Source organism: Leucopleurus acutus (genome assembly GCF_964270905.1).
Source record: "Leucopleurus acutus genome assembly, chromosome: X".
Lineage (NCBI taxonomy): Eukaryota > Metazoa > Chordata > Mammalia > Artiodactyla > Delphinidae > Leucopleurus > Leucopleurus acutus.
In genome coordinates this window covers 29,298,982-29,443,160 of record NC_139148.1, presented here as the reverse complement: position 1 = coordinate 29,443,160, position 144,179 = coordinate 29,298,982, and positions in this window count along the sequence as shown.

Below are 144,179 nucleotides of genomic sequence, written 5' to 3'. Positions count from 1 at the left end.
GAAAAAGATGAAAAACTACAGGAGATTATATAAAAGAGAAAGGAACAGTATTCAGAGATGACTGAGAAAGTAAAGAATAAAAGAAGAAGTTTAATGTGTGACGTTAGCATAATAATTTTCATAGGAGCCTGGCATTGAGATACTATAGGGGAAATTTATAAATATCTTTTAAAATACAACTCCAAAAGAAACGATCTACAACACTGATTATCAAACCTGGTACAATTCAATCAGCAGAGGGAGGCTGTAAAAAGCCTGAAGCCCAGATTGCACGCCAGACCAAAAGAATCAGTATTTCTGGAGTTGGTATCAATTCTTTTTGTTTTGGGGGTATTAGTACTTTTCAAGCTCTACAAGTGATTCCTTTGTGCAGTACTGAATGTTTCTCAGACCTGAAAATTCATATGACTGGGGGAATCCTGTTAAGGTTAAGATTCTGATTCTGCAGCTGTGAGGCTAGACTCCAAATTCTGCATTTTTGGTATTTTTCCACCTGCTGCTGTTGCTGCTATTGCTTGAAGGAACACATTTCAAATAGTAAGGATCAGAACACTGGCTTTCAAACTTGGCTGCATATTGGAATCACCTGGGAAACTTTAAAAATGGCTGATGCTTTGATCCCAACCCCAGATAATCTGGTAGATTAGGTATGAGTATAAATATGGTATAAGCCCCTCATCAATAGGCCCTTGATTGCCTTTTTCCCTTCCCCACCTACCCTTTCCTACTTGTGTTTCCTTTGATGATCTTCCAAATCAATTACCTGCACCCATGTCCTAGTGTCAAAGTTAAATTTGAGGGGATCCCTTTGCCAAGACCCTATCTTCAGTCTTGTAACACAACTCATTCTGGGTAAAGTATTCTCTTCCTCTTTCCTCTTTTTTCAAGGTTCAGTTTTTTTCATGACAATATTTGTTCTTTCCCCTCCAGTCTAATGCTCTTTCACTCTAACAGAAAAAATATTGAAACAAAATAGAAGCTGAGACTTTTTATTTTTCTGTCACCTCATAACATTGCCCAATAAACTAAACTATGAACTCCCAATAAATTAAACTGTGATTTTTATTGTTGTGAGTCTGCTCTGAAAATGATTCTGAAACCCTGTATGTTATTCTTAATTTTTTGCAAGCTTCAGCTCATTCTTAGTTTATCTTTTATGAAATTACTCCTAGAGTCCAGGTCCTCTAGTTTGTATTCATTGTTGGTCATTTTTTTAGAGTTCACTAACTGGCATTCTCCACTTTCTGCAATGTGAGAGAACAGATAAATAAGGAGGGAAAGTCTGTGAGTAAAGGTTATACAATAGAGACTCATCCATCCATCCATCCATGCATCCATCCATCCATTCATTCAGTCATTCAGTTGATATGTACTGAATATCTATTATGGAGCAGCTAGTTATCTAAATACAAGTACTGGGAAACAGAGCAAAGAAGAGGAGAGACAAGCATTTTGACTAATATTTAGTGACAATAAAGAATCAAAAATATGATAATTTAATATTGTGCCAATTACCGTAAAGGAAATGCAGAGTGTGTAAGACTGCTAAAGAATTAATAAATCTCTATGTAACAATGCAGGAAAATGCCCAATAGGATTTAATATGTTATTTTTAATGCAGAATTATATGAATTATAGATTTAATTTGTATTTAAAGCACACATACACAGATACAAGTGGTGTGTGTATATATATATCATGATTTTTTTGCTTTAATTTATATGTATTTAAATATTCCTGGATATATTTGGAAGGTTGCACAGCAAAGCATTAGAAGTCATTACCTTCAAAGTGTGATTGGGGAGAAGAGGTAAGAGGATTTTGCTCAATAATAACTTATATCCTCCAAGTTTGTTAGTATATTCACTTGTCGTAATGTGTATAATAATTACCAAAACAGAGGGACATAGAAAAATAAGGAACAGGTGATGGTAGATAGATAGTAAGGCAGAAATACAAATTACAAAAAATAATATAAAATTTTTAAAAATAAAAAAAAAATTTCAATTAAAATATTTTTAAAACTTCTAAAGTTTTAAAAAATTTTAAAAATGAAACCCAGCTATAGAAATTCCTGAACCATGGATCAATCTTTCTTTCTTTCTTTTCTCTTTTTCTTTATTTTGCCATTTTAACCTATAAATAAATAGTCCATATCCCTAGAGGGTTTTATTGTTATAGGGCATTATTGGAATTTAATCAATAGTTTTGATTTTTTTCCTTAAGGAATAAATCCTTTTAGGAAGCTGATGTCACCATTTAGGAAGCTTTCTATAAGAAGTATTTATCAATAAAATAAGTACAAAAAGTTTGCTGTCCATGGGGGTAAGCTTTACTTATTTTTTATTTATTTATTTTTATTTATTTTTATTTTTTTTACATCTTTATTGGAGTATAATTGCTTTACAATGGTGTGTTAGTTTCTGCTTTATAACAAAGTGAATCAGTTGTACATATACATATGTTCCCATATCTCTTCCCTCTTGCGTCTCCCTCCCTTCCACCCTCCCTATCCCACCCCGCCAGGCGGTCTCAAAGCACTGAGCTGATCTCCCTGTGCTATGCGGCTGCTTCCCACTAGCTATCTACCTTACGTTTGGTTGTGTATATATGTCCATGCCACTCTCTCGCTTTGTCACAGCTTACCCTTCCCCCTCCCCATATCCTCAAGTCCATTCTCTAGTAGGTCTGTGTCTTTATTCCTGTCTTACCCCTAGGTTCTTCATGACATTTTTTTTCTTAAATTCCATATATATGTGTTAGCATACCGTATTTGTCTTTCTCTTTCTGACTTACTTCACTCTGTATGACAGACTCTAGGTCTATCCACCTCATTACAAATAGCTCAATTTCGTTTCTTTTTATGGCTGAGTAATATTCCATTGTATATATGTGCCACATCTTCTTTACCCATTCATCCAATGATGGACACTTAGGTTGTTTCCATCTCCGGGCTATTGTAAATAGAGCTGCAATGAACATTTTGGTACATGACTCTTTTTGAATTATGGTTTTCTCAGGGTATATGCCCAGTGGTGGGATTGCTGGATCATATGGTAGTTCTATTTGTAGTTTTTTAAGGAACATCCATACTGTTCTCCACAGTGGCTGTATCAATTTACATTCCCACCAACAGTGCAAGAGGGTACCCTTTTCTCCACACCCTCTCCAGCATTTATTGTTTCTAGATTTTTTGATGATGGCCATTCTGACCGGTGTGAGATGATATCTCATTGTAGTTTTGATTTGCATTTCTCTAATGATTAATGATGTTGAGCATTCTATCATGTGTTTGTTGGCAGTCTGTATATCTTCTTTGGAGAAATGTCTATTTAGGTCGTCTGCCCATTTTTGGATTGGGTTGTTTGTTTTTTTGTTATTGAGCTGCATGAGCTGCTTATAAATTTTGGAGATTAATCCTTTGTCAGTTGCTTCATTTGCAAATATTTTCTCCCATTCTGAGGGTTGTCTTTTGGTTTTGTTTATGGTTTCCTTTGCTGTGCAAAAGCTTTGAAGTTTCATTAGGTCCCATTTGTTTATTTTTGTTTTTATTTCCATTTCTCTAGGAGGTGGGTCAAAAAGGATCTTGCTGTGATTTATGTCATAGAGTGTTCTGCCTATGTTTTCCTCTAAGAGTTTGATAGTTTCTGGCCTTACATTTAGGTCTTTAATCCATTTTGAGCTTATTTTTGTGTATGGTGTTAGAGAGTGGTCTAATCTCATACTTTTACATCTACCTGTCCAGTTTTCCCAGCACCATTTATTGAAGAGGCTGTCCTTTCTCCACTGTACATTCCGGCCTCCTTTATCAAAGATAAGGTGACCATATGTGCGTAGGTTTATCTTTGGGCTTTCTATGCTGTTCCATTGATCTATATTTCTGTTTTTGTGCCAGTACCATACTGTCTTGATTACTGTAGCTTTGTAGTATAGTCTGAAGTCAGGGAGCCTGATTCCTCCAGCTCCGTTTTTCGTTCTCAAGATTGCTTTGGCTGTTCGGGGTCTTTTGTGTTTCCATACAAATTGTGAAAGTTTTTGTTCTAGTTCTGTGAAAAATGCCAGTGGTAGTTTGATAGGGATTGCATTGAATCTGTAGATTACTTTGGGTCGTAGAGTCATTTTCACAATGTTGATTCTTCCAATCCAAGAACATGGTATATCTCTCCATCTATTTGTATCATCTTTAATTTCTTTCATCAGTGTCTTATAATTTTCTGAATACAGGTCTTGTGTCCCCTTAGGTAGGTTTATTCCTAGATATTTTAGTCTTTTTGTTGCAATGATAAATGGGAGTGTTTTCTTGATTTCACTTTCAGATTTTTCATCATTAGTGTATAGGAATGCCAGAGATTTCTGTGCATTAATTTTGTATCCTGCTACTTTACCAAATTCATTACTTAGCTCTAGTTGTTTTCTGGTAGCATCTTTAGGATTCTCTATGTATAGTATCATGTCATCTGCAAACAGTGACAGCTTTACTTCTTCTTTTCTGGTTTGGATTCCTTTTATTTCCTTTTCTTCTCTGATTGCTGTGGCTAAAACTTCCAAAACTCTGTTGAATAAGAGTGGTGAGAGTGGGCAACCTTGTCTTGTTCCTGACCTTAGTGGAAATGCTTTCAGTTTTTCACCATTGAGGATGATGTTGGCTGTGTGTTTGTCATATATGGCCTTTATTATGTTGAGGAAAGGTCCCTCTATGCCTACGTTCTGCAGGGTTTTTACCATAAATGGGTGTTGAATTTTGTCGAAAGCTTTCTCTGCATCTATTGAGATGATCATATGGTTTTTCTCCTTCAATTTGTTAATATGGTGTGTCATGTTGATTGATTTGCATATATTGAAGAATCCTTGCATTCCTGGAATAAACCCCACTTGATCATGGTGTGTGATCTATTTAATGTGCTGTTGGATTCTGTTTGCTAGTATTTTGTTGAGGATTTTTGCATCTATGTTCATCAGTGATATTGGCCTGAAGTTTTCTTTCTTTGTGACATCCTTGTCTGGTTTTGGTATCAGGGTGATGGTGGCCTCGTAGAATGAGTTTGGGAGCATTACTTCCTCTGCTGTATTTTGGAAGAGTTTGAGAAGTACAGGTGTTAGCTCTTCTCTAAATGTTTGATAGAATTTGCCAGTAAAGCCATCAGGTCCTGGGCTTTTGTTTGTTGGAAGATTTTTAATCACAGTTTCAATTTCAGTGCTTGTGATTGGTCTGTTCATATTTTTTATTTCTTCCTGATTCAGTCTTGGCATGTTGTGCATTTCTAAGAATTTGTCCATTTTTCCAGGTTGTCCATTTTATTGGCATAGAGTTGCTTGTAGTAATTTCTCATGATCCTTTGTATTTCTGCAGTGTCAGTTGTTACTTCTCCTTTTTCATTTCTAATTCTATTGATTTGAGTCTTCTCCCTTTTTTTCTTGATGAGTCTGGCTAATGGTTGATCAATTTTGTTTATCTTCTCAAAGAACCAGCTTTTAGTTTTATTGATCTTTGCTATCGTTTCCTTCATCTCTTTTTCATTTATTTCTGATCTGATTTTTATGATTTCTTTCCTTCTGCTAACTTTGTGGTTTTTTTGTTCTTCTTTCTCTGATTGCTTTAGGTGCAAGGTTAGGTTGTTTATTTGAGATGTTTCCTGTTTCTTAAGGTAGGATTGTATTGCTATAAACTTCCCTCTTAGAACTGCTTTTGCTGCATCCCATAGATTTTGGGTCGTCATGTCTCCATTGTCATTTGTTTCTAAGTATTTTTTTGATTTCCTCTTTGCTTTCTTCAGTGATCACTTCGTTATTAAGTAGTGTATTGTTTAGCCTCCACGTGTTTGTATTTTTTACAGATCTTTTCCTGTAATTGATATCTAGTCTCATAGTGTTGTGGTCGGAAAAGATGCTTGATACAATTTCAATTTTCTTAAATTTACCAAGGCTTGATTTGTGACCCAAGACATGATCTATCCTGGGGGTAAGCTTTAAATACATAGAAAATGAACTCAGAAGGAGCGTCTCATTAGTACTTGACAGGTAGAATGTAGGTAAAAGACCATAAAGGACTGAATAATTTCCAGTGTGAATCTATGTGTTCTAGCCCCTATTTCTCCCCACCATTCTTGATAAAACACAAATTGCCCAGCCTTCAGCTGCCCCTTCACAAGATCAATTCTTCCCTCTTTTTTTTTGCGGTACGCTGGCCTCTCACTGTTGTTGCCCTACCCGTTGCGGAGCACAGGCTCCGGATGTGCAGGCTCAGCGGCCATGGCTCACGGGCCCAGCCACTCAGAGGCATGCGGGATCCTCCCAGACCGGGGCACGAACCCGCATCCCCTGCATCGGTAGGCGGACTCCCAACCACTGTGCTACCAGGAAACGCCAATTCTTTCCTCTTTTGAGAACAGTTGTGAAGTAATTATTCCCAAACCACCTGATCTCTGACTGACCCTATTGCTGAAGCTAAATCTGTCCTTCTTCCTCTAAGCCAAAACAGTCCCTCATAATCCACATATTGAAATAAAGGCTTAAGTTTAATAGCATTTCTGCTGGTTTTTTTCACAGATATATGTTTTACATAAAATTATTTAAATATAAGGGTAAAAATATAGAGTTGGTATAATTTAGCAATATAATATAGATATATGAATAGAATGATATAATAGTTTTAAAATAGTATGAATAACATTGTGAAAACACAAATTTATTATCTTACAAGTCTGTGGGTCAGACATCTAGATTGGCTCAGCTAGTTTCTTAGCTCCAGGTTTCATAAGGCTAAAATCAAGGTGTTGACTGATTGGGTTCCCATGAAAGCCAGCAAGACACGTCCATTCCTTCTCATGCTTGGATCTCTCTGACTTTCCTGTCATCCTCATCTCTCTTCTACCTCAGCCAGAGGATGTTCTCTGGTTTTAAGGCCTCATGTGATTATATTAGGCCCAAGTGAACTATCTAAGGTAGTCTCCCTACCTTAAAGTCCATAATGTTAATGATGTGTAAAGTCCCTTTTGCCATTTAAGATTACATAGTCACAAATTCCAGGGATAAAAGGATGGATTATATGAGTTTACAAATAATATAAATTTTAATAGTCTCCTGGTAAAACTGTATGCATATGCGTGTATATATGTACGACATGCATAGAAAAAGTATAAAGTTTATACCTTATGTATGTCTCTATTATCTTAATTTATCAAAATAAACACATTTCATTGGCAACTTTAAAAGGAATTATTATTTTTAAAGAAGAAATCACAGAAAGAGGAAAAGAACTTTATTTTGAATTTCCAGTTGATTGAATTTTTTAATCCCATATTTGGAATAATATTTGCTACCCTATTTCCTTTTTGTGACAATCAAATTAGAAACAGAGAGGCTGGCTATTCAACATGTGTGATTATAATACCCAATGCAATACACTCTTTATAACTTCTTGTTGCTAAAGAGTGAGGATTAGAAAGTATTACAAGATATGTACTGTCTTATAAAGTATAAAAAAGTATATTATACTGTCATTAACATGTAATACACTGTGATCTCCTTGTAAAGTAAATCCCTACTAATTCTTCGTAGATACTAAGAGAATCTCTCACGTTTCATAACAAGGAAACATAGAGTGACAATAAAACTAGAGGCTCTTATTCTACTTAGTAATTTTCTTACTATTATCAACTATATAACCTTTTCCTCATAAACGTAAGAATATTTATGTGCTTGGGGGACACTGTGTTTTCAGATTTTACTAGTAGAAGTACTGGAAATAGTTAAAAATCATGTAGGAAAATTATCTAAAATATCTATCAATATTGAGAAAAAAAGCACTTAAAAATACCTATCAATTTACATTTTAAGGGAAATCTTTAGGTAACAGTCAGATGTTCAATCATAATTGCCTTGGTAGATATAAATTTAATCTTTCGTATAGAAAAAATGTTATTTTTAATTAATTCTAAAACAACAAAAGCAGGGTTAATTTGAAAAATGGTAATTTTCAAGGTAGATTTTACATGTTTTGTGCAAAGGCCTTTCCAATATTTGCAGAGTAATGTTTCAGAGTTAAGTACAGAAACTGAGTTTTTGACCCTGAAAATACTTAGTACTCTTTAAAAAGAATCATCAAACCAACATATTGCCATGAAGATGTAACTAAAATAAATAGTGTCTAAAATAAATAATGTTGTGATTTTGTAACCAGACATATTCTAACAGGAAAAAATGTGTATGTCTGTAGTAACTAGATTGTTCAGATTAAACTTAAAGTAGGTAAAATTATCTTTGTGAAATTTGTGAAATAAATTGAGAAAAAAAGATTTAGATAGTGAGGAAAATCATACTTTAGATTCTACAAATATAAATTTCCTAGGCCAATGAGTAGCAAACTCTAATCGTGGCAGTGCCTGTGGTCTAGAATAGAGTGGTAGATTTCTAATCAGTGGTGAAGAACAGACTCTCCTCTAAATCAGTAAGTGATTGCTAGTGCAATTAGCTGTCCATTTAAAAAATACAATTAATTCAGACCTATTTTACATCATACATAGAAATAAATTCTAGATGGACTAAAGAGCTACACAGTAAAATATAATAGTAGTCGAAAAAATTAAATCTCAGTGTAGAAATGGCCTTCCTATATACTACAGAAGGAGCCATAAATGAAAATATTAAAATATTTTAATATAGATCATAATGTCAAATGAAAAGGTACAATGTAGGAAAAAATTTGTAAGTCATTTTATAAACAAAGATTAACATCCAGAAAACACGAGTTTCTACATATTCCATAAAAAATGACACAACCCAACAAAAAATTGGCAAAAGAAAACTCAGAACAGGCAAGTCAGAAAATACAAATTGCCAATAAACATAAGAGAATATGCACAAGATTATTAAAAATTATCAGAGCAATAGAACATTGCAAAGTATAATTATTTCCTAACATTAAAAGAAGATAAAAATATTAGATGTCAATGGGAATGTAGGAAAATGGGCATATGAATACACTCCTATTAGAATACATTTGTTAACCATTTTTGGAAGGCAGTTGATTAGTATCTACCAAAATTTGAATGCCAATACATTTTTTTTTCCAATTCCACTTCTGAGAATTTAGTTTCTGGAAACCCTACACAAGTGTCGAGTAATCAGTGTTCAAGACGTTCATTGAAGCATTGATCATTTAACCTAAATAAATAAATAAACTGAATAAATTCAAAATAGCCATCATAGGACAGTGGTTAGATAAATTGTGTTACACGTTCTTTGTATAATATTTTGTAGTTATTTAAAAGAATGAAGTATATATTGTTAAGAGAATAAAAATTTTATACATCCTTAAATATAAGGAACAAAATATATATGGGTGTCTGTGCATTCATATGTAAGTAAATGGATGGAAATTTAAATGAGCATTTGCTCACCAACCTCTGGACAAAGGTGATTCTCTAAGTGGTAGAATACAAGAAGGAGGACAAAGAAAGGCATTTATATTTCACTCTTTACACTTCTTTATCATTTGGATCTTTTACATGTGTATATTCCTATATTACCTGTGGAAGGAAGGAAGGAAGGGAAGGAAAGGAGAAGGGGAAGAATGGCGTACTCCTGTAGTACTTGTATAATTAAAAGAGAGAGGCAGAAAGAAGGGACGAAAAGGAGGGAATGAAAAAGGGAAGAAGAAAAGATGACTGGTTTGTCTTAAGGCCAGGGATTTTGAATTTTTGTCCTGGTGTATTGGTACATTATAAGCCCTCAAAAACTTGTTGAAAAAATAATGAGATGGAAAGAGAAAGGAGGGAGGGAAGAATTGATGACTACAAATTCTTCTCAGTACCTGGAAAATATATGAGTAATGGTGTTATAATATGTCTTGTGATCACTTGTCTTTATCCTAAACTACATGGTAGAATCTGTTTTTAATATACACTCCTGAGCATCAAATATCTTAGAACAAAGGCATATAAGTAGTAAAAGCATTAGAATCTTAGAAGTCAGACATGGAAGCAATATGTCAATTCACCTAGATCAGTATTTTAATTTTCAGTGGTAACACTGTACTTCCTCTAAGGAAATTATTTGAAAAGCAATACACTTTTTGTCCAAATATTTATTTTCTGCCAACAGTGTGCTAATAGTGTAATATATATTTCCTTAGTCATAATTTTTTATCAAACTTACTTACAACTTAAAATATACATAAAATAGAGTCAAAATTTATGAATTAGGAAGTGTTAGGTGATAAAACTAGGAAAACATAGTATTTGATTAATACAATTTTTATCTGTCATACATTCCACATTTCTTCTTCCATTTCGTATTTTTATTTCTTGGATTTATAACAAAAATTCTAATAAAAACAAATATTATACTATCACATTTTAAATGAATCATCATTATTAAATGTCATTTCCTTTTAATTCTCACATATTTTGCTCCTTATTCCTGATATTTGCATTGGATCTCTAGAAAACTGATGGTAAAATTTAGTTGTCATTGTGAAGATAAAAGTGCACATTTTATTTTTATGTGCACTTTTATCTTCACAATGACAACTAAATTTTACCATCAGTTTTCTAGATATCCAATGCATCTCCATCTGCTTATTAATGTTCTCTTTTCTTTTCCTATGTTTTTCTAATTATCATACATTCTTTCTATGTGAAATTCTATGATTCTACTCATATAATTATGATATCTAATTTTATGTATTAATTAATTAATCTAACAAATATTTAGTCTTTTATAAGTACCCATTACTGTTTTAGGCACTAGGGATTCAGTAGAAAAAAAAATCACTGTCCGTCATGGAACTTCTATTCTAGTAGGAGAGGACAGACCACAAACATAATAAATTAACATGTGCTACATCAGGTTGTAATAATTCTTATAAAAATAATGACAGGATGAAGGGAACAGGGAGTGCTGTGAAGAGCAAGCTGAAACTTCTCAAAGTGATAGGAAGTGAGAGAACCAAGTAGATAGCTAGGAGAAAAGATTTCTAGGCAGAGGGAACAGGTGCAAATAAATGACACAGAAACATGTGGTGAGATTCCTGGAAGAGTAAGGAGGCCAGTGCAATGGAATGGAGTGGGACAGGTGTAGAGAGCTGAAGATAAGGTCACAGGAGGCAGGATGAGGCAGGTCATGTAAGACTTTGTAAGCATTTTCACTTTTACTCTGAGTGAGATGGGAAACCATTGTAGGCTATGAACAGAGAAATGACATCATCTGTCATGCATTTATAAATATCTCTCTGGCTCCTGTTGGAGAATAGACTTTAATGGGGCAACGGCAGAAACAGGGCAACAAGGAGGCTATGTTGTAATTCAGAGATGATGGTTCTTTGATCAGTGGTCATTTGGATGCTGTGAGACCATTTCCAATTCTATAAATATTTTGAAGGATATAAACTAGATGTAGGGTAAAAGGGAGAAGAATTAATGATGACTGTGATGCAAACAGCAGGAATTCACTTAGTTTAGCTCAGCAAAAAGAATTATTGTGGGGATGCCCATGAACTAAAACTAGAACGAGGTTGGTGTAATCAGGAAACATGGCAGCAGTTGGCTTTCTTTCTCCCTCTTGGCATCTATGCTTCACTTTGAGTGTTTTTCCGCTTTTTTGTAACCAAGTGGCTTTTCTGCTTCCTTTTAAATTTTGCTCTCCTGTTATTTCAAATAGCACATAACCTATCAAAGTTGTTCCTGTCTTTTACTCTATATCATATACCTCTTAATCTTCACATTCTATTAAATTGCACAGTTTAAAATGCTAACAGAGGGAAATATTTCTTACCAGGCATTACTTAACCTTTATGGTATAGCTGCCTTTGGATGTGAGAGGGGTATGCAATAAGAAGTATAAATAGCAGGACCTAATATCTCTGCTTTGACCAGTTTCTCTTAAACCGAGAAAGAATGAATAGCATTCTGAAGTGAGGCCTGCCCAGTCCAGGAGTTACTTGATGAGGTGTTTTTTGCTTTTTTGTTTTTCTTATTTGACTTCATCTTCAATTAGTTGCCTGAAATAAAGTGGACTTCAATATCAAGCTAGAAATAATATCTGAAAATAAAGGAGAGTGATCTTGAGAACAAAGAAAGAAGGAATGAGAGAATCTTTAAAATAGTGATCAACAATTAGAAAATAGAGGCAAAGAGCAGAAAACACAGTGAGAGAAAACAAAATAACGTGCTGGAATACTTTTAAAACACCACTGTTATATAACATAGCACTTTCATGTTTAAATGCTTTCTACTCAGTAGCAAGTATTATTTTCACCAAAAGGAAATATTTTTTAAAATTTTAAAAGGAGGTTAAATGGACTATATATATTCATGGTCTTAAATGTCAGGTCATCCAACAATGTTCTTTTTCCTGAAAAGGAGTTTTTTTACCTGATGACAGAGCCAGATATGACTTCTTTTTAAATTATACCACATTGCCAAGCTCAACTGATGATCTTCAGAATCATTTAAGCCAATATCATCTTCCCCTATTGACTATTTGCATTTTAGTCAGTTAACATTAATAAAATGATTATGCTTTAATCCTGAAACAGAGACTATCCGTAGGAGGGCCAAGGTAAGTATTATTATGATAGTTACTTTACCAGATACAACTTAAATATTTGGAAACTTTGAGGTCACACAGGTCAGTGAATTTCAAATATGTGTAAAAATTGATGTCACAGTGAGTATCTGGCATTTGTAATGATGCTATTAATGTTCTCCTAAGGCATTTGGGACACATTTGCTTTTCTCTTCACCCAAAGTGTACTACTGTTGTTGGTAAAGTCATTTCTATATTTGATTGCTGATATACTCATTGAAGGAAATCTAAATTCTGCTGTGAAATTGTGAGTTTTATTCTTTATAACATAGCCTCTCTATTTGTACCCACTAGTGAGTGTTCACTGTCATTGTAAAAATTATAATCTCTGAAGTAATAGATTTATAAGCATATCTAAATTCAGTGTAAGAATATACAGATTCTGGTCTAATACATAATACTAGCATTCACTGTATTGTTCTTTGTAAAAGTCTCTACATTGAAATAAGTTATTTTTATATTCAAAGACAGAATTACTATGTAAAACACTAAGAGTTTAAGACATAGTGAGAAACAGTAAAAATTCATTGGACATAAAGGTGATGAAAAGTACTGCCTTAGAAAAATGTATGCTGCTGGTAATATTTTCATGGTAATTTTAATTCTGTGATACCTTTCAAGAGTTTTAAAGTCATGAATGCCAAGTTGATGTTTAGTAAACATCTCTGGAAGGGAGATCTAATTTCATGGGATTTTTGGATACTTTTTTGACCTCTTTGACTTTGGAACAATATAAAACAACATGAAAAATAGTTTGCTATGTTAAAAAGGGGAGCTGGGATAATATGGAGAGCAGGATTAGAATTACATTTGATGGATCTAGCTTTATATCATATTACCCAGACAAGGAGCTAATATCATATATATCCAGTTAATATTACCTATAACTTTTCTGAAGAGGATTTCAGGAACATGGAACCATCCATGCCTAGAATTGTGGGTATTACCTTGTAATATGTACTCTATTTATTGAATTAATTAAATTATGAAATTAATGAATATAAATATTATGAAAAGTATACTTAGAATATCAAAAATGCAGGTAAACTCATTATCCCTGGAAATCTTTTTACTTTCAAATTCTATAGGTACCATTAATCTTGGGAAAATCCTGTGACTCTCCACTTTCATGGATGAAAAGAATCAAAATAATGCTGGAAACTATAATTTATTAGTAAAATTACTGAAAAGGAAAGCTAGATTAAAGTAAATTTTAGTCTCACAAGTTGTGATGTCATATGGTTTGATTGTAAGTAACATCTAAATTAGGGAAAAGTAAGACAAAAACAAAATCATTAACTTTTCTTTGGAATCCATAATCAAAATGTGTGCATGCAGCTCCCCTTGAGGCCTGTTCTGGTGCTCTTTCCCCGAGGGGGCAGGGTCTGGGCTGCTTTGGGGAACAGTGATGGATTGGGATCTGGGTCCCTCCTACAGGTCCAGAGTGTGGGAGAGCCAAGCAGCAGGGCACCATGTCTGCTGGTCTGCCCCTGCCCAGCCTCCCAGGACTCTGGTTTATTCAACCTGCTTCTCTGCGACAGGCTCCACACCTGGTGGTGGGGACAACAGCCTCCAGACCGACACTCCAACAGGGTCCCTGCACCACGGTGCTTAGCAAGAAGCAGAATAGTTAAGGTTCAGAACTTGATTCCGCTTCTTAGCTTCTCTGTGACTCAGTTACCTCATCTGTGCAATGGGATGACAATATTGCCACTTCATACACCCTTCTAGGGATTAAATAAAATGGTGTCATTATGGGGGAAAAAATTGTGCATGCAAGAGAAATATAGAGCTCAGACAAACTCTAGGAATGTTAATTTTGTACAGCAATATGACCAAAATTAGTTTCTTATACACAGCATGAAATTATTAAAAACCCAAATTCTGTTCAATGCTTATTGTACTTGAATAATTCCTTTTTCCTGATTTCCACTGATAGAAGTGTTTGATAGTTGCCTTTTGCAGTGCAATAGGAAAACAGGATTTGGGGAGGAGGGTATTTGCTTTCAAGTACTCTAAATTCAAAATAAATGGAGTGTTATTTAGTGTTACTGAACACCAATTTCTCCAATCCCCCACCTCCCTTTAATTCCCAGCATTCTGGTGCCAATCTAACTCCCCAAGCTAATTCCCAGCATTCTGATGCTGGGGCCACCTCTCCTTCTTCAATAAAGTCTGAGAAAAGTATCTAAAATGAATTCACACTGGGGTGTTGATAACTGTATCAGTATGGTTCCTTCACATGCATCTCCTCTTTTTCGCTGTGAATTACTTAAAGGCAGGAATCATGTTTTATTCATGATTATTTTTAGGACCTCTCGTGGAGCTAAGGCTAGGGTGCAGTCACTACCTCAACAATTCAACAAAAAGAATTTCTTATTGTAATGCTGAACAACTCACCCCTATCTTGTTGTGAACCCTCTAGCTATTTTCTAAGTTGTGCTCTGGGGTCTGAAGAAATAGAAGAGGGAAGAGTAAAACGGAGAAATTTGAGTGATGATGGGGAAAGGGGAGTGGGTGATGGAATAAACATGGTGCAAGGAGAAAGCATGCAAGGGATGTTTCAGCCAGTTTGTCACCCTTTAGTAACAGGAGAATGAGTATTTGAAAAACAAGGAGGAAGGGACATGTATTGAGGATCCCATGCACATGTTCCTCCAGCTAGGAATCCTCACTGCATTACATGTTTGGTATTGTTAACCCTATTTCACATATGAGAAAACTGAGGTTCAGAGAAGCAGCTAAGGTCATGTAACCAGCAAGAGGCAGAATCAGGAAGGCAATTTGTCTTTCTAAAATTTGTCAAAGGGAAAACAAAGATCACTACAATATGAATAAGTGAATTCTGAGATTGTTATATTTTTAGATTAATAGAATTTTAGTTTTTTTTACAGCAGTTCACAAAAAAGTTGAGCGGTTAGTACAATTTTTAAAAATCCTCCCCCCGTTTTCTATTATTATTAACATCCTGAATTAGTGTGGTGCATTTGTTAAAACTGATAAACCAATATGGATACATTATTATTAAATAAAAAACATAGTTTACATGAGGGTTCACTCCTTGTATTGTACAATTCTATGGGTTTCAACAAATGCATAATATCATTCAACCACCATTACAGTTTCATACACAATAGTTGAATCACAGAATAGTTTCATTCCTATAAAGATCCCCTGTGCTTGACCTCTTCATCCCTTCCCCATTGTAATCTTTTTGCAAGAGTAACATCAAAGATCACTGATCACAAATCACCATGGCAAATAATAATGAAAAAAATTGAAATATTGTGAGAACTGCCAAAATGTGACACAGAGCCATGAAGTGAGCAAATGCTAATAGACTTGCTCAACTCAGGGTTGCCACAGGCCTTCAATTTTTAAAAAATGCAATATTGCAAAGCATAGTAAATATAAGCACAATAAAATGAGGTATGCCTGTATGTAGCCTTTTCAGACTGACATCTTTCACTTAGCAATAACCTTTAAGCTTCCTGCATGTTTTTTTATGGCTTGATAGCTCATTTCTTTTTAGTGCTGAATAATATTCCACTGTATGGGTATACTACAGTTTTATTTGTTCACTTATTGAGGGACATCTTTGTTGCTTCCTGTTATTGTTAATTATGAATAAAGCTACTGTAAACATTAATGTAAAAGTTTTTATGTGAACATAAGTTTTGAACTCATTTTTATAAATACCCAGCAGTGTGATTATTGGATTGTTTGATAAGACTGTGTTTAGCTTTGTAACTGCCTGTCTTCCAGACTGCCTAACTATCTTCCAAAGTGGCTGTACCATTTTGCATTTCTACCAGCCAATGAATGAGAGTTACTGTTGCTCTACATCCTCACCAGCATTTGGTATTATCAGATTTGGGTTTTTTTTAATTTTTATTTTAACCATTCTAATAGGCATGTAGTATTATCTCATTTTTTAATTTGCAATTCCCTAATAACATATGACGTTGAGTATATTCTCATTTGCATATTTACTCTTCGTTTAACTTACATGGTGAAGTGTCTATTCAGATCTTTTGACATTTTTAATTGGGTTATTTGTTGGCTTATATCTGAGTTTTAAGAGTTCATTGTATGTTTTGGATACAAATCCTTTATCAGATATATGTTTTGCAAAGATTTTCTCTAAGTCAGTAGCTTGTCTTAACAGTGTCTTTCACAGAGCAGAACATTTTAATTTCAATGAAGTCCAACTTGTCCATTTTTTCTCTTCTGTGAACCACGCTTTCGGTGTTGTATTTAAAAATTTATCACCAAACCCAAGGTCACCTAGATTTTCTGCTGTGCTGTATTCTAAAAGTTCTATACTTTTGCATTTTACATTGAGGTCTATGATCCACTTTGAGTTAATTCTTCTAAATGTGTAAGGTGTATGTATAGATTTAATTTTTGCATGAGGATGTCTTGTTCTTTCAGTATCATTTGTTGAAAAGACTGTTCTTTCTCCATAGGATTGCTCTTTCTCTTTTGTCAAAGATCAGTTGACTATATTTTGGGGTGTATTTTGGAGATATCTATTCTGCTCCATTGATATATTTGTTTGCTCTTTCACCAATACCATAGTATCTTGATTACTGTAGGTTTCGTTGGTCTTAAAATTGGGCAGTGTCAGTCTTCCAACATTGTTCTTCTTCAGTATTGTGTTGACTATTGTGGGTTGCTTGTTTTTAACTTACCAGTTAAGAACACATAGAGGAAAGAAATTCATTGAGTGGTTCTCCAAGAAAAAAAATATTCTCTTCCTCTTATGGTTTTATTAATCAAGAAGTGTAAGTTTAGGGCTTCCCTGCTGGCACAGTGGTTGAGAGTCCGCTTGCCAATGCAAGGGACACGGGTTTGTGCCCCGGTCCAGGAAGATCCCACATGCCGCGGAGCGGCTGGGCCCGTGAGCCATGGCCGCTGAGCCTGCGCGTCCGGAGCCTGTGCTCCGCAACGGGAGAGGCCACAACAGTGAGAGGCCCGCGTACTGCAAAAAAAAAAAAAAAAAAAAGTATAAGTTTACACTCTAGATAATACAGAATGAATCCATTAGTCTGTAATTGATTGATTAAAGTAGATTGTAGTGTTGATTTTCTAGAAAGAGTTCTACTCAAATTTCCCTTCAAAAGAGAACTTGAAATGAGAAGAGGAATTAGCTGAAAACCTCCCACTGACACACCCTTTGGATCTACCTCTGCATTCTTGCGAAGGCTATACTCTCCTCAGGCCAGTGCCAGCCAGTGGCTGAACACAATGACTATACAAGAGCCAAAACATCCCTGCACAACATGGAACTCCTCTAATGGGCATCCGTGTTCTTGAACTCCCCATCCATCTGGCCAAGACTCTCAAATCAGCACTGCAGCCCAAAGGCTCTTTCTACCAAATCCTCCTTCTGTTTTTTTCTCCTTTCACAGGGGTCAGTCCTACACTGTAATCTGAAGTCTCTCCCAGTCTGGCCGTGTGCCCATTCTCCTTTATCCTTCAGAAGTATTTCTCTTAATAAATCTCTTGTGTGTCCAATACCATCTTATGGTCTGCTTCTCAGAGGACCCAAACTGATACAGTCTTCAGTTAGATCCGGTGGGGTTGAATTAGCTAGGGTTGCTCAAAATTCATGGATTCAAGGCACATGGAACTGACCTTCACAACTAAGCTTCTTGGCTCCCAAGCTAAAGTAGAGTGGACCATCCAACCTACAGATACATAAAGGAATCCAATTGCAGGGCCACCCCTCTGGGTCTAACCTAAACCAGATAACCCCCAGAGAATTCTAATAGTAAATGATTATTTTAAGCCATTAACTTTGAGTTGGTTATTCATGTAGCACAACTATCCGATTCAGTGTTTCTCATTAATCTATTATCATCAGTCAAAAATTAATAGAATAAAGCAGTTATAATGCAGATAGTATGATTTTATAAATAGAAAAATATAAATCTAGCTTCACAGTATTTTCTCCAAGTTACCAAAATCAAGAGAAGCTTTAGCACAGAAAAATAGTCTAGTGGAGGAAAGCTAAATGAGGATCCAACTACAACACAAAGGTGTAAGCAAAAATACAAGAGCAAAACAGCAGAGCAGATTTAGAGCATTAGAGGAAGATTTCAAAGAAGCCAGAATTCAATAGTAATGTGTTTAGAAATACAACCTATTCCATGCTCAGCACCTGACAAGATAAGATATATTAGGTTGCTAATACAGGAAGTAAATAGAGTTGCTCTTTAATAGGAATTCTAAAAAGGCCTGATAGGCAAAGCCCAGCATTAGAAAAACAGAGGGAGTAAATATATTGTACACACAATTCCAACCATCAGCAGGTGGCTAATGGGGGGGAAAAGTACTAAATTTTTCTTTTCCTTTTCATTAAAGGAAACTTTCGTTAAAGTCCCTCCCTCTCTCTCTTTCTCCCTCTCTCTCTCTCCCTCTCTCTCTCTCTCTCAATATTAGGAGAAAGTTGCCTTATGCAAAGGAAATAAAGAGAAAGACTGACTTAATTTGATATATTCACTATGACCTTACTCATTGTAAATTCTGAGCACTCTGATATCAGTATATTAGGCTGTGCCTATGTGGAAAAATATACATGAACTCTTAAAAGTATTATTCTGGTTATTGTGAATTTGGAAGAAAAATATCATATAAGTGAACGGTCAGAGCTTGAAATTCAGATGCAGAGATATCTATAGCATAGGCCCTATTGAAGCAAACTAATATGTAGGCATAAGTAATCAAAATAAAATGAGAAGAGTGAAATTACAGAGGCGTGCAAAGAATGCAACACAGAGAAAATAAAAGGACACTGGCCCTTAGAAAAGAGTAAGAAGGGTGAGTAGAGATGGTGAACTAGAAGAGAGGCATTACCATTGCTTTTGCTAGTGTTTAAATTATGAGACAAAAGTATTGAGAGGGAAATCTGGAAAGATAGGCAGAGAGACCAGGCCTTAGAAGTCAATGCATGCCATGCTAAGGAGAATAAACATTTTACTATACTTTATGTTACTAGGGACCACTGCAGGACAAAACTGCTTGTGTTTGGGGAGGTGGTTCTTGAGAAGGCAGGAGAATTAGATATTTGAAAACTTTTAATTTGATATATATTACCTAGTGTAATATGGAGAGCAGATAAATAAGACTTAACAGTATTTCCTGTTTAAAAAAGCTTAGCGCTGCAAAATCAACTTAATTAGTGTTTTGAGGAAATTTCATAGCACAAGACTAATGTGCTGGAAAAAATTGTATGTGGAGCAAAGTTGTGCTTAAAACTTGTGTTTGAAGAGGCATATGAACATTCTGGAAATTTTCACTCTGGAGACTAATTAAAAAGATAGCCGAAGATAAGTTGCCAGTGAACATACTGTTCTCTAACTGACAAGTCTTACCACAGCGACAATTTAGAGAAACAGAGGGAAATTAAAGGTAGATTCTGTACCATATAAAATAAGTTTTTCTAATGATGAAGAATTTCATTTAATAATTATTCATCGTTTAAATGAATTTTTTCAAGGTAATCATTCAGCAAAATGGAGGGTTAAGTTTCTAAACCGAGATAAAGCATTTTGGAAACCTTAATCAATGTAGACTATAAATTTAAATTTTTATAGAAATTTCCTTTTTCCTTATTTTTGTTTTTTAAATTGTTTAATCATATTTACAAATTTTACTATTATGAATTTTGTTTATTAAGATTGAGTCTACATATAAATTATCTAATTTTGAGTTATTTTTAAGAACATAAGCAGACCTAGGAAATTTCAAAATTTAACTGCTTAAGGTGATGGTCAGCTTTATAGATAGTATCCTGTTCAGTGTACAAGCTTTGGACTTTTGATTCAACCACTTTTTTTTTTCTTTTGGATAGCTAGCAGTATTATGGACATCAATCTAATGCCTTAGCCCATAAATATATTTTTCCACCTAATTACTCTATTCCTTTCTTGTATATTTACCTTAGGAAAAAATGACTTGTATTGAAAATGAAAAAGTTAAAAATGGAAATTTAAGCTCTGAACGAGTTGCAAATGCCACTCTCTTTAAAACCTTTGAAACTTTAATTTTTAGTTTATTTGAAAATCTGTAAAAGCCTACTGATCAGTAGGTGCAAAAGGGAAACGTTTGTAGCCCAGTACTAAAAACTGTACGTGCATCTAAGCATGCATATCCTTTAATAAATTTGGCTTGGGGAGATTATTAAATGGCATGCATTAATTTCTTTTTGGAATTTTGTACTATTTTTATGCTAGAATATTATTCTAAACAAATGACTCTCACAGTAATTGAATCTTTTTAAATCAGCATATGCTGCAATAAACATATGATATTCCTTTCTGAACAATGCTGTTTGTAGTTAATGTTTCTTGGTGCCCACATATGAGAACTAAAATCATTGACAATAGAAAGACTCATTTTGTATATTTATAAATTTTCTCCTCTTTGTGCTGAGGAAGATGGGGGAAAAGTAGATAATGCTATGAAGTGCTAAATAGTGTCTGGCGTATGGCAAGTGGTCAAAAACATCAGTCATTGCTATTGCTTAGATATTTGAATTGATTTATATTCCTGTCTTTTTTCATATATCTATTAAATGTTTATGACTTAAATTTTGTGGCAGACTCAGAGATACACCACTCAGATCACTCTTCAAGAAAGAGCTTGCTGCCCAACTCCAAGGATTGTGATTAGTTGACAACCCCCAGCTGTTAGCTTCATCAGGGTCCATGTTTACTTGTGAGCCAAGGTTATGATCTTTTAGTGCAGTTGAGCAATGATGGAGCAAGTTTATAGTCCAAGGGCCTAGCCAGCCTCCTAGTGTGGATCTCCTTAATGAGCAATCTTTACTCTGGAGCTCCCAGTTGAACTATTTGAAATTTTGTCAGGTTTGAATCATGTTCTGACAGCTCCTTCTGTCTAATCCTACTTCCTCCCTTTTCTTTCCCCATCTGTTACTCTACAATAAACATTTTGACTCTTAACTCCATCTCAACTTCTACTTCCCAGAGAGCTCAACCTGCAACTAACATCAAATTTTATTTTGCATGTATTTGATGGAAATGAGCAACATAAGATTTGAAATAGTCTGTCAAAGCATAATTTTTAAAAGAGAGGATAAAGAAAGAACACTTGAAATATTTATTTGTGGGACCACTAAAACTACCAAAGTATAATTTGAAAAAAGTTAAAAACATGTTAAAAATATTCTTATATGTGATGGGATGAATTATATCCTGCCAAAATTCATGTCTTGAAGCCCTAACCCCTCAAAATGTGACTGTCTTTGGACCAAGGGCCTTTGAAGAGGTGATTAAGGTAAACTGAGGCCATTAGGGTGGCTCCAATCCAATCTGACTGGTGTATTTATGAGAAGAAGAAATTTGGACACACAGAGCTACACCAGAGATGCACACACACAGAGGAAGGGCCAAGTGAGGACCAAGCAAGAAGATAGCTATCTACAATCCAAAGAGAGGGGCTTCAAAAGAAACCAAACTTGCCAACACCTTGATCTTGTACTTCTAGCCTCCATAACTGTGAGAAAATCATTCTCTGTTATTTAAGCTACCTAGTCTCTGGTATTGTATTTTGTTACGGCAGCCCAGGAAAACTAATGCATCAAACAAATGTAAATAAACACGTTAAAAATTTATTAGGGGTCTTCCCTGGTGGCTCAGTGGTTAAGAATCTGCCTGCCAATGCACAGGACAGGGGTTCGAGCCCTGGTCCGGGAAGATCCCACATGCCACGGAGCAACTAAGCCCATGCACCACAACTACAGATCCTGCACCCTAGAGCCCATGAGCCACAACTACTGAAGCCCGTGTGCCTGGAGCCCGTGCTCCACAACAAGAGAAGCCACCGCAATGAGAAAAGCCCACGCAGCGCAACGAAGAGTAGGCCCCTCTCTCCGCAACTAGAGAAAGCCCGCGCACAGCAACGAAGACCCAACGCAGCCAAAAATAAATAAATAAATTGTTAAAAATGTATTAAACTCATTAAAGAGTCAATCAGCAGAACGATAAAGCTGGTTCAAAGAACATTTGAGGAACAGTATTTGTTGACACTGAAGAAAGACTTTTAGAATAAGATTGCTATATTAGATACAAAATTAGTTTTGTCCTACAGGACAATACAATCACTGGTTTGTTTCTACCAGAAGGAAGTCATTTGCATCTCTATCAGATAAAGCTCTACAAATTAGCATTTAACTTCACAGAGGCTATCCACAACTTCACAGAGTCTATCCACAAACAACAGTAATTAGTGTGTCGATAAAAATACATTTACCCAGAGAATTAAATGATATCTGGGGTGTCCTGTTAGACAGTACTCTAGTATGTTACTGAAAGGACACATACTCATATTTTTGTGCTATTTTCAAGTTTTTTATCATCTTTATTAATGAATCAATGTAATTTACTACATCCTCTGTCATTTATTTGTCTTTTGATTTTAGACAAAATTTAATTCAACTGTATTATTTTTGTATTGTGTTAACTCCCACTTTAGTCAACCCACTCTAGTGTGACTTATAATACTACCTTCCTACTGAAGCTGCTCTGTACAAAGTTGCCAGTGTTCTCTTTGTTTCCAAAATTTAATATTCTTCTCTGTTCTTGTGTTACTCCACTTCTTAGCTAACACTGCCACAATTCACCTTCTCCTTTTTTATAAATATCCTCTTCTGTTAGCATTTTTGCTACCACATTTACTTATATATCACTAGCCATGCTTTATTCTATATCATTTGTGCCTCTTGTATTCAAACTTTAAATATTGAAATAATTCCTCAGGGTGTTCTCTCCTTTCTATTCTCTATCTCCAATCTCAATCTACATGAGCTCATCCAGTACCAATGTTTTAAATATCATCTACATTCTTAGGACTCCATATTTTTTTATCTCTTACAAACCACTCTCCTGAGTTCCAGACTTGTATGTCAAATGGCCTGCTAGATGTGTCAACTCAGATGCTTACTCTGCCTCTCAAGAGCTTTTGATACCCACTGCCCTGGCCCCAAATATTTCTCTTTGATTTTCCACAATAATATTAAACTGCACCAAAATTTCACTCAGCACAAGAGACAAGAACAAAACAAAACAAAAACAAACAAATAAAAATGCTGGGTACTATCCTTCATTGGTCCTCATTCCTTACTCCTTGCATCCTGCATTCAATTTATCAGCAAGCTCCATGACTTTTATCTCTAAAACATATTTCAAATCCATCCACGTCTCTTTATCTCCACTGAAAACTCACTTATTCTGGATGCCATTATCTACCACTCAGACTACTGAAATAACACTCCTGTGCCTACACTTGCTCAAATTCCATTCAATCTCCATACAGCAAATGCAGTAATGTCTTGAAATAAATATCTGATATGACATTCCCTTAATTAAATATTGAGTGGCTTCTTATTTAACTCAGAATGAAGTACAAAGTATTTTGCCGTTTCCCTGGTTCTAGTATATGTCCTCCAACACATTTCACACCATTCTCCTCTCAGTGTACTTCAATCACATTACTCACATGTATTCTTTGAACATGGCAAATGCTTTTCCATGTCAGTATTTTTGTACTTATTATTCCCTCTGTTTGAAATACGCTGCTTGCCCAGCACTGTGCAGGGGTTAGTCATTCTAATTCAAATATCAGATCATAAGGACCTCTTCAAATAAGCCTTTTCTGACCACCTTATCTAAGTTTTCCTGCACGTGCAGGCAATATCTATAAAAACATAAGGTGTCCTTCCTTCTTTTCACTTACTACAATGTGTAATTTCTTGCTGACTTGTGTGCTTCAGTGGATATTACAAATTTTTTGTCAAACATAACTTCTACCTTGCCAACCTTCTGTATGATATGAGCCTAATCTGCCAGCCTGGTGTTAGGATATAAAAGGAACTCAAAATGAAAGGAAACACAACCAGCCAGTATTCTTAACCCTTTTTAGAATCCTTGAAGCAAAGGCTGCATAAAGGCCTTTGAGAGTTTTAGTAGACATTATGTTACTGCCTGAATTTATCCTATATATTGATGAGGTCTTTGAGGATGAGGGGGTGCTTTTTACCACAAGGATTCATGGGGAAAAGACGATTACTCAATTTTCCATAGAGAGTATATATGAAAGAGGGATGTTGTCGTTTATTTGCAAACTAAAGTTTACATGCTAAAGTGGAATACTACTGATTAGTTCAGAGGATATTTTCAAGGTGAGCCCTTTCAAGTTTAAACTGTTAATACAGTGTATTCAGTGCTATGCAGTGTTGCCATGACTCAGCATCTACCTTACCTGGGGGAAAAGTAGAAGAGAACTCAATAAGCAAACCCACAGTAGTCAGAAGAAGTCAGAAGAGAGTAAAGTTCCTCTCAGTAGGGATGCTCAGGAATTCTGTCAATGTCAAGGTAACTGTTTAAAGTACACTAGACATGAGTACGAATGAAGTGAGTGCTACACCAGCTACTACTGTACTCACTGAAAGGACCAGGCAAACAATTATGGTGGTGGTGATAGTGATGGTGTTGTTTTTGTTTTACTTCAAATGTCTACTTCATGCTTCTGAGGACTGTGCATAACTGGATTTCCAGGATTAGATTAAACACTAGATTGATGTGGTCCAAGAAAATGTTGAATGTATTTTCTGAGTTCAAGGGAAAAATCTTGAGTTATTCTTTTTACTCCCAAATCTAATTCCAGATAGAAGGCTTCCAGTAGGTCTTTATTGAATATGTCGGTCAGTATATACAGACAAAAAGACGTAATGGGACCAGTATGAGGCATTTCTAGCTCATGCATACAGTGCAACAGAAAAAGGCATTAGTAGTTTCTCATACTTGTATGTTGGTGTTTGGCAGAGCCTGAGACTTCCAGTGAGCCTCTGATGACAAGTAAATAATAGAGTAGAAATGTCAACAATCTCACCCAATCAGAGGTAACCTTGTCAGTTCAGAGGACAGTGGTCTAACAACACTACTACATGAAGAGGTGGCATCCCTCCACACTCAACCTTTAGTTCTGAAGCAGCATCATTTGAGCCATTAAACAGGTTCAGGAAGCCTCATTGGCAGATAATGGAGCTACAAAAGAAGAGGAAATTATTTCAGCAGTATGGGAAGGCCCTATATAATTAAAAAAGAAATTCTTATAATATTTTGTGTGAAATAATATGAGTTGAATGAAGCTGGAAGAACACTAGCTACATGCTGCCTAACATGCGGAAGGCCACTAGAGAGTGGGGAGCTGGATCTGTTAGACAACAGAGCCAGTGTTTCCAAACACCATGTCCTATGCTGTTTTGTTTTGACTTTTCAGAACTGAGTTAAAGACCAACTACTTAATTCAGTCCCAAATGTACACGTCTACGCTGACAAGCCTTATGACTGTCATATGAGTAGGATTACATAATTTCAAAAGCTGAACTTCAGAACTTACAATACAAGTGTTATAGGAGAAAATAATATGTCTGACAACTATCCTTTTCTTTGTAACACTTTGTTTTTATTGTCACATTTCTCTGAATATAAAACATGTTTGCTACTTTAATGAGCCTTAAATGACAAAACTAAAAAAAAACAATTAACTGTAGAACTCTGTTATTTCCTTAGTGAATGTAACAGAGACTGTGTTAAACAATACCTGGTTCTCCTGGTTTTCCTGGGCTTAAAGATAGACTGTAAGTCCCAGCCTCTTGCAACTGGTAGGGCCGTGTGTTTAGTTCTCACCAAAAAATGAAAGCAGAAATGTCATGTGTCACTTGCAGACTAAGATAGTAAAGAGAATCCATCTCTATTCCCCCAAATGCACTTTGAGTCCTGGATCCCTGAGTCACCTGACCACAGTCACACTTGTTGGACTGTCGTTTCAATGAACAATAAACTGCCATTTTGCTAATTTACCGACTTTTCCCTTTTTTTTTTTTTTTAACAACTGTTAGGCTACCCTGAAAAACCAGTGGAGATGTAATGTTTGTTCTGTTTTATTTGCTCAAGAAAAGGCTGGTTGAAGGTAAGAAGTAAATACTACACGCTCGATGGGGAGCAGCATATACCACCCCTAAATGTGCCACTTTGACATGTGGATTGTTTTGAGCTGAAGATAATTAAGACCCAGGAGACTCAGGAAAAGGTTTTGCCTCTCCCTCAACTGCCTAAAATAATTTAGGTAGGGAGCTTGGTCCAGGAAAAGAGCTATTTTCAGAGAGAACGTTTTTATCTGAAGGACTTACCTGCATGGCAGGGCAAACATCTGATTACCAAACATCTGCTCTTCTTATCTTCCTGTGAATTGCCCTCCTCCCCTTTGAAGCCCCAGGTCCCTATCCCACTTATTGGCTCAAGATAGCATATAAGCCTCAGTTGTTCGCCTGTCTTTGAGTCTCATGTCTTTGGGATTCCTGTACATACAAATTTTTTTCTTCTCCTGCTAATCCGTCTTATGTCAATTTGATTATTCTAATAAACCAAAGAACCTGGCTGGGAAGAAGGAAAAAGTTTTCTGCTCCTACATTCTAATTAAAAAGAAAGTATTATGTCTTGAAAAATTTTAGATAGGAGTTATTATATTAAGATTCTATATTATTCTCTATATATGTTGATCTTAGTGCCTGATATCAAGATGTAGAAAAGGTTTTGGTTGTGTGATTTTGTGTGTGTGTGTGTGTGTGTGTGTTTGCGTGAGCATTGGTTCATGCATCTACCTCATTGACTCATTTTCACTTTGTCCCACTCAATATTTTCAGTTTAAAATATATGGAAAATTGTAATCATCTGGGTTCTGATTCACTGCCACTACCAAGCAATTAACATTAATTTCTAAAACCCTTATTACTACTTACTAAACATAATGACTCATTCAAAGTTACCTTTCTTATCTGCAGCATTATTTGGGAAGGGGATTTTCTGGGACACTATTCCAAAGTCTCTTTCTGAGGATTTGTTAAGCCAGTCACACATTCACATTCTAAGGTCTCATTTTCAGTAGTCAATTGCCAGTATAAAAAAATACTATATAACAGTACAATATAAAGTTTAAATAAATATCTTAAAATGAGCTTATTCATGTGCCATATTTTCATCAGGTCTTTTTCTCCATTCAATAAATTATTTCCCTCTCAAGCCTTCAGTGTCAGGTGTGGGGCAAGACCATTTCACAGCCCACACCCCCTAAATATCACTGGAAGAAAAGTGAGAAGGGGGAGAAACATTCAACTTGGCATTTATGAATATTAATATTAATACCACTAATCCTCCCCATTCATCTTGGGTCTGAAGTGGAAGAAACTGTTTCCATAGAAACAAAGCTTTTGGACAGTCACTTTGTTACTTCTCCCCTGCTAAGTGAGTCAAGTCAAAATGGCATGAGAGGTCACGCCCCTTCATAAAAATTAACATCGGAAACGTGGGATGCAAGAATAAAATGAATTATGTTAAAACATTAGTTTATACATTTTGAATTCTTATTAACCAATAGTATATTGAGTTTCTAAAGTGTTAAACTGTTACTTTAAAATATTTAAATATCTGATTCAAATAATTTAGTTGATTATTACTGAAGACTGAAGATGGAAATTTGTCACAGTATTTCCTTTTAACAATAAGTACTATATCAATCAGCACCCTGAAAATTGAGGTAAAAATATTTTTTAAATATATATAGTGGAGTGTCACTTAAATACTGATGTCAGTGTGTGCCTGACAATTGGGAGAAAACAGAAAGTAGAGAGGAGAGAGGGCAGTGATTTATGGTGTTGGAAAGGTAGATTTTATATATATAGGATTTACTGTTCTTTGTATCTTCAGGTGTGAGGATGAAAACTTTTTGTGTCAAAAAAGTAAGGCACCTAGAGGCTACAGCCTTACTTGTAGGCATCTGTTTTTCCTGAAAGCCATAAGTGTCCTTGAAATCCTTATAATTTTATCTTGTCATCTGTTTGAGTAATTATCATGACATTAGAGTTCTTTTTTTTCCCCTCAGTCCCAAATCTACTATTAACTGACTCTGCACCAGCAACTCATACATTCTGGGGAAGGTTTCCTGACTTTTCAGGGTTTGGCCTTGCCCTGGATTCTTTTAAAATTTTATTCCAGATCTAACATTTTAGGACGCCATGATGAGCTCCAGTGATCTCACCTTGGTAGACTATAGAATACAGAGGAGGGAGGGAGAAAAGAGGTGGTTTCCATTGATTGACCCAGGCAATGTTTTGCCTGGTCCTTTAATTTAACTGTTTGCACCCACAGATAATGAGCACCCTAATGTAAATTTCTAAGAAGGCTTTTACTGATAAATGAGATCACTAATGATAATAAAAAAAAGAATAGCAACAGCAGAAGATCACATTTATTTCTTTAGCCCTTAATCTCTCAGGCACCATGTTAAGGGCTTTACATGCATTTAAGCCCTTAATACTCATGAAATTCCTCTGTGGCAAATACTGTGGTTATCCCCAGTTTACAGAAGAGGAAATTTAGGCTTATTCCTGAAAAGTAGCAAAGATTATAATCCAATGCTTGGAGAGGTTCAAGGTTTCCAAAAATATGAATTTAGGGGACTCTCAAAGGTATTACATTAAATATATTGTCATAATAAAAATCTTTCTAAATAAAATTTCTTTAAGGCTTCAGCTTCACAAATAATTCTGTTTCACTGGCCCCAATCCACCCCCCACCTTTTATTCCCTGATATACTCTGTGTGCTCAGGAAACCCTGTGACTTTGTCCTATTGTGCTGAATCAAGTTCTTTTTAGAGATATTTCTATGCAAACTACATTTCTTGTTAAAGTTTCTAAGCAGCTTTTTTTTTTTTTTTTTGCTTCAATCTTATTGTATGTTATACTTTCAATCTTCCTGGTTTTATTTTTGAAAGTCTCAGCAAAATACTTATGTAACCCCTGCTCCAGGCCTTTTCACAAATTGTCAGGCTGCTAAAGGGCCCATTTTTCAAGTTTCCCTCTTGCTATCTCAGTAAAATTGCTTCAGTTTCCACTCAATACTTTGTGTAAGCCATAGACTTTCCTGAAGATTTCTGGAATTCCAAAGAAGCTTCTATTTTCATGGTAACCTCTGGTTTCTAACTTTAGCTTCTCAGTTTCTGGTTTGTCTTACTGTTACCAAACTCAGGTTTGGCTCTTTGCCACTCAAAAAGTCAATACTCGGGCATCCCTGGTGGCGCAGTGGTTGAGAGTCCGCCTGCCGATGCAGGGGACACAGGTTCGTGCCCCGGTCCGGGAAGATCCCACATGCCGCAGAGCGGCTAGGCCCGTGAGCCATGGCCGCTGAGCCTGCGCGTCCGGAGCCTGCGCTCCACAACGGGAGAGGCCACAACAGTGAGAGGCCCGCATATCGCAAAAAAAAAAAAAAAGTCAATACTCGAGAGACAAGTGTTGGTTGGAAAAGGAAACCTTGCTTTAATCAGGGAGCCAGCTACCTGGGGAGAAGGTGGACTTGTGTCCCAAAACCAACTCCAAAGATTCTGCTCGGCCAGGAAATTTTTTGAAGGGAAAAGGGGAAATAATCTCAGTTAATTATTAAGGTGGGAGATCAGATTCTTTGTCATTTTTCCATTGCACACAAACCTGCTGACTTCTTCTGATCTTCCTTTGGTTACTATCTTGCCCGCATGGTCTGCCTGCAAATTTGCTAAGGGGGAAGCTGGCAGTAGAGAGTCAGTCATTCTTTAACTACTTACTTCTTCATTCTTACTCCTTCTAATCCAGGAAAGGAATCAACAGGTTAGGCAAGGCATTGCATGCATTCAGTAGAGCAGAAGTCAGGAGTTAGGTTAAATGTTACCTAGTGATCTAATTTTTATAATTTAGGTCTGAGGAAAACAGACATGAACAAACAGAAAAGGAGGAAAAATTGCTACTTACATTACCACCCCTCCATGCTTGGCCACTCAGATTTTGTGAAGATGGGAGGATGATTATGAGGAGAGTGGTTGGATGGGGACTGACGCCATTGAACTTCAAAATAACTGAATATTGCAGATCTGTTTTATTAACTGTAATGTTGCTATACCACGTCTGGGGAAATATCACTGGCTATCTATGCTCCTTAGCCTTACAGTAGGTTCCCAGGTTTTCAGGTTGCTACCCAACACTGGTGCCTTTTAAAGTAACTAACTTCTAATGGCATCTGGAAATCTTCAGCTTCATTGTGGAGAGTGTATTTATCAAGTTACATCTTCAGGAATGACTAAGGGAAAAAAAGGACTTGCACTTCAAACAATACTGGAAACCCCATGGGGGATTCTTAAATATATCAAGGAAGTTGAAAAGAGAGTAGAAGAGAGGAGGAAACAGGAATCCTCTCTAATCTGAGATTGCAGGGCTCCAATGTTATACTTGTAATGATGGGGGAGGTGGTTATTCACACACTAACTTTAAACTTGGCACATAAAGAATAACAAGTACAAATAAAATGACATACATTTTGACAAAACACAACAAAGTGAATACTTAAAATTGGCGAAATTTGTTGTATGTAAATTACACATCAATGAAAATAACTTTTTAAATGACATGCAAATAAAAACTTATATTACCTCAAAACCAGATGTATTTGTCAGGTTCCTCCAGAGAAACAGAAGCAGTAAGATATAAGAAATTGGCTCCTGTGATAATAGAGGCTGTATGCAATCATGCTATATGCAAGCTAGAGACCCAGGAAGGCTGATGCTACAGTTCAGCCTAGTGTGAAGACCTGATAAACAGGAGTAAATCCCAGTCCAAAGTTTTGGAGAAATGAGATGAGATGTCCCAGCACAGTGAGACAGGAAAAAAGTGTGCAATTACTCTTTCCCCAGCCTTTTCTTCTATTCAGTCCCTCAAGAGATTGGATGCTGCTCAATCACATTGGAGAAGGCAATTTAATTTACTGAGCCCACTAATTCATATGCTAATCTAATTTTGAAACACCCTCATAGATACACCCAGAAATAAAGTTTAATCTGAGCACTATGTGGCCAGTCAAGTTGACACATAAAACTAACCATCACAAATTCACCCCTTGTCAATTAAGCACCTATATGCATCTCCTTAAACCCTACTTTATCTCCAAATAAAGACAAACCAAGGTCATAATTCAGCCTAGCCTGATACAACTATCCTGCTTACAACTGAAAATTTACTCTTCCCCAGGAGAGGAGGTTGTCTTGAGTGATGTTTATTCTCCTTGGTATCCCATAATTTTATAGCTATTAATGTAAAATTAGCAATACTTAAATACTATGATATAAAATCAATGTATCTGTGTTACATGATAAGGGAGAAAAAGAGTAAAGGAAAAAGCAGAAAGAAACCAAACACACACGCAAACATATTCATAGCAAAATAAGTAGGAAATGCTCATGACGATTACAGTCCTGCCTGTAACTGGTCACGTGGCCATAGCTGGTATTGTGACTAAATTTTTCGACTACTCATTCTGTATTCCCTTACCCCATGGCCAGTCAAGTTGACACATAAAATTAACCATCATACTAAGGTTGGAAAGGAATGAGTCCAAACCCAACTTGAATTATTCCATTGATTGAAAATAATGAATGGCAATTTCAAAGTTCTAAGAGAAATCATAGGGGTTCTATGTGGGAAAAAAGAAGTGAATCAATAAATTCTTGTTTAATTGACAGTAAGCTTTTTGCGTTGCTGAATGTAATGTCTGTTCATGGTAGAAAGCACTAAAAATTATAAATAAAATTTAAAAATCACTCATAAGCCATCATTTCTGAGTTAAGTCACATTCATATTTAATATTTAAAAAACTTCTAGTCATTTTTCTTATGAATTGTCTTAACTATGTTATGTATTTTCTCTAGTATTATATTATAGTCATCTTAAGGAATATAAATATTTTTAAATGCAATTTTTATGTCTGTATAACATAATATCCATTCTGTGGATAAAATATTTTTGCCATTCCTTTATTTTCATCACTGTGCCTTCATTAAAAAAAAATATTATAAGATATGCTACAATCAATACCATAATATATAAATTTTTCCTGTATATCTGCTCATTTCTCTTTTTTCTTTTTTTCTTTTTCAGCGGCACCCTGTGCGGCTTGTGGGACCTTAGTTCCCCAACCAGGGATGGAACCCAGGACCCTGGCAGTGAGAGTACCAAGTCCTAACCACTGGAATCCGGGGAATTCCCAGTTCATTTCTTCAGGTCTAGACTTTGAGTTCATGCATCAATAGCTATGAATTTTTCTTAAAGTACAGACTGTAGATTTCCAGAAAATGTTCCATTTTAAACTCTCTGATGCACTGTATACAACTGTCTAAACTATCACAGTTTCAGCTGTAATGACTATTAGGCATTTTGTCTTTATGTTGGTACTCTGATAGCTTAGAACGATCAGAATTGTTGTTGTTGTTTTCATTTTCAGTTGTTTAACTAGTTAAGAGTTTAAAACATGTTCGTGTGTAATGATGAATATATCAGAATCTTAGAGCCTTAGTGGTCATTTTGTCCAACCTCCCATATAAGCATAGGCAGTCATCCCTTCATATTTGCAGGGAATTTGTTCCAGAACCACCACGGATACCAAAATCCGTGGATGCTCAAGTCCCTTATACAAAATGGTGTAGTCCTCTCCTTCAACTAACACACCATTGTAAAGCAATTATACTCCAATAAAGATGTTAAAAAAATGGTGTAGTCCTCCATATTCATGGTTGGTTCAATCCATGGACTTGGAACTCCCAGATATGGAGGGCCGACTGTATACAATTCAAATTTAGAAAACTCCTGGTGATATGGAGCTCATTACTTCCTATCATATAATAATTAAATCTTATAATTAGATCTGGAGCTATGTTCAATTAGGAAAACGCCACCATTAAAAAAAATTACTTAGAAATGGTGGCATCTTCCAAAATTGAATGAAGATCAGTATCAATGATGCAGGCTCTCTTGATGCAATACCTGTCATTCCATGTGCAGATTCAGTGTGTGATAAAAATATTCAAAATGATTAGAATCAGCACATATAAAAATGGCATCAAGTTGAAAATAAAAAAAAAATGTTACTTGAGTTTAAAAGAGACTGTTAAAAAGGAATTAAGAATTTCAGTGTTGAGTAAGTTCATATGGAGAACAATTTCAACCATCTTTCATGCTATTCTACAAAGTCATAGCTCACTTGAGAATAAGTGTTGAGGGAGGGTCCATTCTCCCACTATTGTAGAAAAAGTGTGAACACATTGGAACCAGGTATCCTAGGTTTAAATCCTGCTATTTACTGCTCATGTGACCTCAATTTCTATAAATCTTGGTTTGTTTTTCAATTAAATGAAGAAAATATTATTTTTTGGACTGCTATTAAAATTTAAAGGGATAACATACATAAATATCACAGTGCCTGGCTTATAGTAACTGCTGAAAAAATGTTAGATCTCTTTTCTACCGCCCTTCCCCGTTCAGAAACACCAATTTTGTTTTACAGATATCTTGTGAACAATTTAGTATTCTAGGATTGTCTATCTTGTAGCTCCCTTTGCTCCCTGGATGTATAAAATTGCATTCTCTGACAGTCCTCAACAAAGGACTGGGTTGGTTGTCTTCTGGATCTCCCTCCATAGCCTCTTACCTTTTTTTTTTTTCTTATTTCTGCTGCTTAGAGTGATGTCCTGTCACTCCAGATTTCTCAAGAAGCCCTCTGTAATCACCTGTACCCTGGATTAATTGTATCTGTATTTTAAGTTTGTTCAACATCTCTCTCTATGGGTTTTATCACCATGAAACGCTGTCTTTTAATCCAAGGTCTTCTTTCCTTGGATTGTAACTGTTTGAAGGGCAAGAATTCAAGTTAACAAGCATTTCTAATGAGGACATTTTATTTGTCATTCAGTAAGCTCAGTGCTTTAGGAGACAGGCAAATTAATTCAAGTACTGACAAAATTAGGAAGACAGATAGCCAAAAGTTTATGATTTAAAAAATTAATACAAATGACATGTGAATTAAAAAGTAATATGCAAATTCAAAAAAAGGAAAAGTATAGTCATATTCACTGTTTCACTTGACATAAGCCAAGACTGTAAAAGGCCCATTCCCAGTTGGAATATGTTCTCAATCAAAGACAGAACATAAAATAGCTAACTGAAATACTTTTACTCCTTTTTTCTCAACTTTGACTGCTTTTTAGATTTATTTTTCCAAAAAGAAAGTGATTGTTTAAACTGACTCAAAATCATACTGCTTTGTACCCTGAGTCATTGTTGCAGAAATAGACAAGGAGATGGTAAGTTGTGGTTTTTTTAAGGGGAAAAAGCAGATCCTTCTTTTGATGATGAATGAATATTATAGTTAGTTTATGATGCTCAAAGTCTTGTGAGAACAAAGTGTGAGCACTGGAAATTTCAGAACCACTTGATAATCAATGTTGCATACGTCCTGTTTCTTATGAAAAAGCAACTGCCATTACCACTGTAATTTGGTGAAAATTGTGAAGGGAAAGTCTGAGTATAAAAATAAATCTGAAGGATTACTGTTTGATCTTGGACATAGAGCATCTAGTTAAAAGTGGCACAGAAACAAGAGCAGTTCATTTTGTACACTTTCTGAAATTACAGGTTAGCCCAGTAAATAAGGTTGAGACATGGAACCATGCTTCAAATCTAGGATGACTTAAATTAAAGATAAGATAAAATAAATTTCATTTGTTTAAACAAGAAAGAAATCAAATCATTTTCTAAAGAGACATATACCAGAATGTTCTAAAATCATAGAACTTATTGAAGAATCTTTAATAGAAACTCACAGGTCCTTTCTTGTTTTAAAATAAATTCACTCCAATGGAAGTCATTTGCAGAAATTATTTGTAGGGAGGGTGTATTACTTTTCTACTGCTGCTACAAACTTAGAAACTTAAAACAACATAATTTATTAACTTATACTTCTGTAGCTTGGAAGTTTGATAGAGGTCTCATCAAGCTGAAATCTATGTCTCAACAGGACTGCATTCTTTCCTAGTGGCTCTAAGGGAGAATCAATTTCCTTGTTCATTCAAGTTTTGGCAGAATTCAATTCCATGTGATTGTAGGACCTCCTTTCCTTGTTGGTTGTCAGATGAAGGTTATTCCCAGCTTCTAGAGGCTGCCATATTCCTGGGCTCATGGTCCCCTTCCTTCATCTCAGGATGGTAACAGCAGGTTGAGTCTCTCACATTTTGAATCCCTCCTGCCCTTGCTGCCATTGTCCCATCTCTCTGACCCATTATTCTAACTTCTTGTTCCACTTTTAAGGACTCGTGATTACATTGGGACCACTTGAATAATGCAAAATTATGCCCTATCTCAAGGTGCTTAAAGTCCTTAAAATCCCTTTTGACAATTAAGGTAACATATTTACAGGTTCTGGGGATTAGGAAGTGAACTTTTTTTTTTTTTTTTTTTTTTTTAGGCGAGAGCGTTATTCAGCCTGCCTACCACAGAGAAATAAAAAGATACCTGAGGTTCTCCCTTCATGTTTTCCTAAATTGGTAAGTGGACATTTCAGAAGCTTTATTGGTCACAGAATTTGAGGAGATAAATTAATGCTTGCAAATGATCTACTTGTGTACAGGTTCAGGATGGTTGATATGCCTTTGAGTTTTCATATGAAATCAGTTTCTCTGTTGTTTATTCTTAAAGCCATAGTTGGATTAATGTGGAGGGGGTGTGGCAGGGGGGAAGAGAGAGGTGGATGACATGGCTTTTCCTAAAGCTCCCAATTCAGGATTTTACTTTTCTTTCTGAAAACTTCTCCATAGCTACAACAAACTGGGAAAAAAATGCTTCAGATACGAATGACTTGTCTCTGAGTATGTTTGTTTATGGAGGCTAACAGAATTTGACAACTTTAGGTTCAGATATTATTTGGTCAGAGAAACTAGTTTTGTTTTAAAAAGTTAAAAATAACTCCATTTCTGAACATGTGACACTAGTTGAGAAGCAAATTACATGTTTGACTATATTTGTCTCCAAGATTCAGCTTGACTTACAGTGTGGATTGAATGACACTCTATCTACATTTGAATTAGGAATGAGTAGTTATATTGATCCATAACAAAACAAGGGCTTGTTTGTTTTCCTAATTTGTCTACTGGAATTAGGTACTAAATAGTCATACATTATCAGTTATTGAATCTGTCAAGGAAAATAGTTTTTATAGGTGTGTATTAATAGGCACTCACTGGAGAAATATTATGTTTCCTCTGTAACAAACTTAATTTTATTTATATAATGCTTATTAAGGGGTAAAAATTATTATTGGGTTGTGCCTAGTCATGTCAAGAAGACCTGTAGTTGAAAAGTAGTTATAGTAAGGAATTACACTAGTTTTAGAAAAAAATCAATATTTAAACTTAAACATGGATTTTGCAAACTGGTATCTGAAATGAATCTTATTTCAACATATAGTAGTTTCAGCAAAATTAAATGTTACTCTTCATGTACTAGTGAGTAATAGAAGGCTGTAATTATACTATGCACCTATGTCCTCCAAAATCTAAATTTCATAGGTGCTTTCTATGAATCATCTAACCAAAAAGAAAAGAAGAAAAAGAAGAAAAGTCACGAGACCTCCAAATACATTTTTCTTGAATCTCAGCAGTATATCAACTAGGTTTCTAGAACCATTATGCTAACACTAGTTAGTTAAATGGCTCATTTTGCGTTGTTCTCTTAGTGACAGAAAAATTAATCTCATTAAATAATTAAACTTCAAAGACAGTTGATCCTTGCAATGATAGCCTAACTTTAGCATCTCTTGTAGTGATCAAAAGGAGAACAGAGAATCTAAAAAAATATGGATTATTTACTTTCTCCTTGTCCAAGAAAGGAATAGGGAAGCAAAGAGAATATATCTAATCTGCAATGCATATTAGAAATTACAGTATGAAAAATTTGTTCAGAATAATTCCCTTCCATAGATTGTCAGAAATAGTACATTTGAATGGATTCTCTGAAAATCAAGTTCAAGAAGTTTCTTGTAATTGCAATAATAGTAGAAAAGCCATTGCTAGCTGATGCTTAGAGACATATTATCTGGAGAAGCATTCTGTACTTCTCAGCTGAGTCTGCACCACTGGTTTGAGATATTTGACTTTTTCTGCTTTTTAAAATAACTGAACTCAAAGGACATTTAAACTTAGTACAAACCACAGAATACACAATGAAATATTAGGTTAATATACTTATAGTAGTACCCAGAACCCCTATAGTCTAGTTTTAGTTTGGCTTGACAAAACGTAGATGAGTTTGACAACTTTTTTTTCATTCAGATAAAAATATTTAGTTTACTTTACCATTGTTATTTACTGTTGATAACTGTTGAGGCCACTATAATTGGAGGTTGTTGATATCTAAATGGACATTACTCGTTAATGTAATGTACAGTGTTGTTATTGTTAAGGGAAAAGCATACTTAAAATTAGTCTAAGTACCTTTCTTTTTTTTTAATTTTTAAAATTCTTTTTATTTTTTGCTGTGTGAATATACTAATGACTTAAATAGAAAATCCTTCATGTTTGGTAGTAACTTGTATATAAGTACGTTTACATTGTGAAAGGTTAATAACATATTGTGATGAGGAAAAAACTTCCACCGCTCCTGTCCTTTTCTCATTACTCTCTACAAAGCTAAACGTTATAAAGATTTTGGAGTCCAGTTTTTAATGTACATCTATATATTTCTATATCTATTGTTTTTGTTTTAAACAAATAGGATTACCTAGTACCTTTCTTAAATAAGTGTTTTATACTTAAACATCCCCCCACCTCAGTGTAGGTTATAACCAAAGGAGTTGCACGAATATCAACACCAACTCAAGCATACACTCTACACTATCATAATGTTTTAACCATAAAGGCTTATGCTTTTGTCTAGCTTTTAGACTTACATAAAAACAAAGAGAGGGTTTCCTGTTCCACATGTAAGGAGCTTAGAAGTCACCACTCCATCCTAACAAGTAAAAGCTGAACAGACTGAAAAATCAGCAACTCTTCTTGAATTTATGAGTGGGAGGACTCAGGGCAAACTGCTGCCCCAAGATTGGAGGGAGAAAGAGAGTAGTAGAGGGAGTCACAGCTGACTAAAACAGAGAGTCTGGAGCAGAAAACTGCCCTGGGAACCAGTGCTCAAGTAGGAAAAACTGAACTGTAATTGACAAATTGCTGGAGGCTCAGTGTGGACAATTCTAAGAGTTTAAAAACTCCAGGGGGACCTAGTCGTAAAGGGGCCCCACAATATTACGAGATTTATATCCAGGAGTTTGGTCAGGTTCCCACAATAAAATATCACAGATATACCCTCCTGCTTGTGGTAGGAGGAGGGGTAAAGGAGCCATTTTGAAATATGCCAGAGTACTCTGTTATTCTTAACAAGGCCTGTCCTCAGTAGAAAGAAACTAGTTAACCAGAGCCTAACTTGCTGGCATAATATCAGAGCCTAATTGACCTGGGGAAAGGGGAACAGCCAATTCCAGTTCACTCTAGCTACCCTGTTCTACCTAAGGGAGGAGAAAAAAAGGGAGAAACTTTTGTAAGTTCACAGTCCAGAGGCACAGCTTCATTAAAGACTGAAACCTGATCGTAGGTGTCCCCCGACACCTCACCACCACATTATTAAAGGCCAATTATACCAGTTCTTTTACTCAGTATATCATGTTTGGCTACCAAAAAAAAATTGCAAAGCATACTAAACGGAAAGAAGTACAATTTGAAGAGACAGCAAACGTTAGAATCAGGCATGGCAGAGATACTGGAATATCAGACAAGGAATTTAAAACCATTATGATTAATATGCTAACTACTCTAATGGATAAAGTAGACAAGATGCAAGAACAGATGGGCAACAAAAGTAGAGAGATGGAAGTCCTAAGAAAGAACCAAAAATAAATGCTGAAGGACCAAAACAAAACAAAAAAAACTGTAACAGAAATGAAGAATGCCTTTGATAAGTTTATTTATTTATTTATTTGTAAACATTTTTATTGGAGTATAATTGCTTTACAATGGTGTGTTAGTTTCTGCTTTATAACAAAGTGAATCAGTTATATACATACATATGTTCCCATATCTCTTCCCTCTTGCGTCTCCCTCCCTCCCACCCTCCATATCCCACCCCTCTAGGTGGTCACAAAGCACCAAGCTGATCTACCTGTGCTATGCGGCTGGTTCCCACTAGCTATCTATTTTACGTTTGGTAGTGTATATATGTCCATGCCACTCTCTCACTTGGTCACAGCTTACCCTTCCCCCTCCCCATGTCCTCAAGTCCATTCTCTAGTAGGTCTGTGTCTTTACTCCCGTCTTGCCCCTAGGTTCTTCATGACCATTTTTTTTTTTTTTTAGATTCCATATATATGTGTTAGCACATGGTATTTGTTTTTCTCTTTCTGACTTCACTCTGTATGACACACTCTAGGTCCATCCACCTCACTACAAATAACTCAACTTCGTTTCTTTTTATGGCTGAGTAATATTCCATTGTATATATGTGCCACATCTTCTTTATCCATTCATCTGTTGATGGACACTTAGGTTGCTTCCATGTCCTGGCTATTGTAAATAGAGCTGCAATGAACATTTTGGTACATGACTCTTTCTGAATTATGGTATTATCAGGGTATATGGCAAGTAGTGGGATTGCAGGGTCATATGGTTGTTCTATTTTTAGTTCTTTAAGGAACCTCCATACTGTTCTCCATAGTGGCTGTATCAGTTTACATCCCCACCAACAGTTCAAGAGGGTTCCCTTTTCTCCACACCCTCTCCAGCATTTAATGTTTGTAGATTTTTTGATGATGGCCATTCTGACTAGTGTGAGATGATATCTCATTGTAGTTTTGATTTGCATTTCCCTAATGATTAATGATGTTGAGCAATCTTTTATGTGTTTGTTGGCAATCTATATATCTTCTTTGGAGAAATGTCTATTTAGGTCTTCTGCCCATTTTTGGATTGGGTTGCTTGTTTTTTTGATATTGAGCTGCATGAACTGCTTGTAAATTTTGGAGGTTAATCCTTTGTCAGTTGCTTCATTTGCAAATATTTTCTCACATTCTGATGGTTGTCTTTTCATCTTGCTTATGGTTTCCTTTGCTGTGCGAAAGCTTTTAAGTTTCATTAGGTCCCATTTGTTCATTTTTGTTTTTATTTCCATTTCTCTAGGAGGTGGGTCAAAAAGGATCTTGCTGTGATTTATGTCATAGAGTGCTCTGCCTATGTTTTCCTCTAAGAGTTTGATAGCGTCTGGCCTTACATTTAGGTCTTTAATCCATTTTGAATTTATTTTTGTGTATGGTGTTAGGGAGTTTTCTAATTTCATTCTTTTACAGGTAGCTTTCCAGTTTTCCCAGCACCACTCATTGAAGACGCTGTCTTTTCTCCACTGTATATTCTTGCCTCCTTTATCAAAGATAAGGTGACCATATGTGCATGGGTTTTTCTCTGGGCTTTCTATCCTGTTCCATTGATCTATATTTCTATTTTTGTGCCAGTACCATACTGTCTTCTTTACTGAAGCTTTGTAGTATAGTCTGAAGTCAGGGAGCCTGATTCCTCCTGCTCCGTTTTTCATTCTCAAGATTGCTTTGGCTATTCAGGGTCTTTTGTGTTTCCATACAAATTGTGAATTTTTTTCTTCTAGTTCTGTGGAAAATGCTATTGGTAGTTTGATACAGATTGCATTGAATCTGCAGATTGCTTTGGGTAGTAGAGTCATTTTCACAATGTTGATTCTTCTAATCCAAGAACATGGTCTATCTCTCAATCCATTTGTAACATCTTTAATTTCTTTCATCAGTGTCTTATACTTTTTTGCCTACAGGTCTTTTGTCTCCTTAGGTAGGTTTATTCCTAGATATTTTATTCTTTTTTTTTTTTTGCAGTGGTAAATGGGAGTGTTTTCTTAAATTCACTTTGAGATTTTTCATCATTACTGTATAGGAATGCAAGAGATTTCTGTGCATTAATTTCGTATCCTGCTACTTTACCAAATTCATTGATTAGCTCTAGTAGTTTTCTGGTAGCATCCTTAGGATTCTCTATATATATTATCGTGTCATCTGCAAACAGTGAGAGCTTTACTTCTTTTCCGATTTGGATTCCTTTTACTTCTTTTTCTTCTCTGATTGCTGTGGCTAAAACTTCCAAACCAATGTTGAATAATAGTGGTGAGAGTGTCTTGTTTCCAATCTTAGTGGAAATGGTTTCAGTTTTTCACTATTGAAGATGATGTTTGCTGTGGGTTTGTCATATATGGCCTTTATTATGTTGAGGAAAGTTCCCTCTATGCCTATTTTCTGGAGGGTATTATCATAAATCAGTTTGAATTTTGTTGAAAGCTTTCTCTGCATCTATTCAGATGATCATCTGGATTTTCTCCTTCAATTTGTTAATATGATGTATCACATTGATTGATTTGCATATATTGAAGAATCCTTGCATTCCTGGGATAAACCCCACTTGATCATGGTATATGATCCTTTTAATGTGCTGTTGAATTCTGTTGGCTAGCATTTTGTTGAGGGTTTTTGCATCCATATTCATGAGTGGTATTGGCCTGTAGTTTCTTTCTTTGTGACCTCTTTGTCTGGTTTTGGTATCAGGGTGATGGTGGCCTCGTAGAATGAGTTTGGGAGCATTACTTCCTCTGCTATATTTTGGAAGAGTTTGAGAATGATAGGTGCTAGCTCTTCTCTAAATGTTTGATAGAATTCGCCTGTGAAGCCATCTGGTCTTGGGCTTTTGTTTCTTGGAAGATTTTTAACCACAGTTTCAATTTCAGTGCTTGTGATTGGTCTGTTCATATTTTCTGTTTCTTCCTGGTTCAGTCTCGGAAGGTTGTGCATTTCTAAGAATTTGTCCATTTCTTCCAGGTTGTCCATTTCTTTGGCATATAGTTGCTTGTAGTAATCTCTCATGATCCTTTGTATTTCTGCAGTGTCAGTTGCTTCTCCTTTTTCATTGCTAACTCTATTGATTTGAGTCTTCTCCCTTTTTTTCTTGATGAGTTTGGCTAATGGTTTATCAATTTTGTTTATCTTCTCAAATAACTAGCTTTTAGTTTTATTGATCTTTGCTATCGTTTCCTTCATTTCTTTTTCATTTATTTCTGATCTGATCTTTATAATTTCTTTCCTTCTGCTAACTTTGGGGTTTTTTGTTCTTCTTTTCTAATTGGTTTAGGTGTAAGTTTAGGTTGCTTATTTGAGATATTTCTTGTTTCTTGAGGTAGGATTGTATTGCTATAAACTTCCCTCTTAGAACTGCTTTTGCTGCATCCCATAGGTTTTGGGTCGTCGTGTTTCCTTTGTCATTTGTTTCTAGGTATTTTTTGATTTGCTCTTTGATTTCTTCAGTTATCTCTTGGTTATTAAATAGTGTATTGTTTAGCCTCCATGTTTTTGTATTTTTTACAGATTTTTTCCTGTAATTGATATCTAGTCTCATAGCATTGTGGTTGGAAATGATACTTGATATGATTTCAATTTTCTTAAATTTACCAAGACTTGATTTGTGACCCAAGATATGATCTATCCTGGAGAATGTTCCATGAGCACTTGAGAAGAAAGTGTATTCTGTTGTTTTGGAATGGAATGTCCTATAAATATCAATTAAGTCCATCTTGTTTAATTTATCATTTAAAGCCTGTGTTTCCTTATTTGTTTTCAGTTTGGATGATGTGTCCATTGGTGAAAGTGGGGTGTCAAACTCCCCTACTATGATTGTGTTACTGTCGATTTCCCCTTTTATGGCTGTTAGTATTTGGCTTATGTATTGAGGTGCTCCTATGTTGGGTGCATAAATATTTACAATCATTATATCTTCTTCTTGGATCGATCCCTTGATCATTATGTACTGTCCTTCTTTGTCTCTTGTGATAGTCTTTGTTTTAAAGTCTATTTGGTCTGATATGAGAATTGCTACTCCAGGTTTCTTTTGTTTTCCATTTGCATGGAATATCTTTTTCCATCCCCTCACTTTCAGTCTGTATGTGTCCCTAGGTCTGAAGTGGGTCTTTTGTAGACAGTATATATACGGGTCTTATTTTTGAACCCATTCAGCCAGTCTGTGTCTTTTGGTGGGAGCATTTAATCCATTTACATTTAAGGTAATTATCGATATGTATTTTCCTATTACCATTTTCTTAATTGCTTTGGGTTTGTTATTGTAAGTCTTTGCCTTCTCTTGTGTTTCCTGCCTAAAGAAGTTCCTTTAGCATTTGTTGCAAAGCTGTTTGGTGGTGCTATATTCTCTTAGCTTTTGCTTGTCTGGAAAGTTTTTAATTTCTCCATCAAATCTGAATGAGATCCTTGCTGGGTACAGTAATCTTGGTTGTAGTTTTTCCTCCTTTATCACTTTATATATGTCCTGCCACTCCCTTCTGGATCACAGAGTTTCTGCTGAAAGTTCAGCTGTTAACCTTATGGGGATTCCCTTGTGTGTTATTTGTTGTTTTTCCCTTGCTGCTTTTAATATGTTTTCTTTGTATTTAATTTTTGATAGTTTGATTAATATGTGTCTTGGCGTGTTTCTCCTTGTATTTATCCTGTATGGGACTCTCTGTGCTTCCTGGACTTTCCCATATTAGGGAAGTTTTTCAACTATAATCTCTTCAAATATTTTCTCACTCCCTTTCTTTTTCTCTTCTTCTTCTGGAACCCCTATAATTCGAATGTTGGTGCATTTAATGTTGTCCCAGAGGTCTCTGAGACTGTCCTCAATTTTTTTCATTCTTTTTATTCTTCTCTGCAGTAGTTGTTTCCACTATTTTATCTTCCAGGTCACTTATCCGTTCTCCTGCCTCAGTTATACTGCTATTGATCCCTTCCAGAGAAGTTTTAATTTCATTTATTGTGTTGTTCATCACTGTTTTTTTGCTCTTTAGTTTTTCTAGGTCCTTGTTTAACGTTTCTTATATTTTCTCTCTTCTATTTCCAAGATTTTGGATCATCTGTATTATCATTATTCTGAATTCTTTTTCAGGTAGACTGCCTATTTCCTCTGCATTTGTTAGATCTGGTGGGTTTTTGCCTTGCTCCTTCATCTGCTGTGTGTTTGTCTGTCTTCTCACTTTGCTTAACTTACTGTGTTTGGGGTCTGCTTTTCGCAGGCTGCAGGTTCATAGTTCCTGTTGTTTTTGGTGTCTGTCCCAAGTTGCTAAGTTTGGTTCAGTGGTTTCTGTAGGCTTCCTGGTGGAGGGGACTAGTCCCCGTGTTCTGGTGGATGAGGCTGGTTCTTGTCTTTCTGGTGGGCAGGTCCACGTCTGGTGGTATGTTTTGGGGTGTCTGTGGCCTTATTATGATTTTAGGCAGCCTCTCTGCTAATGGGTGGGGTTGTGTTCGTGTCTTGCTAGTTGTTTGGCATAGGGTGTCCAGCACTGTAGCTTGTTGGTTAGTGAGTGAAGCTGGATCTTGGCGTTTAGATGGAGACCTCTGGGAGATTTTCACCATTTGATATTACGTGGAGCTGGGAGGTGTCTTGTAGACCAATGTCCTGAACTTGGCTCTCCCACCTCAGAGGCACAGCCCTGACGCCTGGCTGGAGCACCAAGAGCCTGTCATCCACATGGCTCAGAGTAAAAGGGAGAAAAAAAAGAAAGAAAGAAAGTAGAAGATAAAATAAAGTTATTAAATATAAAAAATAATTATTAAAAATATTTTTAAGTAATAAAAAAAAGAACGAAAGAGGAAAGCAACCAAACAAAAAAACAAATCCACCTATGATAACAAGTGCTAAAACCTATGCTAAAAGAAAAAAAGAAAGAAACGGACAGATAGAACCCTAGGACATATGGTAAAAGCAAAGCTATACAGACAGAATCACACACAGAAGCATACACATACACACTCAGAAAAAGAGAAAATGGGAAAAAAATATATATATATATGATTGCTCCCAAGGTCCACCTCTTCTAATTTGGGATGATTCCTTGTCTATTAAGGTATTCCACAGATGCAGGTTACATCAAGTTGATTGCGGAGATTTAATCCGCTGCTCCTGACGCTGCTGGGAGAGATTTCCCTTTCTCCTCTTTGTTCGCACAGCTCCCAGGGTTCAGCTTTGGATTTGGACTTGCCTCTGCCTGTAGGTCACCTGAGGGTGTCTGTTCTTCGCTCAGACAGGAAGGGGTTAAAGGAGCAGCTGATTCGGGGGCTCTGGCTCACTCAGGCCGGGGGAAGGGAGGAGTACGGAATGCGGGGTGAGCCTGTGGCAGCAGAGGCCAGTGTGATGTTTCACCAGCCTGAGGCACTCCCTGTGTTCTCCCGGGGAAGTTGTCCCTGGATCACAGGACCCTGGCAGTGGCGGGCTGCACAGGCTCCCGGGAGGGGAGGTGTGGAGAGTGACCTGTGCTCGCACACAGGCTTCTTGGTGGCGGCAGCAGCAGCCTTAGCGTCTCATGCCCGTCTCTCGGGTCCACGCTGTTAGTCGCGGCTCACGCCTGTCTCTGGAGCTCCTTTAAGCGGTGCTCTTAATCCCCTCTCCTCGCGCACCAGGAAACAAAGAGGGAAGATAAAGTCTCTTGCCTCTTCGGCAGGTCCAGACTTTTCCCCGGACTCCCTCCCGGCTAGCCGTGGTGCACTAACCCCCTGCAGGCTGTGTTCACGCAGCCAACCCCAGTCTTCTCCCTGCACTCTGACCGAAGCCCAAGCCTCAGCTCCCAGCCCCCGCCCACCCCGGTGGGTGAGCAGACAAGCCTCTCAGGCTGGTGAGTGCTGGTCAGCACCGATCCTCTGTGCGGGAACCTCTCCGCTTTGCCCTCCGCACCCCTGTTGCTGGGCTCTCCTCCGTGGCTCTGAAGCTTTCCCTCTCTGCCACCCGCAGTCTCCGCCCACGAATGGGCTTCTAGTGTGTGGAAACCTTTTCTCCTTTACAGCTCCCTCCCACTGGTTCAGGTCTCGTCCCTATTCTTTTGTCTGTGTTTTTTCTTTTTTCTTTAGCCCTACCCAGGTACGTGGGGAGTTTCTTGCCTTTTGGGACGTCTGAGGTCTTCTGCCAGCGTTCAGTAGGTGTTCTGTAGTTGTTCCACATGTAGATGTATTTCTGATGTACATGTGGGGAGGAAGGTGATCTCCATGTCTTACTCTTCTGTCATCTTGAAGCTCCTCCTGATAATTTTATTGATAGACTGGAAAAAACCGGCTAAAGAATGTCTAAGATTGAGGATATAGCTAGAGAAACTAAAAACTGAAAAGCAAAGAGAACAAAGGTTAAAAAAAAAAGAACAGACTATTCAAGGGCTCTAAGACAACTAACATACACAAATGTGAATACCATAAGGAGAAGAAATTGAGCAAGGAGCAGAGGAAATATCTGAAACAATAATGACTGAGAGATTCTTCAAATTAATGTCAGACATAATATCACAGATCCAGGGAGCTCCAAGAGAACACCAAGCAGATTAAATGCTCCCAAAGGCAAATCATTATCAAACTACAAAAAATAAAGAAAAAAATATGAAAGAAGCCAGAGGGGGAAAAGCACCTTACCTACAGAGGAACATAGATAAGAATTACATTAGACTTCTCCTTAGAAACCATACAAGGAAAAAGAGAGTGGAGTGTAATATTTAAAGTGTTGATTGAAAATAAACACCAACCTATAATTCAGTATCCTGCAAAATGATCCTTCAAGAGTAAAGGAGAAATAAACTTTCTCAGGCAAACAAAACTTGGTGGAATTTGTTGCCAGTAGACCTGCCTTGCAAGAAATGTTAAAAGAAGTTGTTTAGAGAGAAAAATATATATATATAGTTAGAAACTTGGGTGTACATAAAATGAAGCTTCAGAGAAGGAATAAGTGAAGGTGAAATAACTTTTATTTTTCTTATTCTTAACTGATTTAACAGACAACAGTTTGTTCAAAATAACAACACCAACAATGTATTCAATTGTGTATGCTTAGGAATATATCTTATCATATATATATATATATATATATATATATATATATATATATATATATAATAACTTAGAAGCTTTTGCACAACAAAGGAAACTATAAACAAAATGAAAAGACAGCCTACGGACTGGGAGAAAATATTTACAAATGATTCAGCTGACAAAGGATTAATTTTAAAAATATACAAACAGCTCATGCAGCTTAATATCAAAAAATAAAGGTAATATATTTTTAAAACACACTGGACATAATACATGTTCAATAAATATTTAAAATTTACTTATCATTTTATATGCTCGAGAACTGAGGCTTTGATTGATGTAAATTGCAAAGGCTAAGATATAGTATACCCTCACCAGATGTTACCAATTATATTGTTACCTATCAATTCTGTAAAAATTGTTACCTATCAGTTCTGTAAAATGAAGATATTACATAGTTAAGTGATTTATTCCCACTTGCACACCTAATAAGACTGGACTACAGAATGAAACCCAAGTCTTGTAACTTAAAATCAATGGTCCTTATATTACACTCAAGCAGCCCAGTCCTTTCAGCCTTTCTGTTTTCTTTTAAATAGACTTGGGTTTCAGTTAAGCTAGCTGGAGTCCAGGCTAATTTTCCTATCATATGCTATTTAAACTATCAATCTTTACAACTAGAAACAATCCTTAAAAGAACTGGGAAAAAAAAAAAAAAAACAAAACTGGGAAACCAATGACTTTATATTTAATTCTCTCAGAAGTGTATTTTTATTTTAAGACTTTATTCTAAGTGTGAATGAATTTGTAAATGAAAATTTGTTATCTGTTGATATGTTGATAAGTTGATGGATGAGCAAGTGGATAACATGTAAATTGTTAGGAAGTAGCTTTGATAAATGTATGTTCCATGTGTGTGTTGAGGAGTTTCTTACCTCTAAAATCACATGACACAGATGACCATCTATTTACTGTTATAGAAGAGCTTACTTACCTAGGAACTTCCTGAGCCACAAAGTCAAAAATAAGTGTGTCATAGAGAAAACTAATCTTGCCCTCTTTCTTCAGCCTGTTGCTTGTGTACCCAAAGAGTTAAAGAATTTATTGCAGTCAAATGTTCACAAACAGAGTAAACTGAATACCTCAGTAAATTTTACAAATTAGTGATTCTCAAAATGTAATCTCCAGCTTCATCATCACACGTGAACTTGTTAGAAATACAAATTCCTGGGCCTAATCCCAGTTCTCAAGAATTACAAACTCTGGAGAGGGTCCCAGCAATTTGTGTTGTAACAACCCTCCAGTTGATTCTAATGCATGCTAACATTTGAGAGCCTTTTCTCTAAATCTGCACTGTCCAGTACAGTAGACACTAGCCACACATGACTATTGAATACTTGAAATGGGGCTTGTCCTTTGGGGTGTGCTGTAAGTGTGATGCACGTACTAAATTTCAAAGACTTAGTATGAAAAGGATAATGGAAAATATTTCATTAATAAATGTGAACATGATTAAATGTTATATTTTGGACATATTTCAGTTTGGTTCTTTTTTATATTTTGTTTCTGTTTGTTGAACTTCTCATTTTGTTCTTTTATTGTTTTCCTTATATTATAAAATTGTTTATCTGTGTGCTCTTATAGTTTTCTGAGCATCTTTAGGACAATTATTTTGAATACTTTGTTGAGCAGTTCCTGAATCTCCATTTCTTTGGGACCAGATACTGGAGGTTTACGGTATTCCTTTGGTGGAGTCATATTTTCTTGATTCTTTGTAATCCCTGTGGCCTTGCATAGGTGTCTGCACATTTTAAGAAGCAGTCACCTCTTCCAGGTTTAGAGACTGATATTAGTAAGGGAAGACTTTAACCTGAGGGTGGGGTCACACTGGAGTATGCTGTGACCCTTGGTCTAGTGAAGCAGGGTGCCAAATTTGGGGCTACATGGTGGCACCTGGTCTGTGTGGGGGTGGGGTGATGTCTCCAGCTCAGGCTGCTAGGCTCCACCGCATTGACAACTTTTTGGTCCTTAGTGAGTGCCATGAGTCCACGTCCACAGTAGCTACAAGGGCTGTTAGGACCCACAGTGGTCCTAACAGGTCCTACAGCTATGGACTAGGACAGGCAGCTTTAGTGGCTGGAGCTGGTGTTATACACACGGGGCCAGCTGCAGGTGCCTAAGTAGTGGCACGGTCCAGTTGCAGTCATATGCGTAGTAGTGGGGGCCAGGGCAGGCAGCATAGCCTGTTGCCAACTATGGGCTCACTGGCAGCTCTGGGGGCTCTGGCTGTTGGCCTGCTCTCCCTTGGCTGCTTACTCTCCCTCCAGTTGTGCACGCTGCAGTGGGGGCTGATGATGGGCATCAGGCTGGTGACATTCAGTTGCACAGCTGGTATAGCTATCCCTGAGCGTGTACACAGTGATGAGAGTCAGATGGGGGATTCTAGTCCAGTGTTTTTTACTCATGAAGCCACAGAAGCCTAAGCTGGCTGCTGGTGCATTTCCTGGCCTGTGGCAGGGACTTGGGGGAGGGAGAGGGCTAGGCAGGGTTCAGGTGGCTCGTGTTTTGCACTCACTTGCAGAGACCTGACCTTGCTTCTGGTGTGGTTCACAAGCTCCTGGGCTCTGGCTGGGTGGGAAGGGGAGGGAGCAGGGTGCAACCAAACACATGGCACCCAGGAGTGCAACTACCTGTGGGACAAAAGCCTGTAAAATTTGCAGGGATCCATGGTGGTCGTGCTGGTTGTTGGTTTCATCATTGGTAGAATCTGCTGAGTTTGTCTGCGGAGCTGGTCTCTGTGAACCACAATCTTTCCTTGTGGCTGCTATTAAAAGGCTTTGCTTTTCTTCTTTGTTCCTAGCTATCTCTATATATCTCAGCTTTCCTGTCTGGGTGGGGTAAAACCAAAGCAGGACATTTGTGTGGTGCTCCAAAAGGCCAGAGAAGCTGGTTGCTTACCACTCTCTTCTTTTTCTAGTAAGGAGAACTCCTCCTAGTTGGGAACTTCCCTTTTGGTGCTGAACCATGTCAGCTTGAGGAATGGGATGATGCAGGCAAAATGAATCTGTCTTCTTTCTCTTTTTGTGTGATTATTCTCAGGTTTTTTTGTTCTACTGTGTTGCTAAAATTTCTTAATGGGATGCCAGAGTTCTCCCAGAGCTGTTTTTGTTTGTGAATAGCTGTCTAGTGGTTGAGTTTTGTGGGGAGATGGATAGGCAGGGGTCTCCTGCCTTGCCATTTTGGTCTGCTGTAATAGCATTTTTAAAAGGGTATTTATAAGATGTTTCTAGTTTTCCAAGATTTGTCAAATGCCCACAATCATGCTTTTATTATTGCTGCAATTGATTTTCAAAACTTTTGTCCTGAAATATGTACAACAGAACTCATTATAAGGATTAAACTTAAAATCTTGAAAAGTAAGAATCTGTTATCATTTACTTTTTACATGGAAGAATTCAGATCGTTGAGATAACAGAATATCTTCAGTTATAGTTACGGAACATTCTCTTGCTCTAAATCATTATGTCACTTAGGGTCCAAAAAATAATCTTCGTTTTTCTTGTGATAGACTATAGGTATATATCATAAGAACTACAGAAGAAATGGTGAAGGATTTAAGACGGGAAAGATACCAAGGCATGAGCTGGATTTTTGTTAAAGATTCACAAATGAATCAGTTTTTTTGTAACTCAGTCTGCATTCTTCCTCAGAAAACAAGACAATACAATGGGATTTATTTTTAAGGCAATCCTCACAATGCTATTTCACAGACTATAAAAATTAAATTTCCATTAAAGTACTACCTGAATAATAAGAAGATCTCAGAATTTCAAATCAGGGTGTCCCAAACCTCAAATTTCATTGTAGAACACCTCACTGGCCAGACTCTCCGGCTTTGCTCCACTCTGCTAAGTTGCAGGAAGTCAGTGAGGGTTGAGCACATATAGTGGAAAAGATCAATTTAATAATTAAAAGGCTGCATTTTCACACCAGTGCCTGCTCACATCTTTTTGCCATTCTAGTCTAGTCTATCCTATTCTATTCTATGTATGTATATATATATGTGTGTACACCCAATACTGCTATCACCTACTTCAGTTTTTATTATTTCTACCTGTGGTTACCGATCAAGTGTTCTCTTTCATCTGGACAGTAGGCCACAGTGAAGTCTCATAGGTATTTCCTGCACACGTGCGCACACATGCACACACACATACACACATGCAACCATCCCACATTCTTACACATTTACTATTCTCCTTTTTATGCACCACTGGCACAGTTTTTTTGAGATATTCTGGTGATACTTATTCCCAGGGACAAAAAAAATAGAGAAACAGATGTTAAAAAAAAATAACAAAAAGATAAATAATAATTGTCAGCCCTGAAATGTCTAAAATTAATGTTCCCCTGATGCCATGATAATATAAACTAAAATCTCCCAAATTCTCTCTCTAGCATATCATTTTTCCTCTATTCCTCTTAGCCTCATTATTATTTTCCTGAGTTTGCCCCTCTTTTAATCCTGGGGTTAAGTTCCTTAGTCCCTCTATCTTCAATAAGTATATTGATATTACAGAGAGAATCTGTTATGCCTAATAGTGAAGTTCTTACATATCTGGGCCTGATGGGCCATTAATGAAGCAGAAGAATGGTAGTCAGTAAATATGCATAACATTATGATAACCCTGTTTCTAGTTCTGTCTTTTGCTAGTTATATATCCTTGGGCAAATTATTTAACTCTCTTAGTTCCAGTTTCCTCATCTGTAGAATGGAGAAAAATAATAATACCTTCTAAGTAGAATTACTGTGAGAATTAAATAAATTAATGCATGTAAATCACTTCGCTCAATGCCTGACGCACACTTGATAAATCTAAACTTATTTTGTTATTATTACTTGTTTAATTAGATGTAATATATATTCTACAATTGGAATGATACAGTAAACAGTTAGCATAGCCCATGTGAAAAGATGACATGTAAATTTGTGAAAGCTTTCATATTTTAAATGAAATTAATTGAACAAAAGCTCAAAGACGAGATGCTAAATCTTGAGAGTAAAATAAAATATGGAGACTGGAGGGCCAATGAGACAAATTGAAAACCAAAATAACATGACTACAAATTTAATAAATAAATGAGAAAAACTGGAGACAGTAAACCTGGATAAAAGTCATTTCCATCAATAGGAAAAGCCTTTTTATATCCTCAGGGAATGGAGAGAGAGACAGAGATAGAGACAGGCAGACAGAGATAGAATAGTTAAACTAATCAGAGAGAATATTTGGACACCAATCAAAAATGAACCAGTATTATGGATAATTGGCATCCCTAAAGAAAAGATATCTATAAATAAAACATAAAAGGCACACAGAGGTATAATACTGGGAAATTTAACTGAAATGAAGGGAGAATTGAATCTACAGATTAAAAGAGCAGATTGTTTATCAGTGAAACTCATTCAAAACGATTGACATCAAGGCACACCCTGTTAAGTTATTGAATTTTAAGGCTAAAGAAAGCATTCTACTGCAATCTGGGTATAAAAAGCAAAGCCACTGAGGGAATAATAAAGTGGACCATAGAAATCTCCATAGTTACACTGAAACTAGAATAGAAATGTACAAATATCCTCAATGTTCTGAAAGAAATAAAATATGTTCTAAAATAATTTATTCACCCAAATTGCCATTCAAAAATAAAGGCAAAAAGCAACATTTGGGTCTAATTATAATGAAACCTAGTTGATCTAGAAATGATTAAAAAATGGGAAATTTGGGATAAAATGCTTGGTGGTGTAAATTGATTCCATTTTAAGTTAGAACTCAAGAAACTAAAATTGCAGTTAGAAATGTAAATTTATCTTAAATACAAAGTAAAAATGAAATACAAGTACTGTCATTATTAAACATCTATAGGTTAAAAACCTACATCTTTAAAAGCCAGAGTTAATCCTACTGATAACCATTTTTCTTAACCTTAGTTGAAGAAATATCCCAAACTGTAATGAAGTGTTTATCTGAAGTTGATTAATTTTTTCAGGTTTATGTTCATGTCATTTCCTTTCTTCTATTAAATTCAAGGAAGGCTCATGTTATTTTTATATAATACATAGGGTACATCTTTCTTGCAAAATTATCTATTTTTCTACTTAGAAATGTGTCTGTGTCTCAGTTCTTCTGTGTGTATATAAGAATAAATAAATGTTTGAAAGATCACCAGCTATTACCCAACACCTTTGGAAAGACTTAGAATTATCTATTTCTTCCTTGTATTTTATAATTTTAAAACTATTATTTGAATTTTTTACAATATGCCTCCCACTTTTCCATAAAATAAAGTTATTGTTTTGTTTTAGCATTGCCATTTTTACTGTTGCTATAATTTGTGATAATACAGGATACAGAGAATAAAGTAGCAGTATTTATGAGGGCCTATGAGATTTTAGGGTATAAGCCTCATTTCTTTGGTACCCATATTATAACATGTGATACAAGTTGGGAGGGAAGTGAATTTCTTCCTAATTATGCGTGGAACAATGCTTCTGTGATAATTCAATGTTCCTACTGTAAGATGCATCTAGAGATGTAGTCCTTAGCATAGATATCAGAATTGTGAATGACAGCATTTTCAGCAGAGATGTCAGAAAATCAAATTCGTGTGGTTTCCCATGTAATGGGAATTGTTAATATAGCTGGAGTGATCAAGTGATTTCCATAGCTAGCATTTTCATAAGCACATGTATAAGACCTTTGTTGTAGTATCCTTGTCTGGCTTTGGTATCTGAGTAATTCTGGACTCATAAAATGAGTTTGGACTTGTTGCCTGCTCTTCAGTTTTTGAAGATTTTCAGAAGGATTGGCATTAATTATTCTTTAAATGTTTGGTGGAATCCACCAGTCAAACCATCTGGTCCTGGGCTTTTCTTAGTTGGAGGTTTTCGGTTACTGCTTCCATCTCCTTACTCATTATTAGTCTGTTCAGGTTTTCTATTTCTTCATGATTCAGTCTTGATAGGTTTTATGTTTCTAGGAATTTGTCCATTTTTCTAGGTTATCCAATTTGTTAGCATATAATTTGCACAGTAGTCTCTTATCCTTTGTGCTGTGTTGGCCAAAAGGTTCGTTTGGGTTTTTCCACAAGATGCTTTTCCACAGGATGTTACAGAATGTTTTTCTAATCTCTATTTCATATATTTCAAAAATAGACAAGTAGGGTGACATCAAACTAAAGGGAAATATCAGAGTTAAAAGGCAAACTATGAAATGGGAGAACATATTTGAAAACCATATGTCTGACAAGGGATTAATTTCCAAAATATGCAAGGAATTCCTACAATGCAATAGCAAAAAAAAAAAGACAAAGGACTTGTATAGACATTTCCCCAAAGAAGACTTACAAATGGCCAACGGGTATATGGAAAGGTATTCAAATTCACAGCATCACTAATTATCACAGAAATGCACATAAAAACCTCAAGAGATATCACCTCACACCTGCTACAGATGGCTGTTAGCAAAACAAACACAAAAAATCCCCAAAAGATAGTACGTGTTAGCAAGGATATGAAGAGATTGGAGCCCTGTATTCTGTTGGTAGGAATATAAAATGGTTCAGCCACTATCAAAAGCAGTGTAGGGCTTCCCTGGTGGCGCAGTGGTTGAGAGTCCGCCTGCCGATGCAGGGAACACGGGTTCGTGCCCCGGTCCGGGAGGATCCCACATGCCGCGGAGCAGCTGGGCCCGTGAGCCGCCGCTGAGCCTGTGCGTCTGGAGCCTGTGCTCCGCAACGGGAGAGGCCACAGCAGTGAGAGGCCCGCGTAACGCAAAACAAACAAACAAACAAAAAAAAACAACAACAGTGTAAAGTTTTCTTGATAAATTAAAAACAGGACTACCATATGATCATTAATACCACTCCTGGGTATCTATCTAGACGAGTTGAAATCAGGATCTTGAAGAGATATCTGCACTTCAGTGTTCATTGCAGCATTATTCACAATAGCCAAAACATGCAAGAAACCCAGATGTCCATCAACAAATGAACAGATAAAGAAAATGTGGTATATATACAATGGAATATTATTTTGCCTTAAAAAAAAAGGAAATCCTACCATTTGCAGCAAATTGAATGGACTTGGAAGACATGGTGCTGAGTGAAATAAGTCAGTCATACAAGGATAAATACTGCTTGATCCTACTTATATGAGGTATCTAAAATAGTCAAACTCATAGAAGTACAGAATAGAATGGTAGTTGCCAGAGGATGGGGAAGGGAGAAATGGAGAGTTATTGTTCAATAGGTATAAAGTTACAGTTATGTTAGATGAGTACGTTTTAGAGATCTGCTGTAAAATATAGTGCCTATAGTTGACGATACGGCATTGTGCACTATAATCTTGTTAAGAGGAAAGATCTCATGTTAAGTGCCCTTGCTGCAAAGGAAAAAACAGCAAGGGGACACAAGAAATCTTTTGGAGGTGCTGGAAATATTTATTACCTTGACTGTGGTGATGGTATCAGACATATATTCATAGATCCAAACACAAAAAATGTGTACATTAAACATGTGCATTTTTTGTATATTAAGTATGCCTCAATAAAGCTGAAAAAACTCTATTGCCTATTGCTTTTAAAAGGTGGGAAGTCAGTTAATCTATAGGGGTTATGTAAAAGCTCTGTACGTGTACCATGCAAAGCTGTTTATGTTTTTTTTTTTTAAACTTTCAGTAAATTTTCCTAATGTTTTTCTACTTTGTCAGATTCTGAGTCTTGAGCATTCAGGGAGTTGTAGTGACAAGAAAACATGGGAACAGAAAAGAGATGCACCAGGTAACGCCTCTTGAGTATTTGGTGTATTGTTCATTTATCTGGTTAAGCAAGAACATTGTCTCTCTTCACTCTCTCTCAGTACTAATGATTGCCATTTTATATAAATTTGTAAATAGTCTAGTAAGATGCTTACTTGTGTCTCAGAGGCAGACTGCATGACTGCCCAAACCTCAGCCTTTACAACTACTTACGTCCTTTAACTCTGAACAGCTGGATGAGAACACAGAAACTGGCAAGCAGCCACTGATTCCCCTTGAAGCCCCAATGAAAACAATACCACAGCACTAAGGGGAAAGCAGCAACTGCAGATTTGTTCTACAGCAGACAGTTGCTATTGAAAATCTTCCAAAAATTCTCTGTTGTTTCCTATCTCTCCAAATTATTAAACTTACCTATAAATTATTGTCATTTTGGAACTGTATTTTTAATCTGTACCTTAATTCATCCCACCAGGACACTTATTCTTTGAAAACGGTAGGATGTTTCTTGCCCTAAAATCGATATAAAATTTTTCCTGTTACCACAGCTAGGAAAGTGAGAAATATGTACCCCAAAACTACACTTGCTTTCTTTAGTTATTATCTTTTTGGCATTACATATGTAAATATGATCAGTTTTTACTTTTGTGTATCTTTCCTCTTTACCCACTGAAATTCCGAATCAATCCTTTAACATAACTAAATATCTTAATACTTGATTCTTTGTCAAGTATATGCTATCTGTAAAACCTGTGAATAAATTGACTAAAAAAGATAATTCTTTCAGTTAACTTGAAAAAAGTAATTTCAGAGTTACAGAAATGGTACAAGAATAGTACAAAGAATTCTTGTATGTTCTTCACCTAGATTCCTCAAATGTTAATATACTGCCACATCCTCTCCTGCTCATGTTGCAGACATGATGCCTATGTATTTCTAAATATTTCGCAATTTCCTTTAAAAAAAGACATTTTCTTATACAATCATAGTACATTATTTAAATCAAAAAATTAACATTGATACACTACTATTATCTAATTTACGGACCTTTTCAAATTTCATCAGTTGACCTCATATTCATTATAGCAAAACAGTTTAAAAAATTATTTTTTTCCTGGTTCAGGATCCAAATAACATGCATTTAGGTGTTATGTCTCTTAAGTCTCCTTTATTTGGGAAGAGTTCCTATCTTTCTCTTTCATGACCTTCATATTTTTTGAAATGGGCAGGTCAATAATTTTGTAGAATGTTCCTCATGTCTTTCTTTTATTCCAGTTCTCTAGAGCAGACCATTATAAAATAACCAGGTGTATAAAATCTTATTCAGACTAATACTAGCAATTGTATTACTTTAGTGTCTGTGAACTTTCCTTTAAGGCTTGGTTTATATAGGCAGCTTACTCAATTATGCAGCAAAATTTTATAGTGTGCCTGCCTATAGTGTGACACATATTCTGTTGTAGATATCAAGTGTAATAATATCAATAAAGGATGGAACTGCCCTTTAGCAGCACATGGCTCTTTACACTTGTATATTTCTAACTGTGGTACATAATATCTCTCTTCCCCTCCCACATTTCTGAGAAAGAGATTTGCAATTCTTTTTTTTGTTTTTTTGTTTAAATTTTGTTTGCACAGGGTTTTTTTGTTGTTGTTGGGTAATTTGTTTTTTACCTTAACCTAATATCAATCTTTCGAGTGTAAAAACAGAAGAAATTCGGGGCTTCCCTGGTGGCGCAGTGGTTAAGAATCCACCTGCCAATGCAGGGGACATGGGTTCGAGCCCTGGTCCGGGACGATCCTACATGCCTTGGAGCAACTAAGCCCACACGCCACAACTACTGAAGCCCATGCTCTAGAGCCTGCGCACCTAGAGCCTGTGCTCCACAAGAGAAGCCACGGCAGTGAGAAGCCCGCACACTGCAATGGAGACCCAAAACAGCCAAAAATATATAAGTAAAATAAATTCATTAAAAAATAAAATAGAAGAAATTGTCATAGTAAATAAATTGTCTGGATGTTCTGATATAGAGGAAAAAGAGTAAAACAATTTAATCCCTATCCATATTTCTTCAACAGATCTTGTCAGCCTTTAAGCTTTCTAGACGTAGGAGGTGTTTTATTTTGTGTACTTGGCTTAGACATTGATGCATATCTTTTCCTCTTAACTCCATTTTAAGTGGTCAAATATATGGTGAAGGGGAGCAATATCTTACAAAGAAGATATAATTTTAGGTAAAGAAAACTCATGTTAGCTACACTTGAAAGCTGAATTACATAAATTCCAAAAGACATAATTCTGTGTAAAACAAGTATGTATAGTTGATTTAAACAACAAATATGTATATGTTTATTTAAAATAATATTTATAAATAGATCATCCTATTGAATTCTGCTTGGATATTCCATTAAGTTGGCTCTAAAATCTCAAGAATTTTGAAATTCAATGTCAATATCAATTGTTTAAAACCTTAAGTCATTTAAAATATATGAAATAATTATGTAAAATAGTAACTATGGAGATGGTTTTATATACTCAAATATACAGATATATATGTATCTTTATATGTATTCAAAGATAATAGGTAGATAGATGTTCCATAAAATATAAATGCGGAGCATTTATTTTACCATGTGGAAGAATGTATTTTACAGCAAGGAGTAAAACAGTATCAGAGTATTGATGGGAACGTTATCCTCATTTTTCTATTTACTTACGAGGTTTTTCTCCCATCAATAACTCATACAATTTAATATAACTGAGCAGCAAGACTCTAAGAATTCAGAATATATTTAGACATTGCTCCTCATTCATTAAAACAAATTATTGCTGATCTTTTGCAGCAGTGATCTCCAAATCTATGACAAAAGTTCCCAAATAGTAAATCATCCTTTGATTGCTACGTAATTTTTTTTTTTTTTTTTTTTTTTGCGGTATGCGAGCCTCTCACTGTTGTGGCCTCTCCCGTTGCGGAGTACAGGCTCCGGACGCACAGGTTCAGTGGCCACGGCTCATGGGCCCAGCCGCTCCGCGGCATGTGGGATCCTCCCGGACCAGGGCAGGAACCCGTGTCCCCTGCATCGGCAGGCGGACTCTCAACCACTGCGCCGCCAGGGAAGCCCTGATTGCTACGTAATTTTAATGTAATAATTCAAAAGAAATCAAATGTGATTATTGTGTTTAAACATTATTTTCTACTCTCAAAGAAAAAGAAAAAAGTAAGAGTACCAGCAACAGCTATCATCTGTATGGAAAGCCCAGTTTCTTTGTTGGGCGTTGTTGAAGTATGGATACATTTGTTGAGAATTTTAAGGGAATTCTGTAGAGGAATTTGAGAATCTCTACCCACTGTTTAGCTCTAGGAATTTCTCCTTATCTTTGATCTGAATTTAAACTACAGGTTTCTAGGTGAATTTCATTTTTTCATTTGTCCTGCTTTACATAGTATGAGTTCTTTCAGTATCAAGGTCCAAGTACACTTTCAATTCTGGGACATTTTCATTCATGATTTCTTCAAATATTTTTAACCCAACATTGTCCCACCCTCTCATTCAGAAATCAACAGAGAAATGTTGGGACTTCTGACTCTATGTATGTCTCCAACATTTTCTTTCACAATTTTCCTTTTCTTATATATGTTTTTAAATCTGTTTTAGATAATTGCTACACCTGACCTTTTAGCCTACTCATCTGTTCTTCAGTTGTGGTCATCCTTCATCTTGTGTTCATTTAGCTAAAAGCCTATGCTAAGATTTTTACTTTATTTCAACATTATTTCTTTTAAAAATGACAATTTGGTTTTTCTTCTATTTATTATTTCATGGCTCTTTTTTTTTTATAATTTCTAACTAACATAATGGACATGATGACTTTTTTTTTTTGAGAGTATTAAAGGCATTTATTTTTAGGCCTGTACAGATTACTCTAATGTTCCTAGTGCTACAGTATAAGTGTCATCTTCTGATAGGGGGTTTCTCCCCATGGCATTGGCCTTATTTAGATAATTGGTGTTTCAGACTTAGGCCCTCACTTTCCAGTGAGAATTTTTTCTTGGGCCTCCTCGTGTGCATCCTGGATTGTGATTACCTCCAAGCCATGTTATTAGCCTGAGCTCCAGCATTATGGTACTCACGTTGGCCCTTTTTCTCAGGGGGACATCAATCACTGCTTATATAACTGCTTTGGTTTCTTTGTTGCTTTTGTTGTTTTATTGTGTTTATAGAATTGCCTTTCTATTTCTATTTCTTGTTTTGAGTATAACTATATGTGTAAGAGAGTGCAAAATATACATTTTATTGTATACATGATGGTAATGCAAGCAGGGATAATTCAGTGTCTACAAGTTTGAAATATGAACCATGTTATCTTTGATATAACGATGTTGTTTTAATCTCAGATTTTAGTCTAGAATAGTCATGACAGCATGTTCCAAGGCTTGTGTAATTTCTATGTTTATTATTCATAACAGCACTCGTGTCATTTTTTCTTCTAAGTTTCCTTGTGACTGCTTCTCTCTAAAAATGGAAAGCCTTCTTGAATCCTCTAATTTGTATTAATTTTTTCTTAGTATAGTTTATTCTGAGAAACAAGAGACCTGGATTCTAGTCATGGTTTTGACACCATGAAATTGTGGTACATTAAGTGATTATTAATTTCCCCACCCTTAAAACAGGGAAAGTATTAACTCTCTCAACAATTTCTGAAGTGAGATAATTTTGATTTCTAATGCCAGGTTGCTGTAAGTTAGTTCAGATCCTAGAAAAAATACATTTAGACGCCACAGAGTTGGATAGGCTAAAAATCATTAGTATTTTTAAGGGCCCTTTTAACAACAGCTGGGGCCTAGTAATTTTACTGACTTCTTTGCTTTTTAAGTTGTGTTCTGAAGTTGCCAATCAAATAATCAATGAGTCTAAAGATAATGACCTATATTGAAAATAGCAATGAAAAGAATGAGAGCTTGTAGCATCTAAACATAAGTAAACATGAGTTTTAATTATAAATCTACCCCTAACTCCGTGGTACTTTGGGTGATTAATTAATAGCTCCATGCCTTACTACCTCTTCAACTTTCAGTGAGATTAGATTGTACTACAGATTTTAAATCCATAAGGAATTTGATGAATTTCAAATTTCCCTGCACCACCAGAGAAGCCCGATTCATTGCAATCTATTCACTGCTCCACATGCACTAACAATTTGAGAAGTTCTTCCCATAACTTGTAAATATGTTGTGATAACAAATAATGTGTTGGGTAATATTTCCAGAGACCACCTTGCCCAGAAGTGCCTAGGAAATAATGCCTCTCACCATTCTCCATTCACAGCCAGCCAGGGCAGCTCTTAACAAATGACTAACTAGTATGGAGGTGTTAATATCACAGCTCCAGCATCCTATAGTTGGAATAATGTGAGGCATATATTTTCTAATGTTTTCAAGGGTTTTCCTGCAGTAATAATCTCTAGCTGTCCATTGTGGTAGCTGGCATAAGAACACACCATTAGCTGATTTTCCCTTCCCTGTGTTACATCAGTACACTCCTAATGGTATTCCCTGTCCCTCCAGATAAACTATTTGTACTTAAATCTTTGACTTTGTAGAAACTGAAACTAAGATGATATTCCCTGTCCCTCCAAATAAACTATTTGTACTTAAATATTTGGCTTTGTGGAAACTGAAACTAAGCAATCACCATGCATCAAATAGCCTTGTGTTATAAAATGTGTCCAATTAGCCTCCATATAAATATTATTTGATTAAAGTAGTAAACCAGATATGCACATATGAAGTAATCATGCATTTTTCCTTATGTATCATGGTCAGTTAAATCTGAACGTAAAAATAAAACATATTACAAGAAACTTTGTTATATGGCATACAATAGAATACTCAAAGTGTGTTTTACAGCATAATCTAGTAAAATGTTTAGGCAATAAAGGATTCTGTGATCATATTATTTTGAGAAATACTACAAAGTAAAGAGAAATTCTGCAGTAAAAATAAAATAAAACAAAATCTGCTAGTCTTCATTACAAGGGAAACTCTTTATAGCATAATTCCTATTGATATCCAGTTAAATCAGTGTTTTGTTGAACATAATCCTCACCAATAGCAATAAGAAAATATGGTATGTTTATCTGTGGGAAGCTAACTAACCTATACAATTATGAAAGCTGTAATCTTAATTTAATTAGACCCATAATCTTACCAATCACACAAAACTGCTGACACATTAGTAATTAATTATTAAATCTGTTGGCTGTGTTTGAAGGTGGCATTGCTTAAAATAATCCTTTTTCAATTTGATTTTTTACTCAGCTAAAATCCTAGACTCCCAAAATGTGTAATCTCTTAATATTTTGCTCTAGTTCCTTATATATTATCACATTGGTAATATAATGTTGAGGTGACAAAATTAATGCCTATGAAGATGCCATCAAAGCCCATAAATAATTTTATTGTTAGTTCAACAGAGAGCCCCCCTTAGATTAGTTTAGTAAATCACTTTGTTAGATGACTATAGCTGTTTATTTTTCTTCAAAGATTGAAAAATAGTCTTTACAAACTTATTAATTAATTGATACAATGTAATTCTCAAATAATAGCATTCTTGAAATTTTTATGTGTGTGAAAGTAATAGACTTTTAATTATCTTTTTGTTTGTTTGTACTGAGTATATAGATATCATTGCATTCACTGTACCTTTGAGTCCGGGTGTATAGTTGGTCTGTAGTTTTATAGACTAGCTTAAATTGCAGGGATTTAGAGAGTTATTAAAATATGTAATTCTCAATTAAAGTGTCAATTGTCGTTCAAGATGCGCATAACACCTAGGTTTGTTTTTCTTGATGAGAATGATTTATACTCTCCAGTCATTTCTTCATACTTCTGTCAGAGCTGTCTTCAAAGTGCAGTCCTAATTATGTTACCTCCTCACTAAAAAATCTGTTATTTTGATGTCATTAAGCTATTCTCCAAATATGTCTGCAAATTCCCACGCATTTTCAAGAAGACCCAGTTCAAATGTGTCTTCATTAATGAGGCAGGTCTTGAAACCCACCCACTTGTATTAACCTCGCCTTTCTCTGAGACCTTATACAAATCAGCTTCTGTGGGCATATGGCTTCACCTCCCTGTTTTTTAATATATTGAAATAATAACAACATCACTGTGTTGTTATCTGCAGTAAATAAGTTGAGGTGTTTAAAGTACCAAGCATAGGATTTGGCAGATAGTAAAGCTCAATAAATTGTAGCTATTAATATGTCTTATTATTATAGCACACAATCTGCTTTTTGTTGCAGTTATTTGGGAACAAACATGTCTCTTTCTATCAGCATATAAACATTTTGATGGCAGATTTTATGCCTAAATTGATCTTAATATCCCCCAAGGTGTTGAGCACTTGTCTGGTATACATCAGCTATTTGTTTTACTTTTAATCCATAGTAATTTAATGCAAAAATAAACATACGAAATGATCTAACCTTACACCTAAAGGAACTAGAAAAAGAAGAACAAACAAAACCCAGAGTTAGTAGAAGAGAAATCATAAGGATCAGAGCAGAAATAAATGAAATAGAGACTAAGAAAACAATAGAAAAGGTCAATGAAACGAAGAGCTTGTTCTTTAAAAAGATAAACAAAACTGATAAACCTTTAGCCTGACATATCAAGAAAAAAATAAAGAGAGGGCCCAAGTCAATAAAATCAGAAATGAAAAAGGAGAAATTACAAACTACATACAAAGGATCATAAGAGATTATTATGAATAATTATATGCCAACAAAATGACAACCTAGAAGAAATGTACCAATTCCTAGAAATGTACAATCTCCCAATATTGAACAAGGAAGAAATACAGATTATAAACAGACCAATTACAAATAATCAAATTGAATGAGTTAAAAAGAAAAAAAAAAACTCCCAACAAACAAAAGTCCAGGACCAGATGGCTTCACAGGTGAATTCTACCAAACATTTACAGTAGCATTAACACCAATGCTTCTCAAATTATTCCAAGAAATTATAGAGGGAGGGACACTTCTGAACTCATTCTACAGGGTCAGCATCACCCTGATACCAAAACAAGGCAAAGATATGACAAAAAAGAAAATTATAGGCCAGCATCACTGACGAACATAGATGCAAAAATCCTCAACAAAATATTAGCAAACTGAATTAAACAATACATTAAAAGGATCATACACCATGATCAAGTGAGATTTATCCCAGGGATACAAGGATAGTTCAATATTCACAAATCAAGCAATGTGATACACCACATTAACAAATTGAAGAATGAACACCATATGATCGTTTCAGTAGGGGCACAGCAATCTTTTGACAGAACTCAGCATCCATTTATGATAAACTGTTCAGAAAGTGGGCATAGAGGGAACATACCTCAACATAATAAAGATCATATGTGACAAGTCCGTAGATAGCATCATATTCAGTGGTGAAAAGCTGAAAGCATTTCCTCTAAGATCAGGAACAAAACAAGGATGCCCACTCTCACCACTTTTATTCAAAATACTATTGCAAGTCCTAGCCACAGAAATTAGACAAGAAAAAGAAATAAAAGGAATCCAAATTGTAAATGAAGGATAAAACTGTCACTGTTTGCAAATGACATGATACTCTACATAGAAAATCCTAAAGACACCACCAAAAAACTACTAGAGCTCATCAATGAATTTGGTAAAGTTGCAGGACACAAAATTAATATACAGAAATATGTCGCATTTCTATACACTAACAATGAACTATCAGAAAGAGAAATTAAGAAAACAATCCCATTTACAACTGCATCAAAAAGAATAGAAAACTAGGAATAAACCTACCTAAGGTGGTAAAAGAGCTAGAGCTGTACTTGGAAAACTAGAAGACACTGGTCAAAGAAGTTGAAGAGGACACCAACAGATGGAAAGATAAACTGTGTTCATGGATTGGAAAAATTAATATTGTTAAAATGGCCATATGACCCAAAGCAATCTACTGATTCAATGCAATCTCTATCAAAGCACCAAGGGTATTTTTCATAGAACTAGAACAAAAGATTGGGATTGACATAAAGACAGTAATATATATAAAATAGATAAGTAATAAGAACCTACTTATAAGTAGGGAACTCTACTCAATACTCTGCAATGACCTATATGGGAAAAGAATCTTAAAAAGAGTGGATATATGTATATGTATAACTGATCCATTTTGCTGTACAGCAGACACTAACACAACACTGTAAATCAACTATACACCAATAAAAACTAATTTAAAAACTAAATAAACTCTATGTAGTAGACAAGGCAACTCAGAATAAATAAAAAAGTTTGGAATGTTGTATGAAAAAAAATAAACTTAGGTCAAAAAAAATTTCTGTGGAAACACAAAAGACCCCAAATAGCCAAAGCAATCTTGAGAAAGAAGAATGGAGCTGGAGGAATCTGCCTCCCTGACTTCAGACGATACTACAAAGCTACAATGATCAAAACAGTATGGTATTGGCACAAAAACAGACACATAGATCAATGGAACAGAATACAGCCAAGAAATAAACATTTCCCCAAAGAAGACATAGAGGTGGCCAACAGACACATGAAAAGATGCTCAACACCATTAATCAGAAAAATGCAAATTAAAACCACAATGAGTTGTCATCTTACACCTGTCAGAATGGGTATCATCAAAAAGAACACAATAACAAATGTTGGCAAAGATGTGGAGAAAAGTCATACACTGTTGGTGGAAATGTAAAGTGGTACAGCCCCTGTGGAAAACAATATGGAGGTTTCTCAAAAATCTAAAAATAGAACTACCATATGACCCAGCAATTCCAATCCTGGCTATATATCTGAAAAAAAAAAAAGAATGAAAACACTAATTTGAGATGATATATGAACCCCCAACATTCATAGCAGCATTATTTACAATTGCCAAGATATGGAAGCAACCTAAGTGTCCATCAACAGAAGAATGGATAAAGAAGACGTGGCACACACACACACAATGGAATACTACTCAGCCATCAAAAAGAATGAAATTTTGCCATTTGCAACAACATGGATGGACTTGGAGGGTATTGTGCTAAATGAAATGTCAGACAGAGACAAATAGTGTATGTATCACTTATATGTGGAGTCTGAAAAATACAGCAAACTAGTGAATGAAGCAAAAAAGAAGCAGACTCACAGATATAGGCAACATACTAGTGGTTACCACTGGGGAGAGGGAAGGGGGCAGGGCAAGATACAAGTAGGGGATTAAGAGGCAAAAAGCTATGTATAAAATAAATAAGCTACAGAGATATATTGTACAACACAGGGAATGTAGCCAATGTTTTATAATAACTCTAAATGGAGTATAACCTTTAAACATTGTGAATCACTATATTGTACACCTGAAACATATGGTATTGTGCATCAACCATACCTCAATAAAAACTAACCACCTAAATAAATAAATAATAAACATAGGAATTCATACATAGTATCTGTATCTTGCAATTAGCAGAACCAGTACATTTTTCAATTCACAAATTTGCTGAGCTTGTACCATGTGCTTATCACATCATAGGTTTTATAAGCAATATTGGAGTAGGATTAGCTGTGGCAAAGTAATGTCTTGAACTATTTACTGATGTGTCTGTGTCTGTGTTCATCTCCCTACATTAGCTTTGTCTTCCCATTGGTGGTCACTGCTTAAACCAGATTTTAACTGCTACTGCCCAATGGAATGGAGGTCACAACAGTAATTTAACTAGAAACCCCTTGGTTGGGGAAGAGGGGAAGAATCGGAAAAGCAGTACACACAGTGGAGGCTGGAGTGAGTTTCTGAAAAGGGATCCTCCAGTATGCCTCACTCGAGGCACATGCAAATTTTGGTGTTTGTGGAAGAGGAATAGAGCTCCAAAACAAAAATTAAAAATTTTTGAGTAGATGTAATCTGTTTTTCTCTTTTCATATGACCCAGAGATCTTCAAGATTCCAGCATTTTTTACACTTCAGCATGTTGCCAGAGCAGGTAAAGTAGGCAAGGATATGAGATTTGACTAGGCAGATCAATCTGGTGTGACACAGTTCATGGAGCTTTTTGTGTCTTTAGAATGATAGGAGAAAGAATCCAGATTTTTCTCTGCTCCCAGGAAAGGCACAAGAGTAAGCCAGGAAAATAGAGATTGCAAACAAGCAGGAGAGCTAGCTGACAGATCCTTAGGGTCTCATTGTTGAAATAAAGGTATGGTGTAGCAGAAAGTAGCACAAATCTAAGAATTCAGAAAAAAACTTAACTATCTTAGTAAATGTCAGGGCAGAAAATGATTACAGCTGAGAGCAAGACAGAACAATATATATTCCATAGGATACATGAGAGGGATGTGAGGGAACCTAGAACCAGGTCACCCCTCCCCTAACATATTCATAAATCTACATGAGTATCCATTACATACCCATAATTAAATACCACCTCAGGGAAAAGGAGATGGAAAGTAAATCCTTTCCTAATATAGAAAATCCTGAACTGAATGAAAAACAAAATACTGGATTAACTGTTTTACAGAAATGACTAGGTTCAGTTGTGTCCTACTGAGTTAAAGAGGTACTCAATAGAGAGATCACTATCAGTTATGGAAACAAAAAGAAAATTTGTCCACCTGAGTAGTGTGCTGTGAAATTTGTATCTGGGATATATTCACTATGTCTTGAAGAGTATCATTCAAAATTCCAGATGATTTTTCTACCAATTATAAGTTTGGAGAGATTATAATATTGAAGAAACACCACACACACAATTAGTAAGTAGCAATACAAAGTAGTCTAAAATTCAGTATAAAAATGAGAGGTATAGGTCCATAGTTTTCGTTACTCCCATTGTGGGACGTTATTTTTATTTTTAATTTTTTTAAAATAAAAATTGTATGTATTTAAAGTTTACAACATCATTTGATATACATATACACAGTGAAGTGACTGACATATCATCTTCTCATATAGTTAGCATTTATTTTGTGTGTGATGAGAACACCTGAAATCTACTCTCTTAGCAAATTTCCAGTGATGAATACAGTATTGTTAACTATAGTCATCGTGCTGTACATTAAATTTCTAGACTTATTCATCCTATATAACTGCAACTTTGTAGCCTTTGACCAATGTTTCCCCATTTCCCCCACCTCTCTACCCCTGGTAACTTATTTTTAATAATAGAAATTATGTGAAATATTTTTCCAGCTTTATTGAGATATAATTGACACATAACATTGTATAAGGTTAAGGTGTACGATGTTACGATTTGATATATGTGTACATTTGAAAATGATTATCCCAGTACACAATAAGGTTAGTTAACGCATCCATCACCTCACATAGTTACCTTTTTTTTGTGGTGAGACGTTTCAAGATTTACTCTTTTAGCAACTTTCGAATACACAGTACAGTATTGTTACCTAGTCACCATGCTGTTCATTAGAGCCCCAAGACTTATTCATCTAATAAATGGAAATTTGTACCCTTTGACCACCTTCACCTATTTCTCTCACCCCTCTGCCCCTGGCAACACTAGTATACTCTTTCTATAGTTTTAGTTATTTTTAGATTCCATATATAAGTGAGATCATACAGTATTTATCTTTCTCTCTCTGACTCACTTCACTTAGCCTAATTCCCTCGAGTTTCACCCGTGTATTTCAAATGGCAGGATTTCTTTATTTAATGGCTGAATAATATTCCTCTGTGTGTGTGTGTGTGTGTGTGCACGTGCGCATACATGTGTGTGAGTGTGCATATCACATTTTCTTTATTCATTCATCTTTCATTTTCATTGGATACCTGCATTGTTTTCATGTCTTGGCTATTGTAAATAGACTGTAATGAACATGAGATACAGATACTCTTTAAGATAGGGTTTGTTGGATTATATGGTAGTTCTATGTTTAATTTTTAAAGGAACCTCCATACTGTTTCCATAGTGGCTGCACCAATTTACATTCCCACCAACGGTGTAGGAAGGCTCCCTTTTCTTCACACCATCTCTAGCATTTATTATTTGTAGACTTTTGGATGATGGCAATTCTGACTGCTGTGAGGTGATATCTCACTGTAGTTTTGATTTGCATTCCTCTAATAATTAGTGACGTTGAGCACCTTTTTAAATACTAGTTGGCCATTTGTATGTCTTCTTTAGAAAAACGTCTGTTCAGTTCCTCTGCTCATGTTTTAGTCAGATTTTTAATATGCCTTTGTTTTATTCTTACACTGTCCAGTTAAACTCTATAGGGTTAGTTTCCTATAGGCCCTATCTTAGCTTGGGGCTGGTATAACAAAATATGATAGATTGGGTAGCTTAAACAAAATATATTTACTTCTCATAGTTTTAAAGGCTGGAATGTCCAAGATCAAGGTGCCATTAGATTCAGTGTCTGATGAAAACCTTCTTCCTGGCTTGCAGAAGTCTTCCTTCTCACTGTGTCTTCATATGGCAGACGGAGATCCAACTCTGGTCTCATCCTCTTTTAATAAAGATACTAATCTCATCATGGGGACCCCACCCTTATAACATCATCTAAATCTACTTAGCTCCCAAAAGTTCCATTCCAAATGCAGACACATTGGGGATTGGAGTTTTGGATTGTTTTTGTTGTTATTGTTGTTATTGAGTTGTATGAGTTCTTTATGTATTTTGAATGTTAGACCCTTATCAGATATATGATTAGTAAATATTTTCTCCCATTCTATAGGTTGCCTTTTCATTTTGTTGATTGTTCCTTTTGCTGTGCAGAAGCTTTTTAGTTTGATGTAGTCCCACTTGTTTATTTTTGCTTTTGTTACTTGTGTTTTCTTGTCATATGCAAAAAATCATTGTCAAGACCAATACCAAGGAGCTTTTTTCCTATGTTTTCTTCTAGGAGTTTTATGGTTTCAGGTCTTACATTTATGCCCTTAATTCATTTTGCATTAATATTTGTGAGTGGTTTAATACAGGGGTCCAATTTCATTCTTTTGCCATTTTCCCAGTACCATTTATTGAAGAGGCTGTCCTTTCCCCATTGAGTATTCTTGGTTCCTATATCAAATATAGTTGACTGTATATGTGTTTATTTCTGGGATTTTGTTTCTGTTCCATTGGTCTGTGTGTCTATTTTTATGCCAGCATCATGCTGCTTTGAATACTATAGCTTTGTAATATAGTTTGAAATTAGGAAGTGTGATACCTCCAGCTTTGTTCTTCTTTCTCAGGATAAAACCCATTTTATTATAGGAGGGAGAGTCATGATTCTGGGGGAGATCATTAGATCTGTTACAATCATAGACTCAGAATTTTAGTCAAAGAAGAATATTGATCATTTTGTCTTTTAATCATTTCAGAGATTACAAAACAATATTTATTCATTTAAGACATATTTTGAGATTTTCCTATATGACAAGCAGCTAAAATGACAGCATACCCTCCCCTCATCTAGCTTTTACTCCATTGAAAGCAAAACAATAAACACAAAAATTATTTCACTATATAAATGTTGCATACTGATAAGTACTAACAGACAATAAAGCCAGAAGTGCTGGGGTCAAAGTGAGGTGAAGGTGACCTTTTAAATATGTTGGAAATAGTAGAGACCTGTACTGTGTGAGCCAGAAACTCACATAGTAAAGTGATTGGGAGAATAGCAAATTCTAATGACTGGTGAGGAATGCAATCAAGGTGCTACCTTTATTGTTAAGGAGATGAAGAAATGTATAAATAAGAGTGAAAAAAGGTATCATTTATAATGTTGTGAATCATCTGCTTTGATTTACTGTAAACCAAATAGTTAACAGTATAGAATACTGTTGTTCAGGCATTGGATGTCCTTGAATCTTTGGAAGAGGATTATTTGACATTAAAAATAACAAGAGAAACTATTGATATGTTATTCTACTCAGACAGGTGTTAAAAATGTCTCTCAAACAACTAATAATAATGATGATAACTTTAATGTACACCCACATACCCATTCTGAAAGTATGGAAAGATTGTAAAATGTTGACAAATGGCTTTTATCTAAAAAGAAAAGACAAAGACAAAGACCTGCCCGTTAAATGAGTTGCAGTCAAGCAAGACCTATGGGTTGTGAGCGAGTGAGCCATGGAAAAGAGGAACATTCTCAGGATGTTACAAGTTAAAGGTTAAATTACAAGTTTAAAGGCATAATTTTACTTAGAGGCAGAGACAAACCGTGAATACAGACCCTAGATTCCCAGGGCAGTGCTCTTTCCTCCTTATGCTAATAAGCTTTCTGTGCTGGTATGGTATCAGTGTGCAGTTATCCAGAAGGTAATTAGAGGACCAGTCCTATAACTGAACATCTTAGAAATTGTTAAAGTAAATAAATGAAGAAATGGATAGAATGGGTGAGTTCCCCTTGACAGGTGAATGCCTTCTTAAACTAGCTAACAGCTTGCAATTTCTATCTCTCAGAACTGGTGAAAGGTTTCACAATTTGAATTATTTCCATCCAATCTTGAAAATTGGCTCCCAGATTTTTTTTCTTTTTGGTGGCACCAGAATAACAGAATGATTTGTTATAGATCTAAATATAACTTTTCTTTTCACTAAAAATAAAAAAGCCACAAGAAAAGCACATGTAGTACAATATAATAATTTGGCAGATTTATTCAATTTTTTCTTTTCTGAAAAATATTGTATAGTTTTGACATTAAAAAAGGTATCAAGGCACTATATACTCACCCTATGTCTAAAATGAAAAAAGATTTAAAAAATAACAAGTGTTCGTGAGGATGTGAAGCAACCAGAACTTTTTTTTTTTAAACATCTTTATTGGAATATAATTGCTTTACAATGGTGTGTTAGTTTCTGCTTTATAACAAAGTGAATCAGTTATACACATACATATGTTCCCATATCTCTTCCCTCTTGCATCTCCCTCCCTCCCACCCTCCCTATCCCACCCCTCTAGGTGGTCACAAAGCACTGAGCTGATCTCCCTGTGCTGTGCAGCTGCTCCCCACTAGCTATCTATTTTACATTTGGTAGTGTATGTATGTCAATGCCACTCTCTCACTTTGTCACAGCTTACCCTTCCCCCTCCCCATATCCTCAAGTCCATTCTCTAGTAGGTCTGTGTCTTTATTCCCGTCTTACCCCTAGGTTCTTCATGACCATTTTTTTTTTCCTTAGGTTCCATATATATGTGTTAGCATAAGGTATTTGTGTTTCTCTTTCTGACTTACTTCACTCTGTATGACAGACTCTAGGTCCATCCACCTCACTACAAATATCTCAATTTCATTTCTTTTTATGGCTGAGTAATATTCCATTGTATATATGTGCCACATCTTCTTTATTCATTCATCTGATGATGGACACTTAGGTTGCTTCCATGTCCTGGCTATTGTAAATAGAGCTGCAATGAACATTTTGGTACATGACTCTGTTTGAATTATGGTTTTCTCAGGGTATATGCCCAGTAGTGGGATTGCTGGGTCATATGGTAGTTCTATTTGTAGTTTTTTAAGGAACATCCATACTGTTCTCCACAGTGGCTGTATCAATTTACATTCCCACCAACAGTGCAAGAGTGTTCCCTTTTCTCCACACCCTCTCCAGCATTTATTGTGTGTAGATTTTTTGATGATGGCCATTCTGACTGGTGTGAGATGATATCTCATTGTAGTTTTGATTTGCATTTCTCTAATGATTAATGATGTTGAGCATTCTTTCATGTGTTTGTTGGCAATCTGTATATCTTCTTTGGAGAAATGTCTATTTAGGTCTTCTGCCCATTTTTGGATTGGGTTGTTTGATTTTTGGTAATTGAGCTGCATGAGCTGCTTGTAAATATTGGAGATTAATCCTTTGTCAGTTGCTTCATTTGCAAATATTTTCTCCCATTCTGAGGGTTGTCTTTTGGTCTTGTATTATGGTTTCCTTTGCTGTGCAAAAGCTTTGAAGTTTCATTAGGTCCCATTTGCAACCAGAACTTTTATATCCTGCTGGTGGTAGTTTAAATTGGCATGAGGAATTTGGAAAGTTGATAGTATTTGTTAAAGTATTTGTTAAATTATTATTATACTGTGACTCACAGTTCTACTCCTCTCTATATACATAGCGAAGTGCATATAGTCACCAAAAGAAATGTACAAAAATATTCATGGCAGTGCTATTCACAGTAGCTCCAAATTGGAAAGTACTCAGTTGCCTATCAACAGTAAATGGATAATTAAATCATGGTATTTCTAGACAATGGAAAACATGGAGCAATGGAAAAAATTAGTACAACACTGAACAATGTAGATGAACCTCATTTCACCCCCACTACAACATTTCCTGTAAACCTCCTCGTGCTTTATTTTCTATTTATAACTTATCACCCTCTGGACATCTATACATTTAGCATATTTGTTTGCTTATTATCACTTTCTCCCATGGAGATGTAAGCTCTATAAAGGCAGGGTATTTTTTTAATTTTAATTCACTGCTGTGCCTCAGGATGTAGAAGAATATCTGTCAGAGATAAAACTCTCAAAAAATATTTCTTAAATGAATGAATACTGTTTTCTTATTTCTAAAGAATCTAGGCACAAATAGTAGAAAGTGCATGAATTCATTTATATAAAGTTCAATAGCGGACAAATTTAATATATGGGTTTAAAAGTCAGAAAATAGTGCTGAGGGCTGGGGGAGTGGTGACTGGAAAGGAACCTGAGTAGCTTTCAGGATGCTGGTAATATTTTTTCTTAATCTAGGTGCTTATGTTATGATTGTTCTGTTTGTAAAAATAGTATATCTATTAGCAGTATGAGTCATGTACATTTTTTTTCCAAAAAAATGGAAACAAATGTTATAAAAGTAAACCAATATTACCATATACCCACCCACCAACTAGCTTAAGACATAAAACATTATTACACTACAGATGAAGGCTCCTGTGCTCTTCTTCCTCAAAGTATCAGGCTTTCTGCGTTACCCTCCCCTCCCAGTGGTTATGATTGTAGTGGGAAGTCAGCCTCCCTGGGTTCAAATCCAACTTCTAACACCACTATTTCTGTGAACTTAGTTATCTCCTTTGTGCATCAATTTCCTCATCCAAAAAAATGCAAATAATAATAGTGTTTAATTCATAGAGTTGGAGTAAAGTTTGAAGGATTGTATGTGTATAGAGTCCATAGACTAGCCTCACATGAAATAAGCACTGTAAGTTCTATCACTAACCTGAAGTTGGTGATTTTCACATTTTATTCCCATGCATGCCTTAATTCTTTAATCAGTATGTATCTATAGAGTTATGTATGCACACAGACACACAAATGCATACACACATATATGGATATTATCTTGTTTTCATGGCTTAAAACAATATAATGGGGAAAATATATATACTTTTAATAAATAGTATCATAACATATGCATTTTTCTGCAACATTAAAAAAATACATATATGTTCTTGGAGTTTCACCTAAATTGTCAGACTAGTTCATAAACCAAAATTTTACTTAAAATTACAAGTTAATTTAAAAGTTTTATTAAGGTATATATCCAGGATTGAAATTATTGGCATTGTCTCTATTGGGTGACATCAAGTTTCCCCCCCCACCCCGCCCAAGTAGTTGTCTCAGTTTACATTCCAGCAAACAGTTTATAAGATTTCCTATTGTTCCACATCCTTGCCAAGACTTGCTATTATCAGACTTTTAAATTTTGCCATCTTGACAGGTGTGAAATAGTATCTCACACTTTGAATTTGTGTATCTCTGATTATTAGAGAGATTGATCATATTTTCTTACGTGTATGGCTTTTTTCTTTTCCTTTTTCTGTGAATTGCTTATTCACCTTTATTGCCTATTTTCCCATTTCTTTGTTTATGTATATATATTTTTTTATTTCTGGAAGTCCTTCCATATTTGCTATAATAATTCTTTGTGGATCATGTATATTGAAAATCTTTTTGTTAAGTTTGTGGTTTATATTTTCAGTTTATTAAAGTGCCTGTTGACATTCTTTCTATACATAAAGATAGGTATGTATATACACATGCACACACACGTTTGTGTGTCTTGGTTAAGAAATCCGTCAAAAAAATCATTTTATTCCTTGAGGTGAAAAATAAATTTTTCAACATTGTATACTAAGCATTTAAAAGTTCTACTTTTCATGACTAATTCTTAATATATCTGGAATTGAGTTCTGTTTATGGTGTGAGATAAAGAATCAATTGCAGTTCTTCCTATAAATACTCAGTTGTTCTAGCATCATTTATTGAATAACCTACCATTTCTTTAATTATCTACAGAGGCCACTCTGCCAAATATTGAGTTTCCATGGATGTGTGAACTTATTTCTATACTGTCTGTTATAATGGACATTAAAAAATTGAATTGATTAATTTTAAAAGACTGTAAATATGATTCTTTGGAAGATCAAGGTTTAAATTAGCTTTTTTCTGAAGATACAATAGAGATGTGTATTGATGCCCCCAGGTTTAAAATATTAGTAATGAGTAAGTGCTGGTTTTTATATATGTAAACTCTTGTTTCCAATGAGTAGCAATTTTACATAAAAGCTGAACCAATGATCCATGTTTCAGAAAGAGTACATGTCACTGTCTGTGGTCTGAAGGAACATATTTGGGAAAAACATGCATTAAAGAAATAAATAGAGTTTACCAAAAAAAAAAAAAAGAAAACCTTTGAACCAGGAACTTTGAATTTAAAAATTTTTAAAGCATTAAAATAGAATAAACGACTATTAGATAAACATTAATCACCTTTAAGTCCTAGAAAAAAATAGTCAGATCTGTTATACTGTCATTTACATTGAAATAACTTTTTGTTAAAATTATAAAGCACAAAATGAACTTCAGATGGCATAAAAGATGCTGAACTTTCCACCTTTGATGTCTTTATTATACATACTTATTTTTTGAATTTTAATTTAATTTAATTAATTTGAATTTTTTCCTTTGTGTAACAAATATTGGATGTTTGTGCATCTGACAGGTTTTTAAAAATAATAAATATCTAGACTATATTGTTAATAGTCAAGACGTTAAGCTTTTATCTTTATCTAAAGTATGGATAATATTAACTGTTTATGATGAAATCTGCATTCAATAAAATAGTAAACAAATAAAATTAGAAATGTAAGATGCACATCCAAAAGCAGTATGCATAAAAACCTGACGGAAGGCACAGATGGTAGTATGGTAAGTGTTCTTCCTAAGTTCAAGGAAATCTTTTCTCTTGGGCAAACCACTTTGAAGCTTGTTTGAATGCCTTTCATGTGAAGATACTTGGGACAACAGAATCTGATTGTCAATTGCCCTAATCTCTAGAGAACTGAAAGGTTATCTGATTGGGGGATATTAAAGATCTAAGAATAATTCCCTTGCAAATGTAGGAATATGCCTAGTGGCACTGTCCTGAGGATGAACTAATGCAAAGGATTTAGAAGGATTCCAGGTGAACATAGTTGTGTTGGGAGATATAACATGCTTACATTGATAGCATGGTGTTTTTGTAAACATTATTGAAGAAAGTAAAGAAATCCTGGAATTTAAGCAATCCTCAGAAAAAGAACACTCTCTGTTTTAGCTGTTCTTTTGTTTTTACCATTTCCTTCCAAATTCATCTATGTGAATTTGGGAGCAGTCAGGAGAGGTAAACAATGAAATTATTTACATTTCCCCTAAAACTGCATAGGCAAAGGCTTATTATACCAGATGAAATATTTAAGACAGGATTTTCTACAATCAGTTAGATAACATTGTTTCTTCTTTCTTTGATTCACCCTACAAATAATTACTATAAATAGCTACAACGAAGACAAGTGAATTCCTGTGAATCAAAGTATAATTAAATGTATTTATAAACCTATATTAATTCATTGGAAAGCCAACATGCTAAAAAAGGCAACTCATAAGAATACTAACAACTTCATATATATAGTTGATATTAATGTAAAAAATGGGCAGTTTCCCAGTAAACATAAGGATAAAAACACTTTAGTAGATTGACTTACGTATTAGAAATTGTTGGTTAATAAATTAAAGACAAAAAGTACAAAGGAATGTGAACTGTAAACATTTATAAAGGAAATACAAAAATATTTTTTGTAAACCTTTCAAACCAGGATCTCAAAGAGATATTTGTACACCCATGTTATTGCAGCATTATTCATGATAACCAAGAGGTGTAAGCAATCTAAATGTCCATTGGTGGATGAATGGATAAAGAAAATGTGGCATATACGTGCAGTGAAATATGCTACAACATAGATGAATCTTAAAAGGGAGGAAATCCCATCATATAATACAATATAGATGAATCTTGAGGATTTTATGTTAAATAAGCCAGTCACATAATAAGTACTGCATGATAATACTTATATGAGGCATCTAAAATTTTCAAAATCATAGAAAAAGAAAAGAGAGTGTTGGTTGCCAGGGACTGAGGGGAGAGTGAAGTGGCAATTTGTTGTTTGGTGGGTGTAGAGTTTTAGTCATGGAGCATGAGTGGGATTTGGGAATCTGTTGCAACAACAATGTGCATGGGGTAGACGTTATTGTACTGTACACTTGGAAATTGTTGGGGAGGTAAATTTCATGTTTTGTGTTTCTTTGAAAAAAAGACTAAAGTAAAATAATGTGAGGTGGATGGACCTAGAGTCTGTCATACAGAGTGAAGTAAGTCAGAAAGAGAAAGACAAATACTGTATGCTAACACATATATATGGAATTTAAGAAAAAAAAAATGTCATGAAGAACCTAGGGGTAAGACAGGAATAAAGACACAGACCTACTAGAGAATGGACTTGAGGATATGGGGAGGGGGAAGGGTAAGCTGTGACAAAGTGAGAGAGTGGCATTGACATACATACACTACCAAACGTAAAATAGATAGCTAGTGGGAAGCAGCCGCATGGCACAGGGAGATCAGCTCAGTGCTTTGTGACCACCTAGAGGGGTGGGATAGGGAGGGTGAGAGGGAGGGAGACACAAGAGGGAAGAGATATGGGAGCATATGTATATGTATAACTGATTCACTTTGTTATAAAGCAGAAACACACCATTGCAAAGCAATTATACTCCAATAAAGATGTAAAAAAATAAAATAAAATAAAAAATAAAATAAAATAAATAAAAAACTGAATAATGTATATGTGGTATGCACACAGATTATTTCTCCTGGCTATCTTGTGGTGTAGGCTGTGACAAGGGTAGTTGCAGTGATTTATATTTTCACTTTGCCTTCACACATTTCTAGACGCTTTGATATTTTTAGAGACAGATTGTCTTTAGAATAAAAATTCAGACAAAAATTCAAAAAAGAAATGTGCAAGAAAATTTCTTATATAGATAAAAACAAAGCTAAAGCATTTACAGATAACTGGCTAGAAACATTTTCTTTGGTTTCAGATAGCTAAGTGAATACACATGGCTCTTAGCCATTGAACTAAAATTCTAGAGGAAAAAAAACGTGTCCTGATACAACAAGATAAAAAAGTGTTTTTGAATCAAGTGTTGTAAAAGGAAGTATTAAGGAAATATTTTTATCTGAACTAAGCTGAACATGAAAAGAAAAAAATAATTAAAATGGGACTTCCCCCAAGAATATTAATGCAAAATACAAAGTTCAACTGTGTGGGTGCTGAAGCCTTAGATGCTGACTGCTTTAGTCTACATAGTATTCCAAGTAAGCAGATGCAATTATTTAATGCTAAGTTTTCATCTTAATGCCATAACATAGGAAACTGCTAATAGGGGAAAAATCCTGGAGTTACTTTCGAACTAGCTCAAAGAGAAATACTTAATTGGAGTTAAAATGTTGGCAGAACACATAGTCACATTTCGGAACTACTCTGTAGAGAGGTTCTCAGCTTAGTCATAGAATAAAGAGTCAAGGGTTCAGATCAGGGAACATGGATGATAAATGATTAGGTGTTTTAGTAATGATGATAATATCTAAAATTTCATAAACATTTACTCTATATCAGGTACTGTGCTAAACTCTTCATTTTCTTATTTAATTCTAAGAACAACTGGTCTGCCACATTCACAGATGAAGAAATTGAGTACTAAAGAGATAAATTAATTTCCCTAAGGTTATTTATCCATGTAACACTGGAGTAAGATTTGAACCTCAAGGTGCGTGGTAATTGGAGTCATACAGACCTGGCTTTGTATCTTTCCTCTATCAGAGAGTTACTAAATAAATTTGGACAAATTGCTTAACTGCTCTGTGCCTTATTTTTCTCATCTGTCAAATGGGAACAAAAGTACAACCTATATGTAATGCCCTTGTAAGGAATCAGTTGGATAATATATGTGACAGGCACACAGTAAGCACTCAGTAAACAGTGACTTATTCATGTTTCTTGCTAAGATCAAGAATAGTAGGTTAAAAGAGTCTCCAAGTACTTATGACATCAAGTTGACACAAACTGAAAAGGCTACAAATAAGTCTGTTTTCTGAAAGCAATGAATTTTAAAGGGAAGTTAATTTTAAAAAATAAAATAAAATATAAAAGATATAAATTAGTGTTAGATTAACTTGTCAAAATTAGTGGAAAATACCTAGAAAGTTATAAAAATTATTTCTAAATATAAATCATAAATTTACACTTTTTGTATGTAGTTTTTATATAGTTTTTGCATATATATCTTAGCTATTGGCATACAAATGATTCTGTTTTTATGGAAAAATAACTGAGTAAACGTGTAAACAGGAAAAATGTCTATTTGGCTCCTCTGCCCATTTTTTAATCAGGTTGTTTTTTTGTTGTTGTTGAGTTGTATGAGTTCCTTATATATTTTGGATACTAACCAGTTATCATATATGTGATATACAGATATCTTCTTCCATTCAGTAGGTTGTCTTTCCCTTTTGTTGATGGTTTCTTTTGCTGTGCAGAAGTTTTTCAGTTTAATGTAGTCCCATTTGTTTATTTTTGCTTTTTCTTCCCTTGCCTGAGGAGACATATCCAGAAAGATATTGCTAAGACCAATGTTAAAGAGGGTGCTGCCTATGTTTTCTTCTAGGAGTTTTATGGTTTCAGGCCTTATATTCTAGTCTTTAATCCATTTTGAGTTGATTTTTGTGTGTGGTGTGAGACAGTGGTCTAGTTTCTTTCTTTCTTTCTTTTTTTTTTTTTTGTTTTGCTTATGGCTGTCCAGTTTTCCCAACACCATTTATTGAAGAGACTATTCTTTCTCCATTTTATGTTCTTTATGCCTTTGTTGAAAATTAATTGTGCATATGTGTGTGGGTTTATTTGTGGGCTCTCAATTTTGTTCCATTGATCTATGCATCTGTTTTTCTGCCAATATCATGCTATTTTGATTACTATAGCTTTGAAATATAGTTTGAAATCAGGAAGTGTGATACCTCCAGCTTTGTTCTTTTTTCTCAGTATTGCTTTAACTATTTTGGTTCTTTTGTAGTTTCATATAAGGTTTATAAATTTTTGTTCTATTTCTGTGAAAAAATGTCCTTGGCTAAAGGCACATGAAAATATATTCAGCATCACAATTATTAGGAAAATGCAAATCAAAACCACAATGAGATATTGCCTCACACCTGTTAGAATGGCTGTTATCAAAAAGTCAAAAAATCATGAGTGTTGGTGAGGATGTGGAGAAAAGGGAACCCTCCTATCCTGTTGGTGGGCTTGTAAATTGTTGCTGTCACTATGAAGTTTCCTCCCAAAATTAAGAATAGAACTACCGTATGATCCAACTATTCTAATTCTGGATATTTATCCAAAGAATACAAAAACACTAATTCAAAAAGGTATGTGCACCCCTATTTTCATCACAGCATTATTTACAATAGCCAAGATGTGGAAACAGCCTAAGTGCCCATCAGTAAATGAATGGATAAAGTATGGTACACACACACACACACACACACACACACACACACACACACACACACTGGAATACTACTCAGCCATAAAAATGACGAAATCTTGCCATTTGCAACAACAAGGATGGACCTTGATTATATTATGCTAAATGAAATAAGTCAGGTGGAGAAAGAACAATACTATATGATTTCACTCTTATGTGAAATATAAAAAACAAATGAAAACAAAATATATGAACAAAGCAAACCAAAGCAAACAGAAACAAACATGTAGATACAGACAACAGAGTAGCAGTTATGAGAGGGGAAGGAGAAGAGGGGAGGGCAAAATGGGTAAAGGGGATCAACTTTATGGTGGAAACTGAAGTTTTTGGTTGTGAGCACACTGTAGGGTATACAGAAGAAGAAATATAGTGTTATACACATGATACTTATATAATGTTATAAACCAATATTACCTCAATACAAAAAAGAATGTAGATATATAAATGTAAAAAATGCCTTTTAAATTGCTATTCTTTTCTAATGTACATTTTGCAAACAGGACCTGAGATTCCTGAAATTGCCATAAAATGATCCTTTTGGTGAGAACAGATTGGACTAATAGATGATTATTATTCTTAAAAAAGTTTGTTGGGCCCTTTTTTGAAAGATAAGCTGCATATCTACATAGAGTGAAAATAATTGACATTTGCACATTATTTTCTTAGTTTAAAAATCTAGAACCTTTTATCTATGGTAGGAATAATCTCCATAGAGATCAAGGAGACATGTGTGTTTTTGTATTTCAAATAAGGTAGAAGAAGCTGTCACTATTTAATCATGGATCCACAATTTCTGCCTCAGAACAAAACTAATTAAAAGCGTTTAAAATACTCCCACTTTTTGGTGAAACATTTCCTATGTTTTCTCTACAGAATGTTGTGGGCCAGAATATTTCATCATTGACACCTGGTCATTCAGGGAGACTGGGAATCAAAATTGTTTTGACTATTAAATATTCCCACCTTCATGTGGGGACATTTATAGAGAATAGACAATACCTGGATATTGCTTTTCGTAGATTAGATTCAGGAAAAAGACTCTGTGAAGACCATTAACTGTCTCAGCATCTTGATCTTTCTACCTTTTTATGATAAAAATGAATCAAAGTATGGGCTGGTACAAAAACAGAAAAAAATCCCCAAGCCTTGGAAATATTCAGTGTTTGTATTGGTGAGAAAAGAAGAGTAGAGATGAATGAAACTTAAGTCCCAGCAGACTTTTTTTTTTTAAAAGGTGTGGAGCTCACTTTACTGCTGCATCAGACAAAGAAGAAACAATCTAGTAACTAAGAAAGAAAATAAATGGGTCTTAAAGCTTTTACCTCAAAATAAAATAAAATATTTAATGTAGTTAGTGCTAAATGAAAATATCATACTGAGCTGGTGGTTTTAAAGGGATACCTCACAACCACTAAAGTGAGCTACATTTTTTTCTGGCCAGACAACAAGTACTCATGTGAAATAACCTGTTGAGTACCACTAGCACATAATATTTTTCCTTCACTAGATTTGCTAAAATAGAATAGACTCCTTGTGTATTAGTTTTCTAGGGCTGCTATAACAAAGTGTCACAAATTAGGTGGCTTCAACCGAGAAATTTATTCTCTCACAGTACCAGAGGCTAAAAGTCCAAGAACAAAACATCAGCAGGGTTGTTTTCATCTGAGCGCTGTGAGGGAGCATCTGTTCCATGATTCTCCCCAGCTTCTGGTAGTTTTCTCACCATCTTCGTTGTTCCTTGTCTTGTAGAAGCCTCACCCCAATCTCTGTCTTCATCTTTATATGGGTTCTACCTTTGTAAGTGTTTGTCTCTTTGTCCATATTTTCCCTTTTAATAAGGACACCAGACATATTGGATTAAGGCTCTCTCTAATGACCTCATTTTAACTTGATTAACTCTGTAAAGACCCTACCTCCAAATAAGTTCACATCCTGAGGTATTGGGCATTAAGGACTCCAGCATATCTTTTGAGGGGAGACACAGTTCAATCCACAACACATTGGGACTTAGCTGGTGTTATTTCTAGGGGGAATTGAAAATGAATATGGACCAGAACATCTAGTTTTTTTCAGAAAGCATGAATAATTTCAGACATGAATAAGATAGAATTGGCCACTTTAGAGGCATTGACCAGATCACGTTGGAAATTAACCCTTAATCAAGGGCTTTATTGTATAGTACCAAAGGAGATACTCTTTCTATGGTAAAGTTGGATAAGGCTCTGAAATTAGATTGTAAAACAATCTGAATTGAGGTTTTGTTACATGTCATTGGGATCTTTAGGGAGGTCTGGACCCTTTACATTATTATAAGAATAATGCAGTGCATCTGATCTTTAAATCAAACTTCATCTCCGAAGGTTAAACTCACATGTTAAAGTACTGCCTGGAAGGTTTATAGTCTATGCAGTTGAGATTTGGGGGGAATTACTACAAGCTAGAAATAAGGAACATTTTTCCTCTACTTTTGTCTTAAAGTCTGCTACAAGCTGAGCATTTTATGAGTCAAAAAGTATCAAACTTTTTTTATTATGGTTGCATGCCAAAGAGTTCAAAGAAAGCAGCTAAAAAGTATTCCCATTGGATAAATGATGAAAAGCTTAGCATCTAAATAAATACATAAATTAAACCAGATAGCCAGTTGAAACTCATTGAGTCTTTAAATAGAACTAAGACTTCATGATGAGTTTTAAAAGAGATAAGATATTTTACAAGACACCAGACAAGTCCACTATGTTGATTACATTATGTCAATCAAATCTGGTGAGCATGAACTACAATCACACTGTATTCCACAATAAGTGAAATGTATTCCATAGAGCGAGAAGTACATCCCACAAAAATTCAGGATATAGTCACATTGGTAGACTTCGGGGATTCAATAGGCTATGGCATACCAGAGCATCCCCTCTAAGGAAAAGAACAAGCTGAATTTCCCACATTTCACCACTAACAAAGAGACTCGGTGCTTAGTGGACCTATTTGGATTTTGGAAGCAGCATGTATCACATCTGGGAATACTGCTGTAACTATTCTTTGGATGACCATTTTTAATGAGATCCAGGGAAAGAGAGAACTCTGCTGTAGGTATGGCATGTAGCTGCAAGCTATCCTGCCACTTGGGCCATATGACCCAGCAGACCCAATAGTGCTGGATGTGTATGGGGTATATGTTTCCTGTGTGGAGTCTCTTGATGGCCTAGATCAGAGAGGTGTAGTACATTTCTAGAATAAGGCAGAGAACTAATTTCTTCCTTGGAAGAGAACTAATCTCCATATGAAAAATTGCCCAAAGGAAATATAGAGCACCTGATCTTAGAATACCAAATATCTAAGCAATCTCACCTATCCATTCAAAGGTGGGTGTTATCTGCTTCACAAAGCAGATGTCAAACTATGGCCCCATGGGCCAAATCTAGCCTTCCATTTGTTTAAGCAAGTAAGGTTTTATTAGAACTCAACCATACACATTCATTTACATATTGTCAATAGCTGCTTTCACTCTTCAACATCAATTGAGTAGTTGCAACAGAGACGTTATGGCCCACAAAATCTAAGATATTTATTCTCTGGAACTGTTCAGAAAAAAATATACTGATCCTAGTACTAAGGCATAAGGTCAGCTGTGCAATCACGATCCATCGTAAGGTAGAAATTTTACATTCTGGACTTGGATGGAGAAAGATAAGACCCATGAACAAGTAATCCAGACTCTCATGGCCCCCACCTTTGCACCATCAATGCTTCTCCTTCAACCCACAGCTACTGTCTCCAAGGGGGGCTGGGTGAGTTATTTAACCATCTGCTGGAGAATAAAGTACTTTAGCCTGGTTAACAGAATGTGAATGTATCTGTGGGAGTGGGTACATAGCAAGTTGATTTTTGTATCTCACATAAATTCCAACCAGAGATCATCCACCACAGAAAAGTTACTCAGAAAATAGGTGAACAGTGTGATTCATCCTACTCTGTTTGATCCTTGGTTTGCACAATGGATACTTGGCCATGAAACACAGATGGAGGCTTTGCATTAGCGCCGAAGCATGAACTTCCTCTCAGCATGGCTGGTACAGCTTTTACTGCTGCTGATCTCCTCAAGGAGATCAGTTGGATACTTGGTAGTAGGTAGATTATGTCAGATCTCTTTCTCCTTGGATGGGTCACTGGTTAATCTTTATCTAAATGCAAACATAATCCAGAACTGAATTTGCCTTTCCTGCCTGATTGTTGGTGCCAGCATCACATTGTGAAGTTTTATATAATTCCTTATCTATTAACATAGTATACTACTCAACACTGTCTTGGACAAAAGGAGACAGAGGAGGTGCAAGAAAGGGCTCTGATAAGCTTGTGAGATTTACTGGTCTTATCATATACTTATCACCCAGAAACAGCTCATCTGATAGCATATTGCATAGAATAATGGCTAACTCATGGTTCAGTTAAAATCACCAGCCCAGTGACGACAATTTGCGTTTTGGAGTACTATCCTCCAGATTGTGGCGTATGCATTGAACTAATGGCTGATACACGGTGATGTGGCCTCAATAGTTAGAATAAATATGTTTAGGAACCAAGGGGTGAAAGTGAGAGTGTTCATCAGTACCACATCCGATAACTACCTGAAGAATTTGTGCTTCTCATATTCATATAGTCAAGCTATGCAGATTGCTGAGGGGGAAGCAGGGAATATTTCATGCAGGGGATTCAGTGAGGGTTGTTTTATACTGGAATCTATGACTAACACCTGACCGTTTGGGACTTTCATGCCAATAAACTAGCAGTGAAATGTATTCCTGTGTGGAGTCTCTTGATGGCCTAGATCAGGAAAGGATTTACTGAACTGGTTGAGGTAATTGACCTCGATAACCATTAGGACTAAGGTTTGTTAATGCACAAAGGTGGCAAAGAGTGTTATTTCTGAAATCTTGGGATTCGCTGAAGCATCTCAGCTTTCCCTCTTGCTGGAGTGGGATAAGGTGTCCTTCTACCAGGTCAAAGCTCCTCCACCTCTGTAGCTTCTGTCACCCTACAGACCTCTCAGGGCCTTGAGATATCCTTTCTCCTGGATCTTCTAGCCAATGTCTCATTTCTTTTTCTCCGTCACGGCCACATTTCTTAAGTAAATTGTGAGTATTCCCTGTGTACATTTTATTCCCACTCTTTACACTCAACCCGCTGCTTGCATCATGCTCATCATGACTTCTTATGGATGCATATGATAGACATGTTTCAGGCTTTCTCTTACTTGAAATCTTGAAATTTCAGCAGTGTTTGACACCATTTACCAATCCCTCCTTCCTAAAACACTCTTGGGTTCTCCTAACATCAAAATCATCTGGATTTTTTTTTCTTTGTTCTTAGTTATGCCCAGTACTCAGCACGTAACAGGTATGCCATAAAAAATTAAATAAATGAATATATAGATTATGCTTTAGGGGAACAAAATTTGCCACCCCAAAATGTCTCTTTGGCATGTGGATTATTTTGTGGTGAAAACGATCAAGGCCCAAGAGACTCAGGAAGAAATTTTGACCTTCTCCCTAACTGCCTAAAGAATGTAGATAGAGGACCTGTTCCAGGAAGGGAACTATCAACATAGATAACTATAGTGTAGATTAGGTGTGTTGACAGGGAGGAACCTAGCAAAGTCTATTTGTTGAAATCCGTCTCTGTATCCCATTGTTTCTGTATGGCCCAGGAAACTTTTATTTACCAAACATTTGCTTTTTCATCTTGATGAATCGCCTTCCTTCCCTTTGAAGTCCCAAATCACTACCCCCAAAATCAATCTTCAGCTGAAAATTGTATTTAAGGTGAGGGTTTCAGCCATTGTGGTGAGTCTCTCAGTTCTCCTGGGTCTCTCCCATATATTCATGTTATTAAACTTTTGTTTGATTTTTTTTCTTGTCAATCTGTCTCACGTCTGTTTAATTCTTAGACCAGCCAGAAGAACCTAGAAAGGTAGAGGAAAATTTCTTCCTCCCTGACAATGCCATTTGGTTAAGTTATCAATGATGTAATCACTTATACGTTCTTTCCTCAATATTTTGCTCTATATAAAGCATGATTCATCTATATCTAGTCACCAAAATCCTTGTCGGAATCCTTCTTATGAATAGGGTACAAAAGAATTCAAATGATTCCGTGGTAATATGTAAAAGATGAAAAAATCTCGTCACAAGAATTTATTCATATTGAATTGTTAACTAAGTCAAGAAAGTACTCTTAAATATATTTCTACACGATCTAATACTTCTGATATATGTTTAAGTAGGACATTCATTCTGCATTTTTTGACTTTCTAAGCTGTAGACTCATCTCAGTAACTGCAATGAATCATAAAGCAATTAATATTTGAATGGGATAACAAACTGAATGCATCATTTTTAAAAGTCTGTGTATAAATAAGTGTGAAAACATATAATATACATTTAAGTACCATATTTAATCCCACAGATAATCTCTTTTCTTTCTTTCAAACACAGAACTTTATCCTCTGTAGAGTCTATAAACCCCACAGAGACTGTAAATTGAGTAAAATGCACCGAATTTTCTGAGAAACTGTTAAGATTCTTTCGTGTTAATAGCAAAGCAGCAACTGAAAATGGCTCTCCACCAGCATAGATTGTGGTGTTCCACTTCTCCTCTGTTCTACAAACAATGCATTAACAACCATTTGCTATAAAAGACCTAAACATATTTTTGAAACAATGGCCTGGAAACTTTGGGAGGAATACTGTGGGAAGCCGCTAAGGCTACCATTAGCAGTGAGATGATAGCCTACCAGCATCCCACAGCAACAAAAAACAACCCAGCATGTAACTTATGGTCTAATTTGATCATGAGATGGAAGAGCATGCATTTCTGAACCAGATCCCAGAAAATGAAGCATTTTATGGTAATACCATATTAATTCTGGGAGAAATTTGTGTTTCTCCAACATGTTTCTTTTCAGGTTAATGATACTCAGTACTTATCAAGTAGCTAACTATACACATTAAACTAATGGGTCATTTACTTCAGAGCATGAATTTGTTAATAAATTCAAATGACTTGAGATTAGTCCCTAAGAAGCCACAGGGATGCACTTCATCCAGGAATTGACCTAGAAGTGAATAAAATTAAATACCATAAACACCAATTTTAGATAACAATGTCATTCAAGATATTAGCAAAGGCAAAGAACCAAGAGGCCTTCAAAGTGAAATGAATCTAAGTCCAGGGAATTTGACCTCTAAGATGTCACTTTCGAAGAGATTTCTTTCAAAACTTTTGGTGTGATCTAATGTTGTAGTCAGGAAACTAAGTCAAGAGCTTCTCAAGAGCTCTTCTCACAGATTTTCTGTCCTTTTGAACCTATATTCTATAATTTAGAAGCAAAAATATTTTCAAGCCACTACTTAAAGTTTTCTCATCTCTATAAAGTAAATCTAGATCTTTTTCTACTACACAAAACTCCCATTCATTTTATTAAAAGATAAATAAAGGATTAATAAAGGATTTACATGAAAATTTAACAATTTTTGTATTTTCATAAGGATAATGAAATTAATAACTATTATAAATAATGTTTACTGAGCACTCACTTTATGCCAAGCATTATGCTGAATTACATGTACTGCTTTATTTAATTCTTAGAACAGGCATATGAGATAGGTACTGTTATTAGTTTTACAGGTAAGGAAAGAAAGATTCATTAATATTAAGTAACTTGCATAGGATCATATAAACAGTGAGTGGTCAAGTGCAGTTTGAATCCTGACCATTTGAATCTACAAACTACACTCTTAACAGTTCTATTTGCCAAATATTCTTTATGCATTTCTGTTATGCATGGAATATTTCACAATAAAAATTGCAAAAAAGGGCTTCCCTGGTGGCGCAGTGGTTGAGAGTCCGCCTGCCGATGCAGGGGACACGGGTTCGTGCCCCGGTCTGGGAGGATCCCACATGCTGCGGAGCGGCTGGGCCCGTGAGCCATGGCCACTGAGCCTGCGCGTCCGGAGCCTGTGCTCTGCAACGGGAGAGGCCACAACAGTGAGAGGCCCACGTACCGCAAAAAAAAAAAAAAAAAATTGCAAAAAGATGCACTAGACTGTCTGTTCATAATGTCTGCTGTCTTTGAATTGAATATAAAGCTATTCACATGAAAGTCTCCACAGAATTTTTTAAAATTAACCAGTTAGATTCATATGGCAGAATAAATGGGTATCAAAAGCTGCTGTTATTTAGAAAAAGAACAATAAATGAAGAAGGTGTTTCCTTTAAAAAAATAAAACACATTATAAAGCTAAAATAATTGTAATATTATGTTAGGGCAAAAGGAATTAATAGCAATGTAAACAAAACAGTGAAAAAACAAAAATGCTTATATGGGTGAGATTTTATATGCTATTTATTTGAATACTTATATGCTTACTGACAATATAGACTATGAGAAAACTACTTTTACAAAGAGACTGTGTTCGTGTGTCTCAAACTTTTTGGAAAACGGGAAGTATATTCTCACGGGAGAGTTTGCTTGGTTTTTCTTTTGTTCTGCACTAATATCTTATAGGATCTTTTGTGTTAAAAGGGAACAACCTTTCTCCTTCTCAACCTGCAATGGCATATTGTGAGGGAAAAAAAAAAGAACGAAGCAAAGAAAGGGTTAATGTGGTCTGTTATAGAAAATAGCAGAAATATCAGAGTTGTCCCTTGAATGACTGAGGAGAAAGGTGCCCATAAATTGAAAGTAATTGTATCAAGATGGTTACTTTACAGTCAGAGAAGACCTTAGACCACAGTAGGAAGTTAGGTACTTTGGAAGGATCACAGCAAAGCAGGAATTTCCGTGGCAGGTAAAAGTTGCTAATTGTCTATGAAAACTGAAGACTAGCATTGTATGTTAAATTTCTATTACTACGTAAGTAATCACTCTGCGATACCCCAAACATTCATTATAACTCTTATAACTTTGGTCATGTTTGGTCAATGGCATTTTGTAGGAAAGAACAGGGGTGTTATCTAGCACAGATGAAAATGGGACAGTGATAGATAGTTGAATACTTGATGCTTCCAGTTAGTGAAAATAGAGTGTTGAGAGCATTGACTCTTTCGGTGGACTACTTGGAATCAAATCCCAGCATTTTGCTTCTTAACTGTATGACTTCAAGCAAATTACTCAACCTCAACGTGTTAGGTATCCTCATCTGTAAAATGGGGTTATTAGTAGGGCTATTGTGACTACTGTGTAGATTAATTCATACCAAGAATTTAGAAAGTGGCTGTCACATAGAAAGCACCTATTAAGTGATAGCTATTACGATTATTGCTAGAACCAAGAGCAATGAAGGCAAACAGAAGACAGCAGAGCAAGAGTGAAGCACAAAGTGACTCAAGAGTAGATGTGATGGGGCTTCCCTGGTGGCGCAGTGGTTGAGAGTCCGCCTGCTGATGCAGGGGACATGGGTTCGTGCCCCAGTCCGGAAGATCCCACATGCCGCAGAGCGGCTGGGCCCGTGAGCCATGGCCGCTGAGCCTGCGCATCCGGAACCTGTGCTCCACAGCGGGAGAGGCCACAACAGTGAGAGGCCCGTGTACCGCAAAAAAAAAAAAAAAAAAAAAAAAAAGAGTAGATGTGATGAAACAAACTTGTTTTCCCAAAGTACACTGGAGGGAGGTGGTCCTGAAATGTCAGGGATAAGGAAGCAACACTTGGTGTAGTACAACCTATGCTGTGTGTTCATAAAACCATTTTCTTCCCCACCCCTGGGCTCAGAGGAAACTATATTTCTCTGCCTTCTGCTGTAAGTTTGATTCTCTGGAAGCAGACCTTGAGACAGATAGTGTTTGGAGTCAATGATATTTATGAATAATCTACGTTTGTGGAAGGGAGAGGGCAGAAGCAGGATTGGACAGTGAGAGAAGCCTGCATGGTGATTCTTCCACTGAAGTTTGTCATAATCCCCACACAGCATTGTTTTTCCCCAACCATACCTCAAATACCATAGGGTGTACCATGTTGTACAAGAGGCAGGGGTACTTACATCACAACCTGGACCTATTGCAGTGTTTTCTGAGTTGCAGTCATATCTATAGGGATGGAATATGCTGTCTCAGGGCCTAAAGATGTTCTTCAGTGTGGCACTTCGTTCTGTGTGACAGGAGGTGTAAAATTTAATGATTTTACTTTGACTTTGGAGAGGATATCCAAGCATGCCCCTAAAAGCTTGAGAGATGTAAAATTAACTCCTGAAACTTCATTAAGTTTCTCTCTTGCTCTCTTGAGTGCATGCATATCACCAAGGCTTTCTGCATGCTAGCCACTTTTTGCTCATCTAGACTTCTTAGTAAAATATTATAGTGGATCTATGTGATGTTCCATAGGATGTCCAGATAGTTCAGCTCTCTTTGTGCTATATCCTGACGGATGGCAAATGCGTTAACAGAACCCTGGAGCAAAACTATGACTATTTTTGTTTATTCCATGTGAATGCAAACTACTAGAAAAGAATGCATTGGCCATACCACTGGCCACAAACCATGTACCTGAGGTTGTGATGATCTCCTCTTGCCCAGTGTCTATAATTGAGGCTACCACTTGGTTGAGTTTGCAGTAGTCCAGTATCATTATCCATGCAGGATCTGCAAAGGCCAGACTGGTAAATTAACTGGAGATATGATGGAGACAACTGCTCTAAACTCTTTATATCTTGAAAGGTAATATTAATTTTTGCCACACACCACCCAGGTTGCAAGATTGTTTTTAATTTACTAAGTTGGGTGATGTGAAATAGTTTCAGAGGCTTCCCCTTAGCTTTCCTCACTATATTAGCCTTTAGCGCCACAGTTCAAGCACCCAGTGTGGGGTTATGCCAGTTCCCAAGGATCTCATTCCCATTTATACATTCAGATACAACAGAAGTGACCACCAAGGCGGGTCACAGACGCAGTGCGCCCACTGTAAGCCAAAGCTCAGGCAGAGCGCTATTTATTACCTATTCTCCGTATGCCTCCACTCTAACGGGAGAGGGATGCATGACACTTAGGGAGTCCTGGTATCATTGTCAACTTAGTTCAACAGGCCTTAAAATGTTTGGGAATTCCTCTTACACCAGTGTAACTGAGTGCATGGCTGTAAGTTGTTTTGGGGAAAAAAATAACATAACCATTACTGTATATGCCTTCGCAAGTTATTGAACGTTATTTTTTGTGTGTGTGTTTCTTCTGCATGCAGGTCATGACTCCTTTTCAGTCAATGTATCCCAAGTCTGAGAACTAGCTCATGTCTGCGAGCTAAGCAATGGATCTTGACATTTTATTTCTTTTGATGGTACAAACGGAGTAATACTCTAGTTAGCTGCCCATATGTTTTTGCCCCCATGTACTCATGCCCTATTAGCTATCTCCGAAGTTCAGTCAGACCTCCTTGGTTGCTACTCCCACCCTTATATTAAGAAAATCACATCCATTTTTATGTTTTTATTTGATTTATTGCTCCCATTCCTATGATGTCCATTGTTATAGGGAAAAAGTGAGGGGAAAACACAGCTAAATACAGGACGGTAATGAAAAAAGATTATTAGAAAAGTGGTATCCAGGAGGTACCTAAGGACTTTCAAGAGGATGTAGGGGTATAGATAGTTTTAAGTCAAGCAATTTCCACATCCTCAACTACTGTGCATATTCCATCCTAAAATTGATTTGTATGAGAGACTGAGTATTAGGATCAAGGCATCATCTTGGTTCCCCACTTTCTTTTCACTTTCACCTTTCTCTTACTTTAAAAAAGAAAGGCTTCCCTTTCACTCATCATATTAGGGTTGTCCAGTGGTGTAAATACCTATAGGTCTAAAAACGGAACAATTTACAAATTTATGTTTATGAAGTTTACTCAGCAGTTACTTCCATAAAATAAGAAAGAAATAGAATTGATATTGTTTTTACTCATGCTAGCAATAAGTAATATCCATCTACAGATACATAACCCAATTGAAGAAGCAAAAAACATAACCCATTCATCTCATTTAGGAATACACTTCCAATATGTTTTTAAACTTTAGTTGATAGATTTTTTTTCCTCAAAATCCGTAAAATATGAATGTTGCTTTGATTATTTACAACTAACATTCATAACTGGTAACAAAACAAGGAAATTCAGCATTTAGAGCTTTATGGTGATAAATCATTTATAAAAATAATGTCAATTTAGGTATTTTGTTGCAGAAACATGTAACGGTGATCAATAAAAAACTTTCAAATATAAAATATCTCATACTACGATAGGATTATGTGGAGGAAGTGCAATGTTAATGTGATTTCAAGAAGAAAACGAATAATAGAAAATTCCTGTGAAATAAGAGCTTTGTTTATGCATTGTTTTTCACAATGGTGTGGTTGTATCAGATCATTATGGTATTTGGATAATAAGAGATATTTTAAAAGACAGATATAATTGCTTTATTTTAAAATGTCAATGTATGTAATATACCAGAAATTATATCTTTTGCAACTGCTTAAACTTAGATTTTAAAAAATGGGTATCCCATTATAAATTTGCAATTACTAAAAAGTTTTTCAAAATCCCGTTAGAGGAGATATGAACAAAAGGTATGAAGACCGTTGAAACAGGGACTACATGATCAAAGAAAAAAACAGTGTTTCTTTATCTACGTTTCCATTATTGGAAGTGTTTGAAGAGCCATTAAATTACATCAAACTATTCTGCTTGCATATCTTCTATTTTGCATAACAAAATTCATTGTTCACTATTCAATTTCAGTATATGTTCAGGCCAGTGGAGAAACATAGACATTTCCTTATTGTTAGCTTTTATATATGGTTCAATATTGCAGATAAAACTAAACAGGATACAAATTATAAGAAGTTGAAATACAATGAACATACTGAAACTTAGTAGAATTTTAAATGTAGATATCTTACTTTTAGAGAAAGAGAACAAAGAAATGGGACTATGCCAGTTTACTTTTAAAAATTTCCATGCGTAGATAACTTGCATGCGACATTCCTTATGTGTATCTCAGTGAATCTGTGTGTGCATGTGTGTGTGTGTGTGTGTGTGTGTGTACTCCAGTGAATCTGTGTGCATATGTGTGTGTGTGTGTACTCCAGTGAATCTATGTGTGCGTGCGTGTGTGTGTGTGTGTGTGTATACTCTTGCCTGCCTATAATGTTGTCTTTTTTCTCTCTCCACTATAAAAGAACAAAAACTGGAGATCTGTTTGACTATTTATAAATTTTCTTGAGTTTTTCATATGCTTTTTAAGATTTATACTTGAAATTGTATTTAGTACTCCAAACCTTTATTTTAAACTTGACAATAGAATTTACTATATTTCAAGTTAGTTTTTAATATACTATATGCTCATGTGAAAGAGAATGATAGATATCTCTCATTTCTATCTTATCTTCACTACAAGGTTCCCTCCTCTTGAGTATGTATCTTTGTAACTGACTTTTATTTCAATATGTCTATGAAGAAGTAACAACATTTAGGCAAGCTCACTATTAACATTATAGCACTTCTTCAGAAACTACATCCAACTCATTTATATCTTTATTTTGTTTTCAAACCAATTCAAAACTTTGAAAGTTCAATCAATCCTAAACATTCTAGTTTTTAAAAGCTTATCTACTAACATGACGTTCAGTTATTTTTCTGATAATTTTATTAAGTAAAACTATAACTTATTTAGCAAATTATTTGTTTATATTACAAGTTTGTATACTGCTTCTGATTTATTTGTGTATCCTCCACTTATCTAAATGGAGATAGTCGTTCTCATAAATACACGACCTGTTTCGTCAGCTAGGAATACCTCGCCACCACAACTTTTGTCCAAAAGTTACCTAGTCTGTATGCTACCTCCTTCCTTCAAGCTTTGCTTGATGCATTGCCCCATAACCAAGCCTCCCAGTTGAAAATAATACTTCTTCTGAACTCTGGAGTTGAAATACTTTTACTCTTGACCCTCAAAGCCCTAATTTTTGCTTTGTATTGTGAGACAGTACTTTCTACACAGAAATGTAATATTTAGGCACACATTCCATATATCAGTCTATGCGTTTTTGAAGGCAGAATCAATGTTGAGCTCATCTGTATTCCAAACAGCTCCATAGTATACTCTCATGTGCTATGTATGACGCTAAAGAATTATTCAGTGGATCAGTAAAACTCAACAGATAGATAAACGATGCCAGTCCTGTTAAATCTCAATGTTCCCTAAACTCTACGCAGTGCTCTGTGGTGACCTAAATGGGAAGGAAATCCAAAAAAGAGGGGATATATGTATACGTATAGCTGATTTCACTTTGCTGTACAGCAGAAACGAGCACAACATTGTGAAGCAAATATACTCCAATAAAAATTAATTTAAAAAAAACCCTCAATGTTCCCTAATAGTTTTCCAATCCTAAATGTTAATTATAAGAATATATGTCTCTTTTATCTTTTTAATCTCAAAGAATGAACACATTTTTTTTAATTGAAATATGTAAATTTCCTCTCAGGTATTTATAAGCAGTTGTTTAAGTGCCAATCAGGACCCAGACAAATTTATAAAGAAAGTAAAGTGCTCAAATTGCTTAGAGTTTCCATAAAATGTTCTTTAGTTGTTACCCTCCCTTAGGAATCTAGCCCGGTTCTCTTTCCAGCTGTCTTCATTAAAAAAAGAACAAAAAATGGGTTTCCCTGGTGGCGCAGTGGTTGAGAGTGCGCCTGCCAATGCAGGGGACACGGGTTTGTGCCCCGGTCTGGGAAGATCCCACATGCCGTGGAGTGGCTGGGCCCGTGAGCCATGGCCGCTGAGCCTGTGCGTCCAGAGCCTGTGCTCTGCAACGGGAGAGGCCGCAACAGTGAGAGACCCGCGTAATGCAAGCAAAAAAAAAAAAAAGAACAAAATCGAAAAGAAACTTCTATTTCACACAACATGAAATATTTATGACTAAATAAAATATCATAACTTTTCCAGTAAGTTTATTAAATAATTTATCACCAATTATGGAAGTTCAGGCAACAGGAAATAATAATACTAATAGCATTACTATATTATTATTACTAATAATAAAATTAGTAAGAGTTTACTGTTTATAAGGTATTATATTAAATCCTCTGCATAAATTATCTCATTTAATACTCACAGCAATACTTTTACCATCTCCATTTTCCATAGAAAGAAACAGGTCCACAATGCCAAACTTTCTCTCTTTTTCCTCTGATTTTTTGAGGAGAAATTTTCTCTATATATCCTCTAGCTTACGTTTTTTTTGTTTTTTTGTTTTTTTGCTTCTCCACAGCGGGGAAATGAGTTACCAGGTTAGGAAAGATAGACTTTAGTTCGAATTTATAAATTGGGCAATGATAATCTGTCATCCCTAAAGTTTGGGAATTCCTACTCTTTCTGCATGCTTTCTCAGCTTCCTCCCCTCAGTGAGAGGTGGTAACCCTAAGTAACTCCTCCCTTAAGACCCATCCTTTCCCTTCTGTGGGCTAAACTGCTGTAGTTAAGAGATCATGGAGAGGGCAGACAGCAGAAGCAAGAAGAATTACAATCCTGCAGCCTGTGGAACAAAAAGAACATTCATAGAAAGACAGACACGATGAAAAGGCACAGGACTATGTACCAGATGAAGGAACAAGATAAAACCCCAGAAAAACAACTAAATGAAGTGGAGATAGGCAACCTTCCAGAAAAAGAATTCAGAATAATGATAGTGAAGATGATCCAGGACTTGGGAAAAAGAATGGAGGCAAAGATCGAGAAGATGCAAGAAATGTTTAACAAAGACCTGGAAGAATTAAAGGACAAACAAACAGAGATGAACAATATAATAACTGGAATGAAAACTACACTAGAAGGAATCAATAGCAGAATAACTGAGGCAGAAAAACGGATAAGTGACCTGGAAGACAGAATGGTGGAATTCACAGCCACGGAACAGGATAAAGAAAAAGAATGAAAAGAAATGAAGACACCTAAGAGAATTCTGGGCTGGGACAACATTAAATGCAACAACATTCACATTATAGGGGTCCCAGAAGGAGAAGAGAGAGAGAAAGGACCAGAGAAGCTATTTGAAGAGATTATAGTCGAAAACGTCCCTAACATGGGAAAGGAAATAGCCAGCCAAGTCCAGGAAGTGGAGAGAGTCCCAGGCAGGATAAACCCAAGAAGAAACACACTGAGACATATAGTAATCAAATTGGCAAAAATTAAAGACAAAGAAAAATTATTGAAAGCAGCAAGGGAAAAACAACAAATAACATAAAAGGGAACTCCCATATGGTTAACAGCTTATTTCTCAGCAGAAACTCTACAAGCCAGAAGGGAGTGGCATGATATACTTAAAGTGATGAAAGGGAAGAAGCTACAACCAAGATTACTGTACCAGGCAAGGATCTCATTCAGATTTGATGGAGAAATCAAAAGCTTTACAGACAAGCAAAAGCTAAGAGAATTCAGCACCACCAAACCAGTTCTACAACAAATGCTAAAGGAACTTCTCTAAGTGGGAAACACAAGAGAAGAAAAGGACCTACAAAAACAAACCCAAAACAATTAAGAAAATGGTCATAGGAACATACATATCGATAATTACCATAAACATGAATGGATTAAATGCTCCAACCAAAAGACACAGGCTTGCTGAATGGATACAAAAACAAGACCCTTATATATGCTGTCTACAAGAGACCCACTTCAGACCTAGGGACACATTCACACTGAAAGTGAGGGGGTGGAAAAAGATATTCCATGCAAATGGAAATCAAAAGAAAGCTGGAGTAGCAATATTCATGTCAGATAAAATAGACTTTAAAATACAGAATGTTACAAGAGACCAGGAAGGACATAATGATCAGAGGATCAATCCAAGAAGAAGATATAACAATTATAAATATATACGCACCCAACACAGGAGCACCTCAATACATAAGGCAGCTGCTAACAGCTATAAAAGAGGAAATCGACAGTAACACAGTAATAGTGGGGGAATTTAACACCTCACTTACACCAATGGACAGATCATCCAAAAAGAAGATAAATAAGGAAACACAAGCTTTAAATGACACAACAGACCAGATAGATTTAATTGATATCTGTACGACATTCCATACAAAAACAGCAGATTACACTTTCTTCTCAAGCGCGCACAGAATATTCTCCAGGACAGATCACATCTTTGGTCACAAATCAAGCCTCAGTAAATTTAAGAAAATTGAAATATAGCAAGCATCTTTTCTGACCACAGAGCTATGAGATTAGAAATGAATTACAGGGAAAAAAACGTAAAAAACACAAACACATGGAGGCTAAACAATATGTTACTAAATAACCAAGAGATCACTGAAGAAATCAAAGAGGAAATCAAAAAATACATAGAGACAAATGACAATGAAAACACGATGATCCAAAACCTATGGGATGCAGCAAAAGCAGTTCTAAGAAGGAAGTTTATAGCTATACAAGCCTACCTCAAAAAACAAGAAAAATCTCAAACAATCTAACCTTACACATAAAGGAACTAGAGAAAGAAGAACAAACAAAACCCAAAGTTAGCAGAAGGAAAGAAATCATAAAGATCAGAGCAGAAATAAATGAAATAGAAGCAAAGAAAACAATAGCAAAGATCAATAAAACTAAAAGCTGGTTATTTGAGAAGATAAACAAAATTAATAAACCATTAGCCAGACTCATCAAGAAAAAGAGGGAGAGGACTCAAATCAATAAAATTAGAAATGAAAAGGGAGAAGTTACAACAGACACTACAGAAATACAAAGCATCCTAATAGACTACTACAAGCAACTGTATGCCAATAAAATGGACAACCTGGAAGAAATGGACAAATTTTTAGAAAGGTATAACCTTCCAAGACTGAACCAGGAAGAAATAGAAAATATGAACAGACCAATCACAAGCAATGAAATTGAAACTCTGATTAAAAATCTTCTGCCAAACAGAAGTCCAGGACCAGCTGGCTTCGCAGGTGAACTCTATCAAACATTTAGAGAAGAACTAACACCCATCCTTCTCAAACTCTTCCAAAAAATTGCAGAGGAAGGAACACTCCCAAACTCATTCTATGAGGCCAACATCACTGTGATACCCAAACCAGACAAAGATACTACAGAAAAAGAAAATTACAGACCAATATCACTGATGAATATAGATGCAAAAGTCCTCAACAAAATACTAGCAAACAGAATCCAACAACACATTAAAAGGATCATACACCATGACCAAGTGTGCTTTATCCCAGGGGTGCAAGGATTCTTCAATATACGCAAATCAATCAATGTGATACACCATATTAACAAATTGAAGAATAAAAACCATATGATCATCTCAATAGATGCAGAAAAAGCTTTTGACAAAATTCAAGACCCATTTATGATAAAAACTCTCCAGAAAGGGGGCATAGAGGGAACCTACCTCAACATAATAAAGGCCATATACGACAAACCCACAGCAAACATCATTCTCAATGGTGAAAAACTGAAAGCATTTCCTCTAAGATCAAGAACAAGACAAGGATATCCACTCTCGCCACTGTTATTCAAAATAGTTTTGGAAGTGCTAGCCACGGCAGTCAGAGAAGAAAAAGAAATAAAAGGAATACAAATTGAAAAAGAAGTAAATCTGTTACTGTTTGCAGATGACATGATACTATACATAGAGAATCCTAAGGATGTCACCAGAAAACTACTAGAGCTAATCAATGAATTTGGTAAAGTTGCAGGATACAAAATTAATGCACAGAAATCTCTTGCATTCCTGTACACTAATGATGAAATATGTGAAAGAGAAATTAAGGAAACACACCCATTTACCACTGCAACAAAAAGAATAAAATACCTAGGAATAAACCTACCTAGGGAGACAAAAGACCTGTATGCAGAAAACTGTAAGACACTGATGAATGATATTAAAGATGATACAAACAGATCGAGAGATATACCATGTTCTTGGATTGGAAAAATCAATATTATGAAAATGACTATACTACCCAAAGCAATCTACAGATTCAATGCAATCCCTCTCAAATTACCAATGGCATTTTTTACAGAACTAGAACAAAAAATCTTAAAATTTGTATGGAGACACAAAAATCCTCGAATAGCCAAAGCAGTTTGATGGAAGAAAATGGAGCTGGAGGAATCAGACTCCACGACTTCACACTGTACTACAAAGCTACAGTAATCAAGACAGGATGGGACTGGCACAAAAACAGAAATATAGATCAATGCAACAGGATAGAAAGCCCAGAGATAAAGCCACGCACCTATGGTCAATTAATCTATGACAAAGGAGGCAAGGATACACAATGGAGAAAAAACAGTCTCTTCAATAAGTGATGCTGGGGAAACTGGACAGAGACATGTAAAAGAATGAAATTAGAACACTCCCAAACACCGTACACAAAAATAAACTCAAAATGGATTAGAGACCTAAATGTAAGACCGGACACTATAAAACCCTTAGAGGAAAACATAGGAAGAACAGTCTTTGACGTAAATCACAGCAAGATCTTTTTTGATCCACCTCCTAGAGTAATGGAAATAAAAACAAAAATAAACAAATGGGACCTAATGAAAGTTCAAAGCTTTTGCACAGCAAAGGAAACCATAAACAAGACGAAAAGACAACCCTCAGAATGGGAGAAAATATTTGCAAACGAATCAATGGGCAAAGGATTAATCTCCAAAATATATAAACAGCTCATGCATCTCAATATTAAAAAAAACAAACAACCCAATCCAAAAATGGGCAGAAGACCTAAATAGACATTTCTCCAAAGAAGACATACAGATGGCCAAGAAGCACATGAAAAGCTACTCAACATCACTAATTATTAGGGAAATGCAAATCAAAACTACAACAAGGTATCACCTCACACCAGTTAGAATGGGCATCATCAGAAAATCTACAAACAACAAATTCTGGAGAGGGTGTGGAGAAAAGGGAACCCTCTTGCACTGTTGGTGGGAATGTAAATTGATACAGCCACTATGGAGAACAGTATGGAGATTCCTTAAAAAGCTACAAATAGAATTACCATATGATCCAGCAATCCCACTACTGGGCATATACCCGGAGAAAACCATAATTCAAAAAGACACATGCACCCCAATATTCATTGCAGCTCTATTCACAATAGCCAGGTCGTGGAAGCAACCTAAGTGTCCATCATTGGATGAATGGATAAAGAAGATGTGGCACATATATACAATGGAATATTACTCAGCCATATAAAGGAACGAAACTGGGTCAGTTTTGAGACGTGGATGCATCTAGAGACTGTCATACAGAGTGAAGTAAGTCAAAAAGAGAAAAACAAATATCGTATATTAACACATATGTGTGGAACCTAGAAAAATGGTACAGATGAGCTGGTTTGCAGGGCAGAAATTGAGACACAGATGTAGAGAACAAACGTATGGACACCAAGCATGGAAAGTGGTGGGGGGTGTGGGTGGTGATGTGATGAATTGGGCGATTGGGATTTACATGTATACACTAATATGTATAAAATTGATGACTAATAAAAAAAAAAGAGTATCATGAAGCTCATTATTGCCACACATTTAATCCATATTCTCCAGCCCAGCTCTTAGTAGTAATTAAGCTGATATCTTCACCTGCCTAACTCTGCTGATTCAATCATTATCATTTATGGACACTCATAAAACTACAAAATTTACAGATATCAATGAGCCAATACTCAAACCCAAAGACTCTCAGTCCAAAGACTTCGTGACCTCATGTTTGTAAGGATATTATCTTCTGATACTAGGAGAGCAGGAGTGAAGTTTCATTATTGCTCCCACACTCTGAATGTATTTCTAGGAGAAACTTCTTTTAGACTATTTTCTTGAGGATGCTACTTCTTAAACCCTTCTGCTTTAAAATGCATATTCTATTTTGTTTTTATTTTGATTATATGAAAAAGAATCCAGCAAACAAAGGACAGAGGAGGTGGGGGATCTTCCAGATGTCTGACAAGATGTTAAAGAATGTTTTATAAATAACCATTAAGCTTCTGTATTAATTGGGAGAGGCCAAAATGCTATGAAATATGGACCCTAAAATATATAAATGTATACTTGACTAACCCAGAGGATATTTCACAGTCTCGTAAGTGTCCAACGGGTAGGTTCCTTTCTTCACTGAGATTCAGCAGACATGGTTCTTTCCATCTTGTGTTTCTACCATTATCTGAGCCAGTGATATTCAATAGTGTGTTCTGCAGTGATGAGAATGTAGCTACTAAACTTTGAAATGTGGCTGGTATGAATGAGGAACTTAATTTATAATTGTATCTAATTTTAATTACTTTAGATTTAAATAGCCACATATGGCTAAGGCTACTGTATCAGACAGCAAGCTCTTAGGCCTTGTCGTTTTAAATTCCTAGTAAAAGGAAGGAGAAAAAAGGAAAGGAAAAGGCATATTTCTTTTTTCAAAGCCTTGACCCAGAAGTGACCCTCATTTTTCCACTCAAATTCCATTGATGAAACCTAGTCACATGGTCACACCTAGATAGTTACGTACAAATATAGGCTTATTCTCGCCAGCTGCTTCTCAGAGCTGTACACTGTAGAGGGGGCAACTGATTTTATTAGCCAGTGGAGGTCTCCCGTGCACTTGACTAAAAATAATTTACAGATTTTTTTTTCCCTAAAAATGTTAATATTAAAATAAGGAAAAATTAGAAGTATGGAGTTAGAAGAATGACAAGTCATGGTTGGTGATGGCTATGGTCTTTTTCTACCTTTCTGTTCTAACTGCATAAGAAAGAAAAATTATATGAGGAGAGAAAATTGATATAAAGCTCCAAAGAGAAGAAGACATCTAGGGCTTTCTGGAGCTCATTTATGAATCCCCTAAGGCAAATTAATCTCATTTCTGTAATAAGCTGCAAACAGATGATTGAAGGCATTTGATGCTACTGAATCCTCTAAGTAGTCATGAAGTTGCAGAACTGACAGAAGTTGTGCTTAAGCAAAAGGACGCAGTAGTATCGATATCCCAACACATAAGTAGTACAAAAGTAGAAGTTTTCACAAAGGAATAAGAAATAGCAGAAGCAAAAAAAGAGTCAGGGAAGTTTAAAAGACATTTAAAGAAGGAAGACTGCTTATTAGGCTATCTGGCTATTCTTGGATCATTCACTCACTAGTAGAGTGGCATGGGATAATTTCCTTAACTTCTCTCAGCACAATTTTGTCTTCTGTATGATTAAGGTATTAATATTACCCATTAATCATAATTCAGTTACACCAGATGGAGATCAACTAAGGTTAACTTATACAAAGAAGGTAATTTATTAGTTCATGCAACTGTGGAAAGACAGGCTGGAGTATTCAACAAACTAAAACTGTATTATTTGGGAATCTTTCTCTTTCTCAGCATTCATACTGATGAGTGTGGTTGTCCAAGTCTGGGTCATGTGGCTATTCAGTGATCAGGGCAGTTTATCGTGATTTGTAGCTCAATGAGAACCATATGCCATGGGAAAAGATGAGAGTAAGAAAAAAAAAAAAAAAGACAAAACAAAAAAGATGTGCAGTAAACTAAACAATTGCTAATGGTCTATATAATTATAAAATTCTGAATCTATGATATACTTTTACCAATTAAATTTCACCAGGCAAAAGTCACGTTCATGTTCACAAGTATTCAGTTTCTTTAAACCAGCTCTACATGACATCTATTTGCTAGTGCAAGCAAAGAGATTGATTCATTACACTCTAATTTTCAGTTTCACGAGATTCTTATTTTATAATATATCTCTTGGTCTAAACATCCTAACTCAGCTATCACTTTCCTAATGTGCTTAATTTACTATCTATGCTTTATTAAAATATTAAAATCTTAGTACACCTTTATAAAACTAATGGCTTTTATTTTACTTGACAAATAAGCAGATAAGGAGGTATATTTAAAGTGGTAGAACAGTACGATATATTCATTAGTATAAAACTTTTCAGAATAGAGCAGCCCCTGAGTTGTAATGTAAGAACCCTGTCTATAATGCTGGACGTTCAACCACTGGAAATCGATTCTTAAAGGATATTGTCCCCTATTATTAATCCATTCCTTCAATGTGTATTGAACATCTGACACTGCCCTAGTTGCTTGAATATAGCACTGAATAAACCTGAGAGAGGGTGGGATAGGGAGGGTGGGAGGGAGATGCAAGAGGGAGGGGATATGGGGATATATGTATACATATAGCTGATTCACTTTGTTATACACCAGAAACTAACACACCATTGTAAAGCAATTATACTGCAATAAAGATGTTTAAATAAATAAATAAACCCGAGAGAAATCTTTGCCCCTGTAGAGCTTACATTTTGGTAGGTGTGGGGGGAGAGTAGTAATACACTGGTACCATTCTAAGAATTGAACATCCAGATCCCTACAGGAAACATGTAGAAAAGAGATAAATGAAATAGAATTCAATTTAAGGTACAGTCAGCAGTAGGCCTGTGGCTAAAGTGGAGAGTGCATATCCCAACTCGAGATGTTCAAATAAATTCAATTTTTTAAGCATTGTACCAGGCAAACAAAACCCAGCTACTTCTGAAATCAGGTAATGGGTAGCCAACTCTAGATTCCTGCTTCATGTCTGAATGTGAATTATAGCAACTGAATACAGTCTCTCCCTGGTCAGGAAAGGAAATGCCATTTGCTGTAATCTCCTCCAATGGAACATTTCTATTTGCTACTCCATTTTCTCTAAACATCTTAACTTTTGTGAGGACAACCCTCCTTTCTCTTCAGATTATCTAAAAATGGAGACATTTCTACGAAGGGTCTTATCCAAAAAATGAGGCAAAAAATGAAATAATCGAAATAGAAAGGGAAAGACAAAAACAGTGAAATTGATAAATTGAGGAAAAAGTACCTATTCCTAAAGGAATGAAAATCTGGCCAGAGTTTGACCTGGCTGACATAGTTTACTGAACATGGCAGTCCAATTCCTCTCCTTGACTCAACCTTGTCTGGGTTCCATCCAGCTATGCAGATTCTTAACCTGAAATAGACTCAGATTTGCTATATTTCTATGCCCCTTAGAAAAAATGTAGCCCCTGTTAGGTGGCTTAATGCTTTCTTTCGGCTGCAGTTCCTGTGTTGTCTACATTAGCCCTCAGCTGTTCTCCAGTTGGTACCATAGCCCCTCTTGGTCCTTGCACTTTGAATGTTACAGTGTCTATCAGATGTCTACTCAGGATTCAGGCAATTCTTTACTGATATTATGTTTGGCTACTTGGCTCTTCTTGGAGACTCCTACAGCTCCAGGCTTTGGAAAGTCATCCTCACCCATTTTTCTCCCCCTCTCTGGTTTGCTTCTAATATATTTATGAGTAATTTCATAAGGCATGCCATATCCTTAGGAAAAACTTACTTTGTCTCTGCAGTTGTTATCCTTCACTAAATTCCAGTCATATTTTCCAGTGATAATACTGCATCTTATCTATTTCAAACTCTGGCCTTCAAACAGAGATCAAAGTTGATAGTGAGTAGCAGGAAAGACCGTGCTGGAAAAAAGTGCCATACAGGAAAGAAGGATGGCACTAATGACAAATATTGTCAGGCCCCAGTTAATTCACTATATTCACAGTGATAGATAAATCATAGCTTCCTTAATGTTTAATCTAAACTTTTTTTTAGAAATGGATTAAATTTAGTGTGGTGCACCACTAGTTTTTTTTTTTTTATTTCATTGAGCTGTAATCAACATATTACATTATATTAGTTTCAGGTGTACAAAATAAAGATTTGATATTTGTATATGTTGCACAATGATCACCACAGTAAGTCTAGTTAATATCCATCACCATACATAGTTACAGGACTTCTCTTGTAATGAGAACTTTTAAGATTTACTCCCTTAGTAAATTTCAAATACCGCAACACAGTATTATTAACTATAGTCACCATGCTGTATATTACATCCCCACGACTTATTTCTTATTTACTTTGTAACTGGAGGTCTCTGATTTCCTTCACAGACCTCCCCCAATACACACAACCACCAATCTGTTCTCTGCATCTATGAGCTTGTTTCTTTTTTAAAAAATATATTCCACATATAAGTAAGATCATTAGGTATTTGTCTTTCTCTGACTTATTTCACTTAGCATATTGCCTCAGGGTCCATCTATGTTGTTGCAAATGGAAAGATTTAAATAACAGATCGTTTCCCTGATATGGAAATGAGCCTCAGCTGGGTCTGCTTCAGGGGCTGTGCAGCTGCTTCTGCATAAAAACAGCAATAAGTGGAGACTTCCCCACCAACATAATTTCCTGCTTTCCTCAAGAGTCATTGTGTAGTCTCTGTCCTCTGCTTTCTAAGTAGAGAAGGAAATGGTCGCTCCTGGAATCAACTCTGCTCAGACCAGTTTTCCAGCTTCCTGTAACTTTTTAAGTAAGCATGAATCTACCCCAAACCTTGTACTAATGGGAGAGCTTCTGCTGCTGGAAGTGGACTGCTTTTCTGAAAATGAGTTCAGTCCTTTGAAAAATACAGAGTTAAGGAAGACTCTTAAAGATGACCCTACTGTTTCTATCCATGTGTAACTCTGCAAATGAAACCATCTGCTTCACAACCATAGTCAAGGCCTCAACATGGTTTCTCTCACTAATTTTAGTTTAGGAGCTTCATCTTACCCGTGGTACATATAAATTCTTGTTATACCCAGATTCTTAGACATTCCAGGCTAGTCCTGACATGCTGTAGAGTCACAAATGCAACATTACTACATTCAGAAGTACAAAGGAAACATGGCTTCCTTTTCTTAATCTTCCTCATGATTTCGTCCCACACACAAAGACACTTTTTCACGGCACAGGCAATTTGCTCCTATTCATCTTTCATTGCATACAAGGCTCAAACTTACAACACCTGGAGTTCCAGACCCCTTAATTTCTGGTTTGCCTTAGATATAGGGTAAATTCCTTCCTAACATATTAGCCAAGCATAGGGCTGACTTCTCTGACTCACCTCGGAGGGCATGTGGGTATTTGTTCATCCCTGTCTTCTCCTACCCTTATTGTCCCTCCCCAAATCAAGTATGTCCCATGAACACCTAATCAGACTCTTTGTCTAACCATGCTATGATACAATTAATTGCTCTGCTACAGACCCCTGCTGCATGCCCAAGTAGGTTCCAGGGTATACTAGGATTAGGAGGTTCTCTGTAAGACAATGTCTAACAAAAGACCATCTCTCCTTTTTCTTCTCCCTAACCTAAGCCAAGTCCCTTCAGGGATGGAGAGAGAAGAAAAAAGTCATATGTACCTCACCCTTGGCTTCCTCTTCTTCTCTCCTTTGTTTCTCTTCCTTTTCTTTCCAGCTGGCATCCAGAAGGGAAAGTGTGGGCTTCCCCCGACCCTGCTTTTTTTCCTTTGTGGTGAGGATTCCTCTCACACCATATTATTCCTTTTTTTCTAAAGCCACCAAGTTTCATGGCTCATCATTAGTTGTGGAAGGCATAGTTTCAGTACACTATGAAAGAAACATCTAAGCTCTAGGAGATCTAGTTAGTTCACCGTGCCTGGTTCTTGACTTGTTAAAAGTGTGTGAGATTGAGAAACCTATTTTCCCTTCAGAAAGACTGTTTTTCTGCTCACTTTTATGAGGAGAGGCAAATTTTAGAGTCAAAGCTGTTATTTGACCTCTTTATTCTTAGTGGCACATACTCCCTTATTTCCTCTCCTGTTGGATGATAAGTTTTGCGGTTCACCCTTGGAAGTGGATAAAAAGGAAGGTGATTGAAGGAGAAGTGAAAATATGTCAGTTGAAATATTAAAAATATTAGACCCATTTAAAAAATTTTAACTATTTAACAAGTGTCTGTAAGATAGATGCTGACTAGAAGCTTTATGTAATGAAGCTTTAATTAATCTGAACTCTACAACATTGTCAATTATCTGGTGTGGGCTTGATTTCCACCTTAGTGTCACATGTTCCAATAGGATATATATTTCAAAATGAATCTATTGTATTGCCCTAGAGGCATTCAGAGCTTTGCCTAGCGAAAAGATAGAATATTCTGTTTGAGAAGAAAGAAAGGGGTGGGGAGGAATAAGGAAGAGAGAGAGAGAGACAGAGAGAGAGGAGGGAAGAAAAGAGAAAGAAGGAAGGAAGAAAAGAAAAGAAAACTCTTGAGTAACTTCCTTTGTGCTCAGAGTTCCCCTGATTTGAGCCAATCTTATTCTCTATTTTTCCATTATGTAAAGGCTATGCTCCCACACATATTACTCAAGATGGTCAAATGTGCATTATTATTATTACTACTCGCCTTTTATCCCATTATATGAAAATTATTTAAAAGCTGGAGAGAATTCCACAGAGGTGAACTTGATAAGATTCATTATGTAGAAAGCATCTTCAACAGCCAGTCAGCCCTACACAAAGAGGAACAAAATGTGGTAACCTTCTGGATATGCTGGGCTAGGAATCACCTTGAAACCATTGTGATCTTAAGATACTCTCCCTATAAACTCCTCTTACATACTTGCTGTACCTCTAGGTTAAAACTCCCCAAATGCATACCTGACACTCAAATTGCATTTGTAACGTACTAAGAAAAAAGTGAATCAAGGAACTTGCTCTGTAGGAAAGAGGACTTTCTCAAGTCGTATTTATTTTCAGAAAGAAAAACTCTCAAATTATTTTTAGCATTGATTTCTTTCACTGTAATCTATGTCCATCTCTTTGATTACAGGATTGCAGACAATATCATTTTGAGCTTAGTTTATATTATTATATTTAGTGTGCTCAAAAATTTAAGATGTCAGCAGAACAGCTGTGTATAGGAATGCCTGTTCTCTGCCCTCCTGACTCAACTTTCCTTTTAGACACAATGTATTTTCTTGGGGAGAGAGAAAAAAATAAAAAAAGTAAAACTACTATTTTTTTTCTCAAAATTTGTAAAGCTTTGATATCAAAATCAAGCATTTCCAGAACTCATTTACATCTGCATTATACTGTGCTGTGCCCCAGTTTGTCCATATAGCCATTCTGCTCCATTTTCTACACTTCTCTGCATTGCTCTGTCCAGGGAGGCTGACCTCTGTGGTGGCTGTGACTCTCTTTTGATGTCAGCGTAGGCCCTGTATTACCACTTGCTGCTTCCCTACACCCTGTCCACAACTTTGACTTGAGACCCCTTTTATTAAACCCTTTTTAACTACTCCTTTATTTCTTGCCAGAACCCTGATAATAAGCATGGTTATATAAAGTATTAAACACATGGGCAAACTTTATTATTTAAAATAAATGTGTTATTTCCTATTAAATAAAATCTTGTGACTATATAGAACTACAGAAAATTTGTTTCAAAGAATAGCGTTGACGGAGGGGAAATTTCCCTTCTTTCCCTTTTAGTTCTTTTGGCTGGCAATTAAAATGACATAAGGCAGATTGACAGGAGGAAATCAAATTTATTACGTACTTACAGGGAATCCACATAAGTATGAAGAATTCCAAAGATAGCAAGGCAAGGTGATATATATATATATACGTATATATATATATACATATATACGTATATATATATTGTGGACTAAGGAGAAGGAGGTAGGAGTATGAAGTTTCAAGGGGAAGTAAGGTAAGTCACAGGAAGATTAAAAAGAGTTAATGGGGGCTTCCCTGGTGGTGCAGTGGTTGAGAGTCCGCCTGCCGATGCAGGGGACACGGGTTTGTGCCCCAGTCCGGGAGGATCCCACATGCTGCGGAGCGGCTGGGCCCGTGAGCCATGGCCGCTGAGCCTGCGCGTCCGGAGCCTGTGCTCCGCAACGGGATAGGCCACAACAGTGAGAGGCCCGTGTACTGCAAAAAAAAAAAAAAAAAAAAAGAGTTAATGGTTGGCAATCAAATGTTTGCTGGGCCACACAGAGAGGACCCTGATCAAATGGGCTTTGCTAGGATCCTTCCTGTCTACCACACTTAATTCATAATGTACTATAGTTATCTGTGGTGATAGCTTCTTTCTGGGACAGGCTTCTTATCTTAAATTCTTTCAGGCAGTAAAGGGGAAGTTCAAAGTTTCTTCCTGTGCCTTTTGGGCCTTGCTTCTTTTTAGCTCAAAATAATCCCCATGCCAGAGTGGCACATATTGGGGTGACCTGCCTTTAGCCTTATCAGTAGCAATTATCCATTTTAGAGTAAATGACTGTCAGATTTAATGCTGTTTTTCTCATAAATCTTAAGCTGTAATGCCAAGTTAAATATTCTTACATATATATAATTAATATTCTTTACATCTTGAAACTGACTAAGGAAGTGTGCTTGGTTTAAGTAGTTTCTAAAGAAGAGAGTAAATGATTAATTCCTTTTTATGGCAAGATGTAGCCTTTAAAGCACCAAAGCCTAAACTCTCAAATTAGAGGTTGAGGGCTTCCCTGGTGGCACAGTGGTTAAGAATCCGCCTGCCAATGCAGGGGACACGGGTTCGAGCCCTGGTCCGGGAAGATCCCACATGCCTCAGAGCAACTAAGCCCGTGTGCCATAACTACTGAGCCCGTGTGCCACAACTACTGAAGCCTGTGCACCTAGAGCCTTTGCTCCCCAACAAGAGAAGCACCACAATGAGAAGCCCATGTACTGCAACAAAGAGTAGCCCCCACTCTCTGCAAGTAGAGAAAGCCTGAGTGCAGCAACGAAGACCCAACGCAGCCAAAAATAAATAAATAAATACAAAATTTTTTAAAAAGTAGTATATAATCCTAGATTACCAAAAGATGGATTTGATAAATTTTGGACTCAAGCAGAAGATCACAGGTCCAAAACTAAAACTGTATCAGGAATTATTTTTTGATATAGTTCCATCTCAATTTATTTTTTCCCTATTTTCTTAAATATTGTTGTATTGAACTTGGTGTGACATATGTATATATTTGCATGCCCATCCATCCATCCATTCATTTATTCCTTCATTAACTGTGTCAGGCATTCTGCTAAATGTTGAGGATACATTGGTGCAAATTGGCAAGGTCTCTCCCTATACTGAATTTAAATTAATGAGAGGGAAATAGATAGTAAACCAATATACAAGATGATTGGATTTTTGAGATAATGTCTATGAAAGTAATAAATGGGATGTTGAACTACAGAGAAATAGAGTAGTCAGAAATGTCCTCTCTGAGGACATGACATTTGAATTGAGACTTGAACAGGAGGATGAACAATGAAAGGAAGCTATATTAAATGTCAGGAAATTGCAAGGAACAGAGAATAATATAGTTAAGTAGACTACAGCAATTTCACATTTGTAATTTTTTGTAGACTTTATCATTATTTTAATACTTTTTGTACATCCAGATTAGATAGTTAAGGAATTTGTTCTCATCTACCGCTTTCTGTATTGCAGAAAAAACCCCTATATTTTGTTATGTTTTTACCATATATAATACCTAAAATTTTATCAACTTTTACCTCATATATACTATTATATTCAAAATATCATGCTATGTGATAAGTATCAAAAAGATAAGAGTACATTGCCTATCCTCATAGAATGAATAGTCTGGTGAGGAAGACACACATTTAAACAAATAATTAAAATAAAATGTGACAAATGGCTTGAAAGAGAGACAGAGTGTGAAGGAAGTCTATTATAGAGTCACCAATCCAGTCCAGTATATTGGAGATTTCTTGGAGTAAAGTTGTTTATTCTATAACAAAGAGAATTTCTGGAATTAAATTATAAGGTAAAATGTCTCTTAGGCTAGCAAACAGGACATACTTTTAATGGACTGTGCAATAAATAGAGGTTGAACAATGGCAAAATGTAGTAGTATTTATACTGTAAACAGTCTGCTTGCTAAAATAAGACATCTAATTTATATAGTTTCAAAAACAATCATGCATATAAATAGTAATAATAAAGATTTGAACACATAAATTATCTTATGTATTTCCAGGAAATCTTATCACTATCAAGATCTAATCAATGAAGCTGCTTAAAATCTGCAGGAAGTCAATGAGAGTTTGATTTTTTCTGCTTTGTAACTTTACATTATTAATTAGTAATGGCCTTAAGTTCTTTCATGATACCCCTTTACCCCTAAATAAAAGTATGATGAAGGACCTCCTTACCCTTTTTTAATTGCAAAGTGAAAAGTCATCCATCTAAGAGAAAGTCCCTAATTATTTTTGTGGGTCCTTTTGGGGAGTATAAGATTAACAGTCATTCTATATATTTCAGTGTGCAATCTGAGAAACTGAAAGTAACTTTTAGATATCTTCTCTCTGCAATACTAATTGTCGAGATTTCTAGTGATAAGATTTCATATATATCACCAAATAAATAATTTATATTATATTAAAAAATCAAAATATTGGGCTTCTCTGGTGGCGCAGTGGTTGAGAGTCCGCCTGCCGATGCAGGGGACACGGGTTCGTGCCCCAGTCCGGGAAGATCCCACATGCCGCGGAGCGGCTGGGCCCGTGAGCCGTGGCCGCTGAGCCTGTGCGTCCGGAGCCTGTGCTCCACAACGGGAGAGGCCACGACAGCGAGAGGCCCGTGTACTGCAAAAAAAAAATCAAAATATTTATATTGATATATAATAAAAATAAACTTCAAGAACTTTCATTGCAATCATATACAAAAAGGTATAGTTTTAATATGTAATATGCCACCATTATTCATCGTGGTAAATGAATAAATGTTTTAAGAATATTACGGACTGTTTATCTTTTCTTTCCAGTGTTTGGGCATTTGCTTAAAGACTTCTTCTCCTCATACAGTAAGCAATTCAAAGATCATTGTAAGACTTATTTCAGATAAATAGCTGTTTAAAAGGGTTAACAATAGGGTGTCCGTATACTTTTTAATAAAATCTAGAATAGAGAACACTATCAATTATTACATCAATGAAGTAAGCATAAACCAGGACTGTCCTCAGCAAACTAGGACCTATGGTCATCAAGTCGAGAGATTTATTTTAGGCTTACATTCAGTAGGAAACTAAATTCAACTATTTCCTTCACCTTACTCTTTTTTCCTTTTGCCCTGATTCCTCCCTCCCTCTCTCTCTCTCTCTCTCTCTCTATATATATATATATATATATATATACATATATAAACTTTATATAAAAAACTTTATATAGATAAAGTTAATCTATTTTTAATTACTAAGTCTCTATAAATAACATTAAATTATTATTGGAGCAGTGCGATCGATCAATTGTTTGATCAACAGATGATGAATAGATAGTGATAAATAAAAGTAAGCAAAAAGAGGTATAGACTTAAGAGCAAACATGAGTTAAGATACAGCTTCTACTCTGAGGAAGTTTATGGTATACTAGAGTCTTGCTATTCACAGTTTAGCAAGCAGCAGCATTACCTTGGAGCTTTATAGAAATGCAGAATCTCAGGCCATGCCCCAAACATGCTGAATCACATCTGCATTTTAACAAGGTCCCAAGTCATACCCATGTACATGAAAGTTTGAGACTTTCATGCTTTAGAGGATGCTTAGAGGATGCTTTAGAGGATGTTTTAGAGGATGCTTTACTGCTTTAGAGGATGCTTCAGGTGTAATTAGCATCAAACACCCCACCAGAGCTTTTTTAAAAATAAGTTTATTTATTTTATTTATTTTATTTTTGGCTGCATTGGGTCTTTGTTGCTGTGTGCGGGCTTTCTCTAGTTGCGGCGGGCTGGGGCTACTCTTCATTGCAGTACGCAGGCTTCTCATTGCGGTGGCTTCTCTTGTTGTGCAGCACAGGCTCTAGGCATGTGGGCCTCAGTAGTTGTGGAGCACGGGCTTAGTTGCTCCGCGGCATGTGGGATCTTCTTGGACCAGGGATTGAGCCCCTGTTCCCTGCATTGGCAGGCGGATTCATAACCACTGGGCCACCAGGAAAATCCCCCCCACCAGGGGCTTTTCTTATCATTAGTTAGTTATCATTGCAGTATTTTTTAATAAATGCTTCAACTGCAAGTAAACCATCATAATACAGACTGATAAAGCTAAAGAAGCAATTCAGTTTTGTCTCATAAGTTTTCTGCCTCTCCAACCAAAAAGAGACTGAAAACAAGTGATTCCACCATCCTGTGTGGTACCATTTGATGTGCTAATAAGCCAGAATCTTGAGGCATCTTGTCTGCTTTGTGAAATTACTTTTACATCCCCCTTTTCTCTGCAAGGTGCTTCTGCTGAATGCAGTGATAAATCAAAAGTCTGCTAGACCATTACCAGAAAAAACTATCACCTGCAACTTTATTTGGATACTTCTCTCTTCTGATACAAACTGCTTTCCTAAAATGTATAGGCTTACAAATCAGTGCATTCCAGATATAATATTAAAACATATTTAAAAAGAATTAAGGAGAAAGTTACATAAGTTGAGTGGTTTTATCAGAGGCAGTTATTTTCTGTAAACTAAAGAGTTTATGTATGAATATAAAATATGCTTATATAGTTTGTTTTTCAATGATGTTGGTTGGGCTGTAAATTAAGAAAACAAAAAAAAAATCAAGAAAAAATCAAGAAAAAAGTTTTCAGAGAGTGAGTTTCATATATATTTTTTATTTGCAGGCACATCTGACACAAAATCTTACACTGATGACTTTACTGTTAGTCCTGTGAAACATATGGCATGTAATTGTATAGATGTTTTTGTCTCCCTAGTAGTTAATATATTGCTGGAGAGCTGTGAAGGGGTTAAAAATGAGCCTCCCCCAAATGTGCCACTTTGGCACGTGGATTACTTTGAGCTGAAGTCAATCAATGCCTCAGAGACTCAGGATGAGCTTTCTACCTCTCCCTTAACTGAAGAAAAGAATTCAGATAGAAGACATGGCCCAAAAAGAGAATTGTCACCAGACATAACTACAAAGAGTTTGTGCTAGGTGTGATAAGGTGGGGGGTAGCTCAGCAGGATCTGTTTGTTCAAAGTCCTTTCTGTGTCCCATTGTCTCTGCATGGCAAACATTTGTTTACCAAACATTTGCTCTTCTCATCTTCCTGTGAATTATCTTCCTTCCGTTTGTAGTCCCAAACCCTTACCCCTTCTCCTTAGTGCAGAATGGCATATCAGCCTCAATTGCCTGATTACCTGTGGGTTTTATATTCTTATGGGGTCCCATACACACATAATTTTTGTTTTTCTCCTGTTAATCTGTCCTATGTTAATTTTATTATTAGATCAGCCAAAGACCAAGGAACTAAGAAGGGTAGAGGAAAAAAATTTCCTCCCCTACATATACGAAGGAGTGAAAGTAGAAAATAAACACACACACACACACACACACACGTGTGTGTGTGTATGTGTGTGGCATGTATAAACAGAGAGAAAATTTCAGTCAAAGAGGCAAAAAGACAAGAGCAAAAGAGGGGGACTGAAGAAAGATAGGAGTGAAAGTAGAAAACAGAAGAAATTCCATTGACAGTATAAAGAGGATAGTGTAGAACATAATATTAGAATCCTGGTGGAGCCAGATTAAGTAGAACCTAGAATTCATGATAAAGAGTTTAGAATCTATCCTGTAGATCAGTGGTTCTCAAATTTGATTATGCATTAAAAAATTTTGGAGGACTTCTACTTTCTGATTCAACATATAAAAAGCTTGGGAAAATGAGAGGAAAATACCCTCATGCTTCTAGCAGGGGAAGGGGAAAAGTAACCACTGGAAATATACCTAAAGTATGGGGTTTTCCTTAAAAAAGCCTGACCTCAAGGGAAAATAGTTTACCAGAGCCTAACTGATCTGGGTTTTCCTAATTGTAGAAAATAAACCCCAACTTCAGCCCCCTGTAGCCCTGCTGTATTACTGAAAGGGTAGTAGAGGGAGAAAGGCTGAGAAGCACAGGCTAACCAAAAAACATAGAGAAAGCACAAATTACTAATGAACAGAAATGAAAAAGAGGCTATCATTACCAAACATGTGGACTTTAGAAGGATAATACAGGAATATTCTGAACAGCTGTATACTTGAAAATATGATAATTTAGATGAAATGGATCAGTCCCTTGAAAGACACAATCTATCAGAATTCACAAATGGAGAAATAGATAATCTGAATAAGACTGTATCTATTAAAGAAATTGAATCAATAATTAATTAACTTTCTAAAAGAGAAAGCAACAGGTCCACATGGTTTCATTGATGAATTCTACCAAACATTTAAGGAAGAAATTATTATCTATACTTTCTTTCAGAGGATAGTAGCAGAGGGAATGCTCCCTAACTCATTCTATGAGGCCAACATTAACCTAATGCCCAAAGACATTACAAGATATGAAAAGTACAGACCAATATCTCTATAGATACAAGATCCTCAGCAAATATTATCAAATCAAATACACCAGTGTATAAACAGAATTATATACCATGGCCATGTGGAATTTATTCCAAGTATGCAAGACTGGCTCAACATTCAAAAACCCATTGATGTATTCCATTATATCAACAGGCTAAAGAAGAAAAATCATATGATATTATCAACAGATGCAGAAAAAGCATTTGACAAAATCCAACACCATTTCATGATTTAAAAAAAACCCAAAAGAAAAGAAAAAAACCTCAGCAAACTAGGAATAGAAGAGAACTTACTCAACTTGGAAAAAAAAAAATCTACAAAAGACCTGCAGCTAATATCATTCCTAATGGTGAGAATAAGATGTTTTCCACCTATGATGAGGAAAAAGGCAAGGATGTCCTTTCCTACCATTCCTATGCACCATGATACTGGAAGTCCTAGCTAATGCAATATAATACAAAATAATGATATAAAAGATATACAGATTATAAAGGAAGACATAAAACTATATTTGTTCATATATGACATGATTGTTTATGTAGAAAATCTCAAAAGTTGATTAAAGAAAAACAAACAAAAGACTCCTGGAACTAATAAATAGTGATAGCAAGGTTCCATTGTACAAGGATACTATACAAAAGTCAATTACTTTCCTGTATACCAGCAATGAACTGGTATAACAAATTATAATTTGTATATAAAACATAATACCATTTACATTGGCACAAAAATGAAATACTTGTGTATAAATTAACAAAATATGGATAAGATCTGTATCAGGAAAACTATAAAACTGATGAAAGAAATCAAAGAAGATCTAAATAATTAGATATTTATGTTCATGGTTGAGAAAAATTAATATTGTCAAATTGTCAGTTCTTCCTGACTTGACCTATAAATTTGATGCAATAACAATAAAAATCCCAGAAAATTACTCTGAGGATACTGACAAATTGATTCTAAAATTTATATGGAAAGGGAAAAAAAAAACAGAATAGCCAAAACAATATTAAAGAAGAACAAAGTTGGAAGACACACTACCTGACTTCAAGACTTACTCTAAAGGTACAATAATCAACATAGTGTGGTACTGGCAAAGAATAGAAAAATAAACCAAAGAATGGAATAGAGAGCCACCCCTTCCCTGGAAAAAGAACAACACAAATATAGTCAATTTATCTTTAACAAAAGAGCAAAGGCAATTCAAAGGAGGAAGTATAGCCTTTTCAACAAATGATGCTGAAACAACCAGACAACCATATGCAAAAATCTTAGACACAGACCTTACACCATTCACAAGAATTAACTCCAAATGGATCATAGACCTAAATGTAAAACATGAAATTGGAAAGCTTTTATTAGATAAGTAGGAGAAAGTATAGGTGACCTTGGGTTTGATGATGAGTTTTTAGATACGTCAATACAATTGATAAGTTGGATTTCCTTAAAATTAGAAACTTAGGTTCTGTGAAAGACATGATCAAGAGCAGAAAAAGACAAATCACCGACTGGGAGGAAATGTTTACAAATCACACATCTGGCAAAATACTCATCCTGAATGTATAATGAAAACTTAATAAGAAAACAAAAAATCCAGTTGAAAAATGGGCAAAAGATCTGAACAGATACCTCAAGAAGAAAGATATACTGATGGCAAATAAGCATATGAAAAGATGCTCAACATCAAATGGCATTAGGAAATTAGAAATCAAAACAACAATGAGATACTACTATACACCTATTAGAATGACTAAAATTCAGTAAACTGAACACACCAAATACTGGCGAGGATGTGGAGCAACAGACACTCTCATTCATTGCTGATGGGAATGTAAAATGGTACAGCCACTTTGGAAGACAATTTGACAGTGTCTTACAAAGCTAGATATACTCTTACTATCCAGGAACTGTGCCTCTACATATTTATCCAAATGAGATGAAAATTTATGTCTGCACAAAAACCTGCACGTGGATGTTTATAGCAATTGTATCCATAATTGCCCAAATTTGGAAGCAACCAAAATGCCCTTTAATAGGGGAAGAGATTAAAAACTGGTATACCCGTACAATGGAATATTATTCAGCTACAAAAATAAATGTGCGATCAAGCCATGAAAAGGCATGGAGGAATCTTACGTGCATATTGCTAAGTGGAAGAAGCTAGTCTGAAAACGCTACATGTTGTAAGAATCCAACCATATGACCTTCTGGAACTATAGATAATAAAATTTTCAGTGGTTACCAGGTCCTCAGAGGGAGGGAGGGAGGGAGGGATGAACAAGTGAAACGGAATTTTTAGGGCAATGAAACTATTCTGTATGATACTGCACTGGTGGATACATGCCATTACATATTTATTAAAAGCCATAGAACTGTACAGCAAAAGAGTAAACCCTCATGTAAACTATGGACTTTAATTAATAATAATGCATCAATATTGGTTCATCAGTTGTAACAAATTATGATACTAATGCAAGTTTTTAATAATAAGGACAAATGTACATGTGGGGAAGAGGGGGTTTATGGGACTCTACTTTCAGCTCAGTTTTTCCATAAACAAAACTTCTCTAAAAATAAAGTCTATTCATACAAAAAAAATTAACACCTGGATGGCTTTTTCAAATACAGATTTCTGGGCTTCATCTCCATAGTTTCTGATTTAGTAGGTCCTGGATAAGACTGCACAAGTTGTATTTCTAACAACCTACCAGGTGATTCTGATGTTGCTGGCCCTGAGATCGCACTTTGAGATCTGATGCTTTAGATAAATTGGATTCTTTGAAGATATTCAAGCAGTGTCTTCACAGTAAGAGAACATTTTAGGAAAGTTAGATTTGGCAACAGTCTGTAAAATAAATTGGCGGGGGGCACATGATATTTGAAGAAGAAATTTAAAGTAATTCTGAATTTCTTTCGTGGAAATCGAGAGAGGTGATAGAAAACGTGATACAGTGGTAGAACGGTGCTTAGCAAATCATTTTGGATGTGGACATGGAGGGAAAGGAAAAGAAAGGTAAGTTTTGAAGTGGGCATGCCTGCCATAAATAGAAATAGGAAAGAGATATGGAGAAACAATTGGAGAGGGGATACTATGAGACAAAGAGAAAATAGAAAATGTATCTACTAGTTTTCAAATTTCAATCACAATCATTCAATACAGATGGCTTTGCCCTTACATAAGTATACAAACTGTTACTTTTTCAAGAACTTACATTTAACTTCTCTTCTACAACTTTTAAAAGAATTAAAGAAGAAAGAGAACTGCTTTTATAAAGCTAAAAGAGAGATCCCATATTCTATGACTTAACTAAGGCAGGTACTTGTTTATCCTGTGTTAAATATCATCAGAGATTCAATGTTCAAAGCACTATTGGGAGGGAGGGTTATATTCCATATAATCTCCTTATCTATCTTTTTCTTAAAATAAAGGTGGAACTTTCAAAAAGATGTAAAGGAAGCATTGTTATTTAACTGCTTTACCTGTCTTGGCCCATTCCTCCCCAGCTGGACTGCAAGATCTTACATTGTTGCTTGGCAAGGGCTATACTGTATTTAATTTTGCATTTGGTGTTATTGTTGTTAAATCTGTCTGGCAAGTGCATTGCTGTGAGCGTAATCACATCGATACACGTGGTTGGTGAAAATGGAAATGATTGAGTAACTTTCTTATGATTAAAACCTGGTCTGGATTCATCTCAGATCTATAGATACGAGATTACAATTGTTGCCCGGTAGTTCTCTTCCCGAGGAAGGAACACAACTATGCATCTAAACATATTTCTCTGGAGGTAATCTAATATTTCACAATTGTCCTGTGTGCTATAATTTTCAATATAGTTTTACATAAATTACCTTATTTGACGATTGCAGTTACCTGCATAGTAAGAAAGAATGGATACTCTTATTTTTATTATGTTGGGGAAACTGAATAGCCACCAGATTCATTGTTTAGCCAATTTTGTAAAACTAGTGATGGCTTTAAAACCAAAATTCTATACTGCAGTGTTCTTTGTGGTCTACTGTGTGGTCTCCACATGTTGGATAGTAATCCAGGACTGTTAGGGGCAGTAAAATGTTGGTAAAGCCTGGCTGCTTGTTTATGTCATTAGAATTACTCGGTGGTGATTGGCTCAATTTGATTTATGTCTCACTTTAATTCATGTGCCCAAGGGCTACTGTTATGATTAATCACAAGGAGAAAGAACATGTTACTTTAACTTTGGTAAAATGCATTATACACAGTTTGTAATTCTTGGGACCTGGATCACTTTTCATGTCTCAAATGCTTTCACCTTCTGTTTTAATCACTTCTCTCAGAGCTTTACTTTCCTCATGACTCTTGTGTCACCAGTCTTGTATACATTTAATCTATTTTTCTAATAAATTAATTTAAATCTGTCACAGTGGGGTCTCCTTTCATTTTTATCCACAGAAAATTAAATTTCTGACTTGTCACAAATCTATCAGTTACATGTTTTTGTGATTACCTATAATTGCTTTTATCATCCACTAACATGCACTGATGGATTAACATAACAGTGGCATCAAATTCAAATTCCACAGGATGGATACAACTAACATTAGACAAGGTCAAGGAACTTGGATTTTCTGGATTTGTTGCATATGCCACATTTAGCCTTTATAGTTGTTTTATTTCCAATATTCATGATTCTTGAGCTAGCTATAGAGGAAAACAATGGAGATTTATCGCCATGTTTATATTTTCCCAAGATATGAAGTCATACCCACGAATCCCATCTGCCTTTTCAGATGTGACATGAATGTTGTAAGCTCTGAGCTTCCTTCTGCATCATAGTATTAGCAAGACCAGTACAATGTATAGGTTTCTAGAAAATGAGGCATGATCAGTGATAAAAGTGGCCTGGGCAGAAGCATTAAGTCCAAAAACCTCTATGTAACTTATTAGTGTGTTATACAGTAAAAAGATAAATGCATTGACATTAGAATGTAGGTAATGTATCCGTTTCTCAGTTCAACTCCTAAGGACTTAAGACAACATTTAAGGAATATCTTTCATATTCTTATTCTATTAGAAAACAACAGACATTGCTTAGATACTCTCAGCAAATACAGCAAAGTAAACAGGGGCAAGCATCATTGATCTGTTGAGTCAAAAAAATGGTAAGTTTTGTATATGAATAAGCAACATGAATACAAAACTCACTATGGTCAGGACAAGTGTTTGGGAACATCTAGAGAGAGTAAATGTAATAATTTTACTATTTTTAATGGTAAAGATATGGTCATTTCACCAGGAATGATTTCTCACTTACACAAATACCTTAATCCTGTATTGAATCTAAATTTCTGATCAACATTTCTTTATACATAAAGGCAGAAAAAGGAAAGGCTTATCAAAATGCAAGAGTTTAGAGCATACCAGTTTGAAATCACTGAGTTTCTGAAATTTGGCCTCCACAGAATATTTATAGAGGCTGCTTCAACAGCTACCAATATGTAATGACTTGAAATGAAGCAGGTTTAAGTTTCCTGGTAGAGAAGATGCTTCTCTACCATTCACTAAAATATGACCAATGAGAAGTTGCTGTAAAATATCTAAAAGCAAAAGCTGTAGACAAATCAAACAACCTTGGGGCAAGTGATAATCTTCACTTTGACGTGTACAAATGGTTATATTCTGACCAGTGTTTTACTGTGTGTTTGAGGCCATTTGATTAGAATGAGAGAATGGCATGTGTCTAACATATCTACTTTTTTTTTTTTTTTTTTTTGCGGTACGCGGGCCTCTCACGGTTGTGGCCTCTCCCGTTGCGGAGCACGGGCTCAGCGGCCATGGCTCACGGGCCTAGCCGCTCCGCGGCATGAGGGATCTTCCCGGACCGGGGCACGAACCCGTGTCCCCTGCATCGGCAGGCGGACTCTCAACCACTCGCCACCAGGGAAGCCCCATATCTACTCTTTTAGTCAAGAAAATATCTTCCCTCTTTCCTTACCCTTATGCTGAGTTTATCCCTTTTTTTCCTTTTTTCTCTTTCCTCTCCCTCCCACCCTTCCTGTCTCTCTTTCTCCCTTCCTTTAATAAACGAGAATAGGCTAGGTTTTGCTGCAGTAGCAAATAAACCCTGAAATCCCAGTGGTATAATAAAACAAATATTTATTACTTCCTCATATTATACACCAACGTGAGCTGGGTGGCTTACCTGGGATGTACTCAAAGTGGTGATTTAGGGATCCAAGTTCCTTCCATCATGTGGCTAAACCATTTAAAGCACATGACTTCCAGGACTGCCATGGTAGATGGAAGAGAGAATGTAGATGAATTGTACAGATATTTTTATGTCCAGGGCTGACAGTGACAGTTGACCCTTGCTGAGCTGTTAAGGAGGATGGGAAATATGGTCTTATCAAGAAGAAATTGAAATAAAATTTGATGAACACATAGCATTTTCTCTGACATAGTATCCATTCACCCATGATTTGCTTTATTTAGTATTTTTTTAGCCCTATCACACTAGACAATAGTATATATTCTGTTTTTTTTTTACCAATCTTGTGGAAATTAGTAAGAAAGAGCTTAGGGCTTTGTATATGTATATATGACTGGCTATATTAAAGAATAAAGAATGAATATAAATATTCAAAATTCATTCTCACTCTGATTTTTCTATCTTGGTTTCTTTTACAATTTTTAAAAATTTATTTATTTTACTTATTTATTTTTGGCTGTGTTGGGTCTTCATTGCTGCACACGGGCTTTCTCTAGTTGCGGCAAGCGGGGGCTACTCTTTGTTGAGGTGTGCAGGCTTCTCATTGTGGTGGCTTCTCTTGTTGAGGAGCATGAGCTCTAGGTGCGTGGGCTTCAGTAGTTGTGGCATGTGGGTTCAGTAGTTGTGGCTCACGGGCCCTAGAGGGCAGGCTCAGTAGTTGTGGTGCACAGGCTTAGTTGCTCCGTGGCATGTGAGATCTTCCTGGACCAGGGTTCAAACCTGTGTCCCCTGCATTGGCAGGCAGATTCTTAACTACTGCACCACCAGGGAAGCCCTATCTTGGTTTCTTGATTCAAATTCTTGCCTCTATTTTTACTGTTAATATAAGAATTAATTATTAGTATTATGTAATTCTTTAGGAACAGAAAAATATTTTAGTACCTATGGTCACGTGTGTTAGGAAGAAAAGATAACAATTCTTGAGTTATGTTATATAAACATCCCATAAAGAAGGGAAGACCCTTGTCCATGTTCTGTCTACTTCCTAGTAATCACCTATATACCCATACACTTAAACTTGTACCAAAACCATGATATTAAACAAATTCCTCAGTATCTGAGTCACTGAATGTGTTATATTTTATTGGAGGCAAGGTTGCTAGAATCTGATAAGGTGACAAAAGAAACAATAGTATAAGAACAAAAGTAGTTTAAATTACATTTGTAAACTCCTATAAGTTTGTATAAACACACTTGCATAGAAGGCAGAAGTTACGTGGACATATGTACTTGGGAATTTTTAAGTATTATGCCAATATTGTCCTGGCCATCGATATAACTAGAAAAAAATGTATACAGTTGACTGACAGAAATGATATAAAGAAGACCCAATTATGTTCAAAGATGAGCCAAGGACATAGCAAGAATTTGGGCAAGCAGAGTGATGTTCTCAACAAAGATTAAACTGTGTATGCTCAGCTCCTGGTCACTATGGCTATAGCCTGGCATATATTTATATATATATATATATATACACACACACACACACACACATATACATATATATATAATATATATGCATATTATATTTATATATATATATATATATAAAATAATGAGAAAATCCACATGCTGATGAGGTTAAGTAAATAGGAACAAAGTGACCAATTCTATGGTTCCCACATGAAGGGTTGCTTGAGGGAGGGGGAGATGAGGATAAGATGGTCTTGGAGTTGTAACCAAAAGGCAATGTAAGGAGTTTGCATGCTTAACACTTTTTTAAACCCAGCCAACTTTTCTGTCTAATCGGGTAGACATCTAAATAAATTAAATGTCATATGTTTCACAAACACTCAGCCTTTCTACCTAGCAGGCATTGCCCCATGGACAGTATTCATGCCAACACTATCTTTGAGATATATTTTGAACATTTTGTCACATTCATCACCTACATAAGGGTCACATTAGGCTCTCTTCATCTTCTCTCATCTGGAGTATTTCAGGAATTATAACTAGTCCCTCTTTTCATGCTCATTGTCCCCTACACTCCTTTCTTTAGCTCCCAGAGAGCCCCTTTCAAAATTTAAATGATGACATGACACTTCTCCACTTACATGTCTTCTATGACTTTTCTTCTCATTGAGGATAAAAAAAATTAAGCCCTTACCTTGGCTTAAAAGTTTGTGTATGATTCAACACCTTATAACCTATCTGAAGTTACTCTCTCTCTTTCCTTCTTCATAGATCCCTGTACTTCAGCTACACTGGCCTCATTGTGGCCTTCCTCAAACATGCCAACAATGGGCTCACCTCAGGGTCTCTGTAGTGTCTGTTCAATTTACTTGTAATGTTCTTCCCTCAGATACTTACATGAGTCACATTTTCACTTCATTACATTATGGTCTCTGCTTAAATTACAACTTATCAAAGAGGCCACCCAAGACCATACTATATAAAGTGGTAACTCACCTCTGGCACACTCCATTATATTATCCTGCTTTGTTTTACTTCATCTTTAGCAATTACTGCCAGTTGATATATTGAATATATTTTATTTCCTTTCTTGTGTAGAATATAAGCTATATGAGAATAGGAATTTTGGGTGTTTTCTTTACCATTATATTCTTATGGCCCAGAAAAGACATAGCACATAGAAGACATTCAATAAATATCTGTTAAGAATAAAAATATAGGGGGTGGGTGAAATAGGTGAAGGGGATTAAGAAGTGGAAACCTATTTTCAATTAAAAAATGTAAAAAAGAATAAACTCTAAAAAAATAATATAGATATGTATAAAAAGAACAAATGATGAGAGAAGCAAAGCTTATTTTCCTGAAGTTTAGATTATCTATTGCTACATATCAAACTATACCAAAACTTGGTGTATTAAAACCACAGTTATTGCATTATATCACAGACTTGTATGTCAGAAATTCAAACAGGGCCAGTGGTGTTTAGCTGACAGATGGCCTGGTCTACTGAGATGACTTCACTTGGTCTGTTGCCTTGACAGAGGTGGCTAGAATGCTGGGCTCAGTGGTTTCTATCAGCTGGAATACCTAGACATGGCCTATTCAGCATGACAGTCTCTGAGTATTCAGACTTCTTACATGGTGGATCTGGGTTCCAAGAGCAAGTGCTCCAGTAAACAAGAAGGAAGCTGCATGGTCATTTACAAGTTAGCCTCAGAAGTCACACAGCATCACTTCCACCATATTTTATTGGTTGAAGCTTCACAAGCCAACCTAAATTCAAGGGAAGGATACATATATCCCACCTCTCAATGAACAGGGTGTCAAAGAACTTGTGGCCATGTTTTATTTTTTATTGAGATATATTTGACATATAACATTATATTAGTTTTGGGTGTACAACATAATGATTCAATATTTGTATATATTGAGAAATGATCATCACAGTCCATCACCATACACAGTTACATTTTTTTACTTGTGATGAGCACTTTTAAGATCTACTCTCTTAGCAACTTTCAAATATATAATATAGTATTATTAACTATAGTCACCAATGCTTTACATTACATCCCCATGACTTATTTATTTTATAATTGGAAATTTGTATCTTTTGACCACTTCACCCATTTTGCCCACCAATACCCCCCACCTTTGGCAACCACCAATCTGTTCTGTTCTTTGTATCTATGAGTTCTTTTTGTGTGTTTTTTTCTTTTTTAGATTCCACATATAAGTAAGATCATACAGTATTTGTCTTTCTATGTCTGATTTATTTCACGTAGCTTATATAATGCCATTAAGGGCCATCAATGTTGTCACAAATAGCAACATGTCATTTTTTTAATGGATGAACTATATATATATATCTATCTCACATTTTCTTTATCCATCCATCCACTGATGGACACATATGTTGCCTACATGTCTTTGCTGTTGTAAATAATGGTTTAATAAACATGGGGATGCATATATCTTTTGCAATAGTGCATTCATTTTCTTCAAATACCCAGATGTGGAATTTCTAGATCATATGGTGGTTCTTTTATTTTTTTAATTAAAAAAAATTTTTTTTGTTATCCAGTTTTATTGAAATATAATTGACATATAACCTTTTTTTTAACTGTAACTTTATTTTTATTTATTTTTTTAACATCTTTATTGGAGTATAATTGCTTTACAATGGTGTGTTAGTTTCTGCTTTATAACAAAGTGAATCAGTTATACATATACATATATTCCCATATCTCTTCCCTCTTGCGTCTCCCTCCCTTCCACCCTCCGTATCCCACCCCTCCAGGTGGTCACAAAGCACCGAGCTGATCTCCCTGTGCTATGTGGCTGCTTCCCACTAGCTATCTACCTTACGTTTGGTAGTGTATGTATGTCCATGCCTCTCTCTTGCTTTGTCACAGCTCACCCTTTGTTCTTTTATTTTTTGAGGAACGTCCATACTGCTTTCCATAGTGGCTGCACCAATTTACATTCCTACCAACAGTGCATAAGGATTCCCTTTTCTCCACATCCTTGCGCAAATATTTTCTTTCATTCAGTAGGTAGCCTTTTCATTCTGTTGATGGTTACCTTTGCTGTACAGAAGCTTTTTAGTTTGATGTAGCCCCACTCATTTATTTTTGCTTTTGTTGCCTTTGCTTTTGGTGTCAAATCTAAAAAATCATTGCCAAGACTGATGCCTAGTAGCTTACTGACTATGTTTCCATCTAGGAATTTTTTTTGGTTTCAGGTCTTATGTTCAATTCTTTAATCCATTTTGAATAAGTTTTTGTGTATGGTGTAACATAGTGGTCCAGTATCATTCTTTTGCATGTGGTTGTCCAGTTTTTCCAACACCATTTTTTGAAGAGACTATCCTTTCCCCATTGTATATTCTTGGCTTCTTTATCAAAAAGTAATTGACCAGGACCCTCTATTCTGTTCCATTGATCTATGTATCTGTTTTTATGCCAATACCATACTCTTGATTACTATAGCTTTGTAATATAGTTTGAAATCATGGAGTCTGATGCCTCCAAGTTAGTTCTTCTTTCTCAAGATTGCTTTGGCTATTCAGGGTCTGTTATGGTTCCAAACAAATTTTAGGGTTGTTTGTCCTATTTCTGTGAAAAATTCCACTGGAATTTTGATAGGGATTGCCTTGAATTGTGGCCATGTTTTAAAACCCTCACAGATAGCTTTTGTAAATGGTTTGGATTATAAACTGTTTTTGTCACCTGGTGCCTCAAGAGAGTGAGCTTATCCAAAGTGGATAAAATAAGCTGTCAGGAATGTACAAAGAATTATTGGCCCTTGAGCTCTGATGTGCTGCTTTTCTCCTGTACTTTACATTTTCTGTGTGCCCAGCTGTCTTATATCCCTAAAGGGTAAACTGATCTGCCTCATTATCTTATAGGGAAAATTTACCAGGGCTAGGTCAGGTGTGTGGAGTGAGATTTAAAAAGGTTGTGTGATAGGAAACCTTACTTTGTTCTTTAAGCCTAAGTCATATGTTCCCATGCAGATTACCAGAGAAGTGCTGCGTTAGAGATTTCAGGGCTATTACCTTGCTATTAATAAAGTAGTACATTTTTTTAAATTTAGCTATTGTATTTTTTATCATCACCGTCATTATCATCACCACTGAAGCGGAATCCAGCCTCTGTATCCCTGTACACTGAATTAAATCTCAGAGTTTTGGGTGAAGTAGAAAATAATAGCTTTATTGCTTTGCCAGGAAAAGGGGGCCACAGAGGGCTAATGCCCTCAAAACTGTGTGTCACAACCTGGAGGGGGTAGTGAGAAGTTTTATAATAGTGGTTCAAAGAGGGCATGATCAGCTCGTGGAGGTTCTTCTGACTGGTTGGTGGTGAGGTAAGTGGGAGTCAGTATCATCAACCTCCTGGTTCCAAGGGGTCTGAGGTCTAAGTGCTTGTGGGCAGCACACTGTTAATTTCTCCCACCTGTATCTGCAAAACAGCTCACAGATTTCATTATGTGTATCCCTTGAGGGGGACCCAGGACCCTGCCCCAAGGCTATACTATTGTTTTCTTGACTGTTCCTCCCTTGTCTCCACATCCCCTCCCTTCCCTAATTAGCAACTGTTTGAACCTACCCCTTGGAACTCAGGGAAGGTCATGGAGGCTGAACAAAGGCAATTTCCTGTAATCAAGAAATAGGGGACACGGAAAGGCTTTTGTGACCAGGAGCCCCGCAGGGTCCTGCTTGGTATCACCATTGGGGGACCTTCATCTGTCAGGAACTCTTAGAGGGGAAGTCAGTGTTAAGATTTGCCCATCAAAGTCCCACTGAAACTTTAACAGAAAGTCAGAGTACTACAAAACCCACAAAATATACTGTTACTTTACTCTGAATAATTATTAATTAAACATTATTTAATATGAAGCCATCAAGATTTTTCCTATTATAATATAGCTTTAGTAAAAAATTGTATGTTATTATTTAAATACTCTAAATATCAAGTCAATTTAAATACTATAATATTGTTATAATTTAAATATGGTAAATATTGAGTATAATAATTTATGAAAAATCATGATGGCTTTTTTGAAATAATGTCTGATTAAAATTATTAAAATATGAAAACAATATTTGAATTAGATGTACCTTCTAGTTGCAGCTTTGCTACTGAATTGGTAACCTTCAACTCATTTTACTGCTCTATCAAAATTTGCCTTCTTTAAGTTAAAATAATAATCTCTAGTGTCAAACTCCCCAGGGCAACATGGCACTCTGCCTTGGACATATGGCAGCTTAATAAATACTTCAGAGTGTGAATTATGTTACATTTTTTGGAACAAAATCACTAATGATGAAATTCTATTGTTGATATTACCTTCAGGAGGATGGTTAATATTTAATCCTTGGTATTTTTTTTCCATATAAAGGTAAACCTGTTACTGTCTATTCCTGAAAAGGAGAATAACTGAACTTAATGCTAGTACTTTGAAAATTTCAAAATACTAATTTTTTTTCCAAGTCACATCATAAAAATTAACAAAGTTGTTATCTATTTCACATGTTATCTTTTGATTTATATACACTTTTCATTCAACCATTACGATCCAATTATTTGGTTAGTTCTTACTGAGAATCAGTGAACATGGATTATACTATTGAACACCTGTATATATGGCATATCCAGGCCTCAATAGACTGGAAGAATAAAGAAGTCAGACTTCCATTAAGTACACAAATCAATTTATTTATTTATTTTTTACCTTAAAAACAAGTTCATGTAGGAATTTACCACCCCCTCCCCGTTATGTGTTAAATTTTGTCCCTCAGAAAGACATGTTCAAGTCTTAATCCTCAATATTTGTGAACATGACCTTACTCAGAAATAAAGTCTTTGCAGATGTGATTACATGTGACCATACTCATTTAGGGTGGGCCCTATTCCAGTAACTGGTGTTCTTACAAGAAGAGAGAAATTTAGACACTGAGACACAGAAAGAATGCCATGTGATGACAGAGGCAGAGATTGGAGGGATGCAGCTGCAAGCCAAGGAACACCAAGGATTGCTGGCAGTCACCAGAAGCTGGAAGAGGGCAAGGAAGGATTTTCCCCATGGGCTTCAGAGGGAGCACAGCCCTGCCAAACCTTGATTCCAGGCTTCTAGCCTCCAGAACTGTGAGAGGATTAGTTTCTGCTGTTTTAAGTTGCCTAGTTTGTGGTGATTTGTTACGGCAGCCCTAGCGCACTAATATATCCCTCTCCTCTGCATTATCCTCTAGTTAATTGTGGTCCACCACATTCCTGCCTTGCTACTGCTATCTTGCATTAGATTATTGCTATCTGGGTACAATCATCCTTCCTAAATGTCCACTGCTGCTAATACCAATGTCAGATCATCAACATATTGTTAATATTTACAGTTTGCTGCCATGTGAGATGAGGATTCTGTCCCTAAGTCCTTCTAGAAATCCAATTCCTTTTCAGCTCCTTGTCTCCAGGAAATAAAAAGCTCAAACAAGACTACGTAGCACTCCGTGGAAACAAGCACCAGTTCACATACAGTGAATTTTAAATCCATGCAGAGCCAATAACTATTTCTCAAAAGGAAATATGGCTCTTTGCCTATACAGTGTTGGAAAAACCACAGCATTTCAAATCTCTCTGTTTCTGAAGGGGGTGTTGCCTTTGCATATGTGAAATTAAAAGATCCTTTCAGATGTTTATAGTTTTTTTCCCCGAACAGTGGAACAATCAATCTTCAATTCCTGTGACTCAAAACTCCTTGCAGCTCTGAAATGGCAGCTTTTCATCTTCTAATGAAAAAGGTTTAAGAAAACACTACTACCACAACCTTATAGCAGCATTTCATATCCCGGGCAGATAGAGCTATTTTCCCAGTTTGCTGTGATCTTAAATAATGTTTAGGCTACACACGTAGGTCTAAAATGTGCCTTTAATGCAACAGAACCTATAGATATTCTTTAACCACCAAGGATAAGGACTTGAGTGATTTCAGTGGTCTATTTATGTGAGATCTTTTGCATTTACTGGTGTAGCTACCCATGGTCCCTTTGTCCCACCTAGACTCAGTGATGGTGGGCCCAGGTATTTGAAGATAATGTGCAGCTGAATCTACTGGAACCCATGAGTTAGTATCCTTCTGGGTTGTTGCCCAGTTGTACCAACTCCTCCCATCAGACACTACTATTTTAAAGCTCTTTCCCTTGAATAACCTCTACAAAGTACAACATAAGAGGAAATTGCAGTAACCACAGATACACAGGAAGACACATACATGACTTGTGCACCGTTATTCAGTCCTCTGATAGTGTAGGTTTGGAACTAGTATTTGAGATCTCCCTGATTAATTGCCCTTAATACAGTTAGAAATAGAGTTTTTTTTTTTTAATGTAGGCAAAGATTTAAAGGATTTCTGGAGTCAGTGTATATATTACAGCATGAGTCACATAGTTCCAAATAAAAATTTGAAAATAAAGTTCTTCAAAATGTTCTTGTAGCGCAGCATGAGTGAACCCGAGCATGAGGCTGCTTGAACCGCAGTTATGCATCTATTTCCATGTCAATGTAAATAATATCAGTAGTATCTTCCTGAATATTTGCATATTGGTAAAATAAAACAATTATATGTTTTCTTATTTTTATTGGGTTGGCCAAGAAGTTCGTGTGGGAACGGAAAAACCCGCACAAAATTTTTGGCCAACCCAATATTTCAATATTTGTTTTGCAGAGCTTATAAAAATTTTGCCAACACCCTCTTTGCAGAGGGTACCTATTCCTGTATAGGATGGTTTTACAAATTACAAGTTGCAAATGCATTAGTTGATTATAAAATCAATTTAGTAGTTTGTAGCCATTGTTATCTAAAAACAAAATAGAATAGGGTATAATAGAGTAGGAAACATTAACATGCCTTATAAAGAAAAAGAGTAATTATTGCTTCAGGAGAATTTACTTCAATTTTATACATATGAATGTATCTTTGTGTGTTCTAATGTGCATTATATAAAGTAAAATGTGTTTCCTACAGTAGGTCATAGTCAGAAGTATTTGAAAATAACTGTGAGTCTATAGTAATACCTTGAAAAATCCCAAAGGATATTATTAGAATTACTTGTTTATGAAAAGAATGTCATGCACTCATTTATTAGACTCTACCCATTGGTTTCCCTTTTAATTAAGAACAATTTTCCAAATTACAATATCATCAGATTTATTTTAAATTCATTACTGCATTAATAATGTAAAACAGCATAGCTTATGTTTTACTTGCCCTACTTCTACTATAGTAGGCTAACATGTGTGTGTGCATGTGTGTTAAATTTAGTAAGATTTTCTATCTAAAGTGTAAGTATTTGTTAGATTTTTTAATATTTTTAGCACTCAATTGTTAGTAAAAGAATAAGAGTTTCCTACTTAAATTTGTTTAGTAGAAAAAGTTCTTTGGATAATGAAGTTACAACTGAGCCCAAAGCCAGTGCTTCAAGAATATTATAATCTTTCATAAGATCTGGGAAAACTGATGGGTCCTTCTCTTAGGTTTATAATTCATAGGCATTTGAGAAACCCCTCAAATGTATGCTTCCAGAAATCCTGGAAGTATAAAGATCATGGTCCTATTCCAAGAAGAGACACTTAGATTTAAACTGATGTAATATCCTTTTAAGGCTTATTTTACACACTTTATTAAACAAGATAAGAGTCATATGTTATGATTTCAGTTACAAGTTCTTGGCTCTTCCACACCTTTCCTGAATTTAAAAGCATTCAATTGCTTTCCATTCCTTTTTGTATATTGTTGCCACTCCTTGGAATACTTTTCCTTTCATACATTCATTTATTTATTATTTCATCCATCAGTCCACCCACCCAACCACCCAACCAGTCAACAATTTATTGATTAACTTCTATGCCATAAGAACTGTCTAGACACAGGGGATTGTGCAGAGCACATAATGGACCAAAACATCCTTACCCTAATGGATCTCACATTCTATCATGGGTCAGGGGAGAGAGAAAAAAATCAGAGAAGCAAAATGTGTAGTATGTCAGAAGTTGTAAGTTTTATGGAGAAACATAAAATAGGCAAAGGTAATGGGGAATTTGGGGCAGTGAGGATGGGTGATAGCAATTTTAAATAGGCAGGTCACAGATGGCCTCAATGAGAAAGTGAGCAAATATCAGAAGGAGGTGAGGGAGCAAGTCATGAAGTTATATAAATGGAAAAGTCTTCCAGGCGAAGAGAAAAGCAAGTGCAAAAGTCCTGAGGTTGTATGTGCTGAGAATGTTTTAACAGCAAGAATTGGGATTTGGTGTACAAGAATGATAGTAGAAGATTAGGTTAAAGGGAAAGGGAGAGAATGAGGGCTGAATATGTGACTATTACAGGCCACTGTATGTGTCTACACTTGACTTTTATTTAGAATGAAGTAAGAGGCCATTAAAAATTTTGAATAGAGAAATATCTTTGCCTTATTTCAAATTCATTAATTGGATAATTAAAATTTGCTGTCTATAAAGAACATCCCTCTGATTGATGTTTTGAGAATAGTCTATAGTGAGGCTAAAAGTTGAAACAGGGAGACTCCACAATACCTTCACATTTTTTGAATTGATACCCAGTAAGAAAATTTTCACACTGAGATTCAGGATATATACGCACACATATATGCACATATACACTTAGAGATAGATGTATCTATGTCCATATATATGTATAAATAAAAGTGAAATAATTTTTTACAAAACTATTTACTCTTTCTATACATTATGCAGTTCAGTATTTTCTATGACATTGTTTTGCTGTTGTTTACAAGGCACTGAATTAATTTATGACTCACTAATGGGCCATAACCCAAAAACATATAGATGGATATGAAATAATTCAAGAGTCATGGTGCTAGCTTGCATCAGGGAAGCCACTTTGGAGGTGGGGAGATGTAGTTGGATTCTGGATATATATTAAAGGCGAGGTGTGAGAGAGAAAGTGAGGATAAATGAATGACATTAATTTTTGTGGCCTGAAGAACTGGAATATTGGTGTTACTATTTAAGTGCTGGAAAAGGTACTTGGAAGAAATCTGGTGGAAGTAGGTAGGAGAGATCAAGAGCCATATTTTGGACATAATTGACTTTGTATTTTATATTCAGAGGGGTACCATGAATAGGCCATTGGCTCTAATAGACAGGACTTCAAAAGACAGATCCTATTAGTTAGCTATTATCTACAGATCTCAAATGAATAATTTCTTCCTCAAAGGAACCCTCCCTACCCCACCCAAGGAAGCCAGGTGCTGCTATCATAGGCACTGAAGCAACATGTATCTCACCTTGACACAGCTGCAAATTTACATCTATTTGTGTGATTATTTGATCACTGCTTTCCTACCTCCCCCAAAAGATGGGACATTCCATTAGGTCCAGAGTGTTTACTTACCACTGTATTCTTAGCACTTAGCACAGTGCCTAGGGTATGTATTAGGATATATATGTCCTTATTGCACACATACATCTAAGTACACATAAAAAAATAAGGTAAACAGGCTGGAATGAGGTATTGAAAAAAATAGCCTCAATGTCCATATGGCAGATCATTTGTGTCTTTTCAGGTGGTTTAGATCATTACAAGGCAAAACCCATAATACTTGAGGGTGGAATATTTTATGAGGCATGGCTATTGCTAGAACAGTGTGAGTGAGGGAAGAGAATAGTAGGAAATAAGCTCAAAGAAGTAAGACTACAGTTCAAGTGCGATGAGAAAGCACTGGAAGAATTAAGAATGAAAGTGATATAAACAAACAAATGAATATAACAAAACAGAATCAGACTCATAGATATAGAGAACAAACTAGTGGATGCCAGTGGGGAGGGGAAATGGGGGAGGGGCAACATAGGGATGGAGGATTAAGAGGTACAGACCATTATGTATAAAAGAAATAAGATACAAGGATATCTTGTATAGCACAGGGAATATAGCCAATATTTTATAATAACTTAAAATGGAGTATAATCTATAAAAATATTGAATTACTATGGTGTACACCTGAAACTAATATAATAATATAATAGTGTAAATCAACTGTACTTTAACTGAAAAATAATAAGATAAAAAAGAATTGGGAGATTGGGATTGACATATATACACTAATATGTATAAAATGGATTAATAAGAACCTGGTTATAAAAAAATAAATAAAATAAAATTCAAAAATTCAAAAAAAAAGTAGAGGAGAGATAAAAAAGGGAAGAAAAAATATTCAACAAATTGTGCCTGATAATAACTAAAATATATATAGTCAAAGGCATCTGTATTACTCTGCTAAAAAAAAAAAAGAATTAAAGTGATGAGATCTGCTAAATATTTTAAAAGATCACTCTGGTTATTGTCTAAAACATATCTGTAGTGGAATAAGAGTGCAAGCCCAGAGAACAACCCTGAAGTCGATGCAGTGGTCAGATGATAGAAAATAGTGATTTAGACCAGGGTTATGAGAATTCACAGTATGAGGGACTGTGGGAGATTGGGAAGAATATTTGCCTCAGAGTTATTTCATCTTGGGAAGGAAATTGGAGAATCTATCTACCAACTCCCATTTGTCATCGTTGCGGACTGCTCCGACGCCATTACCTTCCTGGTGTGTATGGCCTGCTCTGAGTATAGGCCTGGCATACTCCAAAGGCCAGAGAATGCCCTAAGGTAGAAAGTCCCCCATGCTTGCTCTCAGAGGCTGTGGGTACACGTGGGAATGGTGTGCGCCAAGGGGATATATGAGGCATCAACAGCCTCTGCTACACTTGTAATTATTTTGCATTGTTTCTATACTCTCTTTGTCATGTGTGTGTTTGCCTAATTTCCCCAATAAAATGAATTGTATCAAGACCATTCTATAAATGTCAATCGTGAACTAAACAAGTGTTAGTATTGTAATCCAGAAGGAAATGATCTTTCAGGCGGGTCACACAGGGGTAGAGTCAAACTGGCCCATTATCTGAGGAGCTGAGAAATCATTTGAAGAAACCCACTCATTTACCATTTTTATAATATTTATGATGGGGAAGCTTATGGGAAACTTAAGTGCTTGTTCCTTGTAGTACGTGGGTGTATGTTTGTTTTGCATGAAGAAGAAAATGGTGTCTGCTTAGGGTAGAGAGGCTTTTAAAGACTCATGAGAGCTCCCCACCCTGACCCCGACCCACCTCTGGGACTCAGCTTGATGGTAAAAACCAGGATGAGGAAAATTAACCTTACTACCAGATTCAACCTAGGAAACTGATCTTAAGCAGCATGGGATATTGGAAGTTTTTAGACAGTGAATAGAAAAATCTTAACACCTAGATTTTAGCTCTAATATCATTAGATCCTCAATATCAAGGCAACATTCCGTCTTCTCCTAAAACACTCCTAGTCTGAGGACATGCCAGAAGAGAATGCTTAAATTTAGATCATTCTAGTAGTCAAAATTTCAAAGAGATCCCTAAAAAAATTCTTTGGAAAGAATGGGAAAGTGTAGTGATTCAAATTACCCTTGATTGTGTAGAAAATGTTTCTTAGAAAAATTTGCAGAATCCACGACAGCAATCTAAAAATATCAACTCAACTTCCAGTCTCCTAGGGAAAAAATGCTTTCTCTGCATCCCTAAAATACATTTATTTCAAACTGAGTTTTTTCTAAAATCTGTGTTAAGAGAAAACCAACTAATAGCCATGTTGATTCATGAAAGTTCTCTCTTGCAATCAATGGATACCTCTATATAAAAGTGATGACAGTGCATAAAACATACATCTAAAATACGTTTCAGCATTATCTGCTAAAGGAAATTACATGGAATGCTTATTTTTAATACAATAGGGATGTGCCATCTTTGAGAGCTTCTAGGATGCCACGATCTATTCATAATTAAAGTGGTGGACTTTCATTTAATCATACCATGTTATTCATTTTCTAGTTGGACAGTTCATAAAATAAATGGCTTTAGCTGGAAGTCTGAAACCCTTTGACATGATATTATTTGAATGTCTTGCTTTTCTCTAGTTGCAAATACTTTCTGATGTAGAGTAACTGAAATGTTAGCAGGGTCCATGGAATTCTTTTACTTGAGATAATACCCTGCGTGAACAGTAATCTGAAATTTCTATAGGCCTTTTAAGCAGTCACCTAGAAGTAACTGGCTCATCTAAAGAGAGGTATTCTAGCCTCTCTAGCCTTAAAGTTTTGAATAAGAAAATGCTAAGAAGTCTATCTTCTATATTTGTTGAAATAAATACAACAGTATGGGTGAGGGAGAAGGAAGATTTGCAAATGGCTTCTTTTTCATTGCTTGACCATCTACACCAGAGGGTTTCCAGGCATACTTGAAACTAACTTTTGAAGATGTTTGTAATAGAATAAAATAATGAGCAACATTTCTAGCTCTCTACTCTCTCAGTCTTTCAAAGCTTAAGCATCTCAGAGGTTCACAGAATCTTTCTTCATTATTAAAACGACACAGTTTCCCTTTTGTATGCTCATATATATGTTTTTATGCAGTTGCTTGTACCAACAGTATACATCCTCATATAGTTGATGGTTTTCAATGAGATACTATAAATATTAAACTACAATTTGCTTGTTTCATATAACAATATTTCACAAATATATTTAAATATATTTGCATGTAATTTGAACCCATGTTTATTTTTAAAATGGAACTTCACGTGGAAATATACATAAAGAAAATATATGAATTATAAATGCACAGCTTAATTAATTTTTACAAAATGAACAAGTATATCTATCTCCCAGAACAAGAAACAGGTATTATAAGAATCTCAGAAGCTATCCTGACCCCCAATCTCTGCATCCCTCAAAAGATAACTAGTTTTATCTTCTATCACCATAAATTGGTTTTACCTGCTTTTAATCCTTATGTAAATAGAAGTATACAGTACGTACCTTTAGTGTTTATTTCCTTCACTTAAATTATGCCTGTGGAATCCATGCATGTTATTGCATGTAGCAGTAGTCCATTCGTTACATTGCTATAGCACTCGTTTTATGAATATAGCCATATATATTTATCAGTTTTACTGTTTATGGATATAAGGGTTGTTTCTAACTTTAGCTGTTATGTAAAATGCTGCAATATTGTTCCTGTCTTTGATGCAGGTAGTTTTTTTTTGTTGTTTTTGTTGTTGGGAATATACCTAAACATGACATGACATCCAGAAACCTTGTTAAATCCACTTATTAATTGTAAAATATTATTATCCGAGGACTCTGAGCTTTCTACATATATGTAGTCTGCAAACGGTAACAACTTCATTCTTCCGTTCCAAACCTTATAACTTTTACTTTGTTTTCTTGTTACACTGACTAGTATATTAATTAAGGTAGTATTTGCTATTATTTATAGATACATTTTAGCAGATCAAGGAAGATTCCTTCTATCCTTAGTTTACCAGGAGGTTTTGTATTTTTAAAATTTTTTTGCAAGTGTGAGTTAAATTTTCCAACACTTTTTCTGCATTTATTTTTACCCTTCATGTTTTTAATGTGATGAATCACAATAATTGGGTTTCATGTATTAAAATGAACCTTTGCTTGCCCAAATAAAATGAACTTCATTGTGATACATATATTGTTGTTTTAATATAGCACTGCAGTTGGTTTGTTTTGATAATAACTTGTTTAGGGTAGAAATCATACACTTTTTCTTTTAAGTAGCTGCATAATATCCCATTGTGTGATATGATATAATTGCTTCAATGGTTTCCCAATTAAAAGACATTTAGGTGGTTTTCAGTGAATGTCTTCTTAGAAATAAGGCTTTAATTAAAAACCTTATATATATCCTTATATACTGGTGATTTTATTTCTGTAAGATAGATTCTTAAAGAGGGATTGATGGGCAACAGATTATGTACATTTTAATAGCTATTTTCAGGTTATTTTCTTAAAATGTGTCAGTATTTCACTAGTGTGGAATATAAATGGCTTTTTTTCTCACCCACTTTCCAGAATTGAATGTTATTCCATTCATTTGTTCTTTCCTCTATCTGATGGGTGGGAAATATCTCCTTTTGCCTTTTCCTGATTATGAGAAGGTAGATAACTTTTCAAAGGTTTATTGGTTATTTGCATGTTCTCTTTTGTGGATTTTCTGTTCAGGTTATTTGTTCATTTTTTTTAAATTGGATTTTTTTAAAATCAATTTGTAGAATTTTATTAAAGTAGAGATATTAAACCTCTGTTCAGATGTTTTAATCTCAGTTTATTGTCTTTTTGCTTTATTATAAAGTCTTTGGCTTTATAGAAAATTTTATTTCTCACGTACTTGAAAGTGACAATTTTCTCCTTAAAGTCATCGCAGATTAGTGTTTGGTTTAAGAATTCCCCCATAATTTAAACTGTTATATATTCCTCATTTATTTGGTTTTATTTTGTATATTTGGATCTTTAATCTATCTGGAAGTTATTTTTATACAGTTTAAATTACAGCAGTCTAACTTTATGGAAACACCATTATGATATATTCCATTTTTAATGACTAAATTGAAATGTCATATGTAATGCATTCCCTTTGGCTGGATATGTTTCTGTATTCTATTTTGTTCCATCATTTTATCTCTGTACCAATTCCTTACTGTTCTGATTAGAGTAGCATAATAATATAAACTAGTATGCCACAATCTTTGTGATTAAAAAAAATTCTGGACAATTGTTATACTTTTATTCTTTTCTGATATAGGAGCTATGCTATATCTCTGAATATTTCCCATCTGATGAACTTGTTAGAAAGAGCATTGATATTTCTGAAAAGAATAGGCATTTGGGAAACCTAAGAGGTCTGCCTATAAATTACAACAAAGACAGATTTTCAGTAGGCATAACATCTCAGGCTGATGCCAATTGAGAAATACCAAGTTGAGACTCCATCCTGAGAGCTGCTCTATGTTTAATCTAAGGAAATTCTGGAGCTCAGCCTAACTACTACGTTTTTGTCAACTTAAGTTATCCACTGTCATGCAAAAGGCCAATCTGGCAATGGAAAACAGGTATTAAAAATATTATGTTTTTAATCTAAGGCACCCAATCGGCTCTTTCATCACAATGTTTTTCAGACTTGATTGCCCATTGGAATCACCCGCAAGCTTTTTAAACTCCTGATGCCCAGGTGAGAGTCCAGAACAATTAATCATCATCTCTGGGGGTGGAAACCAAGCCTTAGTGGTTTGAAAAGTTCCCAGATTCCACTGTCTAGCAATGTAAGAGAACCAATGCTTTAGAAGAGGGTAGGAATGTACTCTGCATGAAAATGCAGAAGAAAACAAGAAAAGAAAATCCTTAGCTGTTGCTAGGCCCCTTGCCAAGCTCTTCTTGTAAAGTTAATTTGTCTTTGGTAGGTGATGGGCAGGATTTGGGGTGACTGGGCTTCTGCCCGAAGAAGTGCAGGATGAATTATATGTGTGTCAGGGTGGTGGTGGTGGGGAGCAGTAAGGATACTAACCAAATGAAAGTCGTTTCTGAAATTTTTAGAAAATAAAGTCATATGAGCTGTTTATAGTCCAATCTAATTCTAGCTTCAGTGGTGGGAGGAAGGGATGGAGGAGCCAGTCAGAGTGAATATACACACTGAAAGAAGGGTGGGTAGGTTTGGTGAAATCTCCTAAGAAATATGATTATTCTCAGCCTATATTCCCCATTTCTGGTCAGTGCATTTAAGTCAGGATCCAACCATGGGGTACACACGTTCGAGTGACCCAGACAGCAAAAGCCAGTGACCCTTCTCTTCAGTGTAGTCATCTTATAAGTGGCAATGCTAAATCATTCATGACCTCATGTGCTGCTTTTTGGCAAGCGGCTCCCTAATTGCTCCTGTTTTTGCATCGATTCTGCGCAGCGTGGAAAAGCGAGTCTCCAACTTGCTTGTGGATTTATTGACCACCGGGTCCCTCCTCAGCTTTCACCTTCCAGGCCTCGCTCACTCTATTTTGGGGGCAGGAGCTGGGACACAGCACCTGTTTCCTCCTCTCCAAGCATGGGCTGGGCATTTTGACGGCTTCGCCTTTCCACCAAGCCAGGTGTCGGTGCTTCTGTATTTTCCAGCTCACCATCCCTCCCCGCCCCCTACGCATCCCTATTTCCGTGGCTGAGGGCCCGGGGAGAAGAGGAATCCGCCCTCACACACCAGTTCCCAGTTAGCTACCTGCTCTGGAGGGCAGCAGGCGGACCGCGCGGACCCACCTGCCTCCAAAGTTTGGGGCGTGGGGGAGCCGGGACACGTGGCGTGTGGCTATGGCTCAGCCTGGGGGTCCGGAGCAGCCCCGAGAACATGCCGCTGGGGACGGATTCACCGACGTCATCAGGAGCCGAGCTGGTAGGACCTTGCTGCCTTGCTTTTTAGCGTGGGGTCTCGAGCGTTGCGGCTTCTCTCCGCAGAGGCTGTGCCCTGGAAGTTAGTACAGGGTTTTGGAAAGTTGTGGCGCTGAGCGGAGGAGCAGCAGGGGACTGTCACCGCGCCCCCGCGCGTGTGGGGAGGGCGGGGAGCCACGCCGGGCGCTTCCGAGGGAGGAGGGGGAGGAGGGGTGCCGCTCTCCGGGAAAGCAGAAACTCAAGTTTTTCTTTCGGGTCAAGTAGATACGGGTGGGCAATTTTTTTTTTTTTTTTAAGGGAGCCACCGGATATCGGTTTTATTATGCGATTGAAACGGGCTTTAAAAATATAAAGGAACGAGCAAACCGATTTAAAAGAAATATTGTCCTGCGTAGTCTTTCAGGAGGGAGGGATGGGGAGGTGTAGAGAAGGCGTGTCTGGTCAGGGTGTGGCCAAGTGCCGAGTTAAGAAATCTGAGAAGTTTCACCTTTGTATCTGTGCTGAAGGAAAATGTCGGAGGGGTGACAGGGAGGCTTGCATGCCTGGAGCGTAACTAGATGAGTTGAGAACCAGTAAAGAAGGAATGAAAAGTCTAAGGATTTTTTTGCAGCGTTACCACAGTGAACTTTCCCCCATGTGTAAATTTCACTTGTAGAGAATCTTCTAGTATTTGGTGGCCTGGCCCACATGTGCAAACACTTGTAAACCAGGATAGGTCTTGAAAGCTGTAAATGGAAGCAGCTGTTAAGCTTTGCTAAAGGATGAAGTTTCAGCTGCTTGAATCTGTTCCTCTCACCCTTGGAAATACACCAAATCGTGGACAGCAAAATAAGGGGACCCTTCCAGATATTTTTTACAAACATTGCTGGATGCTGAAGAGGACAGAGGTGTAAAGTCACTGTGAAAATGTATTTCTGACGTGAGGTTAAAGAAAATATCACAGTAGAAAACAAAAAAAATGAGTAAGAAACACAGGAATTGGGTAAACTACAGATCAGAGTTCAGAAGATGGTAGAGCAGGCTTTCTCTTCACAAGTAGTATAGGTTGGTAATGACGCCTGTAAGGCAAAAATGAGTGGTGTCTCTGACAATGCCTTGGAGAAATAGTTGTCCCCAATTTAAAAAGCACGCTTACCTTCTTCTTTTCCTCCCATTAATAACCTAACATGCTTCTCTGATTTTAAAGGGAAGAATGGTGAACTTTCTTAAATGGAATGCCCTTCTCATTCAACTTGTAGGATAATAGAATTGTCTTTAGTCACACTAAAATAACAATTTGAAAAAGTACATTGGTTACTTTCATACGTTGCTTTCAAATTGCTATTGTTTATACAGTTTATTAGACAGTAACTTGTAGCTATGATCATCTGAAATACGCATAAGGATATCTACTATAAACATGTGAGAGTATTATTTTGGGAGAAGTGTGTTAATTTAAGGAATAATTCTACAAAGAATTGTCAATGCATGAGAGAAGGAGAAAAAATCCACAAATTCTGAAAACTAGGGTTGTGTGAAATTATGTATTGTGGAGATGGCTAGTTTAAATCCATCTCTAAAGGAAATTCAACCTTTCTGTAACTTTGGATTGCATATCAGATACTGCTTTGCGTCACTTTTTAAAATGCAGTTATTTACTTTTTTTTTACATTTGTGAAATTAAGCTTTTAGAACTATTAGACGTTCAGGTGTGGTGAGTGATAGGTCCAACTGGTTATCTAATTTTCACAGCCTACCTTTATCTTTTTGATAGGTCCTTCTAAGGGTTTAGAGCCCATCCAATAAAATATAATATTTGCTTTGAATATTTTAGTTTCTGTACCTTTATGAAACCAGTGGTTTTGTTTTGTATTATTTTTTAGGTATTGATTTTTTAAAAATTCTGAAGCATGAGGGGCAGCTGCTATTAATAAGTGCTTTTTGTAGCCAATTGCTATGCATGGCAATTAATGGTGATGCCAAAAAAAGCAAACCGAAGAACTTGCTACACTGGCAATACCTATGTCTCCCTGCTGCCTCCTCCTGTCTCCCAATTTCTCTCATATATTAGTTTCTAGACCTAGTTAAATGTCAAGGGAAATTTTACAGTGCCTCAAAGGATATAAAAATAAGCTTTACATAAGATGTTTATATTTTTAGCGGCACTCTTGGAGATTGTTTCTTACACAGTTAATAAGTAGAACTTCTAAAAATCGAAGACACAAAGATGATTATAATAAACATTTGTAATACATGGTCGTACTTCATTAGATCAGTTTTATACAGTGGTCTTGGTTCATCATTTGGTGAGAAGTCACAACAATGTGGAACTTTGAGTATCACTTAGTTTTTCCTATCACGACTGCATATTCTTAACTTGTTTCCTCCATGAACTTTGACGTGGTTATGGTTTACATACATTACCTCAATAATCATGAGAAATCCTATGCCTTGGGTGAAAACTGTTTCAAGATGAATGGCTAACCCAAACCAGAACTGTCCCTCTGGTATAAAGTTCAGATATCTTAAAGGTAAAATCTCACCATTTAAAAGCATTTCAGTACAGTATTTACAACTGTTGTTTTTTTGTTTGGATACTCAAGTATGGGCATTTGATCTCCTGTTGATTGGGTATGCTTTCCTGTAATTAGAAACAGCTCAGTGTAACATAAACAGCTTCCTGCTGTTAATTTTTCTAAACCACATGTGAATTCAACTGACTGATTTCTTTTAGGACATT